Raw genomic sequence first — 144,179 nt, forward strand, 5'->3', positions numbered from 1 at the left:
ATAGCGCTGTACATTCACTCCCCCCACCTACAATTCCTGCCGGACATGAGACTTGAACTCACAACCTTTGGATTAAGAGTCCGACTCTCTAACCATAAGGCCACGATTTCCCCATTAATATATATTGTATTATGTGTAAACCAGGTTAAAGAGATGGGTTTTTAATCTAGATTTAAACTGACAGAGGCTCTCTGCTTCCCGAACAGTGTTAGGTAGATTGATCCAGAGTTTGGGCGCTAAATAGGAAAACGATCTCCCGCCCGCAGTTGATTTTGATATTCTAGGTATTATCAAATGGCCAGAGTTTTGAGAACACAGCGGACGTGAAGGACTATAGTGTGATAAGAGCTCACTCAAATACTGAGGTGCCAAACCATTCAGGGCCTTATAGGTAATTAGCAAGATCTTAAAATTTATACAATGTTTAATAGGGAGCCAGTGCAGTGTTGACAGAACTGGGACAATGTGGTCATACTTCCTGGTTCTAGTAAGAACTCTAGCTGCTGCATTTTGAACCAGCTGGAGTTTGTTTATTAAACGTGCAGAGCAACCACCCAATAAAGCATTACAATAATCTAGCCTCGAGGTCATGATTGCATGAATGAATGTTTCTGCATTTGACATTGAGAGCATAGGTCGTAAGTTAGATATATTTTTAAGATGGAAAAATGCAGTTTTGCAAATGCTTGAAACATGTTTTTCGAAGGAAAGATTGCTATCAAAAAGTATGCCTAGGTTCCTAGCTGACAACGAAGAATTTACAGAGCAGCCATCAAGTATTAGACAGTGATCTAGATTATTACATGCAAAAGTTTTTGGTCCAATAATTAACACCTCTGTTTTTTCAGAATTTAGCAGTACGAAATTGCTAGTCATCCAGTTTTTGATATCAACTATACATTCTGTTAGTTTTGCAAATTGGTAAGTTTCATCAGGTCGCAAAGAAATATAGAGCTGAGTATCATCAGCATAACAGTGAAAGCTAACACCATGTTTCCAAATAATATCTCCCAAGGGTAACATGTAAAGCGTGAAAAGTAAGGGGCCAAGTATTGAGCCTTGAGGTACTCCATACTGCACTTGTGATTGGTATGATACCTCTTCATTTACTGCCACGAATTGATGGTGGTCAGATAAGTACGATTTGAACCATGCCAGTGCACTTCTTCCAACATAATTTTCTAGTCTATTTAAAAGAATGTTGTGGTCGATAGTGTCAAACGCGACGCTAAGATCCAGTAGCACTAATAGAGAGATACAACCACGATCAGATGATAAAAGCAGGTTGTTTGTAACTCTAATGAGAGTAGTCTCAGTACTATGATATGGTCTAAAACCTGACTGAAAAAATATGTGAAAATATACTCACATATATAATTTTTTCTCTAAGAAGGAACATAGTTGTAATGATACTTCCTTTTCTAATATCTTTGACAGAAAAGGGAGATTCGAGATCGTTCTGTAATTAATTAATTATTTCGGGTCAAGTTGTGTTTTTTTAATGAGAGGCTTAATAACAGCCAGTTTGAAGGTTTTTGGGACATATCCTAATGACAATGATGAGTTAATAATATTCAGAAGAGGATCTATTACTTCTGGAAGCACCTCTTTTAGGAGCTTAGATGGAACCGGGTCTAAAATACAGGTTGTTGGTTTAGATGATTTAACAAGTTTATACAATTCTTCATTTCCAATAGAAGAGAATGAGTGGAATTGTTCCTCAGGGGATCTATAGCGTACTATCTGATGTGATGCTGTGGCTGACAGCTGCATGGTTACAATTTTATCTCTAATAGTTTCGATCTTGGAAGTAAAGTAGTTCATTTTCAGTAGTATTTTTTGTTAATTTAGCCACTGTACTGAATAAATACTTGGGGTTGTGTTTGTTTTCTTCTAAAAGAGACGTAAAGTAAGCAGATCTAGCAGTTTTTAAGGTTTTCCAGTAAGAGAGAGTATTTTCCCGCCAAGCAATACAAAATACCTCTAATTTAGTTTTTTTCCAGCTGCGCTCCATTTTCCCGGCTGCTCTCTTTAAGGCCCGAGTGTGGTCATTAAACCACGGTGTTGGACTCTTTTCCTTAATCTTCCTTAAGCGTAAAGGAGCAACCTTATCTAAAGTGCTAGAAAAGAGAGAGTCCATAGTTTCTGTTACATAATCAAGTTGTTCTGAGCTATTGGATATGCTGAGGAACTGAGATAAGTCAGGAAGATTATTTATAAAGCAGTCTTTTGTGGTAGAAGTGATGGTTCTACCATATTTGTAACAAGGAGTTGGCTTTACATCTTTAGCTATATGGAATATACAGGAGACTAGATAATGATCTGAGATATCATCGCTCTGCTGCAAAATTTCAATGCCACTGACATCAATTCCATGTGACAGTATTAAATCTAGAGTATGATTTCGACAATGAGTAGGTCCTGACACGTGTTGTTTAAGACCAACAGCGTTTAGAATGTCTATAAATGCTGATCCCAACTAATCTTTTTCATTATCAACATGGATATTAAAATCGCCAGCAATTAGGACTTTATCTGCAGCCAGCACTAACTCAGATAGAAAATCAGCAAATTCTTTAATAAAGTCTGTATGGTGCCCTGGTGGCCTGTGTACAGTAGCCAGTACAAACATCACAGGGGATTTATCATTAACACTTGTTTCTTTGGATAACGTTATATGAAGCACCATTACTTCGAACGAATTATACTTGAATCCCGACCTCTGAGAAATATTGAAAATATTGTTATAAATTGTAGCAACACCTCTCCCTTTACCTTTTGGACGCGGTTCACATTTGTAATGGTAATCTTGGGGGATAGACTCGTTTAAAGTAATGTAATCATCTGGTTTTAGCCAGGTTTCTGTCAAACAAAGCACATCTAGTTTATGGTCAGTGATCATATCATTTACAAAAAGTGATTTTGCAGAAAGGGATTTAATATTCAATAAGCCAAGCTTTATCATTTGTTTATCTGTATTACAGTATATCTGTTTTTTATTTGTTAAACATCAATTAAATTGTTACTCTTACTTTGGTTTGGATGTTTTCTGTATTTTCTAGTTCGGGGAACAGACACAGTCTCTACACAGCAAAATCTCCAGTGTTGAAATCCTGGTGTTAAGGACTTTTAGAGTAAAGAGTTAAAGTTGTGGTGTTGAATTGTAAAGGATTAACACTAGCTAGTGTAAACAGCACCCTCTGGCCGGTGTCAATACGGAGAATTACCCTTATTAACACCGCTGAGTGTTATTAGTGACATCCGGGACATTTTCTCGTGTGCGAGCCTAATCCGTCTGAAATATTTTTCACAGACGCCATTTTCTTTGCTCGCGATGCGGAGCATATTAGGACGGAAAACAGTTAAATAAAGTGTTTAATCCTACTCACAAAGTGTGTTTTGTAATATCATATCGTTTTATAATTATTTAAAAGTGTTGTGTGCGTCTAAGCGTTTATCAATGGCATTTCCTTTCACTCGCGATGCGGAACAGACGAGGACTTTTCTAAAAGGGAAAATCCGATAAGGGATGATCTCATTTAAAATATGTATTTTATAACATCATATTAATTTATAGCCATACTGATGTGCTGTGCTCTCCTAAATGTTTTTTTTCAGAGAGATATTTTCTTTCTCTCGCAGCGCGAGCAGACGGCGAAGTTGGTTTTAACCATGGTTTTAACAAGGAAAACACTGAAAGTAAGTGTTTTACCTCATGTACTACTGGTATATGTATTTTATAAGATAATATTACTTTATGACGATATTTATTTGCTGCTTGTACCTAAATGAGCCTAACCGTTTCTCACAGATTTATATTGCTATGCAGTGCAGACGCGGAGGTCGCCTTTAACAGAAACACCAGAAGTAAGCGTTTTAACATAATGTTACCTCATTTAAAATATGTATTTTATAACATCATATTGATTTATAGTGATATTCATCTGCTGTGCTCTATTAAACCTTTTCTCAGAAAGATATTTTCGTTCACTCGTGATGCCGGAGCAGATGAGGAAACGCCAAAGGTAACGTAAGTGTTTTACTTCATTTACGTATTTTATAAAATAATATTACTTTATGATATATCTATAGATGTGCGTGCCTAAACGATTATGGAGGGCCAAACCTGCAAAAACAATAAATAAATAAATACAATTTTACAATCCACATTTGAATTTGAAGGGAAGTGTTTTACCTCATTTATAATACAGTATGTATATTGTGTTGTGAACTTTTATCTTCTACGAAGCAGAGACCAGGAGACGTTGGGATATCTTTCATACAGAAGTTACTCTTTATTGAGAACTCGCTGCGCGTCGCTGTAGTCATCCAAGTCTAAACTAAAGCAGTGATACATTGTAGTTTTAAATACATTTTAGGGGGCAGTGCTTAGGAGTGAAAACAAAGCACCTGGGTGACGACCTTTAAGCATGCAAATGAGGTATTCAGGTATAGAATCCTGCCCCATTTAACCACTCCTAATCTAATCAGCCTAACTGCCCAAAGATTGGGGCAGGGGCATCAAGAGCAATTACAAACAAAAGGCAAGAGTCTCCGTCGTCTGGCTCATTAGACTTACAATAAGAGAACAGGAACTGGCAGGGACCTCTTGAATCGTTCATCTGATGTCATCATCTTCACCATAAATGCTAAATACAATGTATATAACTTCTTCAGTTTGTACACTATTACATTGGAATCTAAATTAAACATTTAAATAAATTTGTAATCCCACAATTCCCCCTTTGAGAGTTCTAATAACTCTCACAAAATACAAATTTAGACACTTAAAAGTTCATTCTTGTAACATGTGATCGTTACAGGCACATAGCACTTGTTCTGTGTTGATTGTCTGTAGGGACGAACTGCATGCTGACACAGAAACAAAACATACAATTATGATCCGTGAAGTTCTTACGGGTAATAATCTTTTCTGGTTGGAACTGTCATTTCCTCGTGAGAGGCGGAAGTCATTTGCTGAACGAAACACTTGATACTGTGGATGCATAGATAGTACACCAGTATGAGAAACAACAGCAGAATTGCTATGTCCTTGATCCACAGCCAGGGTTTACCTAACAAGTTTCCGAACCATGAAGAATTATCTTCAGTCATCTGGTGTAATTTTACTGAAAGATCAAGGATGTCTTGTTGGATATTATTCAAGTTCTTGGTTGGATCCATTAAACCGGTGCAGCATTCAGGGCCGATAATGGTACAGGCTCCCCCTTGTGTTGCAAGAATGTAATCCAAGGCCACTCTGTTCTGTAAGATCATCATCTTGTGTGAAGCGAGAGTGTCCGTGATATTGCCCAGGGCCAAAACCGTATCATTGGCTAATTTCTGTACAGAATCCGACAGGCTTCTGACTTGATCGAGCCTGCATGACGCCATACGCTGGGATTAATGCTCCAAGAGTTCTTGACCACCACGTTTGTACACAAGTGAGTCCTGGAATGCAGCCATCTTTGTTGGTAGAAGCTGAATTTTGTAGATGTGGAGAATTTGAGGTGGAGTGTGTATTTTCTCTGATAGCTGGTAGAACATAAACCAGGGTGCACCTGCCGTTGAATTGGCTGGGTAGGATGCTGTAGACAGAAGTTCCACATAACCATAAAGTGCCAGTCGGTGGAGGAATCATGCACAACTGATTTATGGCAAAAGTTTCGGTAGGGATGGGTTCCCGTAGAGACAGTCTTTTAAGTCATTCTCCTCTTTCGTAACTGATGTAGTAACGCATACATTGAATTCGGTTCTTCTTTAATCACAAAGCTGCAACGTTCACGAGGAATTTCACCCAGTGTAGTCGATGCTGGAGCATAATTTTCCATGCACCAATAGAACATCCTTGGCATGAGTAGATCTGTCATGATGGGAGTAGCTGAAGTTAGGTTGCAGGATGGTAGTCCAGGAATGCAACACGTAGAAGGTGGAGGAATTGTTACGTTGTGACATGTATCCTTGTTGTATAATCCACTGGTATGATGATCGAATAAGGTACACGTATCACATTTGGAGATAGGGTGTGCCACCCATGGGATTCCTGCTCCTACTGAAGGTGCGTGTGGCATGCAAACGTTCTTTCCAGCAAACAAGGCATTTCTTGACATATTCATCAGCTCTAAGAATATGTTGTTTCTGGGGTCTACACTTAGCGTGATGTCCATGATGGTTAATAATACGACAATCTTGTTCATGTTGATGATGACTGAAGTTCCGTATGTGATTCTCTGCGTTGTGTATTTTTTCTTTGTTCTGTCTTTCGTGACAGTTGGCTCGGCAGTGGGTCTCGTTGTCTTTTAGAGGTTGTGGCTTCATACGCAGGTGAGGAGTTCGGTGCGCATGGGTCTTGGAACAGCCATCAAGTGGTATCTGCACAGAGGAAGAAAGAAAACAAAAGACAGAGCAGTATTTGTTCTAAAGACTGCAAACATTAGGGTTGTATCCTCTGTTCAATCTGAGTCTGCTATTGTTGTTCCTTCTTTCCCTATTTCTTAATTCACGAGACACCTAAAGAACAGTGAGGTGAGGGTGGACTAGTGGATGGGGAAAGGCCTATGAGGGTGTGTTCACCACAGGGTTGGCCCCCGAAGCCTGTTGCATCCGGTTCTTCCCTGGGTTCCTCACTGGTCCATGTGTCCTATCCTATCCCTGTAGGTGGTGTGCAAACTTTAGTGTGTGACATCTCCATCCTCTAATGGAACATCAGTCATAACAAAACATCATAACCCAAAGAGGATAGGTGAGTGGCTGTGGTGTGCTGTAGTATAGCTTTGAAGGCTGTGAGTGTACTTAACTAGCATTCTCTCAGTGGAAGGAAGTGACAGTAACCTTCCTGTAGTTTTATTTACAAAGAATCTTTCAGCTTTGTTGTACATTACTGGGGAATTAAGCACTCACAGCCCTAACAGTTAACACCTGAGCAAACTGCTCCAACAGTTCGGTGAAGCGGGGAGGGGCTGCTTCAGAGTACCAAGTAGACTGAGTAGAAGCTGAGTAAAGCTGTTAATTTCTCCTAATGTCTTTTGCTTTTCCTACACTCTTTCATCCAGTGTCCAGGTTTACCACAGTAATAACAACTGCCCTCCTTCTTAGGACACTTACGTTTCTGTCGGTTCTCTGTGTTAACCTTAAAGGACGCTGCTGCAATCTTTACTCTGGCTTTAACATCAGAGTCTCTTTCCCAAGTAGCTAACCTGTCCAAGCTGTTTTGCAAGCTTCCAGTGGACCATGTTAGATCTAAGAACGGCAAAGCTGATCTGTATTCTGATAAAAGGCCATCAAACCATGTTCGAACTAGTGGTCCTTTGTCATCAAGCACACTTTCAGAATCATCCACTATTCCACTGTAAGTTACAGCTGACTGACAAAACCTTTCAGTGTATTCACTCACAGTTTCTTCTTTCTTTGCACACAGTTAGTGATTCTGGACCAGTCTATTTTGGGTCCCATGATATTCTTTAGAATTTTCAAAACACCTTCTCTCAAATCACCTTTACTGGCATGTTGTAGTTCAGAAGTAACAGCAGACTCAAAACTGTTGAATTCAGATTCAGTTAGAATTTGTGACATCAGCTGTGTGACTTCTGCTAACGACATGTCGTAGAGACGCATTTTGTTGATCAATGCTCTTCTAAATTCAGAAAAATCTGTGCGTGCTGAGGGTAAGCTCTGGGATAGCCTCTCTATATCTTTAGGTCCTAGCGCTTTGGCCACAGTTTGTATTTGGACAACAGAAGAGTTGGGAGCAACACTTTCAATTCCCTCAATTCCTGAGATCTAATGCCACATACCTTCACTGAATCTACAGGCACATCAATTACTGATTGGAGAGCTACATCTCTTTCAAAGAAAGCTTGTAAATCAGGATAATTGTTATCCGGTTGACTAACTTCTTCCACATCAGTTTTTTCTGAAGCTTTGTTGCGGTTCAATTTCTTAGTCAAAGAGGATACTCTAGCTTGAAGCTCATTGTTCTGTTTCTCTAGCTCTGAGTTACGCTGAGACTGTTGTGTAGCTAGTGCTAAACCAAATTCTCTGTGGCAGCAGATAATGCCTTTAACATTGTTCTTGCGAATACATGCTCCTAACACCTTTTTACACTCATCTACAGACCAAGTCTTGTCTGGATGGATCTCATATTTCTGCGTTAGTTCTTGTCTAACTTTCTCAGTGATTATTAGGTTCATTTGTTCCCCTAACAGTGTTTTGAATTCACCATCTGACCACAATGGAGTCGCAAGACCATCCTTTTCTGTTGTTTGAATCAGCCTAGCATTCCTTCTAACCATTTTGTGAGTTTCTTTGTTACCACACAATCAAAAACACTAAAACTTCTCTGATCAACAGAGGGTACACTTGTTAACACAGCTTAACTATTGTTAACTTTGTTACCACACAATCAAAAACACTAAAACTTCTCTGATCAACAGAGGGTACATTTGTTAACACAGCTTAACTATTGTTAACTTTCCAAATTACCAACACTTCACACTTAACTTCCCTGCCTACAAGAACAGAGGATAAACCAAAATTATTAGCATGAAATGCTAAACTTCTCTGTGAAAAGAGGATAAACCAAAATAACTAGCACGTAAATGCCAATCTTCCCTGCCTACACAGAACAGAGGATAAAACAATATTAGCACTTGATGCTAAACTTCCCTGCCTGGACAGAGGGTAACTTCATCTCTAAAAGTTCATTTTTAGAGGAAAACTTAGTTAACCAAACCCTACAGCTGTCTGTTAACTCTTCTCTGACGGCGCAGAGGATAAACAAATTTGTACTGGTCTTAAAGGTTCTTTTGGATTAGAGACAGCACTCACCACAACCTTGGTTGAGAGAAAAATTCAGTCTGGAAATCTTTGTTCAGCTTGAAGTTTTCGCTGGATTCCAAAAGATGCAGTCTGGAAGCAGATCTTTGTTTGAGCTTGAAGTTTTCAAACTGGATTCAGGTGAGGAAGCTGGAACTCTATCCGGGTCACGGCACCATCTGTTGTGAACTTTTATCTTCTACGAAGCAGAGACCAGGAGACGTTGGGATATCTTTCATACAGAAGTTACTCTTTATTGAGAACTCGCTGCGCGTCGCTGTAGTCATCCAAGTCTAAACTAAAGCAGTGATACATTGTAGTTTTAAATACATTTTAGGGGGCAGTGCTTAGGAGTGAAAACAAAGCACCTGGGTGACGACCTTTAAGCATGCAAATGAGGTATTCAGGTATAGAATCCTGCCCCATTTAACCACTCCTAATCTAATCAGCCTAACTGCCCAAAGATTGGGGCAGGGGCATCAAGAGCAATTACAAACAAAAGGCAAGAGTCTCCGTCGTCTGGCTCATTAGACTTACAATAAGAGAACAGGAACTGGCAGGGACCTCTTGAATCGTTCATCTGATGTCATCATCTTCACCATAAATGCTAAATACAATGTATATAACTTCTTCAGTTTGTACACTATTACATTGGAATCTAAATTAAACATTTAAATAAATTTGTAATCCCACAATTGCAACAACATATTGTCAAATCAAACCACTGTAAACGACTCACTTTTGCTGAATACAAAACACAATTTAATGCTTAAAGATAATAAGATAATAAAGTGTCTAAAGTAGTTAATTGCAACTCCAGTGCCATTCTCCAAGACTAAATTGCAATATAAGTCATTTGTTCTTGTGTGTCTCATGACAAATTTTTGTGATTTCATTAAGCAACATGAGTTTTCATGATGTTGATGTGTCTTTATATTGGATTTGAGTGCTGTTTTCATTGAATAAATTTGAAAATAACACTTTCAGTAAACTCAAACTCTCTATACTGAGTGAATTACATTGTTCATCATTCAAAGTGATTTTGTGCCCTCACAAGTCTTGGAGAATGGCACTGGAGTTGCAATTAACTACTTTAGACACTTTATTATCTTATTATCTTTAAGCATTAAATTGTGTTTTGTATTCAGCAAAAGTGAGTCATATGGGTTTGGAATTACAATTTTAAGTAAACTAGTTCTTTAATATTGTTACAGATGGTTCATGCTGGCTTAACAGAAAAATCAGGAGATGATGTGCTTGAAGAGTATGAAGCCACCAATACATGGGTAAGCCACAACTGCACATTTTAAGATTATTGATTGTCATGTTTATTTAAAAAAACAACAAAAAACAACAACAACAATAATAATAATAAAGAGTCTGATTTCTTTCTAAAAAAAAATACATCAACTGTAAGTTTTAGATATGCTTGGATTGTCATTTATTTATGTGCTGTCCCATTTGTGTGTATTAATTTTGATAGGAATCGTCCAACCTCAATGCAGAGAGATCAGTATGCACTTGGAATTGTGACTTTGTCTCTGTCGTTAGAAGACCCATTTTCTAGTAAGACTGACTTTCTTTTTACAATATACATTTACAGTGAATTAAATGCTTTTCCTTAAAGGGATAGTTCACCCAAAAATGAAAATTAAAGGGTTAGTTCATCCAAAAATTAAAATTAGCCCATGTTTTACTTACCCTCAAGGCATCCTAGATGACTTTCTTCTTTCAGATTAATCCAATCTGAGTTTTATTATCCTGGCACTTCCGAGCTTTATAATAGCAGTGGGTGGGTGTTGCTGTTCAACAGTCCAAAATAAGTGCAATAAAGTGCATCCATCCATAATAAACAGTGCCTGACACGGCTCTGGGGGGTGAATAAAGGCCTCCTGTAGCAAATCAATGCGTTTTTGTAAGAAAAATATCCTTATTTAAAACAAACACTTTCCTCTAGCTTGCACTAACTGTCGTGTGCACAAACCGTTCCGGGTGGATGACGTAGGACTTTAGTGAAGTTTTGACTCCAGTGAAATATGCTAGTCTCACGAGAACCAACATTTGTTTACAGGAGCAAAGGAAGAAAATTTCCCTTACTTTAGCAAAGACAAACCACTCTCTTCTTGGCTTACATCAAAATCCTCCGACATTTCTCTTCTCTTTACAAATCCTTGTTTTGTATTTCTAATTCGTGATTCGTTTGTTTAGCTCTCTCCTCTGCTCTTCCGCTTTCGTCACTTCACATGCACTACACCGACGTCCTGCGTCATCCACCCGGAAAGGCTTCCACGTACAACATTTAGCGCAAGCTAGAGAAAAGTGTTTATAACGTTTTAAATATGGATATTTTTTCATACAAAAATGCATGGATTCGCTACAGGAAGCCTTTATTCACCCCCCAGAGCCGTGTGAGGCATGTTTTATTATGGATGGACGCACTTTATTGCACTTCTTTTAGACTGTTGAACAGAAACACCCACCCACTGCCATTATAAAGTTTGGATTAGCCAGGAAATTTTTTAATATCACTCCGATTGTATATGACTTTCTTCTTTCAGACGAATCCAATGACAGAATTTTCAATTTTGGGTGAAGTTCTTGTGTTGCAATTCATACTTGTCTCTGACATTTCACCTGACAATAGATTTGATACATGGATGTGAAATGATCCTGTTTTGGTTTTGTATTTATATTTATTTATTTATTTTTCAATTTTACAGGGGCAGTTTTGTGATGCTGCAAATAGGAGTGGATATCTTGCTTGGCTGAAAACTGCAGGGAAACGCATCTCCTCGTGCTGAAAAAAAGAATGAGACTATTCTCTCCAAAGAGGTCCAAACACTGATTTGCTTCTACATTATGATGTTTAATTGTTGTAAGAAAATGTTCTTTACATTTATTTAAATCATTGAGTGTGAAGACATTTTGGTGCAGGGAAAAAGATTTACAATGTTTCTATAAAATAAATAAATGTAAACGTGTATTGTTTTGTGGGTTTATTTTTTAATATTTTCACCTGAACACTGGTGCAGTGTTGACCAGTTAATCCATAAGTGTTAACTTTCAACACCAACTTTGGTGTTCTCATCATCCATTCTGGTTTTGATACTTCACATGTTAAGAATTTGTTAGTTAACACTGTCAGAGTGTTAAAAATGTTAACTCTTTCAAAAGTGTTAATTTAACACTTTAGCAGTGATTCCCATATGTACTCTGGGTAAGTGTTAATTTTAACTCTGAGGGAGTTAAACTCACTCTTTTAAATTTGCTGTGTATAGTGTGATATCTAGGTGAAGGAGTCTCTATGTGCTGAGAATTAACTGACTTCTGTGACGTGAGGCGGCTAGCAGACGGTCGGTTTAGCCAGTCGGTTAGCTGGGCCCCAGTTAGTCAAGTACGAACTCTAAGACTATCTGCCATATTTCTAGAGAGAAGAGTGGCACCACCCCAGGAGGGATGAACACCATCTCTTTTCAACAGGTCAGGTCTGCCCCAAAAACTCGTCCAATTGTCTATGAAACCTATGTTATTCTGTGGGATATTGGATATACAACCACTTAGACATCCAGCCATTGAGTCACGACAGTCTGCTATGAATCTCATCACCCCGGTAAGCAGGGAGGGGACCAGAGCATATTACAGTGTCTGACATCGTACTTACAAGTTCACACACCTCCTTAACATTATTTTTAATGATCTCCGACTGGCGAATTTGAACATCATTAGCGCCGACGTGAATAACAATCTTAATTAAAGCTGCAAGCAGCGATGAATGGGCCCTCGCACCCGGGCTCACCGCCGACCGGTTGCTTCAGGGAGAGAGGGAACGGTGAGCAATATGCATTTAAAAAGGCAAACATAGAGGAATTTGTCAAAGTTATTTATATGTGCCAAACCTGCTGCCAGCTGGTGGCACTATGTCTATAACTGAATATTGGCATGTAGATGTCTTCAGGGCAGCACTTTTATCAAACATATGAAATTTGATGCAGATTGAAAGTAGTATGTTTGAGTTACTATAAAGCATGACATTTCCTATTGCCAAAAGGTGGTGCTATGATTATAACTGAATATTGGCCTTTAGGAGTCTTCAGGCCATGACTCTTACCAAACATGTGAAGTTTGGTGCAGATTGGACATTGCATGTTTAAGTTAGCGTGAAACAAGCCAGCTGGTGGCGCTATGTATACAACTGGAAATTGGCATGTAGATGTCTTCAGGCCAGCACATTTATCAAACATATGAAGTTTGGTGCAGATTGAACATTGCATGTTTAAGTTAGTTTAAAACAAGTAATTTCCTGTTGCCAACAGGTGGCACTATCACTATAACTGAATATTGGCCTTCAGATGTGTTAAGGCCAGGACTCTTATCAAATATGTCAAGTTTGGGGCAGATCAGACATTGTGTGTTTAAGTTAGTGTGAAACAAGTCATTTCCTGTCACCAGCAGGTGGCGCTATAATTTTAACTGAATATTGGCCTTTTGATGTGTTTAGGCCAGGACTATTATAAAAGGTGTGAAGTTTGGGGCAGATAAGACATTGTATGCATGAGTTACAACAACTTCCTGTGTCATGGTATTAATAACATGTTTTAGTACTTAGTAAGTGTTGCTAGCATGTTTGACCATTATTCTAGCATGTTTAGCACACAATGGCATAATTTACAGTGTTGCTAAAAGTGCATCACTGTGTAAAACATGTCACTTCCTGTTGTCAGTAGGTGGCGCTATCACATATAACCGATTGTGAGCATGTAGATGTCTTCAGGCCAGGACTGTAATCAAACATGTGAAGTTGGAGGCAGCTTGGACATTGTATGCCTGAGTTACAACAACTTCCTTTTTGATGGAGTTAGTAGCATACTTTAGCACTTAGCTAAGTGTTGCTAACATGTTTGAGCATGTTGCTAACATGTTTAGCACACAATGGCATATTTTAATGTGTTGCTAATAGTGCATCACAGTCTAAAACATGTCACTTCCTGTTGCCAGCAGGTGGCGCTATGACTATAACCAAATACGGGAATGTATATGTGTTCAGGACAGGCCTCTTATCAAACTTGTAAAATTTGGGGCAGATTGAACACTGCATGCCTGAGTTACAGCAACTTCCTGTTTCACTGCATTACTAGCATGCTTTAGCACTTAGCTAAGTGTTGCTAGCATGTTTTAGTATGCTTGTAGCATGCTGCCAGCCTATTTATCACTTGTTGACACTTTTTAATATGCACCTAGGAGTCCATTACAGTGTTAAACATGTCTCTTCCTGTTGCCAGCAGGTGGCGCTATGACTGTACCCGAATACGGGAATATAGATGTGTTCAGCACAGGCCTCTTATCAAACTTGTTAAATTTGGGGCAGATTGAACACAGCATGCCTGAGTTACAGCAACTTCCTGTTTCACTGCATTACTAGCATGCTTTAGCACTTAGCTAAGTGTTGCTAGCATGTTTTAGTATGCTTGTAGCATGCTGCCAGCATATTTATCACTCGTTGACACTTTTTAATATGCACCTAGGAGTCCATTACAGTGTTAAACATGTCACTTCCTGTTGCCAGCAGGTGGCGCTATGACTATATCTGAATATGAGCATGCAGATGTGTTCAGGACTGAACTCCTATGAAACGTGTGAAGTTTGGGGCAGATCGGACATTGCTTGCCTGAGTTACAGCAACTTCCTGTTTCATGGCGAAACATCAAACTTTGTCAGGCCCCCAGGGACACGCCCCTTGACGAAAACTCTAGATCTTCGCAATTTAACATCGCAAAGGCCTTATGATTACACTCAGCAAATTTGAAGACGATCCGATTAAAACTGTAGGAGGAGTTCGTCAAAGTACGAAGCCTGGAAATTGCAAAAACTGCACAAAAATCGAACAGGAAATTCAAAATAACATACTTCCTGTTGGGTTTTGGATTTTGTACCAAGAGGCTTTTTTGTAGGTAATGGTGTGTTACACGTGTGTACCGATTTTCGTGCATGCACATAAAACGAAGCTCGAGGCGCACTCTTTTGAAATATTATAGGTGGCGCTCCGTTGCACACCCCTGTTTCTTAGTGGGTGCGTCACTGTGCGGGGAGAACGTGTTCGATGTTTTGATCGGAACGGAAGTGCGGTGTTTTGACCCGCGACTAGGCCGCCTCACAGTCACCCAGTTGCCCTGCTGCACGGGCTCTACCGGAACCGAACGATGTACAGGACTCCCTGAGCTAGTCGCATCCAAAGCATTATCTACAGCCCTCACATTCTTAATGTCCTCAACTAAAGTTTGGATGCGTGTCTCTAATTCTGAAATCTTCTCTGTCAGCCTAACTATTTCCCTGCATTTATAACACATGAATCCCTCGTTGTTGACAGACAGATAAGCTGTACATGTGGCAAGCAGTGCAAACAACAATAGCAGGAGAAGAAGCCATTACTCACCGTGATTGATGAATGAATTAACTTTAGAAATGAAATGGAGCGAGAAAAAAGAAAACAATAATAGGCGCGAATAGAAACACGAATTGAACCGCGAGTGACAAGCTAACCAGCTAACGAATGCTAACGCGCTAGACGCGCGCTGCACTCATGTTTTTAAAAAGCGAACGATCAAATTAGTTAGATTAGTTTGATAGATAATACCAGAAATATGGTGGGAATTAAGTTATATATTATCACTTTAAACAACAGAGAGTGAAAGTAAGATAGAGATTCAACAGAAAAGCAAAGCTACATGGAGCTACAGTCGCAAACCTCTCAGCAGCAAGACAGATAGGAACAGACAGAAGCAATCAATCGTCGACAATCATCTTCAGATAAACCAAGCAATAAGGAGCCAGTGCAGAGACCATAAAATTGGGGAAATATGATCATATTTTCTTGACCAGGTAAGGACTCTAGCCGCTGCATTTTGGACTACCTGTACCTTGCTTATTGAAGATGCAGGACAACCAGTTTGTATTACAATAGTCCAGTCTAGAGGTCATGAATGCATGAATTAGCTTTTCTGCTTCGGAAACACATAACATGTTTCGTAGCTTGGCAATGTTTCTAAGATGGAAGAATGCTGCTTTTGTAACATTGGAAATATGATTTTCAAAAGATAAGTTGCTGTCTAATATAACACCCAGATTGTTGACTGTAGAGGAAGTAACAGTACATCCGTCTAGTTGCAAATTGCAATCCAAGAGATTCTGTGTACTGTTTTTTTTTTTTTGTCCAATAAGTAAAATCTCTGTCTGGTCTGAATTTAATAGGCTGGCTGGCTCGCTCGCTCTGCAGATGTTTAGGGGTAGTCGTGGCCTAATGGTTAGAGAGTCGGGCTTGTAACCTGAAGGTTGCTGGTTTGATTCCCGCGCCTGCAGGAATTGAAGGTGGGGATTGTGAATGAACAGCACTCTCTCCACCTTCGATACCATGACTAAGGTGCCCTTGAGCAAGGCACCGAACCCCTAATTGCTCCCCGGGCGCTGGAGTAAGGCTGCCCACTGCTGTGTGTGCACTTGGATTGGTTAAATGCAGAGCACCATTTTGAGTATGGGTCACCATATAATTTAGAAGTTTCATCTGGTCTTGTTGAGATATATAGTTAATAACAATGGAAACTAATCCCGTATTTTTTAATAATATTACCAAGGGGCAACATGTATATTGAAAATAACAGAGGACCTAGGACAGATCCTTGTGGTATTCCATACTTTACTGGTGATAATTGAGATGACTCCCCATTTAAATAAACAAAGTGGTAGCGATTTGACAGGCAGGATCTAAACCATCTTAAAACCTGCCCTTGAATACCCATATAGTTTTGTAATCGATCTATGAGTATGTCATGATCTATAGTGTCGAACGCAGCACTAAAATCAAGTAAAACTAGCAAATGAGATGCAGCCTTGGTCTGATGCAAGAAGCAAGTAATTTGTAATTTTAACAAGTGCAGTTTCTGTGCTGTGATGGGGCCTGAACCCTGACTGAAATTCTTCACAGAGATAATTGTTTTGCAAGAAGGAGCACAATTGAGCAGACACAACTTTTTCAAAAATTTTAGACATAAACAGAAGATTTGAAATGGGTCTGTAATTTGCCAGTTCACTAGGATCTAGTTGTGGTTACTTAATAAGAGGCTTAATAACAGCCAGCTTGAATGGTTTTGGGAAGTGACCTAAAGATAACGATGAGTTAATAATATTGAGAAGCAGTTCTTCTGCTACAGGTTACAACTCTTTCAGTAATTTAGTGGGTACACAATCTAATAGACATGTTGTTTTTCTCTAACCTTTTTCAATTTGATGGGGGCAACAGCTTCTAATGTATTAGAGAAGATAGTGCCCATGTTGCTAGTCATTTTGTCTAGTTCATGTGTATTTATGGGTACAAAGAGCAGTTGAGATGAATCAGGCAGGTTATTTGTGAATCTGTCTTTAGTGGCTGGAACAATAGTTTTGCCCAGACGATAATGCGGAGCCATATAGTTAATATCAGTAATACGCAGCATGCACGATATAAGGAAATGGTCAGTAACATCATCACTTTGAGGTACGATATCTATATCAGTAAGATCAATTCCATGTGATATAATTAAATCTAGAGTATGATTAAAACGATGAGTGGGCCCGGTGACGTTTTGCTTGATTCCAAAAGAATTTATTAGGTCAGTAAACGCAAGTCCTAATGCATCAGTTGTATTATCAACGTGAATGTTAAAATCTCCAACAATTATTGCTCTATCAGCATTAACTAATAGGTCTGAGAGGAAATCTGCAAATTCTTTTAGAAAATCTGAATATGGCCCTAGCGATCTATACACAGTAGCCAGAGCAAGAGATAGGAGAGATTTCTTTTGCATATCTAACAGTGTAACATTAAGCAGAAGTATTTCGAATTAGTTAAACCTGTATCCTGTTTTATGAGTTGAGAATATCACTATATATATTGTTGCAACACCGCCGCCATGACCAGTCTGACGGGGCTCATGCTTATAGCAGTAGCTTGGTGGAGTAGACTCATTTTGATCAATATAACAATTTGGTTTAAGCCAGGTTTCACTCAAACAGAGTACATCAAAACTATTATCTGTGATCATTTAATTTACAATAACTGCTTTGGGTGTGAGTGACCTAATGTTTAGGAGCCCAAGCTTTAAAAATTGTTTTTGTTCATTTATTTAGCATTTTTCTGGTTTAATCACGATCAGATTTTTTCTAGATCCTGCATTAAATTTATATTTTTACCTCACTATTCGGGGAACAGACACAGTCTTTATAGATTGGACAATGCAAGTACTTCTATCATTTAAGTGGGTAGAACAAAACTCATCATGGCAGTTATTTGAGAATTTGCTTAGTAGTCATATGGTGCGTGGCATCCTGGAGATGTTGTCCGACAGTAGTTCCGCTCCGACTCTGCTGGGGTGCAGGCCATCAGCACGGAAAAGCCTACGACGCTCCCAGAAAATATTCCAATTATTAACAAAGAACAGTTTCTGTCCTTTACACCATGACAATAACCATTCATTTAAAGCAAAAAGTCTACTGAACCTTTCATGTCCTCTGTCTATGTAGATTCATCACTAAACCATCCAGGTGTTTGAAACTTTCCAAAAATCTTTACTTTTTATTAAAATCACTGGACTATAAAAAAATAATAATAATAATTAACAAGATGTTTTGGTGTCTATCCAAACACCTTCATCAGTTGTAAAAACAGGAAGTAACAAATATATCCACAAAAGTCACATGATCAACAGACCTATAGAGGTCATATGACTGCTAGATAAAATGTGTGACACATGCCAGAGTAGACGGGGTTACAGCTCATGATGGTGCCACTTCTACTCTCCGAACGGAGCACTCCAATCTCTCCTTGCAGCGTCGTGGCACTGTTTCCAGCATAGCATCATAGGCATGGGACAGATGGTGTCTCAAACCCCCTCCCCTATTCAAAGAGGGATGCTCCACCTTTACACGAATCGCTTCCTTTACGCCTCTTTCAAACCACCTCTCTTCTCTATCTCCACCATCATGAGCTGTAACACCATCTACTCTGGCATGTGTGACACATTTAATCTAGTAGTCATATGACACCTATAGGTCTGTTGATCATGTGACTTTTGTGGATACATTTGCCAGAGATACTTCCTGGTTTTACAACTGATGAAGGTGTTTGGATAGACACAGAAACGTCTTAAGTTTTTTTTTTTTTTTTATAGTCCAGTGATTTTAATAAAAAGTAATTTTTTTTGGAAACTTTCATGTCCTTGTTGATACGTGGGAAGTAGTCCTGACACGATGATCGTCGTCGCGGGCGATGTGCTGCGTACCGTCTCGATCAGGCTCCTGAAGTCCCTCTTCAGTGTCTCCGTCTGCCGCAGCTTGGTGTCGTTAACCCCCACATGCAGCACGACAGCGCCGATGCTCTCGTCGCCCTTCAGGATCGAGGGTATCTGCGTAGAAACATCGAGAACACGAGCACCAAGGAAACAGTGAGTGTGCACTTTACCTTCAGTTAACGTAGCACGGACGTGCCAGACGATGGAGTCTCCGACGATCACAGCATCGCGTTCCGTCTCGCGGAGGGGAGCGAAGTGGTTCCGGGTGGGGATCTCGAAGGTCAGAGAGGCTGCTGGTGCACCCAGGCTCCGTCGTGTCCCGGCGCCGGAGTGAAGGACATCTGGGAAGATCGCGTCCTGGGTGCAAGGGGCCTGTGCAGAGAAACGCACGGAGTAGAGGTGGTGGGAGTGTTAGCAGCGTGGTGTATACTTACCCCGGACTTGTGAGCATCATCCCGGGATGTTTCCAGCACGGCTCTCCGCTCTCTCAGCTGGGCCTGCTTCTCCACAGCCTCCAGCTCGAGCTGCACTCAAAGGTAGACACAAATCCGCCATTAACACAAGTATTAGTGAAACAATGGTAATTTCTGTGAATAGAGTATTAGCAGTGTAAGCGAGATAAGCGGCAACCACGTTGGTGATGCTAACGGGCTATAAGCTAATAGCGGACTCGGGAAATCAAAATAAAACTAGTAATAACAATGCGCTCCGATTGTTTTTGTTGTAGAATGCGATAGGGGAAATATTTACAAGTTATAGAAACGAAAATTATGGTGTATAAAATTGTTGTTTTTTTGGGGGGGAGGGGCATTATTAATGAAACAAACTTAATAATGCATTTTTGTCATATAGAAAAAGCACCTGAAAAGCATTGATTTTGAGCTAGACTGCTGTAAAGTTACTGCTAATAAATTTGGTGATCATTTCCTCACATTTCCTTACTTTTTTCTGTTGTATACAAAAGAAGTTACCAAACCATTTTGGTTACCCTTGATTTCTACTGTATGGACAAAAGATTCTTGAATTTCTCAAATTATGTTCCACAGAAGAAAGAAATTCATACAGGTTTGGAATAACATGATATTGAGTAAATAATGACAATTTTCATTTTTAGGTAAATCTCCGTTTAAGAACTTTATTATTTGTAAATAATAAACACCTAATTTATATAAGACACTGATATTTATCTTTAATCAAGCCCTTATTGAATTAACATTTTACTTCAATTAAAATTCATTAGAACTAAACATCTAAAAATAAATAATTTCTTGCTTATAATCCAGAGTTTAGCTGACTAGTATTAGTAGGATGATGGTCACAAGATGTAAAACCATGGTCCTCATCACCATGGTTATATGGTTTTTAACCTTTTGAGCGGTACGGTCCCACATATGGGATTTTCATTTCCGTGCCGCTGGGAGTACGGTCCCACATATGGGATTTAGAACGTTCGGTGACGTCGCATAACTGCCAAATTCAAACTGTGTTTTCGCGCGTTGACTGACGCTGAGATGCAGCTGCACTTGTCATATACAGCCGGCATTTCAACGTTGATTCACCGTTGAAACAACGTCAGGTACCATGGTTGAATCAACGGTGAATTACCTTTCGATTTTGCAAAACGGATCAACGTTGATATTGTGACGTCGTTTCACCGCGGAACTAACAACGTTGATTCACCGTTGAAATCGCGACGTTGTTTCACTCTTACCTTTCGGGTTATGGTCACGTTGAATTACCTTTCGATTTTGCAAAACGGATCAACGTTGATATTGTGACCCTGTTTCACCGGCGTACCTTTCAACGGTCGATCGTCGTTAAATTTCCAAGCAAGCATTCAATTTGGAAATTGTTAATATTGCAATTTAGCTGAAACGTCAACACTGAGATGTAAACTATGATTTTCGGCGCATATTTCGTGTTTTCAATAACTAATAAAACTTGCTGTACATCAATCGGACGGCATTAAAACAAACAAAAAAACATTCTAACAATTAGATGTCCATAAATCTGCAGTGATGAGATGCTTCATTTTCTAAAGAAAAACTTTTGAACAATTATGCCAAATGGAAAAAATCATTTTCTTAGAATTTAAATATACAGTATATAGTAACACTTTCACAGAATTTCTTGAGAAAATTCTCACTCAACAACAAAGCACTTTATTAAGGGTTTAATGATATATCAATGCAGAGAGGAAAAGCTTTTCATTCTAATTTCATACACACTGCAAAGATTCACACAATATATATAAATAAATAATTATAAATATAGTTTGGAAGCTTGCTAAAGTCTGTTTGACCAAAAATACATAAACCATCCCATACAGAAGTCACATAGATCGAAATATATTTTTAATAACTATATATATTTTTATATATCTTAAATTCAAATAGAAGAAAATATATTTTATACAATATATGTAAATATATTTTGAAATATATATTAAAAATATATTTAAATATTTGATTTTGGCCGCTTTTAATATTTTTCACATATATTCAATAAATATTTTTATCGGAAATATTTACATATATTTATTTCCTTTATATGTAAATACATTTAGATATCAGACTATGTAAATATATTAATTTGCAATATTTGTCCATATATTAATTTATAATATTTGTTAACATTTTAGATTTCTGTACATGTAAATATATTAGATTTCTATAAATGCAAATATATTTTAAAGCATTAAAATATTCAACTAAATAAACTTAAACATGCTTCATAGAATATATTCCCGTTTACTCAAACTATATGTAACTACATTAAATCTCCACACATGTAAATGTTTTCATTATCGAGATTATAATTTGCCCCTTCATAATAAATAGAATACAAACAACATTTGGACACTGAAAAACTGGAAAACTCTCCAGACAATGTAACTTAAAAACAGCGACAATATAAACTGACTTTATATTAATAAGAGTACATTTATCAACACCAGTTCAGTATGAACCAACACAATTATGAATGCTTATGATGTGTCTGGCACATAAATGAAAGATTATCCTTCTGTAAGCATCCAGGGTCAAAATATTATGCACAAATATGCAAGTCTTAGTAGGCATTCAACACACTGTATTTAAATATTTAAGATCCATCATTAACAATGTACAATTTCTCAACTAATCACATTCTCCTCTATTCAACCAATCAAATTGGTGTTTGGTAAAGAGTTTTTGGCTCAAAGTCTGCATTTAAAGTCACACCAGAGGTGTTCAGCTTGGATTAGGACTTGGATTTCTGCAGACCAGTCAAGTTCTTCCACACAGACTCAATCAATCATTTCTTTTTGAACCTTGCCTTATACACAGAGGCATTGTCATGTTAGAATAGAAAAGGGTCCTGTCCAAACTGTTGCTTTAAAATTAGAAGCACACAATTCCCTAGAATATCATTATGTGCTTAAACATTAAGATTTGTACTCATGGAAATTGCTAAAGTAGTCAAACCTGTTCATTAGAAGGGGGTGACCCAATACATTTGGCAATATAGTGTATATATATATATATATATGAAGAGTTCAGATGCAAAAGCCTCTAAGTGCCATCTAAAATGAGCATTTTGATCAGGCTGCTATGTTTAGGTTCAGTTATTTTACTCTAATGGCAATATATAGGTCATTTTCTATGCAATTAAAATGAAATAACTGAACATAAATATAGGAGCTAGAGAAAAATGCTCATTTTAGAAGAAAATTTCAGATGGCATTTAGAGGCTTTTGCATCTGAACTCTTCATATATATATATATATATATATATATATATATGATAGAGTTTTCATTATATCTAAAAATCAGGTAATATCTACATGCACCTAACTCTAAAGAGAACACATAATATGCTAGTAGACAGCAGTCCTTGTGAGTGAGAAGTTTGGTGTGGAGGGTGGATCCGGAGCTGAATTCTGTCCAGGTTGTCACAACATCTCTTGATTTTCTGTCTTCACAAAAAGCCTGAAACACAAATCAAATATTAACAATAATTGTTATGAATGTAATGTGAAGCTTTTATATTCACAACGATTGATCTTGGTGGTGAAGTGTGCAGAAAATTCTGCCGGACTGAAATGTAGTCTTTGGTGAACAGTTTTCAAGAGTGCAAATAAGATTTTAAGTTTTAACATTAGAACCGCTACGGGGTAAATTTGACCTGTGGCTGTTTTTCAAATGTACATAACAGATTTTCAACAAAACATTCAAGTCTTCCAGTCATTGGCTTTTACTAAAATTATGTAATTTACAATCCAATGTTGTTAAAAATTATTTAGATAAACCAGATAAAAAAAAACAGAGCTTTTAGACCTATAAGCGCCTACACATAATCTGTGATTAAAATCCCAAACTTTCATAAATAAGAGCTCGAATCTATAGCTAGCTTACCTCTTATAGTTAGCCTCTGGTTAGCTCACGGTTGTGATGCTAACGGACTTTTTCCGATGACACTGAACCATTTCTGTAAAGTAAATATTCAACAGAAGCGTGTCAATTACATGTAAGAAAGTGTCAGGAACAGTTGTATGTATTATTTGTGTAATTTTAGGGACTAAACTTAACTGAAAGCAGTAAAAACAACAGTGAGAGACGTAGTTTTGTTGCTACTTGTCAGCTGAGTTGCCGGCCGGTTTCCATGGAAACTCCTTCCACTCCAGTTTAAAAGCGCCTCGAATGTTCAACGCGCGCGCCCATCAAACACATGAAAGTTACGCAGCGTTTACATAAATAGTACCAGTATCTATAATATAATAATAGCTTTAATGGTAAACGTTTTTTATACAATAGTTATAATTCGGGACCGACCTAGCAGTTTTATTGCGCAGCAGCTCTCTCACTCACAGCGACCTCACTCAGAGAGACGGTCAGGATAACGGTCATATTTTCAAACTTAAAATGGCGCGCACAGTTTCATTGGCCATTTTCATGAATTACAGCCAGATTAACCAATCATGATCAAAGCAAATAAGTTAAATAACCAATCGGAATTGTTTCAGCGTGGTAAGGAAGCGCAATGTTTAGTTTTATTGTTGTTGATAATAGTTATACCAGAAGGTTTCATGATAATAATGTAAAATGATAATAAAATAATAATAACGATCTTAATAATAACTTAAAAGGCAGAAATTATTTATTCTGTTCATACATCAAGTGATTCACATACAGATCTTGTAAAAAAAAAAAAAAAAAAATCAAAGTTGATTTATAAGTGTTCTCATTACCCCTTTTCAACCATTTAGCATTAAACATTATTTCAACGTAGTTTCAACATTGAAACAACAACTGTCATTATTTCAACCATATTTCAACGTTGAAGGTTGGTCATACCGGTTGGTTTTCAACCGTTAAGCATTAAACATTGTTTCAACGTTGAAATACGAACTGACCTTATTTCAACCATATTTCAACGTTGAAGGTCGGTCATGTGCCGGTAGTAAAACAATACATTTAGAGTTCGTAAAATACACTCAGATGTTTATGGAAGCAGCAATAACAATCCATTCAAATATAATTTTCAGACGTGTTTTATTAATATCAAATACACATAGTGTAAGTAACTATTCTCCTCCCATCTCACCCGCCACTTACTTGCATGTATTTCGCGAGAAATTGATGAATTTACGTGATGTAAATCCGACTGACAGGACTCTCTGAACTGCCGCGCGAACAAACATGGCGGCGCCCATATCACATTACAGATCACGATCAAGATCATTTAGAACTGTTTTTAAACGATAAAACACACTCATTTGCACATATTTGTGAATCGGAATATCAGATAGTTGATTATATGGTAAACAAGTTTATGAATATTTTGAATAAAAAAGGAAAAACGAAATAAAAGCGATCCATCTGTCATACAGTGTTATTGTGGCCGCGGTGTGTCACGTGACAATCATGACGCGTCGCCATGGAAACATTAAGGGGAAACGTTCTAAAATAACGGTCGCCTAAAAAAAACTCACTCTGGGGGGACCGCTGGAATATTTTAAACTCACCACTGAAAAGGTTAAAATAAGTAATAAGTAATAATAAACTATAAAATCTGTAGTTAAAAAACACTTATAAGAAATACATTTCTGCCAACACATAGGTTATCTGTACAGTGTTAATAACTTCAAGTTACTATGGTGCTGATGGTGACAAGCTTATTGGCGTTTTCCAATATTCCTTAATGTCGTGGCTATTTTCAGCCAGCATCACTACAGAACTTTTAATGTTCTCATATCACGCGACTGTATAACAATTCTGTGTCACATCTGAATGGATCAAGCGACTTGCGCTGTTTATCTCTTATAAATCGCGGCGCACGTTAGTCAGCGCTGTGCGGGAGACTGCTTTGACGCGCGACTGGCGGATGCACCAGGGAGCGCTGCTTCGTGCTTTTGGAGTATTTGCTTTATGCGGTTTTGCATGCGCTGTAATTTAAAAACAGCGCCTAATATCGGGGAGCTCCCTCTCGTTTCGGCAATTGGCCCACTATTTGAATGGAATGTCCCGGTGCTCCCGATGGCCAGGCAATTGCGGGCCCCCCCAGACCTCTGGGCCCTATGCATTCTGTCACCCTTTTCCCCCCACTATAGCGACGCCCCTGGTGGTGCTTGACAGACCCCATCCCATTTTACTTAAATTATATGTAAAAGAGTGTCCAGAAAACGCTTCAAAAATGATGTTTGTGGTCCAGAGAAAGAAAGAAAGAAAAAGAAAGAATAGAAGTTTGAAATTGCGTGAAGGTGAGTAAATGCTGAATGAACGAATGGATGGATGGATAAATGAATGGATGAATAAACAAACAAACAAACATTAATTTCTTCAACCAGCTATAACATTGTATAAATTCATCTAAAACACAGGCCTGGATAAACGTCAGGCTTTTACATAAACCAGACATGAATTTAAAGCACACTCATACATGCAAAAAAAACAACAACAACAACAACAACAAAATTGTACATAAAAATTATATAAAGCTCAGATATGCTGATATGGAAATACATCAATGTTATTTTACTCATATACAGAAACCTTTATCAGCTCCTAACGTAATTATATCACACATATTTAAGGTCATGTCAAAACAAAATACTTCCTAAAAAATATGTAAACTACTCTATACTATATCATGTTTTAAGCCAATAAATAAACACAGCTATGTCCACAGCAGATTTTTGTCTGAATATGATGGATTTGCAAAGCCCATTTCTTTGATAAATACACTGCATTTGCATTTTTGATCCTCCAGATGCCTAGGAGATGACAGTAGACAGTGTAAAAATGCCTGATTAGGAGCCATAAAGGCATAGAATTATGATGTACTGCACCTACAAAGTATATCTAAGACATGGAAAAGAAAATGTCAATCATTTCAATAGCCAGTGTAGCTTGTCGATTGTGGTTATGGGGATTTTTTATTATTATTATTATTATTTTTTTAATGCTAGCTGTTGTTTGTGGACAGTATTAGAAGGAGGACTGAAGATGAATCATGTGTTGGCATGGTCACTTGGTTGAGTGTGCGTGCATGCATGCGTGTGTGTGTGTGTTGTGTCATGGGTTCAAATTATGCGTAAATTATTTTTAAATTAATTATTATTAAATTTATTAATTGATAATTATTAATGATTTCCAAAATTATAGCTGTATTTCACTAAATACATATAATAAGCAGAGCTACATTGTTTGCATTTTTATTTTCTCATTTTACTTGAACAATGAAAAGAGACCTTAAAGTTGCACCTTAAAGTTGTGTGTACTAAAGAACACAAAGAAAAAAAAAAAAAAAACACTATGACTTCCAAACACACACACAGATTGTTTAACATGTTCATATAACACTACATTGCAGGTAAAACATTAGAAACGCACGTTTGGAGCATCACACATTTAATAGCTTTAAATACCTTTTTCAAAGCAAAAAAAAATAATTACTATACTAATGATTTAACACAAACTAAGTAGCTGCTGTTTCAGATTAATAACCACATGGTATGAAGTTACTGTAATTATGCAGAAACTTAACTTAAAAACTTAAATATATTTTTAGTTTGAATTGTATGTATATGAGATCAATTTGTTTACTAAATAAAACAAACAACGACAAAGGATAAATCTTGCTTTCCTCTTTAACGACTGCACACATTGTCAATATTATCATATTGGTACACTTTCTATTATTTTTTTCAAAATAATAATCAATAGCATACGAATAAACCCTGAAATAGCAAAAATGTGTGTAAATATCAATTTTAAAATAAGAGATTTACAATTTTAAATAAATAACATCTGTTAGCTTTGTGGAGAAGTGACCCCTCTCAAAGCCACACAAACACACAGAGAGACAGACAGTCAGACAGACTGTGGGGTTGATACTCAGGAATGCATGGTTGGCACTTTTGCTTGGCGTTGAAAGTGTGTCAGCCAAGAGTTCCACCCGGTTACTCGACTACATCCTCCCAGACTCTCGAGGACGCTGTGGCAGATTGCAGACTCAATTATTCCCCTGTCAGGTGATTATCAGGGGGTCTTAAATGTAATCTTCTGTTCACACACGTAGGACATTTCAATTACACCCGCCGCCACCACCAAACAAGCTGCTTATTCAAATGGCCAGTCACCTCATCGCAACAGAACAATGTCAACTGTAAAAGAACACCAGCTGAAGGCAATTACACATGTGTTCAGAGCCAATTATGATCACTCTCATGGCGGCATTTATGCCATGAACAAGGGAGTGTTTGAAAAAAAAATAAATGATGACAATATGCTTGCTGTACGATTCCCGATGCCCCTTTAACCGCCCTCTCCCCACTCCTGTTGTCTGTTCGTCAAAGCTGAGGATCATTAAACCTGATAGGAGCCCATTATCAGCCTGGCAAAGGGTTGTTCTGGGCCCGTGGAGAGAGTCAAATCTCCTTGTGCTTTTACTAAAGCTGCCAACTGAAGCGTCATTGTGTTGCAGCACCACTGAAAAGTGCTTTGCAGCCACAGCATACATTAATATCTATATGGTGTGCAAATGCTAGAGGAGACCAGGGATAGCTTCAAAATCCTTGCATTTATATCTGTGATTTGGTGTTGTTGTTTTTTTTTTCTCTCTCTCTCTCATCTAAAACAAGCTTATACACCATACAGAATTAAGATTTTTGAAAATCTGAAAATAGTGTAAAGTTTTGTGTCAGGGTTAGGTTTAGGTGTGTGATCACTCATGATCATTTACCTACTCAAGGCATGTAGACACTTTCAGGGATTTATATAGGCATTATTTTGTTTTGGAAATTAGTACGGAGGGCCAGATTGGTGATGTCGAATAATAATATGTTTCTTGGCCATAACTAATTTAATAATAACAAGAACAACAACAACAACTGTTCAGTTGTTGTTGGTAACACTTTATTTTAAGGTGTTCTTAGCCATATTCGTTTAGGATTAGTATTATCTGGGGACCTTGTGTGATTTAGAAATTTCATGTGCCGCATTCACACGGGATAAGTGAAGCCTGTGGTTTCACTCAAATTTGCTGACTTATGTCCTGGATTTAATGTGTACTGGAACAAGTTTGATTTAAACCATTTCCATGTTTCATGTTTAATTTGATTAGAGAGTTAATTATTTGAGTACAATTCTTTAATGACAGTATTTCTCTTATTCACTTTATTAATGGTTTAGAGCTCCATCTAGTGGCAAGTTTAATGTTATTTTAATTGTGATTTCTGGTGTTCACGTAGATCAGGAAGTAGTGAGTGCTCAATGAGACAACAGTAACAATGGCTTTCTTTAATCGCCAAATATTTCTGTAATCTTTATACTTGCAACAGCATCACTCGTTATGGACGTGACATTTGCAGTAAAAACTTGAAATATAAATTATCAGAGAATGTAAATGTTAACAATATACTGAAACATCTGTTTATATTTTTCTAAACCCCTAACCATAGAGTTTAGATATCAGAAAAAAAAACAGTCTATGCACGTGTTTTATATTTTAAATCAGGCAAATATGCATGCGTTACGGACGTGACAAAAAAGGACTTGAGTTTTTGGGAGTCGACATACTTTGTAGAAATTCTGCGAATTCAAATGCACAAGCCAAAATAAATAATACCAGCCGAAAGGATAAGGGTTGTCTCTACATGGAACATAAATTATTTATTTCATTTTGTTTTTCATTTTTGCATTTATGAGGAAAAACCATTGTTACGGACGTGACAGATCTGAAATTGTCACTTGTCTGACTCTGTCAAATCAGATAAAATGCTTTAAAAACTTTAACCGAGATCTATTTCTGGGTCTCTGTTGGGTATTTAAACCAACAAACATTTCCCTCTGAGACATCTGTATGGTAAGGTTGCGCAATTAATAACGTTCAAACTGAAATCATTGCGTTGTAGATTAGCTTGTGTTTGCTCGAGTGTGGTGTTAAAATGTAACCAGTGCAGATATGTTCAAAACTGAATTCAATCATGATTATTTGCTAATGTGGTGTTTACTTTAGACCCCGAATAATATAAAATTTGCTAATATATATCATCAGCTGTAATAAATGTTTACCAAGTCCCGGAGGTCGCCGCGGTGTCCACTCAGAACAAGCTTCGGTGAACTGAAATAGCCTATTGTCTGCTTCTTAGTGTGTACTGCGTAGGCCTGTGTCTGTGTGAAGAATGGTATGCAAAATACAATCGTGTCACAATGATCGCAATAGTATGTTTGATGGCAATGTTTATTCCCAGTTTGCGTTGCTAAATGCGCAATCGTGATTCTAAATAGCTGCATTATGTTTGTCAAAATAGTTGCAGTGTAAGCCAATGCTTTAGAATATATTATTTATAGTCTCTAAAGATTACTTAATTAATAGTTATGTTTTACCAAGTTTAATGGCTGGCATTTGGATGTTAAGAAGACTAAGACGCAGCAAAACGATCTGTGTGAAACAGATGTGCAAAAAAAGGTGAGCATAAAGTACTTACAGTATTTTCATTTATTGTTTAATGTGAACATCTTTAAGATATACTTGAAAGATAAATAATTAACAACATGGACTTTTTTACATAGGTCAACATTAGTAACTGACTAGCGTTGAGGATTTTGTAGCAACAATAGCTCTGTAAAACAGATGTCCAAAAAAGGTGAGCAAGGTGAGTATATTGATCACTGTTATGAGCATGAATCATTGTGAATAAGAAACTTACAAAATATTAATTTAGTTCATTCACTGTAGACATACAATAAAATTTAATTAATTAATTGTATAGTCAGTCTGTACTTTTTACATGTTATTAAATATTGTAAAGATGAAATTATCAAATGTAAAAGCTAATGTAAAACATCAATCAAGGCAAAACAAACATGCAAAATATCAAATAAATTAGTACAAATGTGACTAATTGGATGACTTCAAATTTTTTTTTCTCTTTCTATTCTGCAAAGACTGCCTCTGCAAAGTGATACCTCCCTCTGTTGTCTACTTTTGGGATGAAAGTCTCAATCACTTGGTCAGGTGTCACCCAAGCTTTACCTTCCATCACAGGTAAGATGTACACTAATCCAGCACTGTCATTCCTTCTTAAGAACCTTATTTCCAGTGCCTCCTGCTCTCGGTTATAAACAAGTCCAACAAACTGCCTGAATGACTTGTTTGCCTTGAATTGGACCAAGACACAGTCTCCAGTTTTGATGTTCTTTGCAGCCGTTGACTGATGCTCAAAGGACTGGTGTTCGGGACATTCATCAGATGTGATTTCCGAGAGCAGAAATGTATGGACACCTGACTGTTCTGCCTCGGAGTAGATTTTGTGACATACTTCTCCCCAGGAGACTGGCTCCATGTGATGTACTGACTGAGTGCCCGGAACAGCTGAGGTAATGGCCCATCTCTCATTTAGCCTATGATGCTGTATAAAATCTGTGATTTCGTTGGCTGTAATGAGTTTGATGTTGATGTTTGGGCAACTCTTCCTTGCAGAAGCTACAAATGAAGCAGCATCTGTCACAAGGACTGCCTGTCTGCAGAGGACATCAGTGTTAACTGCACGCTTCACAGTTGCTCCAACACCATCCACTGCACCTTTGCCGTGGCTCGTGGCAAAGAAATGCCACTGTATACTTAAAGCTGGAAACAGCTCCCTGAATGTAGTTGACATGGAACACCAGATGAACTTGTTCTTAAACTGAGAAGCAGCTCCATCACTAAATATGTGAATCTCTTTCATTGCAGGATGTTTCATTTTAATGTCCTCCACAATCTTGGAGAGGAAGGTTGCCACAGACCTCTTGTCATGCTCCAGGCTGTCACTCACTATGGCATATGACTCAGGATCTCCATCAAACCACAGGACTGAGGGAAACACTGTGACCTGCCTCTGATGCCAGTGCGCTGACTGGATCTGGTCTTGGTAGGCAGCGGTGTAATTTTCAGCAAAGTCTACTTGCAGCACCACAGTTTCCTGGTCTGTTTTTGCCTGTAGTTTTTTGGCCTGGAAAAATCCACTTTGCTGTTTTTTTACAAAACAGTAATGCACAAATTTTGTTGCCGCTGTCTTCAGAAAATTAAGTACATCACCTAGTGTGCCACTCTTTTGGACCTTATTTGGAAGCCCCTCTGTTGTTTCCCATGCGTACCAGGTCACCTTAATTTGTTTGTCTTCTTCTGGGATGTTACAGAGGGTACGCATTTCGAAGAGCTTGCCATTCCTGCATTCAGCACACTGTCCTAACATGCAGAGGGGACTATCTGTATTACAGGCCACAGCTTCTACACAATCCTGTGTGCTCTGGAATACCTGCCTTGGGATGACATGTTGCAGACAGTCCAGGGCTAACTTAACATCATGATATCATCTCTCTCATAGAATTCCCTGACATGATCATATGTAGTAGTGGTAGCGGTCACATGCTTCATTTTGTTTTTCTCTGGAAGAAGGCACAGTGATGTTGCAATCTTTTTTATAACTGTACATTTTTTTCGAGGGCTGCTAGGTAAAGCTCGGAGCGCTCGTTTTAGTGCTTTGCCTAGAGACTGTCTTGTTTTAAACGGTGAATTCTGTGGTGACTCCTGGAGTAAAGCAGGAACTTGTGACCTCTTCAGCAAATGCCTTTTCCTTTGTCTTTCTCTAGCAAGCTCCCTGACTCTCTCTGACTCTTGTTTTGATTGCGTTTCTTTCTTAGTCTTTCTGCTTTTTTTATTTTCTTCTCCTTTTCCTTGAAATTTTCATTATTCCTCTTCCTCTCTCTGAATTCCCTTTGTCTTTCAGTATTAGTTTTTGCCATTGCGCTATAGGATGAGAGTTATATAGTATAATTACACTTTGTTGTTGTTTCTTTGTTTGTTATTGTATATCGTTTTATTGGTTGTTGTATTATATTAATTACTTTTATTAACATTGATATTGTGTAATAAAAAACATTTTTAAAACTGAACTGATTCTTTCATTATACACAGGCAACAGTATGTTCAAGATATTTTATTTATTATTGTAATTTATACACTTTTATCAAAATTAAAATGTACATGTAAATATCAAATTACTTACCATTTACTTCAAATAGTTCGATCTGCATTCACCTCAGAAATAACTCCTCTTGGTCAACAGAGGGCGCGCGCGGGAAAGAAAATGAGGGAAAAGGGAAAACGCGTCATCACGAGAGGCGTGTCCTTTACGGTACAGTAGGAACGTAGGCGATCAGCTGAGTAAACATTTGCGCACGTCTATTCGTCTCTCTCTATTAAATACTGTAATAATTATAATATTTATAATTTAATTATGGCGATATGTAAATCTTAATTATGTTGTCTCTATTAAAAATGTATTTTAAGTTTTTTTTTTATTATTATTATTTTTTTATAAATGTTACTAGAATGAATTGGTTTCTGAAATGTTCTGATATAGCCTACAGTAACAGATATAAATTTAATATGAGCCAGTGATTTTAATAGCAACAGCATGGTGAACAAATACAAGCTGGTCAATTGCATGATTTAATATGAAGCGTCAGTAACGGTCACGTCCGTAACGCATAATTAAGGTTGTTAAGAGCGAGTAAGTGAGATGAATTGTCCATCATAATTAGCATGGACATATTTTGGCTTTGTATATGAAGTTTGACATTATTTGTATTAATATTTATTATACAGTATAAACTTTATATTTAAATCGTTACGGACGTGACACAGCACTGAAGCGTCATGACTTCCTAAATATATCACTTATAAATGTACAAGGCAGTGCTGTCATAACAAAGTGAGTGTATTTATTTCTCATGCATGCCCCCATCTTTCTGCAAAATGCTTACTGTTAACAAAGTATAAAAAAGGGAGTATTTGATCCCTCTTTTGAAAGCATGAATTATAGTTGACTGAAAATTTTACTTTTCTTTTTGTGCAAACCTTCTATGTGGTGAATAAACAAAGCAATTTCCTTAAAATTTCCATGGCAGCACATTAATACAATAAAATACAGACCTTAAAGGACAACTTTGAAAGGGTTTTGTTATTTTGGTAAAAAATATATTTTTTCATGGCAAGGTTGACATTTGCATGGAATTGGTGAAATGTAAACTTAACAGGTCGAAGTGACTTAATCATTTTCACTGAGCTATCGCATTAGCCATGTTCTACTTTAGCGTCCTATCGCTGTATTTATTTCCTTTATTTAACCAGGTAGTCACATTGAGATATTGCTATCTCTTCTTCCAGTGAGACCTGTTCAAGACAGCAGCACATAAAGTTTCATACAAAAATTACACAAATTACACAATCACAATTCATAAATAAAGTCTGATCATGAAAGACAATTACAAGTATACTTTAAAACATTATACAAAAGACATTTAAAAGTACTCAATGTTGGAAGTGTATAAAGATTAATTACATTTTGCAATTCATTCCAGGCCCAAGGAGCATAAGCAGAGAAAGCACATTTACCAAATTTTGACAATACCCTTGGAACTGTTAACCGAATACAAGAAGCTGATCTAGTACAACGACTGTTGATATGTAACGTTAACAAATTAGAAATATAAGATGGTAATTTACCTAAGAGAGCCTTTATGATGAAAAAATACATATGTAACTTTCTCCTTTGATGTAAAGATAACCAATCCAAAGATTCATACAGAATACAGTGATGCATCCGTGACTCTGCACCTGTGATAAAACGTAATGCTGCATGATAAACAGAGTCTAATTTTCTAAGTAAAGAAGTAGCTGCATGCATATATAGATGATCACCATAATCAATTATGGATAAAAATGTACTCTCTACCAATTTCTTACGGGCCTTATAAGGGAAACAGTTTTTGAGACGATAAAAGAAGCCTAATTTTGGTCTAAGCTTTTTCAGCAACTTTTCAGTATATCAAAAGCTAATCTTTCATCCATCCAAATACCTAGATATTTATAGGAGCTGGCTCTTTCTATAAATGAACCATTCAAGGTTGTAATTATAAGGTATGTTATCTTAGTACGACCACGACTAAAAATCATATATTTTGTCTTATTTAAGTTTAAAATCAATTTTAACTTTAACAACGAGCACTGCAAAACTTGAAAAGCATCCTGCAATTGCTGTAAAGCTTGTTCTAAAGAAGATGCTGCCGTATAAATAATTGTATCATCTGCATACAAATGTATTTTAGCTAAATCTATTCCATGACCTAAATCATTAATATAAACAGAAAATAGCAAAGGGGCTAAAACAGATCCTTGAGGAACTCCAGTATTTACATGAAGAAAAGGTTAGTTGTAATTTTCAACAGAGACACATTGAGTGCGTTCTGAGAAATATTTTTGAAACCATTTTAAAGCAGCTTCACTGAGACCTATATACCCAAGTCTCTGTAACATTAATTTGTGATCTACTGAATTGAAAGCTTTAGACAGGTCAATAAATAAAGCGGCACATGACTTTTTACTATCTAGAGCAGTTATAATATCATTTGAGACTAATGTAGCTGCAATAATGGTGCTATGTCGCTTTCTGAACCGTGACTGATAATCCTGAAGAATATTATTAGCTGACAAAAAGTGCTGACAAGAATTTGCGATTCAAAGACTTTTGCGAAGACCGGCAATTTAGAAATAGGACGATAGTTATTTGGATCAGCAGGATCTCCCCCCTTTAATAATGGAATGACCATTGCTGATTACCACATTTTTGGTATTTCACTGGAGGTGAGGCTTAAATTAAATATAGAGGCTACAGGTTCTGCTACAAGATCAGCTGCCAATTGTAAGAAATAGGGCTCAATTTGATCAAATCCTGGTGACTTCTTTGTATCCAAATTCTCTAGTGCTTTATGAACTTGTGCAATAGTAATGGGCATAAAATTGAATGAATATGAAGTGCAGTTTTGAACAAACTCAACAGTTTTCGTAGAAGTGTGTACACCCGAATTAGTAGATTCGGAGGTTGAGCCAGCTGATATAAAATAATTATTAAAAATATCTGCAATAACTTCTCTGCCCTTTACTTCAGTGTGATTAATGTTTAAATGATTTGGGAAATAAGATAACAGTTTAGGTACTGAAAGAGACTTAAATAATTTCAAAAATGTACAGGATTATTTCGATTTTCATTTATCATAGACGTGTAATAATCACACTTTGCATTTTTAATTAATTTTGCGCACTTATTTCGTAATGCTCTATAAAGAAATCCAATCAGAAAAATTATTTGATTTTTTTGCCTTGGTCCATGCAGCATTCCTCTGTTTGATAAAAGTAGAAACGGTATCATTAAACCATGGATTAGCTTTACCACTTATCCTAAATCGTTTAGCCCTCATAAGCATATGTTTTCCTGTTTACACTAGTGTCCAAAATTGAAAGAGTAATTGTAAAAAAATTATAAATTTTTAATCATACAAATAATATATCATTTTTTTTTTTTGTTTACTTCTCATCTATACATTAATGCTGTGTTTTGGGAGATATGAAGTACTTTTGTACCTGTTTACCACAAAAATCCCCAACTACACCATTAGCTTGCATGTGAAATATTAAATTATTATGAATAAATCTTTTAAATGATGATCTAAATTGAATTTAAATCATTTCTGGATATTGATCTAGGTGTTAGGTGTACAATTCTGCCATCTGGTGGTTAGAGAAAAACTTGTAGAAATCAATCAAAGTTTTTGAAAGAATAGTGTAAGGACCATATATATCCAGCAGAGGCCCATAGAGAGCCATTCATTTCTCTGGAAGTGGTCAACTGCTCCTCTCACAACTTTGTAAAGTATATACTGAAACATAAAATACATTAAAAACAGTATTTTTGCCAAAGTTTAGAATTTGTTTTTGTTGTTTGATGTATTTTCAAGAGCCCGTTTTTGCAATAATGCCACATAAATTTGCAGAAATGCCACACAAGTTGTCACTAAAACGTGATTGCAGGTACATATTTATTTCAATCTAAAAAGTAAAATAAAAACTTTTTTTTTTTTTTTACATAAATGTAAATAAAAAAAACAAACAAAAAACCCCCCCTAAACTAAACTAAAAAACAACAACAAGCAGATATGAATGGTGGGTATGTGTGTAAGAGAGAGTGTGCGTCTTCGTCTGTGTGTGTGTCTGTGTGTCTGTATGTGAGTGAGTATGCTCGTTCCACATTGCATTTGTGCTCTAGTATCAGGCTTTAATTTTTTTGTGTGGACATTTTCAGATTTATGCAGAATTTATTGATTTTATTTGCCAATTTCTATAAAAATGCTCTTTGTTGCAGTCACACGTGTGTGTTTTTGTGTGTGTGTGTGTGTGTGCGCGTGTGCATGTGAGTGAGCATGTCTTTTCTACATTGCATTTGTGATCTAGTACCAGGCCTTCATTTCTGTGTGAAAATTTTCAGACTTATGCTGGATTTATTATTATTTTTTGACAAATTAAAAAAAAAAAAAATATATAGTTTTTTTTTTTTTCGCAGTTCCCATTCATTTTCAATTGGGGTCATATTGACCCCAAAGACCTTATTAGTAAAAAAAAAAAATACATACCTTCAGAACAACCGAATCAAGCCCTTTTTTTATGTGAATACAGATAGAAAATGTTGAAGAGTAACAAAATCTTATGGCGCTTTTCCACTGCATGGTACGGCACGGTACGGTTCAGTACGGCTCACTTTTGGGGGGTTTTCCACTGGGAACAGTACCTGGTACTTTTTTTAGTACCACCTCGGCCGAGGTTCCAAGCGAACGGTACCATTACCAAAACGTGACGTGTAAACTCTGCTGATCACTGATTGGCCGGAGAAAATAGTCACTGCCTGCGTCATTGAACTTGCGGCACGAGACACAACAGACCTGCTAGATTTAAATCAGCAGCCAGCGAAGGATTGAACACAACTGTTTTGAATGAGCGCACCTTTCTTTTAACAACCAAAAAATGGCTGTTTCGTTGTCTGTTGGGGAAGTACAGACTGTCCTCTCGTTGATAGCCGACGAGCGGATCCAGCGAGAGCTTGATGGAGCAACGCGGAATTAAAATGTTTTTCAGGAGTCACGGCAGTAGAGGCGGCGCAACTATAACGACACGTGAATAATCCCGCCCACTTTAAAGCGGTACTAAACTGCAGTGGAAACGCAAACCGAGCCGAACTTAGCCGTGCCGTGCCGTTCTGAACCGTGCCGAGCCGAGCCGAGTCATACCACACAGTGGAAAAGCGCCATTATTCCACTGAGATGAAGTCTTGAGGCACCGCTGTTGCACTCTCGCTACGACTTGGTAAAACAAGCGCTATGTTAAAGTCTGGTCCCCCTCTTTATAAGACAGGCTCCTCCCCATTCTAGGACCATTCCATTGACAGGGAAATGTCAGAGGATAAAACTCAAGTACTTCATATACTTTCCATAATTATGCTCCATCATTCAACAACAACTTATACTCTCCACATATAAATCATAAACAAGAATAATCTTCATTCATTAATCCATTTCATATTTAATTTCGACATATTGACATACACAACCCCCCCCTATTAATGACAAACAATGGTTTCGCCGACCTAAGCATGCTCTGCGCCGGTGCGGCACAGTCAGTGACGTCATAACTGCCCGCCGCCAGTTCGCTCTGTTTGGCAGGCGCCAAATTAGCCTATGATATCCTATCTCTAACTTGCTGTGCTTGTCACTATCTAACTTATATTAATGTATATGTATGCCTATATGAATGTATCAGTATATTTATCCTAATTATCTGTCAATGTCTATAGCCTATATCTATCAATATCTTAATAACTTTTCATCTAGCCTAAATATAATTAACAAGATTACACTATAAATATCACTATATCGCAAAATCTTTCTCCTCTCACAAAAACCCACGAAGTGAAGATGCGTTAACTTCACTTTTATACTTTGTGGGAGTTAGGTTGAGAAAGATGTGCGATTGTGTGATTTGTTCCCGACCCTGTCAAACAATGTTCAACATGTCCATGTGCCGTCGGATCGTGTGTGCACCCACTTCTCCGACAGCCGAAATGGCGGAAAGGGATGAAAGTGAAGAGTGAATAAGGTATCTGTGTGTGTATGCGTGTGTGTGTGTGTGCCAGTACTGCTTCCCCAGCGGTGACAATTATGTTGCCTTTGTCACAATCATACATCATTAAATAGACAGTAGTTCCTAATATAGTGTAATATCTCATTTGTATTCCCTACCACTAGATGGCAGACATGTAGTATTTCGATTCTAGACCAAAATTGTTAGAGGAAATAGCAGAGCAAGTGAGTTATTGTGTCATTGATGCGGAAGCAGTTCAGTTCATAGCGTCTGAGTAAATTGTGAGATTTGTGAGAGAAAAATCGCCAAATGGCTAATAAAAAGTTGTACAGTGAGGATGTGTTGCAAATGTTATTCGCCTATTCTGACTCTGTAAGGGAAAATTTTCCTTTTGGAAATGACGATCGGCCGTCTAATGATCGCGCATCTCCCGGTATATCTTTGCATGCGCAATGGCGCCGCCGTGCAAGGCGAGAGTGTTTACGAAGCACCATCAAGTGATCATTTCGAGCCTTTTCCCAACGGGGACGGGGGTGGCAGGGGTGGGGGTGGTCTTAGTGTCCATAGGAGAGGCATCGCGTTGCTGATGGTCGGCCAGATTGCGTCTTTTTTTTCCTGATCGTGTGCGCTCAAAGGGCCGCCGGCAGACAGTGCAGCTGCAGTCAGTGAGGGGTAGGTCTGTGCGCTGTGCGATGCAATGAGAGGTACCATACTCTCAAGAACTATAAACTGTCACCTAGATACCTGATTGGGCAGATAGCTGGTCAACTGATCAAAAAATAGGCACATATATTTTACTATGGCACAGTAATATAGTAATAATTTACTACTTTCTCCTGTTTTACTGTTGATTTTCTCTTTTCCTGATCATTTGGAATGAGGATAAAAAGACAAAAGAAACAAACAAACAAACAAACAAGTTTGAAGTAAGTTCAAACATCCATTCAATATCTATTATTTCCTGAATATTACTGATAAACTGATCAAAAAGTAGGCTACTGTTCACATGCGTTTTACTACTATATAGTATAGTAATATAGTAATAATTTAGTAATTTCTCCTGTTTTATTGTTGGTTTCCTCTTTTCTGATCACAAAAACAAAACAAAAAAACATGCAAATAAGTTCAAATATCAATTCAATATCTACTATTTCCTGAATATTATGAAATTCAAGAGGGCCGCCCCCTGATGACATCATAATATGCAAATTAGATGAGCATATTTACACCCCACATAAACTTTAGGCCATGCCCAACATTTTTCTAATTTACAGTAGATCTCCATCTTTAAGCCCTTTCAAGCCACAAGCTTTTGAAATCTTGATGTCAAAATCCAGCATTTTTCCCAAAAAACCCTGGCGCCTAAAGGGTTAACTAAAGAAAAGTCGATTGGGGTCATACTGACCCCAAGGTGCTTAATAGGGTTAACTGGAGTATGTTTATCACATATGGATAAGAATGTTGATATGAAATAGTCCCAGGCCAAATTAACATCTGGTATACATGAAACAACACCCAAATCACTGAAATAAATATCACGTAAAAAAGCTTGTTCATTAAAATGCTTGAAGTGTCTCTTATAAAAAAAAAAAAAAACGTGTTAAAAATCTAGGAGTTTTACGGTTTCTCACGCAGACAACTGCACAGTGATCACTAATATCTTTACAAAAAACTCCAGATGCAGAATACCTGTGAGGAACGTTAGCTAAAATGAAGTCCAATAAAGTTGATTTGTCCAAATCCTTTTGATTGATCAGAGTTGTTGAATTGATCAGCTGTAGCAAGCGGAGAGAGTCACAAACTTCCTTAAAAGAATCGGAGACTGACGATAACCAGTCCCAATTCAAATCGGCGAGTAAAATCAATTCATATTTAATCAAATCATGAAGAAAGTCTCCAAGTAAAGTGCATGCTTCACTTGAAGAAGATGAAGGCGGGCGATAACATCCAGCAACAATAATGTCAGAGCCAGAAACCAAATGTAGCCTAAGCACCAGCAATTCCAAGCAATTTACTTTACTGAATGACTGTATGCAGGAACAATTTAGATTAGACTTCACATATATTGGAACTCCCCCTCCTTTTGTTGCACAATCAGATCTAAAGACTTTATAGGCATTAATATTAATCATATAATTTGTGACAGATGCTTTTAACCATGTCTCAGTGAAGACTAATCAGGCTACGCACATTTAAATGAAGAAACCGTAATCCATTTGAAGATTTAAGTTCATCGGGGGTTTGAAGTTCGGTTAACGCTGGGCCCGGGTTAGGGTGAACAAAAAAGCAAAATGAAAACCAACCATGATCTCCTCTTTGAGCTCTCAGCAGAATCCCCGCCATAAGTAGGCATCGCACAGGCTGATAATCTCCCGTTCCCATGAGTCCATAAGCAGCACAGTCCACGCAAAATTTCTGTAGAAGAGAACATTAATCCGCGAGACATATTTCTCCAGAATAGCCGAAGCGTTGGCAATATCATCCACACCACCAAAAGACACGCCAGTCCCAGGGATCCAAAGGGTCGTGTAGCAACACAAATAAATAAAATAAATAAGTATAGGCATTATTTTATATTCTCTTTGAAAGCGTTTTCTGACCGAATACAACAAGAAAAATTATGTAAAAACACTTAATATATGCGATGAAAATACTTGGATAAAAGCACTTCAGATCAAACAATTAAAGACAGACCAGTGCACATGTCTACAAACAAGCCGCCATCTTGCATTTACATAAGTAAAGGCCATGTGCATTTCCAAGCATCAGCATATTATATCAATGTGAAGTTGTTTTGCTTCTGTTGTTAATTTCTGAACATTATTCTTTAATGTGTTCATTTGTAGTTTCACTCCATACCCAAGACCATTAAACCTGTGGCAAACGAACTTCTTGTCTTCAGAGTTGTGTGAGGGAAGGGAGTTTATCTGACTGTCAAAACAAAACTAAAGCTATGTTGAGGACAGTACAGTGAAAAAGTGGCTGCAAGAAAAGTTTACAGCAGCAGTTGTGAGGCAGTATTGTGTGCACTATGGAGTCCACACCCTCACTCAAAATGAGATCTTATTTGTCTTGTTCACGATCAGGCAACTCTTCTACAAGCGCTGCAGCCGCTATGGCCAGAGCAAAAGCTGAAGCAGCCAAGGCACGTTTGATGTTTGCAGATGAAGAGGAAAGAATAAAAGTGGAGAAAGCCAAATTGGAGGCAAAAATGGACAAAATGGTGTTAGAGAGAGAAACTGCTGCAGCCGTAGCCGAAGCAGAGGCTCTAGAAGCAGCAGTTGACACCAGCATCCATAGTAAATGCGAGCCTCAACTGGAAACAGCTCCTGCTGATGTTATGCAGAGGACAAGTGAGTATGTTGAACAGATTAATCTACATGCGGTCACAGAATCAGGATCAAAAGCAGAGCCACTCCCTTCAGAAGAGTCCATAAAGCCTCACACAGAGTTACCAGTCACAAATTCTGTTCCAGCTACACGTCTAAAGTCAGAGAGCTGTTTAGACGATGCTGAATTCAATCACATGCTATCAAAGACAGATTCTGCTCAACCATCACAATTTACACCAGGTTTGAGTCATCCTTCTGGTAACACGCCGGATGATAGCCAGCGCAGACGGCAGACACATTTCGCCCAAAGCAGCATGCCGCCTTTCCCAATGGCAAGTCAAACACCTCAAAATTCTCAACAAGACATTTCAGACTTTGTCAGATATTTTGCTCGCCGTGAACTTGTTAACACTGGTTTAGTACAGTTCAATGACCAACCGGAAAGCTTCAGAGCCTGGCAGCGGTCCTTTCAAAATGCTGTGAGTGGGTTGAATTTGACAGCCAGTGAAGAAATGGACTTGTTAGTCAAATGATTGGGAAAAGAATCAGCTGAACACGTCAAACGCATGAGGTCAGTACACATTAATCAGCCATCGAAGAGCCTTGACATGATATGGACTAGACTAGACTGGAAGAGTGTTATGGTGCTCCAGAGGTTATCGAAAGAGCATTTTAGAAGTGTTGAAAGTTTTCCAAGAATTTCAAGCAGAGATTACTCAAAGCTTCATGAGTTGAGCGATCTTCTTATGGAAATAGAGTGATGGATAGCTTCCAGGCTTATCATATCTGGACACAGCAAGGGGCATCAATCCCATAGTTCAGAAGCTGCCATTTAATCTGCAAGAAAAGTGGCTGTCACATGAAGCGGGTTACAAAGAGCGGTATGGTGTTGCGTTTCCCCCTTTTGAGGTCTTGGTTGGCTTCATTAGTCAGCAAGCTAGAATAAGGAATGACCCAGGCTTCAACTTCTCTACTCAAACAGATTCACTTTACAAAACAGACAAGGCTAGCTGGAAGCCAAGCAAATCAAGAGATGTCTCAGTTAAGAAGATAAATGTGTATTCCCCCTGTGCATTTAGACACTGATAAAGATGAAAGAAAAACTGAGGATACAGAAAGACTTTGTCCCATTCACAAAATACCTCACTTGTTTAGGAAATGTCGTTCCTTCCATGAGAAGCCTTTGGATGAACGTTTTGCATTTTTAAAAGAAAAGAGAATCTGTTTCAAGTGTTGCTTAGCCACAACACACACAGCAAAGAACTGCAGATTTGTGACTAAATGTTCTGAGTGTGGAAGTGAGAAACACATTTCTGCACTACACCCTGGCCCAGCTCCGAAAGCTCAAGAAGCGGTCTCCTTACCACAGCATGGTGGGGAGGAGGTTTCCACACCACCAACAGAAGTGAAAGCTAACTGCACTGAGGTTTGTAGAGGTGAACTTAGTAACAAGTCCTGTTCAAAAATCAGCTTGGCAAAAAGTCTATCCCAAAGGCCAAACTGAGAAGGCAATAAAAGTCTATGTGATCCTTGATGAGCAGAGCAACAGGTCATTAGCTCGCTCTGAATTCTTTGATACCTTCAAAGAAAATGCCCCAGCTTCTCCATATGCGCTGAGAACTTGTTCTGGACAGAAATTATCGGTCGAAGAGCATCTGAGTACCAAATCGAGTCAGTAGATGGAAAGGTAATCCTCTCCCTACCCAGTTTGTTAGGGTGTAACAACATTCCTGACAATAGGGCAGAGATTCCCACACCCAGTGCTGCTTTCCATCACTCTCATCTGAAGCCTATAGCTCCATTCATACCAGAGTTGGAGTCAGATGTTCTCATCATGATTCTTCTCGGCCGTGGCATTGAGTTGTGTGAGGGAAGGGAGTTTATCTGACTGTCAAAACAAAACTAAAGCTATGTTGAGGACAGTACATAATGTCAAGGCTTTGCATAACATTATATATCATAAACAGAGGAGTGTTCCTTGCTGCTATGCATGTCATCCATCTCCATCTAATCATTCTTTTTGTTTTTGCTCTTCTGAAGGTTTTCAGCTTTCTCTTTCTGCAAATTATATAGTTGTATGGTGTATAGTGATATGACCCAGCACCCAAAATACTATCAAAACACTACAACACAGCCTCCATTCTGTCAGGAGTCCGGGTCCTGCGTTTCTCCCTCTCACCACCAGAGGTCACTGTCTCCCGGATTAAATTCCCCTAACTCCACTCACCTCGTTATTGAATCATTTGCCCCAGCTGTTTTCCTGATTGCTTTCCCTATTTAGGCTTCCTGTGTTTTCTGTTCGGGGCTCGTTTGTCTCACTTTTGTGCCAGGTAATGCCTGTGATATCTGTCTGCCTTGTTCCCTGTGTATGTCTTGTTTTAGAACTAAAACAACATGGCATACATGGAGAATAGCTAGATTGTTAAAAGAGTCTTTGTTCCTACCCTTAAAACAGTCCAACAAGCATCCGTTAGTAATAGTTCAAAGTGTCCACCCGTGTATATACAATCCAGTAGATGTGATACTCCAAAGTGCAAGTGCAAAATAGTCCAGCTTGGTAAGCAAGTCCCCAAGTCTTCCTTCACAACACCGGCAATACAAATATCGACCTGCTTCCTGTGTGAGGTGTCAGGCCCCATCTTAGGCCACACTGCTCCTTTATATGGAGAGGCACTTCCTGCTACCTGTCATGTGATCGCTCACATGACAGGAGAGTCTCAGTTCTTAAAGACAAAAACACATTTTTAAAAGGAGTAAAATGGACAAGGAAACATGTAAAACTTGTTACAACAATATACTCTTATATACGGAGTGTTAAAACATGTCCCTTATGTATGGGATGATTTTAGTCTCAATATGATTAATAAATGCACACTCAATTATCCATGTACTAGATAAATGTTGTGAATGTATTTTACTAACCACAAACAAATGTAATTTAATTTGAATCTGTGGAATTCGGGATTGAATGATTGTGCAGCGATTTGTACAAATAGAAACATGTTTGCGAATACACATGTTCTGTTCTGCATTAATAAATCAAAAATTGCTCATGCAAAAATGAATCCGTGCATTTGTGGATCAGAAGACACGCGTGCATTTATTGACATTTTGTTCGAATCGATCGCGTTTGGTTCATTTGGATTTTGAGACTTCCTTTTCGCAGTTTATAGCATTCCACCCACCCACACACACACACAACTAACGAACAAGCCAGGGCTATCATTAACGTCAACACGATTCATAAATGTGTGTCACTATACAATGAAACAAATGCTTTTCAACCGGTGTCTGTAGAATTAAGAATTACATAAATGTGCAGCAATTTGTAAGTTTTTGTATTTGTTTGTGAGTATTAATGTTCTACTTTGTATTAAAGTGTGACAATTTCCGCGTGAAAAAATGAATCCATGCATTTCTGGATCAGGCGACATGCGTGCATTTATTGATTCCTTGTTCGAGTCGATCCTGTTCGGTTCATTTGGATTTTGAGACTTGCTTTCCGCAGTTTTCAGCACTGACGATCCACACGCAACTGAAAGGCAAGGCCGGCAGTTACCACTAGATGGCAGTCGCAGAATTACCGTGCTGGCCTGATTGAGAAAGAGTGACCTTGTTCGCATTCTCCCGAATAACCTTCTGTTTTAAAACATGGATAATACCATTTTAAACCAACAAGCTGGTTGGGTAAGTAAAAAAAATGTAACTACATAACATAACTGCATGACAAATCTTCGAGCTTAACTATGAACATGACTTGAATGGTGCGTTTGTTAGTCAAGTATTACGCAAATTCCGTCATTAACGTTACCAGCATCGTATCCTAATCGTAATGAAGTTAATGTTTTCTCCTACATATATCACTTTTTACATGTATGTAAAACATGGTTTATTTTATAGTGGGTACGAATCATTAATAATTTTTCCATGTCTCTACTCTCTTTATTACATTTCACTTTAGGAATTACTACATGACCACATTCTGGAGAGATTACTTGCACGGGTTACACATGCTCTTCAGCAACCCCAAATTGACATTGACTATTTGGATTTTGTATGTAGGCAGGAGGTAGTATTTCTCGATGCTGTGGCACAGCATGTTCATGTGTCTCAGGATGTGACAGAAAGATTGACTGAACTCCATAATGCAATCCAGAATCACAGACGTGCTCAAATTCCACAATCAGTTGTTCAGGTGGAAAGACAAAGTGCAAGTGGGCGTCCAAGGATTGTAGTGCCTACAGAACACATGGCCTATCTTCTGGAGATTGGACTCCCGGTTACAGCTATTTCAAATTTGCTTGGTGTTTCCCGGGCTACACTCTTTAGGAGGATGGCCGAAATCAATCTATCAGTTAGGGGACTGTACAGTACCTGCACTGATGCAGAACTTGATGGACTTGTTTCCCAAGTCAAAGAAAGAATGCCACATGCAGGCTACAGATTAGTTAAAGGAACACTTAAGGCGCAAGGTCATCGTCTGCAGTGGAACAGAATAAAAGCATCAATGCACCGGGTGGATAGTCTTGGGATTCTCTCAAGAATGACTCAGTTGGGATGTGTAATCAGAAGAACATACTCAGTGCCATGCCCAAAGTACTTAGTACATATAGACACAAACCATAAACTGATCAGGTAACTTAAGAATTTCTTTAACAATAAATGTAATATGCTTTACAATACACTTGAATGTCTGTTTTAATATTTCTAACATTATTTAAGAGTTTACAGTTCAAAAGCATTGCATTTTTCTACAGGTACAATATAGTGATCTTTGCTGGGATTGATGGTTTTTCACGCAAGGTGAGCACACATTTGTATCTAAAAGTACAGTAAATACTGGATATGGGTGCTTAAAATGCTTCTGTCTTTTATATAGATAATGTACCTGGGAGCTGCAGACAACAACCGATCTGACACAACCCTATCTTTCTTCAGTCAGGCTGTTGAGGAATTTGGATACCCACTGAAGTAAAACTTTTTTTTTTCTTTTTTTTAATTGCATACTGTAAAAAAAAAAAAAAAAAAACTTCCTATATACAAATTAAAAACAATGTACATTTAATACATTTGAGATATTAATTACATGTTATAAATATTATTTGATGAGATATTAACAAAAAAATGTTGGCTCTTCATTAGCCTATGTATGTTATATTTTTGTTTAGAGTGCGAGCTGATCAGGGAGGAGAGAATGTTGGCGTGGCTCGTCTGATGTTTTCTGTCCGTGGGCCAGACAGTAACTGCTTTATAGCAGGCAAAAGTGTGCACAATCAGAGGCATGATAGATTAATCTAAGATTGTTTCAATGTCTTTAACTACCACTTGAAAGACTTGTGATGTAATTCTTTTTTGTAATTTTTATTTTTTGAAATTAAGAGTAGAGAGACTCTGGCGTGATCTCTGGATGGGAGTCACCAGCGTGTTCTACCAAATCTTGCACACACTAGAGGAACAGGACATGCTGGATTTGAGCAGCACTCTTCACCTGTTTTGCTGCCATTATGTATTTTTGCCCCGACTGCAAGCAAACCTCAATGTGTTCCGTGAGGGATGGGACAACCACCCATTGAGAACAGAGCAAAACCTCTCACCAAACCAACTGTGGGTGGTTGGTCAGATGGAAAATCCCATTGACAACCCAGAGGTACTGAAGCAATTAACCAAAGAAAATATATATTTTTAAAAATTACAGGAATAGTTCACCCAAAAATTTAGATTTAGCCATTAACTCACCCTCAAGTTGTTCCAAACCTGTATACGTTTTTTTTCTATTGTTGAACAAAAAATAATATGTTTTAAAGAATGTTTGTAACCACAGTTGGTGGCACCCATTGACTTCTATAGTATTTCCTTCCTATTATGGAAGTTAATGGGTGCCATCAACTGTGTGGTTACAAACATTCTTTAAAATATCTTATTTTTGGTTCAAAAGAAAAGAAAGAAACTAATACAGGTTTGGAACATGAGGGTGAGTAAATGGCAATTCAAATTTTTGGGTGAACTATCAAAATATTACAGACCAAGTTGATTTTCAAGATGATTGTAAAACTGTAATTGAATCAACCATTATTAGTCTTTAGTAATGAAACAGTGAATCTTTCCCCGTTTTATTTCAGGAGATGAACATTCCTTACATTGACTGGGAGGACAGTGGGTATATTTTGGATCCACACACTGTGGTGAATGTTCCACGGTTTGACAACCCTCTAACTCCTGAACAAGTGGAGCAGCTGAGAGAACATATTAATCCTCATATTAATATTATATGGCATGGACATTTTTTTGAGTACAGTTCAATATGTTGAAAACATACTAGCTGAAAATTAGATACTGTTGCATTTAATTTTTTTATGTTTTTTAGTTGATTTTTCTAACCATTATACTTTTTTTATCAGAAGATGTCATTTAATAAATTCAAATAAACAACATTGAGTTTTTGGATAAGATTTGCATTGACCATATCACATTGAACATTAAGTCTATATCATTAAAATATATCATTACAAAATGGAACGGCTCAAATTACACATTATTATATTATTATAACATTGGCATATTTACGGTAATAGACAAGCAACAGTAACAAAAAAATGTTTCAATCTAAAACGGTTTAAGAAATTAATTAACATCTACACAAGGCCAAAACCACTCTCCACAGACTGCAGACATACCATCATGTCAGCTGTGAGAGCTGAGAGGGAGGTATAGTGATCTGGCAGGCGAATGCGCTCTTGACAAGTGTATGCCTTTGGCAATTGGTTTGGTCCACTGGACTGAACAACTTCCAGCTTGAGGGTGCGTGGCACTACTTCCCATCCAACCCAGAATTTGAGAAGTTTCCTCAGGTTGCTGGGTGATGCTAAGACAAAAAAGAGAAAGAAATATGTTTACTGTTCACATATAACAGAAAAAAAATCTTTAGGTGGTACCATCTAGTAATACAAAAATATTACCATGTTCAACAAAGGTTCTCAAAAGGCCTGTAACAAGATTAAGTTTCTCAGGCTGTATGTCGTCAGCATCACTGTCTTCGCTGTCTTCTGTATGCTGTGTTTGGGGCCACTGGATGGCTTGCAGGATCATCTGTAATTTCCCAAAATCAAAAAAAGTCATGCTACCAAACCAAATATTTTTTCAAGTGAATTTATAATTCTTGCACATTTTGACAATTTACCTCAGGTGTGATTTCAACTTCACTTTCTCTTGGGAACAGCAGGGGTAACACATCTGGTCTACAGCTGATTAGTGGCCAGACACCAGTGTCCTTCAATCCCTTTTTTAATTGTTTTAGTTGAGCACCGGCTCGGCCAAGGACCTGTAAATTAAAATAATATTTAGTATTGTAAAAATAACAATATATAATCTAAATAACAATTATAAGTAGTATGAATGTGTATAATAAACTAGAATATTCTTTGATGAAGTTTGTTAACTTTGTAGTGTTGTTTAGGAAAAAAATAGAAACATAGGAGGACACATATAATATATTACAGCATGAGTGAGAAGCTGTTGGAAGAGCAGCATCTTGTTGCTCCTCTTGTTTGGTACAGCAAAGTAAAAGTCCAAACAAAGGTTGGAAACTTGTGAGGTCTCATCCTCAGTCCATTCATCTTTCAGCAGCTATAAAATACAAGCATTATTAAGTGCACAGAATTAGCAGATATTTTTTACATGTCTGCATTTCATCAGAACCCATAAAACACTGTTGAAAGACCTGGCTAATTTTATCTACTCACTAGACGAATCGTCTCCCTTTGTTCAATGTCTGGGCAGTCCTCTAAACAGAGATTTGTGGTGGCTGTGTCCTTTGTGCCCCCTGTCAAAGAATGTACTATTGCCAGGCTTAGGCCTGACAAAGCAGGACCTTGATTGATTAATGAGTGGCCAATCATTCTTCCAGCCATCACAAAAGTTCACTCTCAACAAGTACAGCTGATGCAGTAGGCAAAGGTGGTCTATTTCCCCCTCAAACAGAGTGGTCTCTGCTGCATTTCCTGATAAGAATACATTGCAATTAGAAAATTACAGTACATAACAACAAGCTTTTTAATTTTATTTTTTTTCAAAACTTGAATTTTGAAATATTTTACAGCAAAACTTTACAATAAGGTTTAATTTATTAACATTAGTTATTGTATTAACTAAAATGAAATACCCATGAGCTATAAATGTGTTACAATATTTATTAATCTTTTTTAATGTTAGTTAGTACAACTTTTGATTTTAATTATGTATTTGTAAATGTTGCAATTAACTTAACTAATCTTAACTAAAGAAACCTTATTGTAAGGTGTTACCAGTTTTAAAGCTGGACAGTAAATTGACAAACAGATAGATTGCTAGATAATGTTGTGTCTGATTAATATAGCAATGCTAGATACATCTCGCTTCATAAGGTAAATTAGATTTTCTGTTTCTGAAGGCCATCAACAACAAAACACTGCCAAAAAACATTACTCTCTATGAGGACACTAAAATGGCTGTTAAATAAATATACTTCTTCACTTAACTAGATGCATAGTCCTGTACATTTGCTAATTTATGTGAAAACTGCATTAGCAATATTTCATACCATAGTTCAGTTTAAATCCATGCTTTAATTTAGCAATGGTTGTTGACAGGATATGTCTAGTCACTCCAATGCCAATTGCAGCATCTCCTACAAAACACAAAGTATTCAAAGAATTAAACAAACAAACAAAAATGTTCCATTCAAAAAAATGAATAGATTAAGTTATACTTGTTTATGCAGACTACAGTACTGATAGGTTCAGCACCATGTATCAATATTATTGTTATCGATTTTTATAAAGTTATATATTATATATATCCATCTCTAATATATGCGTTAGAGATGGAAATTGTTTATTAGAATCACATGTTTTAGAAACATCTTCTGTTTTTAACTTGATACCTTGAATGTGACAGTTAAATGGAGCAGCCCACTGGTTCTTTTCACGTTGTTGTTTGTAAAATGAAATGAGGGACCTGTCCCGTTCCTCATCAGTATCCCTGGAATCCAGTGACAGAAAAAGGGTTGGCTGCCTTTTACCTCCTTCACGCAAATGCTCAAAGAAGAGCTGTACAGCCTCCTGAGGGTTTTCCACTGTTTTCCATTCTAAAAAAAAAAGACAGAAAATTAGAACTATTAATTTTTTTAATCAAATTAAATAGACAACGACTTGGCAATCATAAAGTTGGAGCCCATGAGATATTGCATATCATATGTAGCCAAGCCATGCATTAATCCTATGTCTGAGTATGTGCCCCAACAAAGAACAAGAGTCATACAATTTTTACAGTTTGTACGTAAAAAGAATGTTAAAGTTTTATGTAAGACCAAGTTTCATTTGATTCGATTTGTATGAGCGCAGTAGCATTGAGATGACCTCAAGCTGTAAAAGTCTCAGAACTTTTAATTTTATTTATTTTGATTCAGTTTAAAAAAAAATTCACTTATTTTCCAATAAAATGTAATTATTAATTACTTCACAAATGTATAACCATAACTGTTGACATTCACAATTGTATAATTCACCTTCTGTTGCTGGTCCTGAAATACGAGATGAATGAGCTCCAGATGATGGCCCTGGCTGCTCCATGTCATCTTCAAAACCCCTTGTACTGAATGATCTTAGACCAATATAAAATATAAGACATTTACCTTACAAATAACACTGATGCAGTTATAAACAATTTAATGTTTATGTTGTTGTGCTATGCACAATCCCTAGTCCATCTCACAAGCATTTAGTACTATGGGTCATAGCAGCCTTCATAACAACTGAATTCATGCCTTCTTTTATTGTTTGTAATGTCAAGTATAGCCACATAGTATACATATTGACCTGGTTTCACAGACAGAGCTTAGATTAAGCCAGGATTATGCCTTAAATGTCCTCAATTAGGACATTGCGACGGTCAAACGACGCACTTACTGACGCACTTACTGTCCAATGATTCTAGGTGGTCTTGGAAATGATTGGCTGGAGTTTTTCGAGTCCTGCCCGTTCCACAGATGATTAAATTGCTTAATTTTCATTTCAGTGCTTCTAACTCAGTGGCTGTAAGTGGGTTAGGAATAGGATTTCAAGTTATTTTGAAAAAATTGACAAAAAAGAAAATTACATACCCCACCTTTAAGTCTGGGACCATCTTAAGCATTGTGTGTGAAACCACAAGGCTTGACTGCATAAATCCTTATAATAAGATTTTAGTACCAAGCATATATATCAAAGTTAATAAAAAAAACAATTAAAAAAAACGTATACCTCTCAGCACATAAACTGCCATGATAAGGTAATACAGACAATGGCAACTCCTTTTGGCATATAGGGCACACCTGTAATGACAAGAAAATGTATACAAAAAGTAAAAGTTAGCAGGAAAGTAAGTCTTGTTTTAAATGCAATAAAATTTGAGAAATAAGCATTACCGCAAGGCTGTCTTCAGAAACATCTCTGGCACCTGCATCAGTATTTGTGACCTGATCCTCTAAATCTGTATCCTCCACAATGACTAGATCAATATTCTCCTGTAATTTAAAAATTATATTAACCTGCCTCAGTTACTTTAGTTAAAGTTATTGCCATTGGTGTGAACATGTTTTACGACATGTACACATACAGTCATTGTGGACCAAAGACATTTATTTAAATAAAAATGTAATTGTGTGTGTAACGTAGGTAAAAACTGTATTTTGCTGCTGTGCAAATATGGCTATACAAAACTCACAATTGGTGCAAATGTGTACACAACTCACATTGGAATTTAGTTTGCACTCCTCGGCATGCAAAGCCAACATTTGCAGTGGCATGGTGGTGTTGCAGGTGACACAGGGAACCTTTGGCATCTTTGCAAATTCGGCTGAATTGTAGGGAAGAGGCTGAGTGTCCATCTCCTCCTGAAGAGGCACTAAAAAAAGGACATTTTTGCCACTGTTCGAGACAGACCGAATTTGCCGACCAGAGTAACCCTCTGTGTCCATGGAGATAAGAGTCATTCTTCTCTGGCCACTTCCTCCTGCAACAGAAATTGTATGTATGTAATGAATTGATCCTAATTGACAGATAATCTTTAGTTAACTGAGCTCTTCAAACTAGCTCGAAATCCCCATATTTACCGGTTGCTTTATAAAACATCCACCGTCCTTGTAGTGGTTGAAGTTTGGGGAACTCTTCCTCCATAATTGTTACTATCTATAAATGGATAATTCATGAAAAGTCAAACATAAGATTTCAAATGTACACCAGGTAATAGAATTTTTAACAACATTGCATATAGCTTTTTGAATACAAAAAGCATTCAAATATACCAAATCATCAGACATATAAGCACTTACATCCATGTGTTTGCAGTCCTCTGCTATTGTCACCACTTTTTCCCTAACCCTGCCTGAGCCAGTTCCAATTCTACTGTAGGCTTCGTGTTAGGGTTGTCGGTGAAGGTAGAACACAGACTGTGAGATCTGTGCACTTGATAGGCACTGTTCTGCTAATCCGACCTTTGCCTCTCTTTGCGTCAGATTTAGCACTAAACATATTTGGAAACTGTCTGAGAAAATGCAAGTAAATAATAGCATTCAAAAGTATGAAGTGGCATTCACAAGTGGCATTGAGTTCAGAAAATGAGTAGTTATTGCATTATAATTAAAGTATAATATAAAACTTTTTGTCAAAAATTTACTAAATATTTTAAATTAAATAATTTGTTATAATTAATTCTACCTCTTTAAAGCCTGGTTGACTCTGGCAGATGCATCAGTGCTGGTAGAGGGAGTAGAGGAGTAATAGAGGGAGTAATGAAGGGAGTAAAGGTGTTGCTAGAGGCACGTTGAGGAGGCCTGACAGGTGCAGAACCTGTGTTTTGAGTGTGACCTGTAGACAACTCCCTGGAGATGGCTGTGACTAGGGCCTGAGCCATACTCTCTACAGTGTTCTATAAAATAAAATAAAATGGTATATGTAATTAACAATTGAACACAGAAATATACCACAATGCACTTCAGTATTTAACCTGAGCCAAGTTTAAAGACGTGTTAAGGTCTAAAATTGTTATGTTAGTTATTGCCAAATCACTTTTCTTTTCCTGCTCTTACTACACATAACAGTTAGGCCTATTTTCTTTCATCGAATGTGTCGAAAATTCGTCATCAATTTAAATTAGGCTGCATTCTCTACTACAGTAGGCCTATGTACAGTAGTACTGCGACCATCAATGGAACAACAACAACAACACTGAATGTTAATAAAATATTACTTACAGCAGTTGCAGTCGTTGGCACAGGTTGTCCCGCCATGACGTTAAGTCAGTGTGTATCCTATAATCGAATCGATTCCAAAACTAAATTCGACTCCGATCGTGGGGGGAGGGTGCGTAAGCCAAGTGACTAGACTTATATTTTCCGTGTAAATAAAGTAATCGAAAAAGACAAATGATACTTCAGTACACAATTAGCTTGATTCAAATTAATATTATTATTATTATTTTTTAACTAGATGAATTTGAAGACTACCAGCACGGTAATTCTGCGACTGCCATCTAGTGGTAACTGCCGGCCTTGCCTTTCAGTTGCGTGTGGATCGTCAGTGCTGAAAACTGCGGAAAGCAAGTCTCAAAATCCAAATGAACCGAACAGGATCGACTCGAACAAGGAATCAATAAATGCACGCATGTCGCCTGATCCAGAAATGCATGGATTCATTTTTTCACGCGGAAATTGTCACACTTTAATACAAAGTAGAACATTAATACTCACAAACAAATACAAAAACTTACAAATTGCTGCACATTTATGTAATTCTTAATTCTACAGACACCGGTTGAAAAGCATTTGTTTCATTGTATAGTGACACACATTTATGAATCGTGTTGACGTTAATGATAGCCCTGGCTTGTTCGTTAGTTGTGTGTGTGTGTGGGTGGGTGGAATGCTATAAACTGCGAAAAGGAAGTCTCAAAATCCAAATGAACCAAACGCGATCGATTCGAACAAAATGTCAATAAATGCACGCGTGTCTTCTGATCCACAAATGCGCGGATTCATTTTTGCATGAGCAATTTTTGATTTATTAATGCAGAACAGAACATGTGTATTCGCAAACATGTTTCTATTTGTACAAATCGCTGCACAATCATTCAATCCCGAATTCCACAGATTCAAATTAAATGACATTTGTTTGTGGTTAGTAAAATACATTCACAACATTTATCTAGTACATGGATAATTGAGTGTGCATTTATTAATCATATTGAGACTAAAATCATCCCATACTTATGTGGCACGGTCACACATTTGTGTTTTGGTTTATTTTGTAATTTGTAAATAAAGGAAACACCATTTGCCAGCATTTGAGTCTTCGTCTCTCCTGTCCCGTGACACATTCTTTGCGAAAGATGGATAAAAAGGTGCACAGGAAAATAATTATATACAACCCTGCCAAATCACAGATATTCTGATTCACACAGGACTAATATTATTACAGGACCTCTGTGTTTGGCGAAATATTGTAGGTCATAGGTGCCAATCGAGCTCCCACAGAAAAACACGAAATAGTCTCCATTCATTTTAACTAATAAATATATTGCAGCTTGTGTCCAGGGCAAATGTGACCCTGGACCACAAAACCAGTCATAAGGGTCAATTTTTGGAAATTGTTAGGATAGAACAATAGTTGGCCGAGATACAACTATTTGAAGATCTTGAATCTGAGGGTGCAAAAAAATCGATAAATGTGACACATACAATGTATTTTTGGTTTTTGCTACAAATATACCCATGCTACTTGTGACTGGTTTTGTGGTCCAGGGTCACAAATGTCAAGAGTGCATTATTGTAATGCGAGAGGGAGCCAGCACAAATCTCTCAGCTTGCAGCGGGCTTGCTCTCACATATAGTGATCATGGCTCTGCGTTCCCTCAGATATTACGTGTGCACCCTCAAACTTTGTCCTGTGTACGAATAAGTGTTTATTGTAAATAGTTATTTATTAAATTGGTTACACTTTAATTTGACAGTCTACTCTAGACATTCTACTAACTATAGTAGAATAAAGTACCTTTGCAACTACATGTTGATTAATTCTCATTAATTTGCAACTACATGTCTACTAACTGAGTAGACTGTTTGGTTAGGTTTAGGGTTAGTAGAATAAGTTGACACATAGTGCCCTCTACTAATATTGGCATCCTTGGTAAATATGAGAAAAGGTGGCTGTGAAAATAAATATCCATTATTTATAGTTTTGATCTTTCATTCAAAAAATTCACAAAATTTTAACCTATCATTGAAGTAAAGCAATTGAAAGTGGGGGGAAAATCTCATTGTGAAAAAATGCTTTCTCTAGTTCATGTTGGCCACAATTATTGGCACCCAGTTATAAACGTCCTTTTCCCAAGATAACAGCTCTGAGTTTTCTCCTATAATGCCTGATTAGTTTGGAAAACACCTGATAAGAGATCAGAGACCATTCCTTCATACAGAATCTCTCCAGATCCTTCAGAATCACAGCTCCAAGTTGGTGCATCAGTTCAGAGCTTCCTGATTTGCCAATAGAGAAAGACAGCTATGAACAAGCGTATCTCACCTACCCTACCAAAATGATTTCCATCACACGCCACCCAGCTGTGATGGGGGGGGAACTATGTGTAGAGTAGACTTTGACAGTGAAGGTGAGATAGTGGTGCATACTGTGAGGGCCCAGGAGCCATCTGTACCTCCGAATTATAAGCAAGATGTGGAACCGTGCACTGAACCATACCCTGGTTTTGAGGCAGAGGTGCAACAACAGTTAGCATAGGCAGATGCTCTGAACACAGAGATCCAGCATCAGGAATTACGGCAGGTGTTTAATGAGCATAGGGAAATCTTTTCTAGGGATTCCTATGATTGTGGTGTCACAGATGTCCACACTGTCCATATCCCCACAGATCCAAATGCCCCGCCTAGAATTCCACTTACTGCTTTTGACTCTATTCATGAAATTATTGATTTCCTGTTAGAGAAAAAGATAATACGTGAGTGCAACTCCACCTACAATTCTCCAATTTGGCCTGTCCTAAAGCCAAGTGAGAAGTGGCGTTTAACTGTAGATTACCGCCAGCTCAACAAACAGGTTCCCCTATTACGTTGGCCCATGATACATCTGGACCAAGAGCTAGCGAAGGTTACTATGGCCAAATATTTCTCCACAGTGGACGTGGCAAATGGTTTTTGGACAATGAAGGTAGACCCTGCAGATCAGTACAAGTTAGCATTTTCATTTGGAACAGTTCACTTGGAACAGTCCATGAAAGAACTGAAAGAGAGATTGTGCACTGCTCCATGCCTTGCCTACACTGACAAAGACAAGGAGTTTTTCCTCAAGGCTGGTTTTTCTGAACACTGCCTCAGCGCAGCACTCTCCCAAAAACATGACCAAGACAAGCGGGTTGTTGCCTATGCTAGCAGAGCACTCAGCAGTGTAGAGGCTAAGTTTTCAGACTGTGAGAAAGCCCTGCTCACTACAGTGTGGGCAATTGAACATTTTAGATACATTGGTGGCCAGAAAGTCATTGTTGAGACATGTCATCAACCAGTCCAGTTCCTAAACAGCCGAAGGCTTAGGGAGGGGAGAGTCTCAAACAGTCGCATTGCTACATGGATGATGGCACTACAAGGTTATGATGTAGAGGTGAAGTATACCCAGAACAATAGGATGGCACTAGGCCAAGGACTAGCTGCATGCCAGCATTGTAGTGATGGAGAACACACACCAGAAGCCAACATAGTAGCCACCACACCCACACTGACATCAAGCCATCATTACTATGATGAAAATGTCTGCACAGGCCTTCCTAAGGCCTATATCGATGGGTGCTCTTATCACCATGAACAACAGATTCAGGCGGGGGTGGGGATAGTCTGGGAGAACGACACCCCCTGTGGTGCTCAGCAGTTCTGTTTAGGCTCTAGGTCTAGTCAGTATGCAGAGATCGCTACTGCACTCATAACATTACAACAAGCAGTGAAGTATGGGATCAGAGATTTAGTAATCTGTTCTGATTCAAACTATGCCAGACACAGTTTTGTCTCTCACTTTCCTCACTGGAAACAGAATGGTATGAAAAATGCCAGGGGAAAGGAAGTTAAGCATAGGGAGTTGTTTCTTGCTTTTGATAAACTTGTCAGTCAGGATGGCATGACCGTGTACTGGAAGAAGGTAAAAGGGCATTCACAAACCCCTGGGCCAGACAAAATAGGTAATGATGAGGCTGATAGACTAGCCAAATCAGGTGCCATAGCAGGTACCTCCTGGCAGTTCCAGGAGGAGTGGCTTCCGACAACAGAGCCTCCTCTTGTAAATGTTAATGCTGTCACACGCAGGCAAGCAAGGAACACAGTGACAGCCCCCGCTGACACTCCTCAGACTGTAGTGATAGGCAGAGAGCTAGCAGATACTGATCTTATTGCTATGCAACAGCAAGACCCTGTGATCAGTATTATCCACCTATTCATCTCTGACCCAGTCAAGCATCCCATAACTGAACAAAATTTGGCAGAGTCAAGTGACCTGAAAACTCTGTACCTTATCAGACACCATCTGAGGTTAGAGAAGGGTTTGCTAGTATATGCCCCTGAAGAGAACACACCACCTGCATGCTCCTGCATGCCCATGACAAACCCTGTGGAGGCCACAGGGGGGTGAAGGCAACACATGAGACCCTCCATCAGGTAGCATACTGGCCACAGATGAAACAAGACATCGCAGCTTATATCCAGGGTTGCCTAGTTTGTTGTCAGTTTCAACCATCAAACCCCCTCATAGAGCTCCCCTTCAGCAGGCAGGTATAACATTTCCCTGGTCTAACCTTCAGATGGATTGGATTGGTCCTGTAGTTAAATCATCTAGAGGTAACAAGTACCTCCTTAACCCTTTTAAACCGGCTGTGTCGGCGCCGACACATCAGACCAAGCTGTATTCATGTTACCATAACTCTTCTAACGTTTGCAATATCAAAATAATTCAAATTGCTCCTGACAGCAGACAACATGCGCTTTTCGGCAATATATGGCTTATTACGGTAATTTCTTGCGCTCCGTCAACAAATGACGGCAGATTTCCGGGAGAGCGGGAAGGGAGAATTTGAATAGAGAGATAGGGAGCGCGGAGTTTTGGATTGCATAAACAAATGAACAAATAATAAACAAAATGAACAAAAACATGGTCAAGGAGGAGTAAACAGCATAAGAGTCGATTAGGATGATTTTTGATGAGACTTTGGGAGCAGGCTGAGTGAGACTTTTTCACATGTGGTGTGTGCGTCGCTATAATGAGTCCGCACATGTAAATGAAAATGGGTGCATGCATGTGTAAATGTGTGCGTTATGAACAAAAAAGCCTCCTGAATGAAAACTGTGCAACCCAGTGTCCCAAAAATACTTGTATATATGTATTATAGTTGAATTTTGAAGTAAGAAGTGTTGGATTATTTTGATCATGATTTTTCTCTTTTTTTCTAAAAAAAAAAAAAAAAATTCAGTTTTTTTTATTTTTGTCTATTTAAATTATGTTTACAAACTCAAAACACAAGATTAATGGTCAAAAACTGTATTTTTTTTGAAAGCCATTTGTTTTCTGAAAAAAATGACACCTTGCACTTGAAAATAGCACATTCTGTTAGAATTTTACAGTCAAATAAACAAAATGTGTGAAAATGACCTATTTTATCCTTAGGTTTTAAAGGGTTAATGTGCATTCACAAAGTGGGTGGAATGTCTCCCAGCCTGAAATGACACTACAGAGACCACTGCTGTCTTGCTGATTAATCAGGTGTTCAGCAGGTGGAGGCTACCCCTCTCTGTAGATTCAGATCGAGGTACTCACTTCACAGCCACGGTAATGGCTGAAATTTGGAAAATGTTGGGTGTCCAGGCGAAGCTACACATTTCCTACCATCCTTCCTCATCAGGGCAGGTAGAGAGATCCAATCGCACTATTGTAGGGATGTTGAGGAAGTACATTTCAGCTAATGGAAAGGATTGGGATGTAAAACTGCCCCTGGTCTTAATGGCAATTAGGTCCACACCTCATAACTCCACAGGTGTAACACCGCTTGAAATGATGACAGGGGGACAGATGACACTCCCTCTGAATCTCCTCTACCAACCTGAAGATGTCAGTGTAGCCAGCGCATACACTGCCCACCAGTATGTGGTAGACCTGAGGGCTCACCTCAGGCAAACATTCGCATGGGCGCAAGAACACTTGGAGAAAAGTGCTGAGGGCAGGAAAGCATACTATGATCAGAAGGCTAGCTCTACAGAATTTCAAGTAGGAGACAAGGTGATGTACTTCAACTTCACCAAACCAGTGGGTGTTCCCAAAAAGTTTCTCCCAAACTGGTCCGGCCCTCAAGAAATTGTAGGAAAACTATCCCTGGTAGCCTACCGCATTAAGATCTCAAAAGGGAGAAGGTCCCCTGAGTACAAGTGGGTCCACTTTAATCAGATCAAGTCTTACAAACCCTGCATGGGAATACAAGAGGTAGATACCACTCAGGAGTAACTCCTGCTAAAGCACATAGTTTCAGGCAATGTAGAGAAGTCTATACTGTGTCAAGCACTGGAGCCAGTGCACCTGTTACTGGTCGTTGTACTTAAGCATAGTGGTATTTGTATGTTGTTCGTGAAAGTTGCGTTTATAAGTAGTGAAGTGACACTACATATATGCGTATGTGTAATTTCAGAATGAACCTGCTCTGCATAACCATTGTGATCTGCATACTCAATGCAGCCCAGCCCCTGGATATAGTGAGATCAGGCCCTCCAACTGGCATTATACTCCAGGATGCCCCTGGAATTTGAGTTACCGAATGTTATGTGCATACTCAGAGAGTGTTTATGCGGCTGGACCCTGCTGACATGTATAAGAAACATGTCACATCAGGGGGGATGGTACCCTGGCATGCTGTCCAGTGGAGTGAGAATACCATAGGGCATGCTCAGTTCGACACAATCCACGTGCTTAAACAGCTACAAAAACTCACCATAACACAGGAGGAATTAAAGGGTGTTAGGTGCTCCAAACTCTCCCTCAGTACAATGCTGACAACTGCATCAGCACTGGGTTCACTTCTCTCAGTTGGTACTTCTACAGTTAACAGCATTAGCATATCCACTTTGAGGAAGCATGTAGAAGGTTTGAAAGGGGAAATGAGATACAAGAGAAGTTGGATGTTCAGCAAAAGCAGCTTCAGCAGATGGATAGGACATTAGAGGGCACGATCCAACATGCAACTCTGTTGAATTATACCATCCGCAGTATAAGCAGGATAGTGGATGTCGTGCAGTATGACTATGCCCATGTCCATAGGGTCCAAATACTTATGCAAGATTTGCTAAGAGAGGTTAATTCTGCTATTGACAATTTGGCAGCAAACAGAATCCCTTCATACTTGGTACCGGTTGAGCTAGTGACGAATATCTTGAATCTGGCCTTGCATGGAACCACGCAACCACTGCAGGTACATTTAGCTTACAGCCTGGGAAGTGCCATACCAATCCACATTAACCCAGAGGCTAAAGAAATTGGTTTCCTGTTAAACATCCCAATAATTCACACTAAGAACATATATAGGATGAAGTCAGTGTTAAACGTAGGGTTCTGGTCTCAAGATATACACATAAAAATTGAGACTCCTGCACTCATAGCTTACCAAGATGAAAATCCAGACCTGTATCTGGTACCTAGCCTACATCTGTGTACAGTTATCAAAGACATTCACTGGCTGTGCCCCAGTAAACCTTTTGTAAGAGACCCCATTGAAAGCCTGTGTGGCATTAAAAGGTTGACCAAGGATGACAAATGCAATGCTGTTGCGACACACAGGGAGGATGTAACTACCACCCAAATTGAGAGAGCAGGAAATAAATGGCTGGTTAACACACCTGTGAGTGAAGCCATAATGACATATGACCGTCATGATACCGCTACTCCAATACCCCTGCCTAATGAAACTATGCTAATTCAAATCCCAATAGGAGCAATTCTCCACATTGAACACATGGCTCTATACCATCTTGACACAGACATGCATGACGTGGAGACTGAAATAGTTGATGCCTTTAAAGGACACACTCCAGTAGTGGATGAGTCGTTTAAAAAGCAAATTCAATTTGAGGGACCTAAATTAGCAAAGATAAGTCTCCAATTAGGTAGCCTACAAGCTACACTTGTAGAATTAAAACATAAGAAGGTACCATTCACTTGTGGATGGGATATCAGTGACAGCCTTTTGCTTATTCTAACACCAAGTGGGTGGGGTACAATGGGCCCCCGGGGGTGGATACTGTGCAAGCGAATCAACAAACTGCAGGCTAGCATGTCAGAACAGAGAAGGATGAGACCGAGTGGAGCTCTTGAGCTGAAATCCGCCATGTGCAGACCACTTCCTGAGCTTTCCCCTACTATGACAGGTACCGCTGACTAGATAGAAGTAGGACACGATTTAGTCTTTCTACCCGCTCACTGAATAGCCTTCTAGAGTAATCCTTGATACTAACCACATCTTTCTTTTACATGTAGAATTATTTGTAACCTGTTAGTAGTATTGATACAAGCTATCACTATTATACCCACTAAATTTAGTTGTGTATACAAACTATTGAATTATAGTTTACTCCAAAATGCCAATGGTTGAAGGATGAGGCGAGGTGTGCTTTTGTTCCTGCAGTTCCTCTTTCAGTACACGGACCCGATCAACGACTTTGGGTCCTCGATCAGTCCAGGCAGGGGGGAATGTAGTGAACAACAGTCAAACTGGCATTCCAAGGACCAGTTTATGACAGGGCCCCTCTCTAACTGCCGGTGTGGAGGGAGATGTGCCCCACTGTGATTGGATCTTGGTGGAGGAACATAAAAAGATGTTCAGAACCATCAGATAAGATGCCAAGACAACTGCCAGACACCTCTAACAGGGCAGGAAGGGAGACCTTCTGCATCCACGACCACCTAAGAGAGGACTTCTCATTGGACTACGGGTTGACCCTCACCATCACACCCAATCCTAAGGTTTAACTCTCTGGGGTCGACGGTATCGCCGGCGATACCAGATAGGTTTTTTAAGATCAGTGCAAAATACACTAAAAATACTCTGCTGATTTTGGTTACACAAATAAGTGTTATACATCAATCGGAACTGTTAAGTGTCTACTTTTATTTGTGTACACTCACAATAACAACACAACTTTATGCTTTTGGAAAAATAAGAAAACAAACAGGGTGCGCTCTTTGTCTTCTCCGTCTCTGCGAACTGTTTTTAGAAACGCGTCACTAAAATGAACTGTAACCCAGCAAATACTCAACACAGAGACATGAGAAGTATGTCTATAGAAAGCTTGAAGTGTCTACTTTGAAATGAAGCAAATCTTATTGAAAACAAACATTCTGTGATGAAGTAATCCGTATGAAACCAACACGATGTTCAGTCTGTCTAGTCTGACTCATTATCTCTAATGTGATCGTGTGGCTCGTGCCGTTCATATGTAAATAGCCGCATGGGACGTGCGCACGTGCAAACGCCCAACACAAACAAAGAAGTGATCCTGATCGCGGCTACTGTTACTGTTCGCGCTGAGTAAAGGAAGGATTTCCCTCGAAAGAAGAACACGATTTCATCCAGTAGAGGACATCAATCTGATGAGTAAGTAATGTTTCTTTTTTGCATTTGTTCACGTTTTATTGTGACATAAACTTGAACAGATTTACTAACAGTTAGTTGGGTTTTTCCCAAACGACAACATGATGAATGCTACGCGTCTAAGAATGTTTAGACCATGTTTATTATTAATACTCTGTTCACAAATAGATTTTAATAGCGTGCTAAACAATAATAATTAGTTTCTCAGATATAAAATATAATTTTGTATAGTACAAAGTACATAGTTTTATTGTACAAAGCATGCTTGAGTCTGTGGCTACAGAATCATATCATAAGCTACTATAAAATCATACATACTACACTATATGACTACAAAATCATAGTTGGGTTTTTCCCAAACTATAATTCCTGACTACAATGTTTGAAATCGTGTAAAACATTTTGAATATGATAGGCAATTCATTGTTTTTAAATTTCTTACGGTGCGATGATGTTTTCATGCCCTATATAAAACAATAAAAGTAATATGAGTGTACACTGTAACATGATGAATGCTACGAGTCTAAGTATGTTTAGTACATGTTTATTATTAATAGCCTACTCTGTTCAGAAATAGATTTTAATAGCGTGCTAAACAATAATAATTAGTTTCTCAGATATAAGATTTCCTTCTCTTTTTTTATGACAAAGCATGTGTCAGTCTATGGCTACAAAACCTATATATATATACAGATGTTCCTGATATTAACATGCTCACAAATGTTTTTTTTTTGGTTGAATCAGATACCAGCACTAGATGAATCCTGATGTCTCTTCAAACTGTTTTCCTCTGAGAGCGCTGTACTAACATCAGATGTTCAACTACACTGATATTCTATGTTAAAACAAGCTTCTTTTCTACTGATTATGTTTTTTTTCTTCTTGAATCCATGGAAAGAAGTAGAAACACTTAAATAACACATGTAAATATCAGGTATGATTTACTTCTTTCACTTGTTGAACAGAATCTGTTGCAGGAAGGACGCAAAGTCTGTTCACATCTCTGTGGTTAGATCAGTGTGCACAATAATGTGTCTTTGACCTTCATTATGTATGTTTTGATTATACTGTGTTGTAAATAAATTACAAATAATTTAAAATCCCCTTTTTTCAATCTCCTCACATTCTCTCTTACCTGCCTCAAAGTCACAGTCACACTGATGGGGCATCAGGGGCCATTAGGGGAGGGCCCTTTGTCTCTCAGGAGAGACTCACTTAATATTCATGGCCATTGCCACTCCCTCGCATATAGACCCTCGATCACAAAACATGTCTTGAAAATTTTAAATCAATATATTGTTTTCTGTGAATGAGTAAGCAGAATGATTTTCACATAATTTTGAAGTAAATATTCTAGCCTACAAGACTGATTATTCAAAAGTCTTATTCAGAACTATTTAGTGTGAGTTTTAAGGCCTTATTTCAGCTACATTTTTTCCCCCAAAACTTACTAACCACGCATAATTTTTTTTTTCTAAAAAATGCAAACATGTACATCTATCTTGGTCACATATTATTTTAGCACAGTTTGTGCTGAATACAAAAAAATTACATGTTGGTCAATAGTATACTTTAAGTAGCTGAAATGAGCACAAATATTAGGGCATGTCAAAACATCTCAAGGGCCCCAAAATGATCTCAGACCCCAGAGGGTTAAGAAATGACTGCCATAAAAATTCCTCTAGATCTCTGGATGCAAAAGCAGTGGCCGAAACAAAGAAAGGCCACACAGATCTATCCAAATCCATTCATACCCATGTTTGGAGACCTTAAATGGATGCAAACTGCAAGGGATTCACTTCATCCTCAGATGAAGTACAGTTTATGTTGATGGCCATTTACTGTTAACACAACAGTTCACGGAAGCAGGCCTATTAACATATTATGGTATGAATAGGTGATAGTTCAATAGTTTCCTATCATGTTTGGACTCTTTTTGCTCCTTATGATGCTGATAATAGTTTGAAAGAGGTTTGGTAAAGAAATATTGCATGGGTGAAATGTTAATGACACTGTTTAACTTTGTACTCCACTGTATGCAAATGAGTTCCACACTAGGGCGGGCAACATCATGGCCACCTTGGACACAAGTGGCCAATCACATTCCTGGAACGGAGAGGCGCCAGATTCCAATCTCCTCCTCATCAAAAAGAGATAAAGGTACCTTCCCAAAAGACACTCCTTGTTCTGAGTCTGAGTCCTGTTACCGGGAAGGCAGCAACAAGAACACTCCCTGTTTCTGAGTCTTTCATCTAGAGAGACACTAACAGAAACACCAAAGTTCTGAGTCGCTGATACATCCAGAGAGACAGTAGCAGATTCAACGTTCTGAGTCTCTGGCCTGACGAGGAAAGAGATTTCAAGACAGCTAAGGTTTAACTCAGCTCTTGAGCAAACCTTCCTTATCGCATTTGGCTGCCCTTCAGTTGCAAAGGACCCAGCAGTGACGGACCCCGTCTGACTCTTGCCGCTCCGAAAGCAGCACAGCCCAGTCCGCAAAGGACCTCCGCAGTGGCAGACACTGCCTAAAACCCACCGCTCCTCAATGACGCAGCCAGGCTGCAAAGGACCCCGTGAAGACCCATCTGACCCAGCTGCCCGGTCCATGCTCTAAGGACCCTTTGTGGCACAACAGCAGTTCAACATCAGCGCATTGACAGCTACCGGAACGCAACTCTGTGCCCTCCCCACTGTGCGCAGCCTGCATCACCAGTGGAAGACGTCTCTACCGCCGGACTGATCACCCGCCTGTGGAACGTAATTATAAACTTACCAAACCTCTTTCCTAAAGACCTTGGCTTAGTTTATACCTGCAGCCTATGTTTCTCAAACCTGTTTAGATAACATTTACTTGGGGTCAGCATTATGAATAATAGCTATATTATTTGTTCAGAGATAAATAAGCAGTTAATTCCACCAGAGCCATTAAGTGGTTCCCCATAAGCAACATTTCCATAGAAATCTCTTCCATTGCTATATTCAGCTCAACAGCATTGCATTCAGCCATTCTGTGTTCATTCCATTTATTTGTTTCTTTGATTTACTCAGTATCTTCCTTCATATTTAGTTGTCTATTATTCTCTATTAGCAGTGCATATTCACTTATTGGTATCATCACTAGTTGTTGTCTTTACTCTTGCATATCTATTGTTAATAAATGTCATTTATCTTATTATAATTGTGTCGTCTTTGTGTTGATGATCCAAGGCTCTACTAGCTAGCTAAACCACCAATCTTTCAGATAAATCAGTTGACCAGCTCCCTCTAATGTGTGCAATTCAAATTATTGAATAGCTTGTGGGAAACACGCCCGCATTGCCAAATTACCAGTCTTCGACTAGTGCACTAAACTAAGTGAGGTGGGAATTGGTCATCTGATATACTCATAACCGCACCTTGAGTGACGTGTGACCCAAAATCACAACGTCTTAGGTGACGTGAGTCCCACACACTACAAAAATATAATCTGACGACATGTTTTATTTGTATCATATACAGCTTGTGTAGATAACTTTTAAGTTTACTCTGCTCTTCTCCCAGTTTACCGGAGACTTACTTTAATGTGTTTCGGGAGGAGAGGATATATTTACATGTTGTTAATCCCACAGCTCAGATTCAGCGCGAACAAACACCCTCACCCGCTACAGATCAACTAACACGGTCATTATAAAAGTGTTTAAACTACCAAATACATTTACTTGCACATATTTCAGAATCGGAATATCAGATATTTCATAATATAGTGATTATGTTTGTGAATATTAATAATAAAAAAAGAAAAAAGGAAATAAAAGCGATCCATGTGTCATACAGCTTTTCCCAGCAAACACGTTAATGTGGGGCCCACATGGGTTTCACATGGGCTACAGGGGTACAGAGTGGGCATGGGCTCAAAATGGGCATCTTATCTGGGGCCCACTTGGGTGGCCCAGCTAGGACCCATACGGGTGAACAGGTGGGCATCTTATCTGGGGCCCACTTGGGTGAACCCAGGTAGGCTCCCCATGTGGTTCCCAGTTGGGTAATTAATGGGAAATGTGTGCATGGGTTCAAAATGGGCTACACATGGGACCCTATTTGTTTTATCAAATATACAAGTGCAAACATAATTATTCCCATGGGGTGATTACATGTGTATATATATATGCACATATGTGTCTTTAAAATGATTTTTGTTGTTGTTTTGACACTTGGACTACTTTTATCAAAATCAAAAAAATCCCCCTCCTTTTTTTTATTACAGTCTATGATTCCAACACTCATTCTACCCAATTTTCCACTGACATTTAGCCAAAAAAATGCAGCCACTTTAATTGTGCTGACAACTCGAGATCTCCCAAGTTCCATCGAGATCCCATTCCCCACGACATCAAACTACCGCGAGATGCAGCCCTGCCTCGATCTGCATGCAGTGTGGATCCCGCGAGATTTCATTCAGCAATTCCCATCCCCCACGCAGCACGTGCTGCATCGCGCCGACGCCATTATACTCACTGACTGCTTTGCTGTAATTTTCGAGAGAAGACGTTTGCTGTCAGTGTAACCAAGGTAAGAATTACAATTTTAAAACTGAAAATGTAGAGCATGTAATTACATTGTTTACAAACCATGATGTTAACCAAAACATAGTTTGGCTTTTGTCACGTTAGAATTTAGACCTCATACTCAGATCGCGCCATATTTTTCCTCTTATTTCTGGCGCCAATGTCTAACGTTAAACGATAATGCTGTATTGGTGTTCCCTACGCCCTCTAAAACTAAAAAAACAGCGGGCTGTGTGCTCACGATACAGGAAGATTACGAGGACGATGTGAAATGGCTTATAGCAGAGAAGCTAACGTTAGTGTAAATAAGGTACATTAGCCTGGGACAGATCTCCATTTGAACCGTAAACAAGGCTGTTGTACTTTTAACAATACATAAAATACAATAATAGTACAACAATATTTAATATTTATCATGCAAACAGGAGTTTCTGCCTTATATAAATCTGCAACAGTTTGCATTCGGGTGTTATTACAAATTATACAAATTGTTATAACTATACAAATGTTTTTGCCTAAATTATTATTATTTTTTTTTTTTTTTTAAGTAATAAGCATTTTTCTTACAGAAAGTAATCGGACGGTCTTGGATGTTGGTGCAGTGGAGCAGAAACTGGCAGACCCTAACACTAACATAACCATTTAGCAGCTTCACAGGGCTGAACGTTAACATTTTTGCACCTAAGTTACAGTACTGTGCAGAAGTCTTAGGCCACCATTTTGTTTCTTTCATTTTTTTTAATACTGCCTATAAATTAGCTGTATTTTCTTGTTGTATTCTAATAAACTCTGAGATAATCATTATACCATTTCCAAAACAACAAATGTAATGGTGGCCTAACACATTTTCACAGTACTGTAGCTGTTTTGCTATAGAGAATGTTTTTGTAGCACAGGCAACACAATTGTAGTACAAGTATAAAACATCTGTTACAGAGGTAACTGCATAGGAATTATGGAAGTGTTCCATAGGAATTGTGAGTAATAGACTTGTATGGACTTGATACACACAGTAGATTTGGGGGGAAATGTAATTGCAATTATTCAGGGTTAATTTTTTGTGTTGTCTCCCAATAATAATAATCTTGTTTTCCATTAGGTTGCTGTGGTGGCAGTACTGTGGATGAAGCCAGGAGAAGAATGAGGGCCTTCCTTTTGGACCACCCCTTATCAAGAGAGTTCAATTTTGTTGGCCGGCATGGAAAGTGAGAGTTTCGGGGGCTCAAACTGCTTGAGGTTGTATAAGGTATGTTTACTTGCTGTTGGATTATTAACTTTCATGTGCAAACAGAGGTTATTTGGTAGAGTTGAGTTTGTTCTTCATAAATCAGTGGAATCAAATCAGTTTGATTGAATGCAAATAATTGTCCATATTTGGACAAGCAATACCCCAAATTATGAGAATATGAACCAGGTGTACTGCTTATTTTAGTGATAAGTAACTGTTCATTTGTGGTGAAGCGATCACAAAAAGAGTTTATAATAAATAACATTCAAACTTTATTAAAGACAAGTACACTAATACAAGTGAAGTGATAATAAAATAAGAACAAATGAAGACATCAGATGCAAAAACCGTCAGAAATTTTCAGGCTCTTATGTTTATGTTCAGTTATTTCACTGTAATGGCAATGAATTGAATGATGACCTATATTTGCCTGATAAAAATTATAATTTTTTAAAGAGAATTTCAGATGCACATATTTTGACATTTGTGATTAAATGAGACAAATACAATTTTTGTGTGAACTATGCCTTTAAATGTTGCCCTGTGCCCTTGTTTACACAGAAATCATTTATGATAGAATATTATATCCGATACCATTATTGTACATCCTGAAAAAATGTAAAAATGGAGATGACTGCTTATTTATTGCAAGGGCTTAAATATGGAATTTAATCTAACTTTAATGCTTTTGATGTGCTTTACAGGAAGCTTGAAATAAATTCTCTTAACCAAATTACCAGAAAAGAGACAGAAAAGTCAGCGTCAAAGTGGCTCATTGGTGACGGGAGGAAACCGTTCTGCGAAGTCACGTAGTAGAGAGCAAGATAGGTAAGTCTTAAGATATTCGTGATTATTAAATGGAAATACAATCTTTAAAAAGACAAGAATCGTCTGTTTTAACTGTGAAAAAGTGGCACAGTGGTTGATTAATTGTTGTCTTTTCAAAGGGAGAGCGAGGACAGAGGTGTGAGGAGCTGCACGGTTGGATTGTTTGTTTGTGAAATAATGTATTTTAGAGTTTTCAGATATGTGTATACAAACGATACAAGTTGTTCCAAATAATGTTTGGCAGAAGCTTCACTTTAACTTTTTTTTTTTAAGATGCTTATGTTTTATAAAGTTGTAAATACACAAGTTATAATGGTCATGTTCAAATTATTCCAACGAAACCTTGTTTAAAGCATGCAGAATACAAGTTGTGAAGATTTTTTTTATACAAGAAATAAAGTTTTTCAGCAGCTTAAAATTTTTATATACTTGTTTTATAAAGTTGTAAATGTACAAGTTATAATAGCAATGTTTAAATTATTCCAAATAAACTTTGCTTAAAAGCATGAACTACTGGTTTCTGTTTATTAAATACCTTTAGCATTTTAGCATTTTTAAATGTATTGTTTGTATTTAGGGGTGTACTGTAAAATAAGGTAACCCAAACAGACAAATGTTAGCCCATGTTTATACTTGTTGTGGCCCATAAGAGACCTACATAAGACCTAGCTGGGTCCCATCACTAACCCATGTAGGCAGACTCATGTAGGCACCAAATGGGAGCTACCTGGTTAACCCGTATGGGCCCTATATGGAGCCCATCAAGGGCCCATCTTCAGCCCATCTGGGCTAACCCATGTTGGGCCACCATGGAAACTGAGGACAAAATTAGCTGGGTCCCAGTTGGGTAGCCCAGATGGGCCCCAGATATCGGCCCAGTTGCAACCCTTATGGGCCCCACATGGATGTGTTGGCTGGGTTATTGTGGCTGCGGTGTGTCACATGACAAGCACGACGCGTCGCCATGGAAACAATAAAGCCATACATTCTAAAAAAACTCACGCTGGGGGCTCAGCTAGAATATTTTAAACTCACGTGTGAAAGGGTTAAATCAGTATGGCTGAGATAGCATGCTGTTTATTGTTTTAATTAAGACCCCATCATTTAAATTGTTGACTATTTGATATTTAAGGCTTGTTGTCAAATTTAAGACATTTTAAGACTTTAAAATGCATGAATATTTCGCCAATCATTATATTCAAGTCTTTATAATCCAGACTTATCTAATATGGATGGATCTCTAATTGCTGTAATAGCAAGCTCTCCTGATATTTTAAGAACATAAAATTAAAAAAATAATAATAAAATAAGCATACTTCCTTACCTTTTGAAACTTAGAAGGGTTCGATTTGAGCAGATGATTTTACCATCACTGCCATCGTCAGAGCGCATTTCCCCAGTATACATTCAACATCTGACTCATATTCACGATCTCAATATATTCTCAAAACTACCCGGACAGCACGACGTCGGCCCAATATCGAAACGTCGGCCTCACTACCTGAAACATCTAATAAACATCGGCCAGGCGTAGGCCGATATAATTCGGTCAGTGCTCTGTTTTCCAGCTGATCAATCGTCGGCTCTGAGTCGGTTCACCACCCCAGGCCGATGCCGCGCTTTTCTGTTTGCGCGCGAGCCCAGTTATTCGTCTCTTAGCAACCCACAGAGAGAAGACACTCATCCCGGCGACATCTGTGCTTTCAGGTAAGATTTCACTTCAGCTAAATTACAAAAAAAAAAAAAAATACTACTTTGTTAATTCTGTGACACTTAAAAGGTACTAGTTAGGCACATTTGGTGTGCTACAGCACAGGTGAAGAGACTGTGGCTAATTTCCAACTAACGTAACTGTCACGCTAGCGATTTTTAAAATTAATGTTTACGCCTTAATGCGTTTCCAGCCGTTTCTCTGAGGGGAAATGTTAAAGCGGATTATTAAAGAGAAGTCCTAACTGCTTTTTCGCCGCGTTTTTCACTCTTTTACAGGCTGACAGAAAGAATCCGTCTCTATACGGTGAGCTATTGTTGCTGTTGCTTTTTGAACTACAAATTGAGTTTTAAGTTCATTATTGAATATTAATTGAACGAGACTGTAATTTATTAATGTAATATTTTAATCCTATATGTTTATTTGTGTAAATGCTGTGTACGCGTTGAGCTCTGCGCTAGCGGGGAGCAGAGTTGCCATGGAAACGGGGCGTTGACACAACTACTGGCGAACATCTCCGTCTCTCGCTGCGGTTTTCACTGATTTCAGGTAAGTACTGTATAGTCCCTAAACTTAATCACACAAATATCACATACAAACGTTCCTGACACGTTTCTTACTTGTTATTGACATGTTTAAATTAAATATTTATTTTATAGAAATGGTTTAGTGTCTTCGAAAAAGTCTGTTAGCATCTTAGCAGTTTTCAGGTAGGCTAACTCTAGATTGAGCTCGTGTTTATGAAACTCTGGGCTTTTAATCAAATATTCGAATAAAATAAAAATTGGACTGTGTCCTATGGTGTGACAGCAAAAATGTAGAGGGAAAAAAAACTACAAATAACTTGAGAAAAATGTATCTTCATTCTTAGTTACAAATAGCATGAGAGAGGTTTATCTTCAATGTTAGTTTATTTTAATTGTATTTTATTATAATTTTTTTTTTTTGCTGTCACACCATAGGACACATTGATATGTCAACTACCCATATGAGAGATTTTGATAGCTCTGTAAAGGTTTTGCTGGCGATTTGTCAATGGGTTGTTGGAAAAGGCTTTACTGAATCGATGACATCACTTACAAGGAGAGTGTAATCGACTGAAAACAAGTTTTTATATTTCATGGTAAACAAATATTAATAAAAATTGTTCTGTGATTTCAGGAGGACAGAAATAAACTCTACATAACAGAAGGGAATTTCCAAGATTTCAACATTTCTGAAGGGAGCTACTGACTTAGAAATACAGGTGAACTGAAGAAGCTGAAATATAGATCATGAAATATATTAATGTGCAATTTTCAGAATATATTTAGCCAATTTTAAGAAGGCCTTGACATCAAAACGTAAGTGACACTCAACCTAAAACTAAAAACATAGATTCTGTTATATTAAGATTATGTTGTTATTAGTAGTAGTAGTAGTAGTAGAATTTGTTGTGTGTATGTGTGTATATATATTTGTTAATAATTGTTATATATTATTCTTTCTTTTATTTGCATTTTACTGCTGCTCTAGCTCGTTTCCTTCTAATAAACCTGGAGTTGCAAACTAAATATTGTTGGCTCTGTGACAGATTGCTTGTTTCTTTCCTAGATTCTTCAGTGGTGATGGCCTGCTGCACCCAGCAGAGTTGGAGTGAACCTACTGTCAGACAGTGGTGTACCGTGGGGTTTCAGGCAGGGCCTTCAGCAAGCAACTGTAAACTACATGTACAAATTTTACACATCTCTGTTACAGCTAACGTAGCCATATGCGTAATGCACATATTATGCCGAACACAGGCTCTCAACAACAATGACTGCTGATCAACAATTTCAACAGTAGGCTAGATTAGGGTGGGTTAAATGCAGAGTAAATTTCCCTACATCATGGTCAGTAAAAGTAATCCGCCAATACACAAGTCACTATGCACATTCACGTCACTCTAAAATGACAACGTGCCCAAAGCAGCAAAACTGTACAAATGCTGGACATCCACACACCACACCACAGTATTATCAACGCACCATGTACACCTCCATAACAATGTGCATGATACAATACTCATCAAATAATAAAGCACTCACCTGTCAATTGTAAATAAAGTCCCTGGGTCTATCATTCCATGCCTCTTTACTTGGATTAAAAAGTAAACACGTCAACAAAATAACTTGTGCTCGGTGCTAGCTGTTAGCCACTCATAGCACTCATAGTTGCAATCTTTGAAATGGCGCATAAAAACTTTGCTGGCCTTTGTTAGCGAATTCAGTTTGGGTGTAGGTCTTTCTTTCTCAGTTATTCTCGTTTGTCTGCAAAAGAGCGCCTTGAAAAGGTGTTTTTAGTAGCTAGGCAACAAGATCTGGTGTAGGCGCCGATGACTGCAGCTGTCATTTTCTTTTCATTGAATTTCACTTTCGTATATTGGAAATCCCTGACTAAAAGGGCGGTATAATGCTGGGGGTAGCACTGGGCACGTCACTAGACCCAGAGGGCGGGCTGTCATTGAACTTCAAAATTTGATTGGCTGATGATTCTGTCACTAATGCTTGTAACAAATCAGATGTGACATCTTTCAACAAAAGGGTAGCACTATCTGACTTTTTTATGTAGGATATTCCAGTTCATCCTCAACTAAACTAATCATAGGCAATTTGTGGACATTACACAAATGAAAATGATACCTAAATAATCAATAAACATTATTCACACAATTTTATTTTTATAGAGCCAGCAGAGAAGGCCCTGCTTCCCCTGACAGCCCACCACTGCTGTCAGACGACATCTCCAAGATGCTATAAACCGCAGGGCTTGTAAGTAAAATCTCGCACATACACAACTGGTTTCATAAGTTTGAGTATGCTAAACTCAGGATGCCCATCCCAAGAGATTACACCAGCTCCAGACCGAATACAAACTCACTTGTGAAGACTTCAGATTATGCCAACGCTCACAAAGACTACAGATGACGGCAACTGTACATGGACACACAAAACATTGGACACACAAAACAAATATTATCCTTATATTGCCTATAAGGGTAAGTTTGACGATTTTCAACCCGCTATTGTATTATTCAGGGATGTGATTTTTCCGTATAAATACGGATTTCCGTATTTTCCGACCTCTGAGGAAGACCCATGTGATTCGCATAGATCCGAGTTTGTCTTTTTTTTTTGTGTTCTTTTTTTTTGGGGGGGGGCATTATGATTGAAATCGCGCAAATGGCCTTGAGCTATTACCTAAATAAACTGCGAAAAGATTGTTTTCTAAAACATCATTGATGGAATGGTCCTGAGAGTGCTGCACGAGCTCACCGTGCCACCTGCAGGACAGTTAAAAGCGTTCAAATGATTCAAAGTTCCAAACGTGAGTAGATTCAGCGCTGAAATGTGTTACTCGACCCGGTGACTTTCTATGAATGGCGGTGAGAATTTGAAATTGCTAGTGCTGTCATAAAATTCGCAACAGTTGTGATGTAATTATATAATAGGCTGTAGTCTGACGTGCTACATGTCTACTGTTACAGTACTGTTTTAAGTTTTGATTCACTGTTAGTGCTAGCTGGGCCGTGTGCGCTTAGTTTGAGCCACTTTAATTTGCATTTGGGAAGACAACATCCGTCATTAGAAACATTTATAAATCTGTTGTTGTTTACAAAGAGAAGTTTCAGTGTCACATGATCCTTCAGAAATCATTCTAATATGCTGATTTGCTGCTCAAGAAACATTTCTGATTATTGTCAATGTTAAAAACTGTTTCCACAAAAATATTAAGCAGCAAAACTATGATACCACTGAAACATTTGTATAAGATTAAAAAGGAGAAAAAAATCTATAATTTTATTCATCATCCATGAAAATGATAAAAAAAGTGAGTGAAGACATTTAAAATGATTTCCATTTAATAAATGCATTGACAAATTTAATTAATATATTTGATAAATACAAATAAATGCTGTTCATTAAAGGGGTAGTTCACCCAAAAATGAAAAAATGTTTATCTGCTTACCCCCAGGGCATCCAAGATGTAGGTGACTTTGTTTCTTCAGTAGAACACAATCTTAAAAAGAACATGCACAGACAAATCCAAATTAAACCCTGCGGCAATATTGTGAATAATATTTCACAATATTGCTGTTTTTTGTTTTGTTTTGTTTTTTACTTTATTTTTATCAAATAAATTCATCTTTGATGAGCAGAAGATATTTATTTCAAAATCATTAATAATTGTAATGTTTCCAAACTTTTGGCAGGTACTTTAATAATAATAACAATTCTATATACTTTACTATAATATATTATAGTACTTTATTATAATATATTATATTATATTGTTATCATGATTATTAAATGCTGCTTTTTATTTTTTACAGGACAACAGTATGTATTATTACAATATAAGATATATCTTTTAATATATTTGGAGAGATAATTTATTCCTGTGATGATAAAGCTGAATTTTGTGTCACATGATCCTTCAGAAATCATTCTAATTTTCTGATTCTAATCAGCTTTGAAAACAGCTGTGCTGCTTCATTTTTCCAGGATTCTTTGGTGAATAAAGTTTTAAAACAGTACAGCATTTGACATTGATAATAATCAGAAATGTTTCTTGAGCAGCAAATCAGCGTACCAGAATGATTTCTGAAGGATCATGTGACACTGGAGACTGGAGTAATGAATGTTCTGCTTTGATCACAGAAATAAATTACATTGCATAATATGCAGAAAACTGTTGTTAAATAGTTTTTACTTCATTTTGATCAAATAAATGCAGCCTTTATGAGCAGAAGAGACTTCTCTCAAAGACGTAAAAAAATCTTACTGACCCCAAACATTTAACAGTAGTGTAAATTACAAATATGTTGTTCCACCCACTTAAATTGTGGCATGTGTAGTCCATTAAAATACATGTTTTAGCCAAGTATTCACACAACACATCTGATAACCTTGCACTCCAGTTATATGTCTGAATAATATGAACAGCAGCTATGCTAAACTTTCTTCTTTTGATTTCCTGTTTCTATCTTAGGATGCCCATCCCGAGGTTACTAGAGATGAAGCCAGCTCCAGTTTGGATCCAAACTCACTTGTGAAGATGCCAACGCTCACAAAGACTACAGATGACGGCAACTGTACATGGACACACAAAACACTGGACACACAAAACAAATATTATCTGTAATATCTGTAAATGAACAATATTTACTCTTTCTCTGAGTTATATGGACCCTATTTGTCCCCTTTCATTTGTAAGCAGCACTCCGCAGGATGACGCAAAATGAAATGAGTTTTGACAAAATGACAAACACTTTTGCAGCATCTAAATGAAAAAATGCTGTTTTGCATCAGTTTTGCTGACAAATACACTGGGTATCTTGGAGAAAGAATAAACATTGTTCTTTTACATATGTTACCAACATTGTAACAATACAAAATGGACTGAAAATTGTTGAACTTACCCTTTAATAATGTTGAAGGATAATGTTTAACTGAACACAAAAATAGAGACTTTAGTAAGATTTTATCAGAAAATATTTTAGAATTTTTATCATGCTATTTAAAAATTTTAACTGCTTATTTATTGTTTGCCTGGTTTTTAATTGGTGTTTATGCAACTGTTGTATTATTGTAACTCAGTTTTTGCCATGAAGATAGCCTTCGATGCTGACAGCACAGAACACATGACTTGTTTTATGAACTACTGTCATATGGACATTATTTTGTTGCCAGAAGATGGTCTTCCCCAGTGAGTCTCAGTCACCTCTGGCTGATTAAAGGATGTTTTTAAATTGTAACCTTGAAATATGCATATTCTGTAAACCTACTTTGAAATGATAAGTATTGTGAAAAGTGTTATACTTATGCAATATTTAACCATGGTTTTACTATAGTAAAACTGTAGCAAGCATGATTATAGTAACCATGTGTTTTTTTTTTTTTGAAACCATGGTTTCGATGTCATATTCTATAGTAATATTGTAGTAATACTTCAGTAAAACTGGTAACTATGACTATAGTAACCATAGTTTTTGAAATCATGGTAAATGTTGTAACTTTGGTTGTACTGCAAATGCTGTAGTAACGGTTATTTTGTAGTTACTATGGTTTTACTGCAACAGTCATAGTTAAACCATGGTTACTGTAGTAAAACTATGGCAGATTTTATTTTTACTATGGTTTTACTACTTTAAATGCTATAGTAATGGTTATTTTTGTACTTACTATGGTTTTACTGCAACAGTCATAGTTAAACCATGGTAATTGTTGTAAAACTATGGTTGATTTTGAGTTTACTATGGTTTTACTGCAAATGCTGTGGTAAAATCATGGTTAATTTTCAAAAGACTACAAATAATCGTGAATTATCCGCTTTTGATCAAAACATCTGGTAAATGTAAATGTATTTGTATGTGTAACGTGTTAAATGAAAATAGTAATAAAGTTGCAGCTGTTCTTGAGAGTGGTGTGTATTGTTTCATTATAAACCAGCGGCGGCAGCTGCAGGTGGTCCGTAACGATGAGCAAAACGCCGGTGAACTGCGTCCACGCAGTTTAGCAAATGCTCCCTGAGCGACATCGTGCCGACGAAATTTTGTACGTCGGGTCGACGTCGGCCCGACGTATGTGTGCTGATAGGGTATCGTTTTCAGCATCTTCAAAAACAACATTTTGATCGCTATTCATCACATCCACCATCAAACGACAGTGACACTTATATTTCATTATGTTCAGTAATTGCTCTGCATTAAAGCCATTCAAGCCAGTTCAATTTTTTCAGATGATTATTTGTTTTATGCATGCGCTAATTATGAGTGAAAAATCACGTCTTCATTATGTTTTAAACAGTGCCACTTTGTGGAATAAAGGTGAATTGCACTTATTTATTATGCAGACACATAATTATTGTTGTTTAATGTTTAATCTTTCCTGCTGTTACAGAGCAGTCTGGCGGCATGACAAAGAACGTTGATCCTGATTGGTCCGCTTGCATGCATTCGATGTGCTGATTGGCGGATTCACAGATAGACCCTTAGAACCAAGTTAGAGTTCAACTTTGTAGATAGAACCTTTTTGTTTTCTAAATAAAAAGTCCTAAAATGTACAAAACTTAAAAAAAAAAAAAAAAACATCACATAATTTAAATAAATTGTCACAGAATAAGAATATGTGAATAACTCAATTTTGACAAAAATGTCAGATAGAACCTTATAATTCCAAGGGGATGACTTGTGCACATCGTTAAAAAGCTTCTCATTCTTTTGAACAAGTTGCAATTGCTTTGGTACATCCTTGCAATTGATTACAGTTTTTATTGATTGCTAAAACACTATAACCAGGCTTTTGAACTAAAATTTCAAAACTATAACGCCATTTTTCAAAAAGCACACCCATTTTGCTGAACTATAAACACTATTCCCCTGCTTTAACACATGAGTCAAATTTGGTAAAATGTTACTGCAGAACTCTACACACAAATCCCTAAATTTCTCAGTGCTTACACCATGTGGTCATTTAGAAAGCACTAGCATTCAATATTGTTCACTCAAATCTGCACAGTTTGAACTCAGTTAGCACACAATTACCCAAGTGGAAACACTAAGAGTCAAAATTTATCACACACCAATCAGAAACTTCGATGGATAAAGGGCCAAAGTGAGCTTACAGTTTTTTCTCAGTGGCTTTGGTGCATTTCTCGAATCAGAAATGAAATTCTCAAAAGTATTTGTTCAACCTCCACATCATCTAGTCACTTGTGCACATCATAAAAGGTTTCTCATTCTTTTGATCAAGTTATGATTGCTTAGGTTCATGCAACTGATTATGCACATTTGTCTGTGGTTTCCTACATTATCAGTTGCTATTGTCATGTTGCTCAAGATGTATTATATAGTTCTCTGTGCTATAGTCTTACCCTCAAAACCTCAAGTCATTAAAATGTTCATCGTATAAGTCATTACGGTAAATGCAAAATGGTTGATCTAGCTGTCATAAACTGTCAAGCATATTTTCTACACATTTCTATAGACTTTTTATAAATTGTTCAATGAATTGTTCAAGTGAATCTTGACTTTCACTAATGAAGAGAATATAAATCAACCAATGACAAACCAGTTCTCTGAAATAGCTCAAAGGTACATCTCATGAACCTTCAATTGGAAAGCATATATAGACAGAGGACAAAACAACAGTTACAAAATTCTGACAGTGGACTTTCAAATTTTTATTTTCACCCTTGTGCACATATTTATTTCACAATGATGTTGTAATGTTATTTTTTTTTTTTTTGGGGGTCAGACCACTAGTAAAAGTGTAACTGTGAATCATATCCAGTCTTTTTCAATCAATATCCCACATACAGTAAAGTGTACATTTGTACTTTTGAAATGGCATACATAAGAAGTGCGGCCTTCTGCATTTCAATACAGTAACTGTCATCCAAACTGTTGCCATACTTTACATCAGGTAATACTAACAGAGTGCAATGTTATATTGACAACATGACTAAGCATTTTGCCTATCTTGTTTGTGAACAATGACACAAGGACATAAGGCATGCAAGATGATTTTACCCCTGCTGCCTGGCCAAGGCCAGTATAGCCTGTGATGTTGAAGAGGTTCTTTGGCCTGTTCCAGACCAAAGACAGGATACTGGGGCAGAATAATTATTTTTGTTGTTGTTTTCTGTATTGTACTGTACTCTACAGTACATTCAAATTGAGGAATAAAACATTTGGGGAGTACCAGACTTATTACTGGTTTTTGTAGTATTGTTTTGAATTTATCTCATTAGTGTGTAAAACTGTGTTTTTGACTGTTTGTGTGTCATGTCATGTCATGTCGTGTCATGAGAGCAAAGTTCGGTTTTTCAGCAAGATTGAGTTGTTTTGAGTGGAGAGCTTCATTTTTACCTGAATATAGGAAGTTTGGGGAATTGAGTTAGAAGTTATGGATTCATGTTTACTGTTTTGAGAATACGAGGCATAGTTTCAAGAAATATGTTTAAGCAATCGAGAAAAACTGTAAAAGGAAGAATAAGGGTGTTGCAGAAAAGGATGCTGAAAGCATTAGAAAGCAGGGCTCTGAAGTGGTTCAAAGAAGGTTTTGACAGGAACAGAACCAGAAACAGAAACAAAATCTAATTTTATAGTTAAGAACAGAATCGAAAATTTGAAATGGGCATTAACCGGTTAATACAATTATTTTATCGATTGTTTTAATATTTGAAATTTGCTGTCAACCAATCATGAATTTAAGTAGTACGGCCTATGCGAATGTGATGCTGATGCATCCAATGAGTGAAATGCCCGCACTCAGCTGTGAGCTTGTCATAGGTAAGTCGCAATGGTAGTGTATTAGAGGAAGAGTTTATCTGAGGATAGTGTAAGATGAATTTAACAGATCACACGCACCTGCAGCACTTCTGTGAACGGAGAAATCAGAATAAAACTATAGGCTTACATAAAAGGAATAGCCTATATTGGCCTATGCACAAAATATATTTCACTTAAATCTTTGACAGATTAACAAAACGGAAAAAAAATAAGTGCTGAGTTTCGGTTCATTGTGACATGATCCAAAGTTCACAGAAAGGAAAACGAGACAGCAGAAAGTGGTTTTCTTTATTTTGCAAAACCTTATATAACCAACCAGCGTTGGTGGGCTATTGCCATATCACACGCGCCGGCGCCCCACACGCAGACAGACACAACATATTTTGCGACATTGCAGCCTGTTCATTATCAATATAAAATACAGTTAAAGAAACATATAAAAAGTTACACTGCTCCGTTGTACAATCAGTGACCATGTGCTGATATTGTCGATGCGAGTGAAGTACAAAGCCTAGGCTATTACATAATAATATTTTAGCATCCAGATATGTTGCGGATATTGAAACATTTGGATTTGTGCCGAATAAGAGAGGTAGGCATCAGTTTCACCTTAAATTAATTTGTTTTCGAATTGACATTTTTTAGCCTATAGCCTTAACTTTAGAGGATTTGTTGTGGAGAGAAGGAAACTAATAACCGTATATATACATCTATGGAGTTTATAATGTTTGTAAACATTTTGCTTTACCGGCATTTTAGCACATTATTTCTGAATGTAGCCTAATAATAAAATGTGACGTGAGCCTACGTGACTTATTCTTTTTTTTCCTCTCAAAACGCAATTTTATTGGAGTGGCATTTTTTTAACAATGCAGCAAACATTTTTAAATATCTTAATAATAATAATAATAATAATTTAATGTCTTTAAAGTGTTAACAGATTTTTTATTTTGTTTAGTAGCCTACATTAGGCGAAAATCTAGAAAAGATTATGCTGTACGGCTGTGACTAAGCACAGCGGGTTAAGATACCAGATCTCTTCCTGTTTTTATTTTCATTTTTTGAGGAAAGAAAACGCTGTACTTTATTATTATTATTATTATTATTATTATTATTATTATTATAGGCAAATAAAAAGTTTACAAATAAAGTTATTAACCAGTATTTTTTCTAGCCAAACCGGTTTCGGAACTATAATAATACAGAGGAACGCAGGAACAGAAACGTTAAAATATTGATTCTGCTCGGAGTGAACCGATTGATTTTTTTTATTTTCAAGCCCTGTTAGAAAGTTGCTTTCTGTTTCCTTTATTATCCATTGAACTATTTATGTATGGATGAATGCATTTATTTATTTTATTTACTTCTTTACTCATTTACTTATCTACCTAGCTACTTCCTTATTTTAATTATTTAGATTGTGTCTATTTCAGTTTTCATATTGGGTCCCAGCAAGTTTCAAGTTTCAAGTTTACTGAGGTTGACATTAAGTTGCTTTCTGTTACCTTTATTATCCTAGACTATAATTATTATGAAACTTCCTATTACAGTACAGGTGCATGTAGCTCAAAAAGCAAGCAAACAAGAGTGATTGAAACGATTGCAAACTTTTTGAAAGACCAGCAATTGTTCTGCACACTTACCTAAACACTCTGTGGGGGTGCCCATAGTAACTGGGGTCCTATTTCAGCCGCAGCGTGAAGCCACTGAGTTCCTCAGCTGTAAAATGAAAGCAGTGAAGCACAGTGAGAAAATGTATTAGCCTCGCTGTGATAAGGAGAGCCCTTAGCGAGCAGCGCACGCCTTCAGTGGGTAAAATAACCACTGGACAAATTGTTTTTGCTACATTAAGTACCTGTTACTTTATTTCACAGATGAAAAAAATAAATAAATAAAAAAATAAAATAAAATAAATAAATAATGCAGGCTCTGGGGTTTGGAACCAGCATACCATAGATGATTGCAAGAATGTAGATTTCTATAAATATCCATGAAGTCTTTATGTGGAAAGTGATTTTCTTGAGAACTTTTGAGCTCAAAGAAAATCAGGCAATTGACTAATACAATATACAATGATAAATGACAAAGTGCCCAGTAGGCAGTCAATAGGCTACTGAGGGAAATCACGCTGAATATCTGTTAATAAAAATAATATAAAAAGGAGGGAATATTTTCACTAAGCGGGTGGAGCTGAGATTTTTTCAATTAATGACTGTGCCACCACAGCAGAGCTGCACAAATTAAATGAGTGTGTTAGATCTGCAGTGATTTATACATTTGGACTGATCTAACAGGCTGGCGGAACAGCTATGACACCATGACAAGCCAACAATAGATATGAAAAATGAGCTAATGCCACAGTGCTAAATCAGAGATTTTCAAAGGCCAACATAGCATAACTGAGAAAAATCCACAAGTACTTAAAAGTATAAGACAACGCAATATAAAATGCCCTCAATATTTGACTTATCACAGGGGGACATATTGTTGAAAGATTGAAGTGAACAATGTAGTACTCTCCACCTAAACCAGACCTCTGAAAAAATGTCTTTGGATGACCATGAGGTTTTTATGTATTTATGGAGACAAGCTTGTAGTATGTATTTACTTTACACAGAATTGCTTATCAAGGATTAGTACAGAGACATGAAGATCCCCCTATATTTCTCTTACTTAAGCTCTGATAAAAAACAGTTTTCTTTTTTTTCTTTTTTTTTTTTTGCACTCAGCAGATTTAGAGGAACCAATTACTGCTCTGCTGATGGGAGTGCAGCCCTCAGGTCCCACCAACAAATGACAAAGTGTGTTAAAACAGTTTTTATGTATTAGAGGGGTTTCAATTTCAGTTTTTCATCAAATCCCATCTATCCTTTTAGCCTGTGGTTTCAGCAGAAAAAAATGGTCTACTGATTTGTGGAAAAGAGACCAAAATTACAGAATATAAAAGGCCCATCTTCACAGAACATTAGGTCATGATTAGATCTATCTACAGTGGAGGTTAAGTTGGTTGTTGTTGTTGATTGAGCCGTATTTTAACCAGACACATCTTTGCTCAGTCTTCCTGTACAGCCACAAAACACAGAGGATGGAGAAACCAGAAATACTTATTCAATCAATGCATAAGGAAATCTCTGTAAAATGTAGAGACATTTCTTTTGACAAAATAAGCTATGTTTTAATATAGTTAATATAGTTATGTAGTTTTTAATATATTTAATCTTGAAAAGTGCTGATCTAAACTGCATATATAATATAAACTGCGTATAAAATATAAACTTTTTCTCATAGTCCCCCAATAATAATTACAATGTCCTCTTGATACATAATGTCTTTTTTTTTTCTTTAACAGATTTTCAGTCCTAAAAACACATAAGCTATGAAAAAGAGAAAAGGAAAGGTGGGGGAGAGGGAGAGGGCAGAGGAGAACGGAAGGAGACAGGCAAAGGAACACAAGACCAAACCTGACAGTGAGCTATAAGCACTTGAGCTGCAGAGAGAAGCAGTCAGGCAGCCAGTGGCTGCTGATTGAATGATCCCATTTCTGGGCTTTTTGTCAGACAACCAGCAGCAGTGTATGAAGATTGATACAGAAGTGCTTGACTCGCTTTGCTGGATCATCAAATGGATTGATATCACTCTCCCTCTCTGGATGAAGACAAAGTAACAGTTATGATACTCAATACTAGAGCTTGTCAGAAGCAGAAAACTGTCTGGTGTCGCTGGTTATGGGAGCATTTCAGAAACTGTCATGTGAATTTATTAGGCAGATGCAGGGCTATCTGATGCAGAAAGCCAGAATTCACAGATAAATCTTAAGGGCAGATTTAATTGCAGGCCCAGGCTGGAGAATATCACAGTTTACAGCTTTATCATGATCAACACGTACACACAGTCTGACACAAAACAATGTATTTATACACACACACACATACATACATACATACACATATACAGTGGGTACAGAAAGTATTCAGACCCCCTTAAATTTTTCACTCTTTGTTATATTGCAGCCATTTGCTAAAATCATTTGTTCATTTTTTTTTCCTCATTAATGTACACACAGCACCCCATATTGACAGAAAAACACAGAATTGTTGACATTTTTGCAGACTTATTAAAAAAGAAAAACTGAAATATCACATGGTCCTAAGTATTCAGACCCTTTGCACAGTATTTAGTAGAAGCACCCTTTTGATCTAATATAGCCATGAGTCTTTTTGGGAAAGATGCAACAAGTTTTTCACACCTGGATTTGGGGATCCTTTGCCATTCCTTCTTGCAGATCCTCTTCAATTCTGTCAGGTTGGATGGTAAACGTTGGTGGACAGCCATTTTTAGGTCTCTCCAGAGATGCTCAATTGGGTTTAAGTCAGGGCTCTGGCTGGGCCATTCAAGAACAGTCACTGAGTTGTTGTGAAGCCACTCCTTCGTTATTTTAGCTGTGTGCTTAGGGTCATTGTCTTGTTGGAAGGTAAACCTTCAGCCCAGTCTGAGGTCCTGAGCACTTTGGAGAAGGTTTTCGTCCAGGATATCCCTGTACTTGGCCACATTCATCTTTCCCTCGATTGCAACCAGTCATCCTGTCCCTGTAGCTGAAAAACACCCCCACAGCATGATGCTGCCACCACCATGCTTCACTGTTGGGACTGTATTGGACAGGTGATGAGCAGTGCCTGGTTTTCTCTACACATACCGCTTAGAATTAAGGCCAAAAAGTTCTATCTTGGTCTCATCAGACCAGAGAATCTTATTCAGGTGTTTTTTAGCAAACTCCATTCGGGCTTTTATGTGTCTTGCACTGAGGAGAGGCTTCCGTCGGGCCACTCTGCCATAAAGACTTTCTACAACTTTCTCCCATCTCCCGACTGCATCTCTGGAGCTCAGCCACAGTGATCTTTGGGTTCTTCTTTACCTCTCTCACCAAGGCTCTTCTCCCCCGATAGCTCAGTTTGGCAGGACGGCCAGCTCTAGGAAGGGTTCTGGTCTTCCCAAATGTCTTCCATTTAAGGATTATGGAGGCCACTGTGCTCTTAGGAACCTTAAGTGCAGCAGAATTTTTTTTGTAACCTTGGCCAGATCTGTGCCTTGCCACAATTCTGTCTCTGAGCTCTTCAGGCAGTTCCTTTGACCTCATGATTCTCATTTGCTCTGACATGCACTGTGAGCTGTAAGGTCTTATATAGGTGTGTGGCTTTCCTAATCAAGTCCAATCAGTATAATCAAACACAGCTGGACTCAAATCAAGGTGTAGAACCATCTCAAGGATGATCAGAAGAAATGGATAGCACCTGAGTTAAATATATGAGTGTCACAGCAAAGGGTCTGAATACTTAGGACCATATGATATTTCAGTTTTTCTTTTTTAATAAATCTGCAAAAATGTCAACAATTCTGTGTATTTCTGTCAATATGGGATGCTGTGTGTACATTAATGAGGAAAAAATTAACTTAAATGATTTTAGCAAATGGCTGAAATATAACAAAGAGTGAAAAATTTAAGGGGGTCTGAATACTTTACGTACCCATTATATATATATATATATATATATATATATATATATACACAGGGCTGGAAATGGGGGGGCACGGGGGGACGGAGTCCGGGGAGTGAATTTCGAGGGGGGACGGCGTTTCATTTCAAACTGGTTAGGTTTATTTGGAAATTAAAGTGATTTCTATATTTTATCCATTCAAAATACAACGAAAGTGATCCCAGTTCTGCATATAAACGGAGCGCTGTGTTTATGGTTCTCTGCGCAATGCCGTCTTTTGCCATTTAATACCTGCAGACTGCAGCCAATAGAAATGCTTCTCTACCGCCGCGCGTCACAGCACAGACCATGAAGGCAGACTGCAGTTGGTGTCATTCATTATAACGAACAAAGTGTAGAGACGATGTAAATAATATTTATACTGTATATTATTTATTTATGTAAATAATATACAGACTACAAGCCCCCGCCACAGGCCTGTGATGATGACACATCCCTCCCAGATACACTCAACCTTTTTTATTCACGGTTTGAAATGCAGAATGACACACCTGCACAAAAACTGCCCACACCTCCCAACGACCAGGCGCTCTGTCTGTCTCCAGCCGACGTAAGGAAGACCCTATCTAGGATCAATCCACGCAAGGCTGCGGGTCCCGACAACATACCTGGCCGTGTACTGAAAGACTGTGCTGTACAGCTGACAGATGTCCTAACAGATATCTTCAACACCTTGCTGAGCCAGGCAGTCGTCCCCACATGTCTCAAATCCACAACAATCATACCGGGACCAAAGAAATCACCTGTGACCTGTCTAAATGATTACCGTCCCATAGCACTGACTCCAATCATAATGAAGTGCTTTGAGAGGTTAGTCATGCAGAACATCAAAACCAGCCTCCCCAACACACTCGACCCGCTCCAGTTTGCATACCGTCCAAACCTCTCTACGGACGATGCAATTTCCTCCACCCTCCAGCTGGCTCTTACCCACCTAGAAAACAAAGACTCTTACGTTAGAATGCTGTTCATTGACTTCAGCTCAGCATTATTCAGCTCAGCACACAATAATCCCACAACAGCTCATAAATAAACTAAACCTGCTGGGCCTTAACAACTCCCTCTGTAATTGGATTCTGGACTTCCTAACCGGAAGACCTCAGTCAGTCCGTGTCGGCCACAACACCTCGAGCACTACCACACTGAGCACAGGTGCCCCACAAGGCAGAAAAAGAGCAAGTCTCCCTCCACCCATCCTCACCACTTTCTACAGGGGCACCATTGAGAGTGTGCTGACCAGCTGCATCACTGTCTGGTACGGGAACTGTACCGCAGCAGACCGCAAGACCCTCCAGCGGACAGTGAACACAGCTGCAAGGATCATCGGTGCCCCTCTCCCCTCCATCCTGGACATTTTCCTTACACGATGCTCCAGCAAAGCCAACAGTATCGTGAAGGACTCCTCACACCCCTCCCACAGTCTCTTCCAGCTCCTACCATCAGGAAGACGGTAGCGCAGCATCAGAGCCCGCTCTGCCAGACTGCTCAACAGCTTTTTCCCCCAGGCTGTGAGAGCCCTGAACTCAAATCACCCCGCCCCTCTCTGAACCCCCATACAAACCCCCTACCTCCTGAAACATGGCCCATCTGAAACTTATGGAACTTTTTTGTGCAATCGAAGTGTGCTACACGCAGGTGAGTGGGCCTGTACAAACCACCTGTAGTAGCACACTCTCCTCACTCTCCTCCTCTATGTGCACTAGTCACTTTTCACACACACTGCTGTGGGTACACAAATCCCACAAAAAGACTCAGCAATATACATATGTTTACATGCTCATGCACTACAAATCATCCTGCACTGTTCCCCAGCCAGCTGCTGACTCACAATGTTCTCTTCGCACATGTACAGTATTTATCTGAAGCACTTGTATAGTTTGTATTTTTTAGTTTATGTATAGGTAAAAAATTATTTTATATATAGCATATTTATAGTCAAATCTATCAGTAGGATAGTTGTGTATAGGTTTATACTGTTTTTACTTCATTGCTGTATGCCTGTATTTATTTAGCACCGTGGTCCTGTGAGGCACGACATTTCGTTCCACTGTATGCCCCGCATGTAGCGGAATGACAATAAAGCTCAACTTGACTTGACTTGACTTGACTTGAATATATTAAGTGTGCCGTGTAGAGAGCTTTTTACATTAAAATGGAAGTTTGTGAGATAGCGATGTACGGAGGGTAACAGTTTTTTTAATGATTATAAAGAGTTTGCAAATATGAAATTGAATTTATACAACAGTTTATACACTTTTGATTTTATACAAAATTTTATATTAAGTGACTTACATTTTAGGAACACTGTCTATTTTCAATCAACTAAAAACCAAATCAAAAATCTTGGGGTGTTTCTGGAGACAGACCTTAGTTTTAGTAGTCATGTCAAAGCAGTAACTAAATCAGCATACTATCATCTCAAAAACATTGCAAGAATTAGATGTTTTGTTTCCAGTCAAGACTTGGAGAAACTGGTTCATGCCTTTATCACCAGCAGGGTGGATTATTGTAATGGTCTCCTCACCGGCCTTCCAAAGAAGACCATTAGACAGCTGCAGCTCATCCAGAACGCTGCTGCCAGGATTCTGACTAGAACCAGAAAATTTGAGCATATCACACCAGTCCTCAGGTCCTTACACTGGCTTCCAGTTACATTTAGGATTAATTTTAAAGTACTTTTACTCGTTTATAAATCTCTAAATGGCCTAGGACCTAAATACATTGGAGATATGCTCACTGAATATAAACCTAACAGACCACTCAGATCATTAGGATCGAGCCAGTTAGAAATACCAAGGGTTCACACAAAACAAGGGGAGTCTGCTTTTAGCTATTATGCCGCCCGCAGTTGGAACCAGCTTCCAGAAGAGATCAGATGTGCTAAAACATTAGCCACTTTTAAATCCAGACTCAAAACTCATCTGTTTAGCTGTGCATTTGTTGAATGAGCACTGTGCTACGTCCGAACTGATCGCACTATGTATAATCACTTTCTATTCTTAAATGTTTTAAATTATTTTAAAATCAATTTTTAAATCACTTTGTTTTTATTGTTGTGATTATTATTATTTTTAATTTCTTCTTCTTATTATTTTTAATGACTATTTCACTTCCTTTTATGTAAAGCACTTTGAATTACCACTGTGTATGAAATGTGCTATATAAATAAACTTGCCTTGCCTTGCCTATTTTGCTCTATTTCGTCAACAAAAATATAGTTAAAAAACAAAGTCACAGCTGAGCCTCTGCGCAAGTCTTTGACACAGCGCTGTTTCGTTTATGAATTAATCTTTGCTTTTGAACAAATCTAGTGAGTCAATGATTCAATGACCCATTCATAAAGAGAGTAATTTGCTTCCTTAACTAAATTAATCAGCCGTTTGAATGAATCGATTGAATGAATGATTCAGTGACAAAGACAGTGACTTGATGCCACCTACTGGCAGTTTCATTTTTACAGTTTTTTACGATTGTTTTCACACTAAAATAAAAATTTCCACGCAATTTGCTAAATTCTACTCCAATGAGCAAAACACCTCCACAGATTTGCACAACATTACACACAATGTCTGCTTCACCCTTTTTGCAAAACATTTCACACAGTGATTTGTAAAACTCTACACACATTTTCACACCTTAGACACAGATACGGATTGTGAGGTTACTTCCTTGTCATTACAAAGCACTGGATTGCCAATGACCACACTAATGAACGAATTGGATAATCACAACCACCAGGTGTGGAAGCACACATGTGCTAATTTGAAAACGCAGCACTCAGTTGTGCTATAAAAGGCAGCAGGTGAGTTCACCTGTCTTCAACAAAAATGGAAGGAGTTAGAAGAAGAAGAGTGAGAATGAGAGGGGGAGCTCAAAGAGGAGATGAAGGCGGTAGATGAAGAGGAGAAGAAGTGGGTAGAGGAAGAGGAGAAGAAGTGGGTAGAGGAAGAGGAGAAGGAGATAGAGGAAGAGGCCTTGGTAGAAGAAGAGAAGGAGGTAGAGGAAGAGGAGAAGGAGATAGAGGAAGAGAAGGAAATAGAGGAAGAGGTAGAGAAGGACTTGAAGGGTTGATAGAACCTGAACAAAGAAGACGAGGACCAAATTTGACTCGAGAAATCCGTGCAACACTTATTGACCATGTTATCAACCATGGACTGACACTGATGGAAGCTGGACAAAGAGTTCAACCAAATCTCAGCAGAAATACTGTTGCGTCAGTAATTCGGACATTTCATCGAGAAAACAGGTAAGCTAACCACACAGTATATTGAAACTGAAGCTTGCTGTACTTGTCATCAATAATGTTTACTGTGACATTTGACAGTAGGCTGCATATGTATTTTATATATATATATATAATTTTTTTTTTTTACATAGGATTGAGGGTAGAGGACACCAAGGTGGAAGGGGCCCTATGTTCACTCGTGCACAAGAGGCTGCCATTGTGAACATGGTTTTGGCCAATAATTGTATCAGGCTGTGAGAAATCCAAGCCAATATCATCAATGATGACAATATTTTCAGTAACATTCAACGAGTCTCTCTGTCAACATTAGGTCGAATCCTAAAGAAAAATCAAATATACATGAAGCAACTGTATCGGGTACCATTTGACAGAAATTCAGAGAGAGTGAAACATCTGCGCAATGAGTATGTGGAGGTATGTATTGTTCATCTTACTATGGTGTGGTATTGTGCACTGCTCATAATGTTCTGTCACAAAAAAAATACTGTCCAATAGATATTGAATAGCATCTTATTGTCTTTAATGTGTTTCAGAGAGTCTTGCAAATGGATGCAGCAGAAATTCAACATGAATTTATATATGTGGATGAGGCTGGATTTAACCTTGCGAAAACAAGAAGAAGAGAGAGAAATGTAATTGGACACAGGGCAATCACCAATGTGCCAGGGCAGCGAGGGGGTAACATCACCATTTGCGCTGCTATCACACAAAATGGGGTCCTCCACCACTATGCAAATCTGGGACCCTATAATGCAAATCTAATTCTTGCATTTCTTGACCGATTGCATGAGATTGTCACAGCATTACACCAAGTGGACCATATGCGGTACATTGTCGTTTGGGACAATGTCTCATTCCATCTGAATCCTATAGAAGAGTTTTTTTCAGCGTGGCGGTGGAAGGTATACGACCTGCGGCCCTATGACCGTTTGCCCCTCATTCAGGCCATGGAGCAGGCCTGTGATCTTATTGAAGCAGCTTCTGTGCAGGGGTGGATTCGTCACACAAGGCGATTCTTCCAACGGTGCCTTGCCAATGAAGACATAGCCTGTGATGTGGATGAAATCTTATGGCCTGATCCAGCCAGACGGAGAGATGAATAGTTACAGTATTCTTGTTGCTTTTACAGTAGTTTTCTGTAATTTCTGTTTACTTTACTTTTCTTCAGAGTCAAAGTGTATGTACTGTAATTCATGCAGTAATTTTTATTTGTCTACAGATTTTATGTTTCATTGATTTCATTGTTGTTTGATTACTGTAACTGATTATGGTAAGAAATATTGTAAGTATTCAGTCAGCAGCATCAGTGTTGTGCAGTGCTTTGTAAGTTTTATAGGCCTATTTGTGTACATTCTCCCTATATCTCAAACTAATCATGAAGAATGTTGTGGGTTTGTCACAATATTTTTCCCATCTAAATGATCCCTTACATAACAATGTCTGGCCAAAAATCTAGCACATGCTATTTCCTAAAATTCTTTTTTTACAAATGTGTTTTTTATTTATCACAGCAGTGTGAAACTGGCTGCAATAGTGTCTGATCATTGAGGACTGTGTTGGTTAAATAAAAACTAATAGCATTTTCACAAATATGTGTATATGTTTTGACTGAAGTGTGTCATTTTGCAAACAATCTTGGAATTATGCAAACTGAGTGTGGTGTTTGGATAATTGTGCTTATATTTGGAAAAAAAGAACCCGGTTTTTAAAATTGCGTGTAAACAATTGAAAAAAACTGTAAAGTATAAATTGAGTCATTTAATTTATTGAAATGTATATATTTAAAACATTAATCTCATAACATTGTTATTATGAGATGCATTAATGCCACCTCTGAGTCTTGTCAAAAATTTCTTAAATTCTGCAAATATTCCTTAATGCCACATTTGTGCTCTTCTGTGCCATGCAAAGATGAATTGTTGATGCTGATTTCATTTGACTGGAAACTTATTCTTCCTGATTGTTATTGTTATATCTTATTATTTAAATTTATTGTGTAGTTAAAATTTTTTGATAAAAGTTTATACATCTAAATTTTTTGGCACAAAAGATGACATACATTTAATAAAAGGTAGAAAAATGGCATTACAAAGGTTTAAAAAAAAAAAAAAAAAAACACTTCAAGGAGTCAAATAACAATAGGAAGGTTAATTTCTGGGTCATTCCTGGCATTCGGTAATATTTCAGTCCCCCAGAGTTTCTAAATTTACCAAAGTTTACCAAAATTGTTAGAAGCTTTTCACAAAACTTTGGGATGCCCATTATAATTAATAAAAATAATTATTGCATTTTTATATTTTTAGCATAAAATAATGTCTTATACAGTATATATCTTGAACCAAGCATTTTGTAATGTCCCTGAGCAACAAAATGTGCATAGTGTCTGTGATTTTTGGCAACAATGTAAGCATTTACTTGTGTTCCTTTCTTATAAAAAATATTTTTCTAAAAAAATGCTAAATATTTGATGAAAAAAACAGACTGTAAAGTTCAGTCTCTCAGTCTGAACTCAACCCTGTCACACTAACCATTCTTCGCCCATAATAATTTAGTCTCCACTCATATGTGACTTCATCCAGGTCTCTTTAATAGTGGTGCAGAAAATGGTTAGTGGTATCATACTTTTTATCCATATTTTTGAGGCATGTTATGGTCAGGAAGGGTACTGTCAAGCTTAAAAACTCAACCCCGTCATATAAAATTAAGATGAAAAATTATTACTTTTACAACATTTTATTTTCATACGCAAGTATATACAATGTGTTTATTTTATTGCTGCCATATATGGTCTACTCTCCTATGCTACATGAGCAGCAGTGGCCACAACCCTGTCACACTCAACCCCATCACAAATATATGTATTTCTCATTGTTACAGGGTTGAGTTATTTGCTTCATTTATTAATAATTTTAATGAAAAAAATATAAAATAGTTATGGTTTCAGTAAATATATATACTCCAAAATCATGACAACTCATATTTTTGTTTTAAATAGAATGTTTGACATAATATGTCCACTTAAACATGGACAAGCATCATACATCAGAAATTGTGCCCACATTTGCAGCAGAAAGACAATGTTGGCCATGCAGATATGTAGACCCAGAAACAAGGGGACAATATGAGAGAGAAACAAAACTAAAAATTTAATTTAAGGCAATGTATCCCTTCAAATGTGTTACAGTCTTCAACCCCATCAGAAAAATATAGGGAAGACAATTAAGAACAAAAGTATTTCTTGCTGATTACCATCTGACATGTTAAGGGCTAAAACAATAAAATTGTGGTTTTAGTTAAAATTTTAAATTAAAAATATTTTTTACAAAAATAAAGAGACTGTAGACAAACAATTTGTGTATTTTTAGCTTCAGTCCTATAAAAATGTGAAAATGATGATAAATGTTACATTTGATATCATTACATTTTTATCAGGGACACAAGAGCAGTAGGTAGATTTTTGTTTTATAACGATTTCTGTGTAAAATCCTTTTTAAACCAATCCCATTTTGTCAGTTACGGGGTTGAGAAAAAAAAAAAAAAGCTAGTGCTCCTGAAAAGAAATGTAAGCATAGAGTCCTCAAGAATGAAATATTAAAAATTAACTGCAAACGTTTTTGCAACGTAATATGTGCAAATTCACACACAACGTATCTTTAATTTGGCCAGAATTGCAGGCTTTTGCAGGTCTAAATATACAAGAAAGTTTAGAGAAAATATTAAATACGTTGTTAATAAATGTTATTCTAGATTATAAAGTGTCTTATAATTAAATACATCCGAAAGGTCATCTAAAATTACTATTATTAAAAAAAAAAAAAAAAGAGTTTCTGCCAAAATTAGTATTGTATCTGGTTGGTATTGAAATGTCCATTTTTACACAAAATGCGATATCTGCCGTGTTATTCTGTCATGTTTTCTCCCTTTTTTCCAAACCGCGACAAACGCCAGTCTCCCTTCTCTGCAGAATGCGATAAATCTGCTCAACCAATCACAGCACACCATTCCATGCACTGTAAACAGTACTGGTAATGGTGGCGCTTTGAATGAATACACCCGGCATCCTAGTTTTCCTCATCTACTTTGTACTTTGTGATCAACAAACAAACACAAATTAGGGCTGCACGATAAATCGCATGTGATTGTCATGCGCATCTCATCAGTAAAGCCGGTTCTGTGATCTCCATCACGTGCTTTCAATTCTGGCATTTAATACACAGAGCCGTATATCACAGACAAGCTACGCAATATTGTGTTCATAATCGCAGATGAATCGCATTCGATTGTGAAAGTGATATTGCATAGCTTGTCAGTGTATGTATTTTTATTAATGCCATTAATGTTTTTGTACAGCGTATAGCACTAGTCAACTAAATGAATATAACATGGCAAAGATCAATGCACGTTTGGAAGTTGAATGTAAGGGAAATGTCCTGAAGAAGGCTTTGTGCCAAAACACGTAGATCTACTTTTAACTATTTGTAATGATTTAAGCCCAGCACATTAAAGGCTTTTTATCTTACCCTGTGAGTGCCTTGGAAGTATTTTGTCTACATAATTTGATCTTTACTATACCCAATGAGCACCAGGGGCTTTATAAAGACACCCGTGTAGCACTCTCTGCTTCTGTTTCCTGAAGGGAAATGTCATTTTGGAATTTCTGTGGTCTAATGTGATATTGTTGTTCATGTTCTTGTTCATGATGAAATTTTCTTTTATTGTTGCAATTAATTTAAAGCATTAGCAAGATGACCTGTTGAATTAATTTTGAGGGTGATGACTGATTGAATGTAGGCTATTTTTAGTCCAGTGCCTGTATATAAGATTAGTATTGACCGAGGCTGTCATATGTGGATCAACTTACTTTGTTGTGTATTTTCAACAGTTTCAATATGAAAAATAACTTTTATATTGATTTATTGCATTTAAAAAACAAAAACAAAACAAACAAACAAGCAAAAAAAAAATTGCATTTTGGTGAAAAAAATAATCAGTTTTTATAATAAATCTTTGAAAATCAATATCTGGATTTGCATTTTTAATGTTATTATAACCTAAAGATACTATGTGAAAGTTTGAAACAGAAAATAGTGGTTTTCATCTTGCCACTTTTTTGGTAAAGAAAATACATTTTACTCAAATTAATCAAAATGGATTTATAGCGTTTTGGAACCAAACTCTTCAAATATATTGAAATGTTAGCGAAACACAGTTTGTTGATTTTGTTTGTTTGTTTTATTAATATATTACACACATTTAACACAGCTTGAGGTTGGCCAAAGTGCTTTACATGGCATAGTAAACAACAGAAACAAAAAAGACATTCTAAAATAATAAATAAAAATAATAAAGTCATTGAGAATAAAACACAAAAATTCTTCATTAAGTAGTTACAAAGAGGTGAGATTTAAGCATAGCTTTAAAAATAGGCAATGAAGAAATCGTTTGGATGTCAACCGGAATATTGTTCCAAAGTGTTGGGCCAACAACTGTGAATGATCAATCACCACGGTGTTTTAGTTTGGACCTAGGAATTAATAAAATTCCTAAAAACCTGGATCTGTGTGGGTGCAACAACTCAGTGAGCGAAGTTGGTGCAAGATTATGAAGTGCTTTAAAAACCAACATTAAAATTTTGAGGACCTTGATCATCTATTGGCTAAACTGCTACACAGACTGCCTCCTGTGGGCAATTTTTTCTATCGCCCCAGAGCTGACCTTGAGACATGCAGACCAAGTGTGCTGCATATGTCCTAAAAATTAAGACAAAACATTTCAGTCACCCTCTTAATGCTGGCTACAGTATAGGTCATAAACCCCTCCATGTAAATTAATAGGACACGAGCCAAACTGAAATATCATTATAATATATAATGTAAAATAGTTTTGATCAGGGGTGGACTAGCCATCTGGAGCACTGGGAGTTTTCCTGGTGGGCCACTGGACAATGGGGGCTCGCCCGTTGCTACGTAAATTTATAAATAACATTTTTTTAAAAGCCTTTTTTAACACTTGAAGAATGTGAAGTAAGATGTAAGGAACTGAACATGATGATTTATCCTATAAAGCAGTATGAATTCAGCAATACTTGCCATCTGTTTAAAATAAAAATGTTAAATAGGGTGGCCATCTGTCCGGTTTTAGGTGGAACAGAATGGTTTTTAAATACTATGTCCATCTACTGACACAGCCTTGAGCTGGATGCTCAATTGTCCTCCTTGTAAGATTACTTTTTTATACTTCATCCAGCAGTATATAATTAATAAATAAATAGATTAAAACATAGGCTATGTTTAAGCTAATATTACAGGGTTTTTCAACTGCTTACACATGAAATCTTTACTTGTCACACAATTTCTGAAACCTGACACTCAAACACCAGAACCACACACCAAATCTGCAAAACCATACACTAATTCTCGGCCTTTGACTCAGTTTTCAATTATATAAAACACTTTTTGCAAAACACAACACACAATCCTCTATGTAACACAAAAAATCTAACAGGAATTAATATTATGGCAAAGGTGTTTGCAAATGTTTGCTTTTGAGATGTGTTTGTGATATTTTGAATGCAGTGCTTCATTTTGCAAGAGATGAGACATTTTGCATGTGCAATTCTTGGATTTGTTTGTAAAGTTTTGAAAAAAGAGGCAAAGTTTTGAAAATGTGTGTAAGCAGTTGAAAAAAAAAAAAAAAAAAGATTCAGGGACCTATTCATAAATATCCTTAAGATTACTTAAGTTTGTTCAGTAGGTTAAGTTTGTGCTTTATAGGATAAATAGCTGTTATTGGCTAGCTAGCTAAGCAGGGGCGGATCTAGAAAATAATTTTTAGGGTGGCAAAGGGGTGGCACGGGGTCTATGAGGGGTGGCAACACCAAAGCAAGCCCCCATCCATAGTTTTTGGGGATTGATTGTCTGTCATGCACAGTTGTTCACAAATATTGCATTACCATTAAGTAATCATCTATACTGTTTAAAATGAAAATTTTTCAATATCCATCATGGCACAAAGTCAATACACAATATAAAAAACTTAAACAGGTTCTAAATGTTTCTGAGCTTGTATCACTAAAGAAGACATGCGGTTCTATTAATATTACATAGGCTACTTAGATGGTATAAATCATGTTTTAGTGCAAGTTTAAGAGTAACACTTTTGAATTTTCTAACATTAGAAAGAAATACAATAATATCAAAGCATTGCAACTGGATCAGTTTTGAAAACAATGTTTGATTTTCTGTTATTACCAAAGGTGGGAATGTCTGTAATCACCCAGAACATACTATAAATTGTCTAGCAACACCCCAACAACTGCAAGAGCCTAGTAACCACCCAGAACATCCTAGCAACACCTTAGCAAACACCTAGAACATCTAACTGACCAAACTATTTATGTTTCTTAAACAAAAATTTAAGACAAGCCAGCATAAATGTGTCTATCAAACTTTTCAATCTAGTTATTACAGGTATTCTTAAATGCTTACACACAATTCAAATACACAGATGACTTTCCTGCCCTCAGCAGATCCTCGTGAGTGGCCGCTAAACTGTTCACGGACGAGCCGATTTTTTTTTAGGTACGTCACCGAACGCAGCTGCTTTTGGTTGGGAAATACTCTCTGTTAAAGTGAATATTTGTCTTTCTGCTGCTTTTTGTGGTGGGGACCAGCCAGGGCGGGTTCTCATTTTCTTTATCGAGCAGTTATAGCTCTTTTTCTTTCTCTAATTATCGAGAGGCACGTTGTGGTGATCTCGTTAATTTCTCGGTGTTCGCATCTCTGTTATGGTGACTGCGAGCCCATCCAGCAGCACAGCGAAAGGGAAAGATCCCTCTCGTCCATGTGCATGCGGGTCTATGATCTCGTCTAAAGACTCTCACCCTTTGTGCATAGCGTGTTTGGGAGTTAGACATGCACAGGCTGCGCTCGCTAATCCCGAGTGCTGCCCGCACTGCTCTCAGTTCCCGTTAAGAGTTTTGGAGCGCAGAGTAAGAGTCGCGGCCGCGAATAAAGGGGACCCGAGTCTTTCCGCGCCTCCCGCGGAAATGAACGACGGTGCTCCGCGGGCCCAGTGCAGCTGGGGAGAGTTGATGGACGAGTTTTCTCCGGAACTTCCTCCCCTCTTTGAATCAAACCTTTTGGCAGGGGACAAAGAGGAGGAGGATGAAGATGATGAGGCGATTGCTCGTCTCTTAGAGGAGGATTTAGAGGACGATGAAGAGGATGCTATCCTCCCTCCTAATCTTTCTTCCAGGCCTGGCAGTGCGATGGGTGAGTCCCCCTCCCCCATGCCAGGGGAACTGGACCTTATTGAAATGTGTAGAAGAGCAGCTGCTAAACTCTCTATCGACTGGCCATCTCAGAAAGAGGGCCAGGGTGCAGAGAGGGATTTATATGATGGGAAGAGGCTGCCATCACGCACTTCCCCAGTCAAGCAGCTGGTACCAGCCGTCCCAGCATGTGTCACAGAGATGCGGCGCTTCTGGGACAAACCCTTCTCACATAGGGTTCCTGTTAAAGGTTTTTCTAGGCTGGACGTTCATAATATGGAGGAGTTGGGGATGTCCAACCCACCTCCAGTCGAAGTGTCGGTGGCAAGTCACCTACACCCCAATCGACGGGCAGCCCTATCCTCCTCCTCTCCTTCTCTGCCAGGACGGACAGAGAGGCTGTCTGCTTCTCTTTTTCAAAAAATTTACCGCTCCTCTGCCCTGGCTGTCAGAGCCCTAAATGCCACCTCACTGCTCACAGCATACCAAGCTGAGCTCATGGAGGAGATGGGAGGCAGATTGATGCTGGGTCACCCGATTCAGCTTTGTGGGAAGAGATCTGTGTCATTGCAGATCTCAACCTGCGCTCATCAAGGGGAGTAGTCCAGAGTTGCGGCCGCAGCATGGGCCTGGCCGTGGTGGGTGAAAGAGCCCTGTGGTTGGGTCTGACGGGCTTATCAGAGAGGGAGAAGGCAGAGTTTCTTGATGCCCCAGTGGAGCCAAAAGCCCTTTTCGGGACTGCAGTGATGAAGATGCGTCAGCAGTGCGACTTGCGCAAGAAGGATGGGGAAGCTTTTGAAACTTGCCTTCCCAGGAAGCCGACTGCTCGGCCAAACCAACCCATGCGTCCAGGGTTTGCCTCTGCTTCCAGGGGGGGTCAGTCAGGGTACAGACACCCTAGCCCCCCACCTCAACAGCCAATGCAAGTGGAGGGGCACCCAAAACAGCCCCAGTCTAGAGGCAAGGCCTCGTTAGCGGCAGCAGCGGCTAAGCATCGCCCAACTAACCCTCAGGGAGGGAAAAAAGCGGCGGGCGACCTAACCTGTAGTCTGGTTTTGGGTCAAGAGAGGGGTTACAGCACTCACAGAGTCTCTGTAGCACCCCTCTGCACAGCGCAGGAGTCTTGTTCCCCCCCTCCAGCAAAGAAGCATCAGGGGGTGTTTCAAGAAAAGTGTTCAAAGGGAAGTTCTCTTGTTGGAGTGTTGGCACCAGTTCATCCAGTGCCCCACATGTTGGTTCTACCCTTTCCACCCGCGGGGTTATGCAAGAGAGAGGACGGAAGTTTACACAAATGTTCCCATTTGAAAGAAATAAAAATGTTTCCTGTGCATCCAGGCAGTGGGCCAAGGGCACAGATTTGTGTGAAAATGAAAACAAAAATACACACAAATACATCCAAATCAGAGCTGCAACCCCTAGCTCCGCCGCTGGATGGCGCCGCGCCATCAGTGAGCGGAAGCTACAGCGGTCCGCTCTCTGCTCACGCAGAGAGGTGGCGCGCATGTGCAGTACACCCTTGGGTATTATCCACGATAAAACGGGGGTTATCGCCTGCAGTTTGCTGTAAAACCTCCACTTTTCAACAGAGTGTTAATGTCAACAGCAGAAGGGGAGTCAGCTTGGATTTTAGAGGAAGAAATAACCTCTCTATTGAGCAAAAGAGTAATTCGGGTGGTACCACCGGAGGACAGCCAGTACGGTTTTTACTCCCGGTACTTTGTCATCCCCAAAAGAGGCGGGGGTCTCCGTCCCATCTTGGATTTGCGGAACCTCAACAAACACCTCAGAAAGTACACGCTCAAAATGCTCACAGTAAAAACATTATACAATGTTATTCGTCCCAGAGACTGGTTTACATCAGTAGATCTGAAGGACGCTTACTTTCACATAAGCATTTTTCCGGCGCACAGAAAATTCCTCAGGTTTGCCTATCAGGGCACAGCCTACGAATTTTTGACGGTTCCGTTTGGTTTGGCAGTGGCCCCACGAATTTTTACAAAATGCGTCGAGGCAGCTCTAGCACCGCTGAGAATAGCGGGTCTCAGAGTGTCAACTTATTTGGACGATCTCCTCCTCGCTGCTCCGTCACGGCGGCAGGCGGAGATAGATACGAATCTGCTTGTGTCTCATTTAAAAGGCTTAGGCTTCAAAATAAACGAGACAAAAAGCTGCTTAGTGCCCACGCAGGAAATCATTTACCTGGGTCTCCGGCTGAACTCAGACCGGTATCAGGTGTTTCTATCAGAGGAGCGCATCAGGTCAATTCGCGGTTGTCTCTCTCTTTTCTAGAGGGGGAAAAAAGTCCCATTCAGACTATGTCTACGTCTTCTAGGTCTGATGGCCTCGACAGTGTCTGTCATCCCGTTGGGACTGTTGCGAATGAGAGAGTTTCAGTGCTGGGTAGCGGCACAGCGCTTATGTCCGAAGCGCCACCTCAACCGCAAAGTGATAGTGTCATCACATTGCTTGCGCGCTCTCCGCTGCTGGAGAGATCGAGCTTTCCTCGAATCAGGGACTCCACTGGGAGCTATTTCTCTGAGAAAGGTGGTAACGACGGATGCATCGCTCACAGGTTGGGGTGCAGTGTGCGAGGGCAGAATAGCGAAAGGGAAATGGCCCGTCTCGCTACAGAACGCACATATAAACTTCCTGGAACTGTTAACAGTGTTTCTAGCATTGAAACATTTTGTGCAGTTCCTACGGAATCACCACGTTTTGGTCAGATCGGTCAACACAACGGCGGTGGCATATATAAATCGTCAAGGGGGAACACGTTCTCCCCAACTTCACAGTCTAGCACGAAAACTCATTGTGTGGGGCTTGAAGCATTTTCATTCAGTACGAGCGACTCATGTCCCGGGAATAATGAATGTGGGGGCAGATCTCCTGTCCAGGGGGAACCCTCTGTACGGAGAATGGACTCTCCACCCTCAGGTAGTGAACCAGTTGTGGGAGAGGTTCGGTCGAGCTGCCGTAGATCTCTTTGCCTCGCACGAAAATACACATTGCCCTCTATTCTTTTCTCTGGCGAGAGACGGTGCACCGATGGGTGTGGATGCTTTGGCTCACCCGTGGCCAAACGTACTGCTTTACGCGTTTCCCCCTCTGAGTCTGATCGTACCAACTCTAAAAAGGGTAAGAGAGTGCGGTCACTCAGTAATACTGATCGCTCCGAACTGGCCAGGGAAGTTGTGGCTGACGGAGATAATCCAGCTCCTGCACGATCGGCCCTGGCCTCTGCCGTTGTGCAGAGACCTCCTCTCACAAGCGCACAGAGAGATTTTTCATCCGGCACCGGACAAAGTGGCTCTATGGGCCTGGCCCGTGAGAGGCTGAATTTAAGTGTTACGGGTTTGCCTCCGAGGGTGATTGAAACAATTCAAAATGTGAGAGCGGCTTCGACGCGCTCTGCATATGATAGGAAATGGAATGTATTTGAGTTATGGTGCGCGCAAAGGCAACTTGTACCTTTTCAATGTTCAGTGGCAGATGTGTTGTGTTTTTTGCAAGAACTTTTAGATAAGGGCAGAGCCTTCTCTACTGTTAAGGTTTATCTTGCGGCAATTTCTGCATGCCATGTGGGGATTGACAGAAATACTATAGGTCAACACCCGCTTGTGTGCAGGTTTATGAGGGGTGCACGGCGTCTGAACAGGGTTTCAAAGCCGCTGATTCCGCCGTGGGATCTATCCGTGGTCCTAAACGCACTCTCTCAGCCTCCTTTTGAGCCGGTAGATAATATCGATTTAAAGCTCCTTTCGCTAAAGGTTGCTTTGTTATTGGCTCTTTCGACCGCGAAACGAGTTAGTGAACTTCATGCTTTGTCGGTTCATAACTCCTGTATGTTGTTTGCTGCGGATTTCTCGCGAGTATCTCTCAAGACTAATCCAGCATTTGTGCCTAAGGTGAGCGAGTCAGCTTTCGCCTGTAGACAGGTAGATTTACTTGCTTTTCATCCCCCGCCTTTTTCCTCGTCGGAAGAAGAGCGGCTTCATTGTTTGTGCCCTGTCCGTGCGTTGTGTCATTACGTGGACAGGACGAAGGGATTAAGGAGTAATAATCGGTTATTTGTTTCATGGGCTGATTCTCATAAGGGTAAGCCTATTTCTCGTCAGCGCCTGTCCCACTGGCTGGTGGAAGCTATTATATTGAGTTATAATAGCATGGGTCTAAGTCCTCCAGAGGGGCTGAGGGCTCATAGTGCCCGTGGGTTAGCCACCTCGTGGGCGTTGTTTAATACAGGTAACGAGTGGAGGACAGAGGAGCCTCTTAAAGAAGAAGTTACAGGTCTGTGAGAGCCAGAAATCTTTCTTGTTTGTAGGTGACCAAATACTTATTTTACCGAGGAATTTACCAATAAATTCTTTAAAAATCCTACAATGTGATTTACAGGCCTCTCTCATCTTTTTAAGTGGGAGAACTTGCACAATTGGTGGCTGACTAAATACTTTTTGCCCACTGTATATATATATATATATATATATATATATATATATATATATATATATATATATTAGTGCTGTAAAACGATTAATCACGATTATCACATGCAAAATAAAAGTTTTATTTACATAATATATGTGTGTGTTCTGTGCATATTTATTATGTGTATATGTATATATATATATAAACACACACACATACAGTATATATTTTGAAAATATTTAATTGTATTTACATGTCTATATTTATATTGCATGTGTGTGTACTTATATATACATTATAAATATACACAGTACACACATATATTATGTAAACAAAAACTTTTATTTTGGATGTGATTAATCGCGATTAATCATTTGACAACACTAATATATATATATATATATATATATATATATATATATATATATATATATATATATATATATATGTGTATATATATATGTATACATATGTATATGTATATATATATACACATTTAATCATTTAGCAGACACTTTTATCCAAAGTATATATATATATATATATATATATATATATATACACATTTAATCATTTAGCAGACACTTTTATCCAAAGTATATATATATATATTGTAACAGAGTGAAATATCTGTCACAGTTTTGCTGTTGCAATTAAGAATTCTAGGTGTGCTAATACTACGAGGCACTAGAGGGCGCTCGTTAGACTCACCTGGATTGTATATCAGGTGAGCAATTGCCTGAAGAAGTAGTTCAGTTTGGGTAGAGGGAACACATGTTTCTTTGTGGCTACGTTGAACTGTGGGTCTACAAAGTCCTAGTTGAGAAACCTTTGGTTTTATGCTCAACATAAGGATTTTTTTTTCTTTCTCCTCTTTCATTTCCAGATGTATTTTGGATACATGTCTGATTGGGACTGTGTTCAATTGAGTACTGTATGGAGTGAAAAAGCTTTTGATTTGGATTCCTTTGGGGAGGCTCATTCAGCTAACGTTACCAGTCGGAGTTGTCAACTATAAAGCAGAGCAACATATTTCAACGCACTCAATGTTTTTCTTCAGAACGAATAACTCACATTTTTTTTCCACATGATGGATCATCGTTTCTCAGATAATAACTTTATGACGATTGCTTTGGTGTAAGATCAAGGACTAGGTTGAGACTTATTTTTTCTTTATTTATCCTATATAATTAAGAACATATTCTCATTGGGTGAATAAACATGACAAAATAAATACTGTTTGCTGAAGTTCATATATATCGCTTTATTTGATCTTAGTGAAAAACCCTCATTTGTGGCTAATCTGAAAACAAGAAAGAAAGAGAAGTTAAAATATATATATATATATATATTACATATACAGGTGCATCTCAATAAATTAGAATGTCATGAAAAAGTTAATTTTTTCTTGTAAGTTATTTCAAAAAGTAAAACTTTCATATATTTTAGATTCACTGCATGTAAAGTAAAACATTTCAAAAGTTTTTTTTATTTATTTATTTTTTTTTTATTTTGATTATTAGAGCTTACAGCTCATGAAAGTAAAAAATCAGTATCTCAAAATATTAGAATATTTACATTTGAGTTTCAATTAATGACCATCCCTACAGTATAAATTCCGGGTATCTCTTGTTCTTTGAAACCACAATAATGGAGAAGACTGATGACTTGGCAATGATCCAGAAGACGAACATTGACGCTCTCCACAAAGAGGGTAAGTCACAGAGGGTCATTACTGAAAGGTGTGGCTGTTTACAGAGTGCTGTATCAAAGCATATTAAATGCAAAGTTGACTGGAAGGAAGAATTTGGGTAGGAAAAGGTGCACAAGCAACAGGGATGACTGCAAGCTTGAGAATACTGTCAAGCAAAGCTGATTCAAACACTTGTGAAAGCTTCACAAGGAGTGGACTGAAGTTTGTCGACCCCAGGGGGTTAAGGGCGTTTCAATTCAGGACATTTGTGCGGCGGCGAGTTGGGCTTCGCCACACACTTTTGTCAGATTTTATAGGATGGATGTTACAGAGCCTTCGTTGGCTCATTCCGTCCTAAGTGTGTAAAAAAAAAAGGAAAAAAAAAAACACTCATACAGAGGTTGTTTTTATTTCACATGTCTCCATCCTATTCTGTGAATAATACATGGAGTTCTTGTGTTAAGTCATGACACATTACTGAGTTGGTTGGCATGCCTGCTTCGGACAGCATATCTGCAATACGGGAGTTGTCTATATCCCATAGTGAGATACCGAACGAATGTTTGAAAGAGAACTTTAGGTTACTCACGTAACCCCGGTTCTCTGATAACATGAGTGAGGTATCTCCTCCCTCCTTGCAGTAGCACGGGGAAGAGATATGCTGAGAATGAGGTAGGGACCGTTATGCAGTGGTATATATTGGGGAGGCGGGACTCCCTCATCACTGTCGTGATTGGTCTGTCAACCGACAGACGTGGTGTAATTGGTGCTTCCAGGATTGGTCACGCTCGAGGCGATTCCCATAGTGAGATACCTCACTCATGTTATCAGAGAACCGGGGTTACGTGAGTAACCTAAAGTTTTCGTGATCTGCATCTTCTTATTGATTTCATGTTATTGTTTCGTCTGATATGGCAGAAAGGCCTCTATATCCATGATGAAAGTGGAGCGAGCGGTCGGAGAATCGATCACCAAACAATTATGGGATGAATCTCACTTGTCTCAGACACATCCGGACGGGATTAGATTTCTCAGAGGACTTCTGAATAAACCGAGAATCAGTATCTGATTCACGAACAAATGCAAAAACAATTCGTATGGGCCGCGCTTTGTGTTTTCGACTCAAAAAGAACCGGTTCATAAGAGTAATTTGTTAATGAAGCCGACTACACTGGGCGCGCCGCTTACGCGTGCAACCATTGTGCACAGTTTAGTGAAAGACTTGTTTGTTTGTTTTTTGCCATTATTTTACGTTAGGCTGTAATCGCTGTGGCTGAAAAGTAGCACACGAAGCACTGCTTACATTTATATTTTATTCTGTGATAATTCTGGGGTGGCAGGTGGGGTGGCACAGCTTTTTCTTAGGGTGGCAGTTGCCACCCCGTGCCACCCCGGTAGATCCGCCCCTGTAGCTAAGACAACAAGCCTAATGTTAGCTATGTAGACAAAAAAGTAGGTTATTGGTATCTAGCAATTACTTATTTATGTATGTATTTATTTGTTTGTTTGTTTGATATAAAATAATATGGTAAAAATGAATTCTGTAAGTCTGTGGGACTTTGGGTGGGGGCTCCACTTTACAATCCCTACTGCACAGACTCGGCCTCCAAATTACATCATATGCATAAAATGGCAGCAGCCATTTTTTGGGATGTTTTATTTTCACTTTTCTGGAATGGAAGGATGTGGAGATGCATTGTCCATATTTATGCATGTATGTATTATATGGTTGTGTATTTATTTTATATTCTGTAGGATTTGGAATTTAAAAAATTGAGTTTCTTTAAAGGACTTTGGAAGGGATCACTCGCCCTGGTGGGCTGGTCAGAACCCAGGAACTCAGTCAACAACAGTTATTTTCTTTGATGACTTTACTGTGCCATGGAGCATGTAATAGGTGTGGTCTGTACAGAGATAACAAATACAATAAAGTAAATAATACAGTCTTCAAATCCAATAATTTGCCACTTCAATAACAAACGACATTACTGTCAATATTACTGGAATTAAATGAAATACTACAACTAATTGGCATATTAGCATCTGAATAGGCTATTTAACCACAGTCTTCTTTAACACACTTATACTTGTGATTCCCAAAAGACATGAACTAAAACAATAATCTATCTCAATGTAGAACATGAGAAAGGTAGAAATAAAGTGATTATAGAATCTCACGGCAGATATGCATAACATGGATTTAAACAGGCACTAGTTATGCGCGCTCAATCAAAGGAAAATAATTACCATAACTGCAATTGCCAGCAAGATTACAACTTAATCTCAATATTAAGCATAATTTAACAAAAACAACTTACTTTAGAGGATGCACGCACACATAATCCTCACAATTATATTCCTTCCTAGAGAAAAATGATATCTGTGAGGAATTCCAGTCAGGATTTAGATCGTATCATAGTACTGAAACTGCTCTCATTAGAGTTACAAATGACCTGCTTCTATCATCTGATCGTGGTTGTATCTCTTTATTAGTTCTACTGGATCTTAGCGCTGCGTTCGACACTATCGACCACAACATTGAACAGACTACAAAACTTTGTTGGCATTAGTGGAAGTAGTGCTAAATTCTGAAAAAAAAGGGGTGTTAATTATCGGACATAAAAACCCCACATGTAGTAACCTAGAACATTATCTAACACTTGATGGCTGCTCTGTCAATTCTTCTTCATCAGTCAGGAACCTAGGTGTGCTGTTTGAAAGCAATCTTTCATTTGAAAGCCATGTTTCTAGCATCTGTAAAACTGCATTTTTTCATCTCAAAAGCATATCTAAATTGCGACCTATGCTCTCAACGTAAAATGCAGAAATGACCTCAAGGTTAGACTATTGCAATGCTTTATTGGGTGGTTGTTCTGCACGCTTGATCAACAAACTACAGTTGGTCCAAAATGCAGCAGCTAGAGTCCTTACTAGAACCAGGAAATATGACCATATTAGCCCGGTTCTGTCAACACTGCACTGGCTCCCTATCAAACATTGCATACATTTTAAAATCTTGTTAATTACTTATAAAGCCCTGAATGGTTTAGCTCCTCAGTACTTGAGCGAGCTCTTATCACAATATAGTCCTCCACGTCCACTGTGTTCTCAAAACTCTGGCCGTTTGATAATACCTAGAATATCAAAATCGACTGCGGGCGGCAGATCCTTTTCCTATTTAGCACCCAAACTCTGGAACAATCTACCTAACACTGTTTGGAAGGCAGACACACTCTGTCAGTTTAAATCTAGATTAAAGACCCATCTCTTTAGCCTGGCTTACACATAACACACTAATACGCTTCTATTATTCAAATCCGTTAAAGGATTGTTAGGCTGCATTAATTAGATCAACCGGAACCGGGAACACTCCCCATAACACACGATGTACTCGTTACATCGTAAGTAGAATGGCATCTACGCTAATATTTGTCTGTTTCTTTCCTATTCTGTTTCTCAGTCCGTATCCGATGAGATGGTGGATCAGCACCAAGAGATGATGTCTACAGTCCTGATCGTCAGCGGAGACCAGGACACCCAGATGACTCCCAGAGACATATCCCCAGCGAAAACCTCAATTAAAATACAATAAAACTAAAAAATATATCAAAATAACTAAAAATATAATAAAATACCTAACTACATAATACTACTATTGTTAGAAATTGCAACAAAATTAAAAATAGAAATATAAACTTTTGAACTGTGGGTTTTGTCTGGCCAGAGGAGAACTGGCCTGGTTTCTCCCAAGGTTTTTTTTTTCTCCATTCTGTCACAGAGGGAGTTTTGGTTCCTTGCCGCTGTCACCTCTGGCTTGCTCAGTTGGGGACACTTAATTTCTAGCGATTATCGCCGATTTGATTGCACAGATACTATTTATACTAAACTGAGCTAGACAATAACATCTCTGAATTCAATAATGAAATGCCTTTAACTGAAAATTGAGTGTTTAATCTTATCATTATACATTACTGACACTCTATCCTCCAATTTGATACTGTTAAGTGCTTTGACACAATCTGTATTGTTAAAAGCGCTATATAAATAAAGGTGACTTGACTTTACATATCACACCTGGATTTGGATCGGCTCGCATCTTATAATTTAAAGTGAACCTATTATGCAATATTCATTTTTACATGTTGTTTGAACATAACTGTGTCTTGGCAGTGTGTGTACACAACCACCGTATAATGATACAAATCCAACCGCTCTTTAATCCCTGTAAATCATAAGCAGTGTCTCAGAACAAGCCGTTTGCAGAATCCACAAAATGTGACGTCACATTTTACAAGCCCTGCCCACGACTGTGGACAAACACTGCCGCATTTTCATAGACCCAGCTCTGAGTGAGCTGCACACAATCTGCCATGTTTATCTTCATGCTAGAGCATTTAAAAACAGCATTCAAGTGAGAAACGTCTTCTTATTAGAGCTACAGAAATTATTCATTCAAGAACAGTGAGTGATTTTCTGTTTTTTTTGTTGTTTTTGTGGGGGGTCATATTAACAGCGTAGACAGCAGTATAAGTACTGTATATTACACTGCTATTACTTAATACACAGATCTAATATAAACATGTGATTCTTTCCCAGCTGTTTTCCTTGATAGACAAAACTGATGGTGTTTTTCTAACTTATGTGTGTTTTTAACATGAACTTGTTAACATGAGCTACTACACAGTTATGTAGTAGACAGTTTAAGCACAATAAAATATGAAAGATAACTTAGTTTAGCAGTTAAATGCAGTGTGACAGCCACTTTCTGTATGTGTGCTTCGTATGTATGAGCTCAGAAAACCGTATATCAGAAGTTTAAATGAATATGACTTTAAAACACATGATTTCAGCTCGATAGACATAATAACCAAAACCAAACAGATGTTTTTTTTTTTATTTGTTTTTTGACAGAGTATCTAAAGTATGAGCTGTAAAGTCACAGCCCTATTCTGGAAAAGGGTGCAGAGGACAACAGCTCATTTACATTTAAAGAGCTATGCAAGAAAACAGCGTATTTCGCTTCCACTCAGAATAGGCATTTTCATAATGATATAATAAGTGATATGTGGGGTATTTTCAGCAGAAACGTCACAGACACATTTTTGGGGACACCTGAGACTTACATTACATCTTTAATAAAGGGGCATAATGAATGAATGAATGAATGAGGCATTTATATAGCGCTTTATTGTGTATTGCTGTACACCCATAGCTCTTTACAATCATATGCGGGGGTCTCTCCTCAACCACCACCAGTGTGCAACATCCACTTGGATGATGCAACGGCAGCCACAGGACAATGGCGCCAGTGCACTCACCACACACCAGCTACAGGTGGAGAGGAGAGAGAGATAAAGCCAATCAAGTGGATGGGGATTATTAGGAGGCCATGATTGATAAGGGCCAGTGGAGGGAATCTGGCCAGGACACCGGGGTTACACCCCTACTCTTTACGATGAGTGTCATGGGATTTTTACTGACCACAGAGAGTCAGGACCTCGGTTTAACGTCTCATCCGAAAGACAGAGCTTTTTTTCTTTTCTTTTTTTACAGTATAGTGTCCCCGTCACTATACTGGGGCATTAGGACCCACACAGACCACAGGGTGAGCACCCCCTGCTGGCCTCACTAACACCTGTTCCAGCAGCAACCTAGTTTTCCCAGGAGGTCTCCTATCCCGGTACTGACCAGGCTCAGCCCTGCTTAGCTTCAGTGGGCAACCGGTCTTGGGGTGCAGGGTGATATGACTGTGGTGCCCTTAATAGGTGCCCTTTAATCTGTTTGTGAACAAGAATGATTTGTTGTTTGTTTGATGCTAATGAATTAAAAAGAAAGACTGACTGAATAAAAAATGGTGCTTTCAAAAGTATTATGGTTTACTATAGGTTTATTTTTTTATGTTTAGCCAATTTGCTTTCACTCAAATCTGAGAGGTCTTTCCAACCATGAGGTATTCCCCAGTATCTCCACAGGAACCATTTCAATGATTATATTACTCCGCTTATAGTGTCTCTCACAATGAGTTTGTGGTGGACGACCAAATATAATTTTACAGATACTTATGTTGTTGTGTCACAGAATGTAGTTTTGAGATTTTTTTTTTAGGGAAGGAAGTAGTTGTTTAAAATTCAAATATGCAGTTTGTTTATAAAGATATATTCTCTGATATACAGTATATGTGGCTATTCGAAAATGTGCTTTGACATTTTCAGAGATGTGAGCTCTAGGGCGTCAGCGGATGTTCAGTGCTCATAAACCTGAAGAGAACAGCCTTATCTTGGCCAGCACTTCTGGAATTAGCCACTGGCTCTGCTGTCTCTACAGTGGTTAAACATAATAAATAATTCATTTTGAACATATCTTACAGACAGTCTTTGTTCTCATTCATCTGTTTTTTATTTAACATTTTTTTCACCAGAGCAAATAGTTACCTAAGTTTATATCTTTATGTAACTAGCTTTTGTACTTTTGACTGAATTGCTAAGGAACTTTTATAATGGCAGTTTTTTCGATAAATGTTTTCTATAAATAATAGTACTATTTAAAAGGTTAATTGATATCAGGTATAAAAGGGATGTCTTAGAGAAGCAGAGTCTCTCAGAAGTAGGCTCTCCAATCTGTGAAAGAGTGGTAAAAAAGATTGTGGAATACTTTAAAAACAACATTCCTCAACGTCAAATTGCAAAGGCTTTGCAAATCTCGTCATCTACAGTGCATAACATCATCAAAAGATTCAGAGAAACTGGTGAAATCTCTGTGCGTAAGGGACAAGGCCGAAGACCTTTGTTGGATGCCCGTGGTCTTCGGGCCCTCAGACGACACTGCATCACTCATCGGCATGATGCTGTCATTGACATTACTCAGTCAGGCCCAGGAATACCTCCACAAACCACTGTCGGTAAACACAATCCGCCGTGCCACCTGCAGATGCCACCTAAAGCTCTATCATGCAAAAAGGAAGCCATATGTGAAAATGATCCAGAAGCGCCGTCATGTTCTCTGGGCCAAGACTCATTTAAAATGGATTCTTTCAAAGTGGAAAGGTGTTCAAATTTGACATTCTTGTTGGAAATCACAGACGCCGTGTCCTCCCGGCTAAAGAGGAGGGAGAACTTCCAGCGTGTTATCAGCGTTCAGTTCAAAAGCCAGCATCACCTATAGAGAACATTTGGCGCATCATTAACTCTCTGGGGTCGACGGTCTCGCCGGCGAGACAAGTTCATTTTTTTTCTTATCAGTGCAAAAGACACTAAAAATACTCTGTTGATTTTAGTCACACAAATAAGTGTTATACATCAATCGAAACTGTTAAGTGTCTACTTTTATTTGTGTACACTCACAATAACAACACAACTTTGTGCTTTTGGAAAAATAAGAAAACAAACAGGGTACACTCTCTGTCTTCTCCGTCTCTGCAAACTGTTTTTAGAAACGCATCACTAAAATGAACTGTAACTCAGCAAATACTCAGCACACAGACATGGGAGTTATATGTATAGAAAGCTTTAAGTGTCTACTTTGTCTTATCCACAGTCTTATCGAAAACAAACATTCTGTGATGAAGTAATCTGTATGAAACAAACACGATGTTCAGTCTTTCCCGTCTGACTCATTATCTCTAATGAAATTCCGCCCCTGCGCGGCTCGCGCCATTCATATGTAAATAGCTGCGTGGTACGTGCGCACGTGCAAACACCCAACGCAAACAAAGAGCGGAGATCCTCATCGCGGCTACTGTTACTGTTCGTGCTGAGTAAAGGCAGGATTTCCCTCGAAAGAAGAACATGATTTCATCCAGTAGAGGAGATCAATCTGATGAGTAAGTAATGTTTCTTTTTTGCATTAGTTAATGTTTTATTGTGACAAACTTGAACAGATTTACTAACAGTTAGTTGGGTTTTTCCCAAATGACAACATGATGAATGCTACGCATCTAAGAATGTTTAGACCATGTTTATTATTAATACTCTGTTCACAAATATATTTTAATAGCATGCTAAACAATAATAATTAGTTTCTCAGATATCAAATATTTTTATAGTACTAAGTACATCATTTTTTTGTACAAAGCATGCGTGAGTCTGTGGCTACAGAATCATATCATAGGCTACTATAAAATCATACATACTAGACTATATGACTACAAAACCATAGTTGGGTTTTTCCCAAACTATAATTCCTGACTACAATGTTTGAAATCATATAAAACATTTTGAATATGATAGGCAATTCATTGTATTTAAATTTCTTACGGCGCGATGATGTTTTCATGCTCTATATAAAATAAAAAAAGTAATATGAGTGTACACTGTAACATGATGAGTCTAAGTATGTTTAGTACATGTTTATTATTAATAGCCTACTCTGTTCAGAAATAGATTTTAATAACGTGCTAAACAATAATAATTAGTTTCTCAGATATAAGATTTATTTCTCTTTTTTTAATGATAGTACAAAGCTTGTGTGAGTCTATGGCTACAAAACCTATATATATATATATATATATATACTGGGTACGGAAAGTATTCAGACCCCCTTACATTTTTCACTCTTTGTTATATTGCAACCATTTGCTAAAATCATTTAAGTTCATTTTTTTCCTCAATGTACACACAGCACCCCATATTGACAGAAAAACACAGAATTGTTGACATTTTTGCAGATTTATTAAAAAGAAAAACTGAAATATCACATGGTCCTAAGTATTCAGACCCTTTGCTCAGTATTTAATAGAAGCACCCTTTTGATCTAATACAGCCATGACTCTTTTTGGGAAAGATGCAACAAGTTTTTCACACCTGGATTTGGGATCCTTTGCCATTCCTCCTTGCAGATCCTCTCCAGTTCTGTCAGGTTGGATGGTAAACGTTGGTGGACAGCCATTTTTAGGTCTCTCCAGAGATGCTCAATTGGGTTTAAGTCAGGGCTCTGGCTGGGCCATTCAAGAACAGTCACGGAGTTGTTGTGAAGCCACTCCTTCGTCATTTTAGCTGTGTGCTTAGAGTCATTGTCTTGTTGGAAGGTAAACCTTCGGCCCAGTCTGAGGTCTTGAGCACTCTGGAAAAGGTTTTCGTCCAGGATATCCCTGTACTTGGCCGCATTCATCTTTCCCTCGATTGCAACCAGTCGTCCTGTCCCTGCAGCTGAAAAACACCCCCACAGCATGATGCTGCCACCACCATGCTTCACTGTTGGAACTGTATTGGACAGGTGATGAGCAGTGCCTGGTTTTCTCCACACATACCGCTTAGAATTAAGGCCAAAAAGTTCTATCTTGGTCTCATCAGACCAGAGAATCTTATTTCTCACTATCTTGGAGTCTTTCAGGTGTTTTTTTAGCAAACTCCATGCGGGCTTTCATGTGTCTTGCACTGAGGAGAGGCTTCCGTCGGGCCACTCTGCCATAAAGCTCTGACTGGTGGAGGGCTGCAGTGATGGTTGACTTTCTACAACTTTCTCACATCTCCCGACTGCATCTCTGGAGCTCAGCCACAGTGATCTTTGGGTTCTTCTTTACCTCTCTCACCAAGGCTCTTCTCCCCCGATAGCTCAGTTTGGCAGGACGGCCAGCTCTAGGAAGGGTTCTGGTCGTCCAAAACATCTTCCATTTAAGGATTATGGTGGCCACTGTGCTCTTAGGACCCTTAAGTGCAGCAGAAAATGTTTTGTAACCTTGGCCAGATCTGTGCCTTGCCACAATTCTGTCTCTTAGCTCTTCAGGCAGTTCCTTTGACCTCATGATTCTCATTTGCTCTGACATGCACTGTGAGCTGTAAGGTCTTATATAGCCAGGTGTGTGGCTTTCCTAATCAAGTCCAATCAGTATAATCAAACACAGCTGGACTCAAATGAAGGTGTAGAAACATCTCAAGGATGATCAGAAGAAATGGACAGCACCTGAGTTAAATATATGAGTGTCACAGCAAAGGGTCTGAATACTTAGGACTATGTGATATTTCAGTTTTTCTTTTTTAATAAATCTGCAAAAATGTCAACAATTCTGTGTTTTTCTGTTAATATGGGGTGCTGTGTGTACATTCATGAGGAAAAAAATGAACTTAAATGATTTTAGCAAATGGCTGCAATAGAACAAAGAGTAAAAAATTTAAGGGGGTCTGCATACTTTCCGTACCCACTGTATATATATACACAGATGTTCCTGATATTAACATGCTCATAAATGTTTTTTTTTATTTATTTATTTTTTATATTGAATCAGATACCTGCACCAGAGATGTAACCTGATGTCTCTTCAAACTGTTTTCCTCTTGAGAGCGCTGTACCAACATCAGATGTTCAACTACACTGATATCCTATGTTAAAACAAGCTCATTTTCTACTGATTATGTTTTTTTTTCTTCTTGAATCCATGGAAAGAAGTAGAAACACTTAAATAACACAGGTAAATATCAGGTATGATTTACTTGTTTCACTTATTGAACAGAATCTGTTGCTGGAATGACTCAAAGTCTGTTCACATCTCTGTGGTTAGATCATTGTGCACAATAATGTGTCTTTGACCTTCATTATGTATGTTTTGATTGTACTGTGTTGTAAATAAAATACAAATAATTTAAAAAACTCTTTTTTTTCAATCTCCTCACATCTGCCCTACAAAGCAAAAAGGCAGTAACTACGCCGAGTGCAGAACTGAGAAAAATGACTTTAAAGTTATCTTGTCATCCAGCCTAAGTAGTTGTAGGTAGATTATTGGACATGTGGCTGTTTTGTTACTTTATATTAGCTTATTCTTTGTACATATCAATCCTCATATTTAATTTGATATTTTACCCCTATTTTGCAGTTACTGTATTCTTGCTTTGTATTACTTACCAGAAACGTGGCACCATACCAAGGAAAAAGGCAGTAACTACAGATTCTCCAAAAACTATTTTGCCACAACTTGGGCGCTGGGTGTGTTAGATACACTGTATTTGAAATAATTGGAACCATTTGTTTTCCTGAACATGGATATACCAAACCCAAACTAATTTGACCATTTTAGGTCAATATTTTCCACCCGGAAGCTGTTCTGGTGCTGAAACGGCTGCTTATCAAAACTAAGCTGTATCAAGGCCCAAATGGGGACAATTTATTTTGAATAGGACCATATTATTATGTGTGAGTATTAGATTAATGTGTGTCTGGGGGTGTTTCTGTATCTGTAATGTAGTATCTGCTATACCTACAAATCACATTAATGTTAAAGCACTGCAAAACAACTTTTCTTTGGAGCAATATAGGCAAGTTAAACTCCAATTCAACAGAGCAAAACAAAATCATTTTGCCTAAGTGTTTCTAAGGCTTTTCAAACTCTTATGATGATAACTAAGATAAACAAATTGATGATTTTATATGGTGCAGTATCTGTTTCAGTAGGTTTATAAGTAGGTACACAAATCCCACAAAAAGAACATCGTAATATATGTATGTTTACATGCTCATGCACTACAAATCATCCTGCACTGTTCCCCAGCCAGCTGCTTGAACTCAATGTTTCTCCTTGCACATGTACAGTACTTATCTGAAGCATTCGTATAGTTTGTATAGTTTGTATTTTTTAGTTTGTATAGGTACTTTTTTATAGATAGTATATTTATATTTATAGTCAAAATCTATCAGTAGGATAGTTGTGTATAGGTTTATATTGTCTTACTCCATTGTTGTATGCCTGTATTTATGTAGCACCGTGGTCCTGTGAGGCACGACATTTCGTTCCACTGTATGCCCCCGCATGTAGCGGAATGACAATAAAGCTCAACTTGACTTGATAAACACAAAGTACTGAATGAAATGAATACATGGGACAGATATTTCAAATTAGTAAACATACATTTAAAAATAGATTGTATGTATATATATAAATAAATAAATAAATAAATAAAATAATGATAATGATGATAATGATAATGATAATGATAATAATAATAATAATAATACAAATAATTGATGAACACCACATTTCATATGGTTATTACTCCTCATCCTCCACAACATTGCTCACAGGCAGGGAATACCAGAACACCCTCCTGTTTGGTGGCATGAGAGGACAAAGATTACAGATGATGTCTCTCTTCTTGACCTCCTCAACCCCTCTATTCTGTGGTCGCAAAAGAGTGGGCACCTTCAGCGAGAATTTCTTCATGAGGAAGTCCAATTCCATAAATTCATTCTCCGTATGGGATAATTTGTAAAATATGCTCTTGGAGCCACGCCGCACCTGTATCTCCACCATCTCCCCAAGCTTTGGTGCTTGCGCTTTCTTGACCTTGACGGTGGAGTGGCCATCCCTCCAATCTAGCACATTGGCATTCTCCAATTTGACAACCTCCACCTTCCTGGAGTTGGAGCTTGCCACAACACTCAGAAAGTCCTCGAAGTCGTAGACCACACCACCTGGACGGCTCCTCATTTGCTGCTCGACACCATGATGGAAACTGTCTGCGCTCATGAACGTGTGTCCCCTCTCAAAAAACTTTAGAGTGATGTCCTCCTGTGAAATGGTGTCACTGTTCACAAGAGTGACGAGTGAGGATAGAAGGCACCAGTTCTTATTCTGTGCACTGCAGTTGTCCACCCAGAATATGGTGTGGCGTACATCCCGCTCCTTCTCCAATGCAGTTGTGTATGCTGATGTAATTTCCGCTGCACTTCGCCCAGCCATTCCCTCGTGCCACAATACAGAGATGGTGTTTTTTTTGTTTGTTTTTTTCCCCACTGAGGCAAATGTTTCGTGGTATGCCACGATGCGATGAGTAAATACCGCTGACTTGACTCCTGGCATGCGTGGCAGCATTATCACCTTCTGGAGGTCCACACTCCGAACTGATGTCATGTCCGGCCAGTCCCTCTCTGCATCTGCCTGGTAGCTTTGGCGGCTCTCTAGGGCAGACTGCTTATGTTTGTTCCACCTTAGGCACTCTGGGCAATCTGAGCTTTCAGTCTCCCCTGTGTGGCAGTTCGCATGTTCAGCATGTTCCAAACAGTCCTCACATTGCTCCTCCCCAAGTTTGGCAAAGCTGGTTTTTTTTGTCTTTTATAATCTTCCTGTATGCTTCATAGGAGCAGGCGTTTCCTTTATCCAGGTAGTCTGAAAGCATCATCTTTATTGTGATGTCACTTGGCAGGTACCGTCGATTTGGGGCATGCTCCCGTCTGTAATGGCTCACACAAGGATGGAAGGACTCAATGTGGTCATCAAGGGTCTTCACGTCCATCTTGTTGACTGCAGCCTGCTTTCCTCTCTGGTCCTTGGATGGAACCAGTGGCCTGGAGTTCGACTTCCCCATCATGGAAATGACAAGACTGTCATTTTTAGGGTGGTAGCCCAATGATGACAGGAAAAACATTTTGCAGACCTGTCTTGGCTCTCCTTTCTGGTTTTGCAGCCGGTAGATGAATGAGCGGCCACGGCGACTTTCTGGGCCGGTTGTTATTCTTTTGGTTGGCATTGGGGTAACTGAGTAAAACATCCATGATTGTCTTTCTGTGTAGGTCATCTCCCAGTATTGACTCCATATCTCCCTCCGTCTTTCCTCTGAAATATGGTCTGTACACCTTCTTCGACATTTGGCACCACATGGCTCTCTCATTAGTGGTCGACGTGATTCCACATCAGGCTGTGGCTCTGGCTGGGGCTCTGGCTCTTGAACTTGTTCCCCTGGGTCTCCAAGTTCCACTTCAGTCTGTGTCATCATAGGGGTTGGGACATAACCTAGGTCTGTAATGTCATCATATAAGCTGTCCACGCTGGTGGTATCCAGTAAAATGTCCAGGATGGTCCACTCCATTTCTTCAGCGGGGGGCAGGACTTGCTGCCTCTTTGATGGAATACCTACATGTGTATCTTAAATGAAAAAGAGAGAAAATTAGTGGCATGAATGTAAATCTACATATTTCTGTGTCTGTCTGTCTGTCTGTCTGTCTGTGTACTGCAACAAATTATTATTATTATTATTATTATTATATGGACCTAGGACAACATCTTCACTCTGATCAATATATGTATATTGATGTCTGTATATCATAATATTTCATTGTACAGGGAATAACTTCAATTAGGTCCATGACAAAATAATGCATGAATTAGGCATTAATAAATGCCTAAATAATGACTAACACAATAATAAATTAATAATTTTCACCCTTAATGAAAAGGAAGAAAGAAAAGCCAACACACAAAAACGCAGCCTGGCTTCATAAGTTACATTAGGCCTACAATAATAGGATAAAACTAAAACCATCACTAGGCCTAGGCTACTACAGCAATATAGGCCTAAGCTTAAATCTGCATTGCCTTGCATTTTTAACCTAACAATATTGTAAATAGGCCTAACAGAAAAGGTTCAAGTCAAGACATAAATTTACTGTACAAAAGTAATTTACTGTACTCAATGGAAATATACAATTAATATTTAAATTTATGCAAAGTTATAGGTAATAGCCTATTCTGTTTTTGTTAAGTAGCCTACGTTGGCGAGGCTACTCTACATTCATTTTGTGATCAAAACCTAATTTAGTGCTTTATAGGCCTAGGTCGGTGCAAACATGAAATATTTTATCTATTAGGCTACAACTTCAATGAAATGCTGTGCTCCTGATTGCGTGCTTGGTGACCTCCGCATCCGTGGCTGACTGTGTCACAGTGTTTTTCCTCACAGCACCTGTAATCAAACAGACAGATATGTTTATGTTTATGGTATGTAGCATCCAAAGCCAAGTATGCTTACACAATACAATATATGAGATAGGCATTAAGGAGATTAAATTTAAAAAAGAAACATGACTTACAAAGTTATAAACAGGGTTGTGGTGGTTAAAATAAGAGGTGGGTAAACTATGAATTCGTGATCAGGGTAAGGTGTGCTGCACCTTTCGCTATCGGATGTTTAAAAAAGACATCCAAAATGTTCAAACAATATCAGTGGTATTAAATGATTCCTTGATCAGAGCACATATTGTATGTGGATAAATCAGTGTGGTTTTGTAATGTTTTAAGTTTTGTTAGGTCCTACATACATTCTATTTGGAGGTAAACTCTTAACATTACATTACATAAACTCTTAACAGGTGGATAAACTATTTCTGATATTTGAGCGGTAGGTAAACTCCATTTACTTGCGTTTAGTCTCCACTACAGCCCTGGATAACATTACATTAAGTCATTTAGCAGATGCTTTTATCCAAAGCGACTTAACATTCAAGCTACATGTTGCAGCAGAGACCTTAGTGTTAGTTTAACCATTCCAAAACCAACACTAAATTAAAATACAACTCACATTGTAATTTACAACCCACACAACACTGCATTCCATCAGTGTGTATTATTATTATTATTATTATTATTATTTATTTATTTATTAAGACAAATGTACACGAGCGAAGCTATCGCAACCACCAGGCAGCCAATACGTTTGCGTGCGTTACTTTGATAACATGATGGGCCTGTTACCCACACCTGGGGTGCGTTTCTCTTGACATGACAATCCACTGTGATTCCAATCCCCAAACTTCGACCATAGTTGCATTTAAAGGTGCATTCAAGATGTTTTGTCACATAACAAAGGATGCCTTGAATGTCATGAAAATGATAATAACTCATTTTTGACCAAAAATGCAGTTACTGCCTTTTTGCTTTGTAGGGCAGACATTCTCTCTTACCTGCCTCAAAGTCACAGTCACACTGATGGGCCATTAGGGGAGGGCCCTTTGTCTCTCAGGTGGGACTCACTTAATATTCATGGCCATTGCCACTCCCTCGCATATAGACCCTCGATGACAAAACATGTCTTGAAAAATTTTAATCAATATATTGTTTTCTGTGAATGAGTAAGCAGAATGATTTTCACATAATTCTGAAGTAAATATTCTAGCCTACAAGACTGATTACTTAAAAGTCTTATTCAGAACTATTTAGTGTGGGTTTTAAGGTCTTATTTCAGATACATTTTTTTCCCAAAAACTTACTAACCACGCATAATATTTTTTTTCTAAAAAATGCAAACATGTACATCCATCTTGTTCACATATTATTGTAGCACAGTTTGTGCTGAATACAAAAAAAAAAAAATACATGTTGGTCAATAGTATGTTTTAAGTAGCTGAGATACTGAGATGTCAAAACATCTCAAGGGCCCCAAAATGACCTCAGACCCCAGAGGGTTAATCAAAAATACGTCAAAGACCGACCACAAACTCTTCAGCAGCTGGAAACCTATATCAGCCAAGAATGGGACTAAATTCCAACACCAAAACTCCAGAAACTCATAACTTCGATTCCCAGACGTCTTCAAACTGTTTTGAAAAGAAGAGGAGATGCTACACCATGGTTAACATGCCCCTGTCCCAACTATTTTGAGACCTGTAGCAGGCATCAAATTTGAAATGAACTAATTTTGTGCATAAAATTGTAAAATTTTTCAGTTTAAACATTTGTTATGTTATCTATGTTCTATTGAGAATAAAATATTGGCTCATGTGATTTGAAATGCTTTTACTTTTCATTTTATTCTAATTTAAAAATGTACCAACATTTCCGGAATTCGGGTTGTGTATATATATATATACTTTCATGTCTTGATTCTTTCTTGACATAGGCCCTTTCTATGGTTTGCGCTTGTGGGTCGTGCTTGGCAGTACAAGGTCCAAGGTCCAAGGTCCAATGTCCGTCAGGCCATCCAGCACATCCTGCCCTGACGTGATCCTCCATGTGCCACCATTCTGTTGCAGGCTGAGCCTCAGTCTGCTTGTCGCTGTGGACACCCTCCTGCATCCTCTAGAGCCGCTCCGCCCCTCACTAACAAGCGTGCCCAGTCAGTGCTGAACTGCCCGAGTTCCTTCAGAGGCAGGACTGTGTTACCACTGAAACATTTTCAGAGGCTCTTGGGGTATATGGTATCCACAGCCGCAGTCACTTTGCTCAGATTGCTTCATATGAGAACACTTCAGCACTGGTTACACTCCCAAGTCCCAAGATGGGCATGGCGCCGCGGTACACATCGCATGACCATCACACCGATATGTCGCTGCTCCCTTTCTATGGCCTGGGGTGCCCCTAGAACAAGTGTCCCGGGCACTACATGCAATGGGCAGGCAGCCTCTGGGTCCTGAACAGGGCCTTGACTGCTTTGGCACATCAACTGCCAGAAGTTGATGTCAAAGCATCTAGCCTTGCGCCAGTTCTGGCCGCTGCTGCAGGGCAAGCACATGTTGGTCCGCACAGACAACACCGCAGCTGTTTCGTACATCAACTGGCAGGGAGGTCTAGCGTGGCATCTCCTCCTCTTAATTCAGACGTGGCTCCCCACACAGCAAAAGGACTCCGTGGTGGATCGGCCGCGGAAGTATCGCGGCTTCCGGAACGTACCCGCGGAACTTACCCGTATCGGCGTCCACTTGCGTGCAGTGACGGATCTGCAACAAAGGGGAATATATTTTGCACTAAGAATGTTAACCATATCTTTAAAATAATATTATGATTTGTTATTTTGATGTTAAGAGATTATTTCTTACTCGGTCAGTGCAATTGGCTTGAGTTTCAACTGATACACCAGGCGAACAGGACCAGTGTACAGTAAGAACTGTCGGAATTCAGTCGGCTTCCAACGGTCCAACTCCCTAAGTGACCGTGGTCTCCGGACAAACTCAGTTGGCACGTAGGGCCTCATTGACTGGAGTTTGCCTGACATCCTGTCTATTATTAATGCCTGCAGTCTTACTATTAACGGACCCCGGAGCCAGGTCAGGAGCAGTTTCCTTATGACGCCCAAACACACTAGATGCATATAATCCAAGGGAAACTGCGATGCCATACCAACCTTGAAGTTTTTAAATGGATGTGGCCCCTCGTGGTGGTGTAGTTCATCATCCATCAGGTTGAATGAGATGTCAGTTCTCTGGGGGCGCTCTGGTCCAGGGAACGTCATGCACCGGTTCTGGTATTGCCCTGGGTGTAGGAACTTATCGCACCCATGGTAAGCATTGTGGGCCTTTGTTTTTTACACAAAGGCCCGTGCAGGGGCATCACAGACTACCATGTGAAGCTCAATTTTAAGGTTCTTATCTCCAAAGCAAAACCCAGCCTCTAGCTCCTGTAGTTCATTGACAAAATCAGATAGGAACTCTGTGGCCGAACTAGGTTTTTTTGGTCCACAGTACGGCCCAATGACCACAGGTTCCTTCATGGGGATGGTAACCAGTAAGCCAAGGATGGGCCACAGCTGTACAGTGGAACTTTTAAATAAAGATAGACCATCTATATTAATCTGCAGCCCCAATGTCATGCCCTCTGCCAGTGTTTTGGCATATTTGCTTATAGTGGCCTTCAAGAAGGAAAGGATGCCAAAGTGATGGCAGTTCCCCCCAGCTGTCTCCTGAATAGCATAAGGCGTTTTCGTCTTGAGAAGTGTCCTACCATCCTTTGGCAGATTGGGATGGGTTACATGGAGTATACTCAATAGTGCAGTCAGGGCAACGATGGAAATGCCAAAACTCACTGCCCAGTTGGCAATGTTATCGGAAAGTGATGTTAGGTCATCATCATTTTCAGAATCCGAACCTGATGTCCCATCCCTATCACACCAATCACAATACACATCATCAAAATCTGCCTCCAATTCCATGTCCTCTTCAGTAACAACTTGCACCTCTGGTATTGCATGTGCAGCTGAAGAGGGTGGGACAGTGTTATCAGAAAGAACTATGTCATCTGCCCCTTTTCCTGTCATGTCCATATCAGTCATGTCTGTCCCAATTTGATGAAGCCTTTTTTGAACATCTACACGTGTCCTTCGTCTTAAGGTTGATAAGGAGACAGGCCCAGTCTTTCTATTCATCTTTGTTCTAAGAGACATTTCTGGAAGACAGGTTGAAATCAGATGTGTAAAATTGATAATTGTTTCTAATGTTGTATTTAAATAAATACATTGTTGAATGGTGGTGTTGTCCGTTTCATTGCTACAAACTAGACAAGAACAGAGAAATAGAGCATGAATTAAAAACTCTTTACAATTACAAATGTTCTGAAATAAAGGGCCTTTCTGAAAGGACGCATAGACTTTTCTTGACATAAAAGCTTACAGAAGCTACATTTTTGAGAGAATCATCTTCAAATTTGAATCAAAACATGATCAGACATTCAGTTTTATATTTAGGTTATTTTCAGGCCCTTAACATTAAAGTCTCATAAATTTTTCCCTAAGTGAATTTCAATAAAAAAAACGTGAGTCACTTACATGTACAGGTATATTTTACTTTGTTTTACTCTGTTCCTATACTACTTTGAATTATTATGACTCTTGGGTAACAAAATTTCAAGTGTCTAGTTTAAAATAAGACCAGATTTATGAATATAGACCATAGGCTTTAAGAGCTGCAGACATTTTTATTTGTGTATGTCATTTTTAGAAAATTCTCAAAAATAGGGGCACAGGTTAAGAGGTTAAAACCGTTTTCCCGGTTAGCGGCAGTGGGGATTTCTTTAAGACTGCAAGGAAAGCTCAGCTTCCCCTATAATGTCAAAAAATTAATGGTCAAATATGTACTATTGTGTTAACATTTTATTGACTAAAAATACGTTAGAACTCGTTCATCTTGAAGACGAATTCGTTCAGAATCAGCTACATATAGCAGGTCGGGTGACTCGATTTCCTTCTCATAGATTCCCGTAGTGTCAGTGCATTTCCCTGTTGAAGCCTAGCGTCCATTGAATTCAATGGGGCTGCTTTGAACAGTTTTTTCAGTGCTTCGAAACTAGACGGTCATTGGATAAATGCTGCAATTATGTCCCGCCCACGGACGCTCAGCGTCTCTGGGGGTTAATGGAGGAGTGGGCTGGCCTGGACTCCGAGCTTCTGCGTGATGATTGGAGGGTCTGTCGAAAGACTGCATCTACTTTTGATCGACAGCAATTTTGTACTATAAAAAGTCGCTGACGCTGAAGCTATTCGAGCTCAGTCCCATAGCGGCTTTGCACTTGGTTCTTATCAATCATTATATATTTTTTTTATTCATTTATAATGTTATGTTTTAATATACATGCTGCTAACTCGGAAATTTCAAGATATGCGAGCAAAAAATGCTCCTGACACCTAGGCAATACGACACGAGCAAGAGTGCTGTTTTTGTTTCGTTTGTGTTCGAATCCAAATCCGCTTTGCCTTGGGCGAATCACTGATTCACTAAGCCATTCATAAAAACAGTCATTTGATTCGCTCCTGAAGGGTTCAGCCATAGATATATATATAAACACTAGATCTCTTAAGGCGGAGTCACTTCCGGCATCATAGGGCGGCCATCTTGCCACAGGGAAGCTTTCTGGCAAGTTCTGAGGTATCTGAGGTAAGATGAGTGATCAGCACGAACATAAATCTTCTTATCTCGCTGAAATCTTGACGGATTTACAAACGGTTTGGTTTCTTACAAACGTTATTAATGTGGCTATAATTCTGAATGCTGTAAAATGTTGAAATTGCAGATTGTTATAATTATTCATATGTATGCAGTGTCATAACTACATCTCTGACGTTGATAACAAATCAAACCGTTTGAAAATCGGTAGATAATTGAGCAAGTTATGGTTATTTAAAAAGTACATGCTTCATACAACACAATGTTACGAGTGAGCGAGCACCCTGTGGCAAGATGGCCACCGTGTGCGGACGTCGACCTCCATTGGCCAACAGCGCGTATGAGGTATCTAGTGTTTATATATATATATCTATGGGTTCAGCCGTTTTGAAAGAATCATTTGAATGACTCAGTGATTCAATCACAAACTTCTGCCACCTGCTGGCCGTTTTTACGTTTCCCACCTAAAAGTAGGCATTATTTTCCAACATATTTCTATATTCAGAATTTAGTATTTAAAACATTAATCTCATAACATTATTTATGCAATTATAAATACAGTCTAAATGAATAAATGCCACATCTAAATGTCACTTCATGCAGCTTCTGTGCAGTGCTAAGATGAGTTTTGTTTAGATCATTTCATCCCAGACAGCAGTTGACTCTGTGCCGGATCCGTTTTCAAACCGGCAAATCCGTATTACAGTCACATCCATTTCAGTGCTGTAACACGGATCCAGCCCGGGCCCGGTTTCAGTGGGCGGGAACTACTGTCGCAGAGCAGATTCGGGCCGCGTCCGAAACGAGCGCGTGTTTATCTGCAGTTCAGAACAAAAGACGTCAAAGATATTTGCTTTGATCAAAGCAATAAATTGTATTTTGAAATAAATTAAAATAGAAAACCATTATTTTAAATTGTAATACTTTTTTCTGTATTTTTGATCAAATAAATGCTGGCTTGATTAGCATTTCGCGGAAAGAGTAAAACAAATGTGTTGTAATATAGCCTACTGTTTCAATATCTTAGAGAAACCAATTTAAGTGGAAGGATATAGTTTTTTTTTTTTTTAAACAATGCTTATACACAACATTCTGGTCCACACTCGTACCAGATGGTGGCGGTAATGCACCAAAAAGTTGTTTGCCAACCGCCAATAAACCTTAGTAGAAGAAGACGTCAAGACGATCGAGGCACGGACTGTACACTGTTATCCTCAAAAACTTCACTAGGGTATGTCACACCGTGTTATCACACTGTTCTACTAACAAATTAATCTCTTATGTTGTGTACTCGATAACTTAAAGTTTTGGTGTTTTTATTGCTCCTTAGATCGGTGTTGGACCGGCGAACACTTTTTAGGCCTATTATCAGATGACTTGCTAACATGAAGAAAACGGTCCAGAGGTATGCAATTTTACGTAATTAATGAATTTGAACTTAATTACTTAATTTAAACTTTAGTAATTTTGACTGCTTCTATTAAAATTTAATGTTTAAGATTGCTGCCTGTCATGGTGGGCTAGCAATGTTAAATGCTAACCCTCAAGGCTGCATGCATTTATTTGATCAAAAATTGTGAAATATCATTTGAATATATTTTTAAAATTTAATTTAATCCTGTGAATTTTCAGCATCATTCTGCAGTCTTCAGTGCATGATCTTTCAGAAATCATTCTAACATGCTGATTTAGTGCTGGATTTTTATTGGTGCTCAGTTATCAGTAATGGTTCTTCTTCTTATTATTATTATTATTATTAGATGTAAAAAAAAATAATAATAATTTGCTGCTTAACATTTTCTGGAAACATTTTTATGATTCTTTGATGAATAGACAGTTCAAAAGAACATCATTTATTTGAAATATATTTTTTGCTTCATTATAAATGTTTTTACTTTTATCAATTTAATGCCTATTTGCTAAATAAAAACAGTCATTTCTATTAACACACACCAAACATTTGAATGGTTGTATATCATGGTTTCTGAATATATTAAGGAGCATAACTGTTTTTCAACTGACAATAATCAGAAATGTTTCTTGAGCAGCAAATAATAATATTAGAATGATTTCACATTTGGGCCAAATCACCATAAAGGAATCCACATCTGGTCTGGAGCTGGCCCAGTTCTGGTCCAGATCCGGAAAAACCGGATTCATGCCGGTATTGCCCCGTTGTGCCAAAAGACACCGGCCCGAGTCCGTTACACGGATCTGGTCCAGACCGTCCGATGGGTCTGGACCAGATCTGGCCCAAATTATTTTTGCTATCTGGGATGGATAACAATAGCCACTCATTCATTCACATTAATTAAGTATTCAGAGAATAATATTGTCTGTTTTCACTTACATCTATTTATTTATTAAATATTGATTTATTTTGTAGAACTGAATTATAAATTAAGCTGGTATAGTATCATAAGACATTTTTATGGTATCGTGACAACCCTATTATACACCACATTCCTTGTTTCAGTTTAACCTAATTCCCACATTTCCTCCGTCGAGTTTAATATCTTTTTTTTTTAGATTGTTTGTTCATTCATTCATTCATACTGTAGGCTAGGCTAGCATCACTGGAAAAGACGCCTAGTTGGTACAACAGGGTCACAGAGCATTTTCTTGAAAAGGAACATAGGGCATGATTTATGTAAATAAATGGACAATTTTTATGATGTAGGCCGAAAATGAGCTTCCCCTCTTTGAAAGACCAGCAGCCACCACTGGTTAGCGGGGGTGCATATAGTGCTCAAAACCAACATGAAAAACATAGCTAGGTAATATTCACTTAGCGTTTTGTTTTCTTGTTAAACTGTCTGTAAAATGAGCAGTGATCGTTAAATCACCCTACGGACCGTCTATTTGCTGGATGGTTTCAAGGTAACGTTAATAGTCGGTAGCTAACATTAGCAGATAAGCTCGTACCTTTTTGACGTTCAAACAGGCGCCAATACCCATTAGTTGTCTGAACCGACTCAAACGGTGATTAAAATGCCGAAGCTTAATTTTCATTATAAAGAGGATGGCAGATAGACACTACACATGAGACCAAAATGCAAACTTAACAATGCACAGCTAGCTAGAAGCTAGCGCTAAACCATTATCCACGAGTGAACATGCTAAAGTTGTCCTAATATCAAACAACGTCATTACAGTCATTAATATACATGATGATATTGATACATCAATAAACTTACTCAGGAGGGTTCAGCGCAACCGTGTCCCAGCAAAGAAAGTCTCCAGTGATATGACTCTCGTCTCGTCTCGGCTCTTGGTGTACTGTGGTTCAACCGTTACAGTAAAGGTGCGTCCGCGGATCCGACATGGGTCCGCTCAGGATCCGCTGATTGACAGTAGAATTTACGGCGCCACCCGGAGGCGGAGCTGATCCTCTGGCCGGTGCCAAAATGAATGTGACAGTCATCTTTTTAAAGATGGCTTCCCGCTCGTGTGTTACTGGATGTGGTCGTTTCCTGGCTTCATCTGATGGTCACGATCACTGTGTCTCGTGCTTGGGCTTTCAGCACGCTGAAGCAGCGCTCATGGATGAGTCATGTTCTCATTGTGGGAACATGACCATCGCGATGCTTGCGCTCCAGATACCTCCTCGTCAAACGGGGGGGTATCCCCCTTGCCATGCCCTGTTCGGTTACACTTTATATTAGGTGGCCTTAACTACTATGTACTTACATCAAAAAATAAGTACAATGTACTTATTGTATCGCAAAACACTTTTGCTGCTATTGAGGTGGGATATGGGTGAGGTTAGGGACAGGTTTGGTGGTATGGGTAGGTTTAAGGGTGGGCTAAGGTGTAAGGGATGGGTTAACAGTGTAATTATAAATGTAATTGCAGAAATTAATTACAGATGTAAGTACATATAGGGATTTTTAAAAATATAAGTACAATGTAAAAACATGTATGTACACAATAAGTGCATTGTATCAAATGATTAATTTAAATGCAAGTACATAGTAGTTAAGGCCACCTAATATAAAGTGGGACCCCCCGTTCTAGCTCCTCCGGTTCTCGGAGGACTACTTCGGCTCATGGTCAGGGTGACTTGAGGATCACAGTGATCCGCTGGCTGCAGGCCCTCCGTTTACTCGTTGCCGAGGGCTGCGTCCCTGAGACGGGCGACCCGGAGTCTCTGGATCCTGCTCTTCAGGAGATGGTGACCGCACCACTCCTTCCCCCGGAGAAGGGACGGGTGGAGAATATTTTGTTCCCTTTTTGTTTTGTTCCGCCACTGAATCCCCAGCCAGTGGTACCCACAACCTCAAAAGAAGAGCAGTTTCCTTTTTCTCTGGGTCCCAAGAGGGCCAGGATGGCAGTGCACGAGACACAGTCTCTACACCCCCGTCCCCCTCTCTTTTCACCAGCGGGCAGCAGGGTCGCGATGCCTTCTCCCGCGCCCCCTGCCCAACCATGGAGCCAGGTAAATGTCGTACCGCACACTCAGACCCCACTCTGGGACGCACTGCCTTCCGAGTTGGATCCCTGTGCTCCACTTCACTGCCCCACCGCGGGTATATCGATGGCTCCCCTGGTCCCGCTGGTACGGTCTCTGGGGGCCTGGCTAGCGTTCCCCAGGCCGTCTCACTGGCTCCTGAGAACCATCAGACTCGGCTACGCAATTCAGTTCGCCTGGCGTCCTCCCAAGTTCAGGGGCGTTCGGTTCACCTCTGTGTTGAACAAAGATGCTCCTGTCTTGCGTGCAGAAGTCACGGTCCTGCTGGCGAAGGATTCGATAGAGCCGGTCCCTCCAGCCGAGATGAAGTCTCGTAGGGTTCTACAGCCCCTACTTCATCATACCCAAGAAAGGCGGTGGGTTACGACCAATCTTGGACCTGCGTGTTCTGAACCGGGCCCTTCACAACTCCCGTTCAGGATGTTGACGCAGAAACGCATTTTTCAATGCATCCGTCCACTCGATTGGTTCGCAGCAATCAACCTGAAGGATGCATACTTTCATGTCTCGATCCTCCTTCGACACAGACCGTTTCTTCATTTTGCGTTCGAAGGGCGAGCATATCAGTACAAGGTCCTCCCCTTCGGGCTATCCCTGTCGCCTCGTGTCTTCACCATGGTCGTGGAGGCAGCCCTTGTTCCATTAAGGGAAGCAGGCATTCGCGTTCTCAACTACCTCGACGACTCATACTGGCCCAGTCTCGAGCGCTGTTGTGCGTACACAGGGACAAGGTGCTCAGTCACCTCAGCCGGTTGGGGCTTTGGGTCAACTGGGAAAAGAGCAAACTCTCCCCTGTGCAGAGGATCTCTTTTCTCAGCATGGAGTTGGACTCGGTCAACCTCACAGCACGTCTCTCAGTAGAGCGTGCTCAGTCGATGCAGAATTGCCTGGAGTCTTTCCAGCGCAAGAGGGCGGTTCCACTGAAACAGTTTCAGAGACTCTTGGGGCATATGGCATCCACAGCCGCTGTCACGCCGCTCGGGTTGCTTCATATGAGACCACTTCAGCGTTGGCTTCATGACCGGGTCCCGAGATGGGCATGGCAATGCGGCACGATCTCTGTCACCCCGTCCTGCCGCCAGACCTTCAGCCCATGGTCGGACATTGCCTTTCTTCAGGCAGGAGTGCCCCTAGTGCAAGTATCCAGGGATGTTGTTGTATAAACAGATGCCTCTGCCACGGGCTGGGGTGCCATGTGCAATGGGCACGCAGCTGCGGGGCTCTGGACAGGGCTCCGACTGCAGTGGCATATCAACTGCCTCAAGTTGCTAGCAGTATGACTTGCTCTGTGCTGCTTCAAATCGCTGCTATACAACAAGCATGTACTGGTCCGTCTGAACAACACTGCAACCATTGCGTACATCAATCACCACGGCGGTCTACACTCCCGTCGCATGTCGCAACTCGCCTGCCATCTCCTCCTTTGGAGTCAGAAGCATCTGAGGTTGCTTCGCGCCGTTCATGTCCCAAGCGAGCTCAGTCGTGCAGCCGACGAGCTCTCACATCGGCTCTCTTCCGGGAGAATGGCGAGTCCACCCGAGACAGTCCAGCTGATTTGGAGACGCTTCAGGTAGACCTGTTTGCCTCCCCAGACACGTCCCATTGCCAGCTGTTTTACTCCCTGTCCGAGGGGACCCTCGGCACGGATGCGCTGGCATACAGCTGGCCTCGGGGCCTATGCAAATATGCTTTTCCCCCAGTGAGCCTTCTCGCACAGAGACTGTGCAAGGTCAGGGAGGACGAGGAGCAGGTCCTCTTGGTGGCGCCTTACTGGCCCAATCGGACTTGGTTCCCGAACTGATGCTCCTCACGACAGCCCCTCCTTGGCAAATTCCTCTGAGGAGGGATCTCCTTTCTCAGAGAGGGGGCACCCTCTGGCACCCGCGTCCAGACTTGTGGAATCTCCACGTGTGGTCCCTGGACGGGATGCGGAGGTTCTAGGTGGGTTCTAGGTGGGCAAAGGCTCGAAATGATCACTTGATGGTGCTTCGTGAACACTCTTGCCATTTACTGCGGCGCCATTGCGCATGTAAAGATGTACCGGGAGATGCGCGATCAATAGACAGCCGATCGTCATTTTCAAAATGTAAATATTCCCCTTCAGAGTCAAAATCGGCGAATAACATTTACAACACATCCTCACAGTACAACTTTTTATAGCCATTTGCCGATTTTCTCTCACAAATTTCACAATTTACTCAGACGCTATGCACTGAACTGCTTCGCATCAATGACACGATAGCTCACTTGCTCTGCTATGTCTTCGAACAATTTTGGTCTAGAATCAAGTACTACATGTCTGCCATCTAGTGGTATTTAATGAAGTATTGTCGCAATTTTGCGACTTTGGCGCTAGAGGGTTAAAGGTCCCATGGCATGAAAATTTCACTGTATGAGGTTTTTAACATTAATATGAGTTCCCCTAGCCTGCCTATGGTCCCCAGTGGCTAGAAATGGCGATAGGTGTAAACCGAGCCCTGGGTATCCTGCCGCCTTTGAGAAAATGAAAGCTCAGAGCGAAGCATGGCAGTTGCTCAGTGTTTGGATGTACATATGAACCTCAACGTATTTTTTAGTTCCTTCATCCAAGCCTATGGATAGCATTAGCTACATGATAATAACTTTAACAGCATACATAAACAAACCAACTAAAGTACCATATCCAGACACAATATTTTAAACTAACCATTCGGAGACGTCCTGCTGTAGCCGCTGAGTTGCAACTTCTTCATCTGGTGCTTCTCCATCCGGATCAGATTCTGGGTCAAACTGAAAAGCTTGAACGACTGTGTGTCTACAAGCCATTGCAATACATCCACTGTCAACATTAGCGCATGGTAGCGCATGGTAGCACAAGCTGGTTTAGGCCACACACCACCCTCCACCTTGCCCGCCTCTCTCCTCCTCATTTGCATTTAAAGCTACAGGCACAGAAATGGCATGTCATAAGGAAAACTCATTGCGGGACTGGCTCGTAGTGGCTGAAATTCTGCACCAAGGCTGAATTTCGGGAAAGAGACTTCAGATATAGTATTAGGGACCACTTAGGCCTATATAAAATCATCCAAAAAGCAGCATGTCATGGTAGCTTTAAGAACATGCGCTTCAACATCGGGATGTCGTCTTCGCTCATCTTAACTATCTGGGATTGAGACTCAATGCCAAGGAAAGCATTTTCTCTCTTGCCCAGGGTACAATGTATTTAGGGGTTAACAGGATTCGATCACAATGTGGGTGTTTTCAATGCATCCGTCCACTCGATTGGTTCGCAGCAATCAACCTGAAGGATGCATACTTTCATGTCTCGATCCTCCTTCGACACAGACCGTTTCTTCATTTTGCGTTCGAAGGGCGAGCATATCAGTACAAGGTCCTCCCTTCGGGCTATCCCTGTCGCCTCGTGTCTTCACCATGGTCGTGGAGGCAGCCCTTGTTCCATTAAGGAAGCAGGCATTCGCGTTCTCAACTACCTCGACGACTCATACTGGCCCAGTCTCGAGCGCTGTTGTGCGTACACAGGGACAAGGTGCTCAGTCACCTCAGCCGGTTGGGGCTTTGGGTCAACTGGGAAAAGAGCAAACTCTCCCCTGTGCAGAGGATCTCTTTTCTCAGCATGGAGTTGGACTCGGTCAACCTCACAGCACGTCTCTCAGTAGAGCGTGCTCAGTCGATGCAGAATTGCCTGGAGTCTTTCCAGCGCAAGAGGGCGGTTCCACTGAAACAGTTTCAGAGACTCTTGGGGCATATGGCATCCACAGCCGCTGTCACGCCGCTCGGGTTGCTTCATATGAGACCACTTCAGCGTTGGCTTCATGACCGGGTCCCGAGATGGGCATGGCAATGCGGCACGATCTCTGTCACCCCGTCCTGCCGTCAGACCTTCAGCCCATGGTCGGACATTGCCTTTCTTCAGGCAGGAGTGCCCCTAGTGCAAGTATCCAGGGATGTTGTTGTATAAACAGATGCCTCTGCCACGGGCTGGGGTGCCATGTGCAATGGGCACGCAGCTGCGGGGCTCTGGACAGGGCTCCGACTGCAGTGGCATATCAACTGCCTCAAGTTGCTAGCAGTATGACTTGCTCTGTGCTGCTTCAAATCGCTGCTATACAACAAGCATGTACTGGTCCGTACGAACAACACTGCAACCATTGCGTACATCAATCACCACGGCGGTCTACACTCCCGTCGCATGTCGCAACTCGCCTGCCATCTCCTCCTTTGGAGTCAGAAGCATCTGAGGTTGCTTCGCGCCGTTCATGTCCCAAGCGAGCTCAGTCGTGCAGCCGACGAGCTCTCACATCGGCTCTCTTCCGGGAGAATGGCGAGTCCACCCCGAGACAGTCCAGCTGATTTGGAGACGCTTCAGGTAGACCTGTTTGCCTCCCCAGACACGTCCCATTGCCAGCTGTTTTACTCCCTGTCCGAGGGGACCCTCGGCACGGATGCGCTGGCATACAGCTGGCCTCGGGGCCTATGCAAATATGCTTTTCCCCCAGTGAGCCTTCTCGCACAGAGACTGTGCAAGGTCAGGGAGGACGAGGAGCAGGTCCTCTTGGTGGCGCCTTACTGGCCCAATCGGACTTGGTTCCCCGAACTGATGCTCCTCACGACAGCCCCTCCTTGGCAAATTCCTCTGAGGAGGGATCTCCTTTCTCAGAGAGGGGGCACCCTCTGGCACCCGCGTCCAGACTTGTGGAATCTCCACGTGTGGTCCCTGGACGGGATGCGGAGGTTCTAGGTGGGCTACCTCCAGCGGTAGTAAACACCATCACTTCAGCTAGAGGGGAAGACCCCCGGAGATGCCCAATCAGGGTCGCGCTATCCTTCCTGCAAGATGGGTTGGAGCAAAGGCTGTCTCCCTCCACCCTCAAAGTGTATGTTGCTGCTATTGCAGCACATCACAATGCAGTAGACGGTAAGTCTGTCGGGAAGCACGACTTGGTCATCAGGTTCCTCAGAGGGGCGAGGAGGTTAAATCCTCCGCACCCTCATCTGGTACCCTCTTGGGATCTCCCCTCCGTCCTCACGGCCTTGAAGGAGGAGCCCTTCGAGCCTCTGCAGTCAGTAGAGCCTATCTACTTAAAATCACATTGTAGGATTTTTAAAGAATTAATTGGTAAATTCCTCTGTAAAATAAGTATTTGGTCACCTACAAACAAGCAAAATTTCTGTCTCTCACAGACCTGTAACTTCTTCTTTAAGAGGCTCCTCTGTCCTCCACTCGTTACCTGTATTAATGGCATCTGTTTGAACTTGTTATCAGTATAAAAGACACCTGTCCACAACCTCAAACAGTCCAACTCCAAACTCCACCATGGCCAAGACCATAGAGCTGTCAAAGGACACCAGAAACAAAATTGTAGACCTGCACCAGGCTGGGAAGACTGAATCTGCAATAGGTAAGCAGCTTGGTGTGAAGAAATCAACTGTGGGAGCAATTATTAGAAAATGGAAGACATACAAGACCACTGATAATCTCCCTCGATCTGGGGCACCACGCAAGATCTCACCCCGTGGGGTCAAAATGATCACAAGAACTGTGAGCAAAAATCCCAGAACCACACGGGGGGACACGGGGGGACCTAGTGAATGAAAACATTACTGCTCTAGAGGAGATCTGCATGGAGGAATGGGCCAAAATACCAGCAACAGTGTGTGAATACCTTGTGAAGACTTACTGAAAACGTTTGACCTCTGTCATTGCCAACAAAGGGTATATAACAAAGTATTGAGATGAAATTTTGTTATTGACCAAATACTTATTTTCCACCATAATTTGCAAATAAATTCTTTAAAAATCATACAGTGTGATTTTCTGGATTTTTTTTCTTCTCATTTTATCTCTCATAGTTGAGGTATACCTATGATGAAAATTACAGACCTCTCTCATCTTTTTAAGTGGGAGAACTTGCACAATTGGTGGCTGACTAAATACTTTTTTGCCCCACTGTATATAAATGCCTCATTCATTCATTCATGTGCCTATTTTTTGATCAGTTGACCAGCTATCTGCCCAATCAGGTATCTAGGTGACAGTTTTTAGTTCTTGAGAGTATGGTACCTCTCATTGCATGGCACAGCGCACAGACCTACCCCTCACTGACTGCACCTGTACTGTCTGCCGGTGGCCCTTTGAGCGCGTGCTATCAGAAAAAAAAGACGCAATCTGGCTGATCATCAGCAACGCGATGCCTCTCCTATGGACACTAAGACCACGTCCACCCCTGCCACCCCCATCCCCGTTGGGCAAAGGCTCGAAATGATCACTTGATGGTGCTTCGTGAACACTCTTGCCATTTACTGCGGCGCCATTGCGCATGTAAAGATGTACCGGGAGATGCGCGATCAATAGACAGCCGATCGTCATTTTCAAAATGTAAATATTCCCCTTCAGAGTCAAAATCGGCGAATAACATTTACAACACATCCTCACAGTACAACTTTTTATAGCCATTTGCCGATTTTCTCTCACAAATTTCACAATTTACTCAGACGCTATGCACTGAACTGCTTCCGCATCAATGACACGATAGCTCACTTGCTCTGCTATGTCTTCGAACAATTTTGGTCTAGAATCGAAGTACTACATGTCTGCCATCTAGTGGTATTTAATGAAGTATTGTCGCAATTTTGCGACTTTGGCGCTTAGAGGGTTAAAGGTCCCATGGCATGAAAATTTCACTGTATGAGGTTTTTTAACATTAATATGAGTTCCCCTAGCCTGCCTATGGTCCCCCAGTGGCTAGAAATGGCGATAGGTGTAAACCGAGCCCTGGGTATCCTGCTTCGCCTTTGAGAAAATGAAAGCTCAGAGCGAAGCATGGCAGTTGCTCAGTGTTTGGATGTACATATGAACCTCAACGTATTTTTTTAGTTCCTTCATCCAAGCCTATGGATAGCATTAGCTACATGATAATAACTTTAACAGCATACATAAACAAACCAACTAAAGTACCATATCCAGACACAATATTTTAAACTAACCATTCGGAGACGTCCTGCTGTAGCCGCTGAGTTGCAACTTCTTCATCTGGTGCTTCTCCATCCGGATCAGATTCTGGGTCAAACTGAAAAGCTTGAACGACTGTGTGTCTACAAGCCATTGCAATACATCCACTGTCAACATTAGCGCATGGTAGCGCATGGTAGCACAAGCTGGTTTAGGCCACACACCCACCCTCCACCTTGCCCCGCCTCTCTCCTCCTCATTTGCATTTAAAGCTACAGGCACAGAAATGGCATGTCATAAGGAAAACTCATTGCGGGACTGGCTCGTAGTGGCTGAAATTCTGCACCAAGGCTGAATTTCGGGAAAGAGACTTCAGATATAGTATTAGGGACCACTTAGGCCTATATAAAATCATCCAAAAAGCAGCATGTCATGGTAGCTTTAAGAACATGCGCTTCAACATCGGGATGTCGTCTTCGCTCATCTTAACTATCTGGGATTGAGACTCAATGCCAAGGAAAGCATTTTCTCTCTTGCCCAGGGTACAATGTATTTAGGGGTTAACAGGATTCGATCACAATGTGGGCACAGCTGTCTCCTACACGTGTCGAATCCATTCTGAACACCCTTAAGGATTTCAGGCTAGGCCAGAAAGTTACTGTACATTACTTTCAGAAAGATGGTGACTGCATCCACATGAAACCTTTGGACATCTTGCACATGAGACCATTACAGTTGTGGCTCAGAGCCAGGGGATTTAATCTAAGGGCCAATCCCCAGAGGCATATAAGGGTTACGTGCTAGGGCTTCGTACCCTTTCTATGTGGTTCAGACCCCGGTTTTTGACTTTGGGTACCACTCTAGGTACGTGTTGTCGTCGCAAGATGCTAACGACAGACGCTTCCCTTACGGGCTGGTGTGCCATCTTGGATGACCGTCCAGCCCAAGAGATCTGGAGAGGTCATCTTCTCGATTGGCACATCAATCGCCTCGGAATGATGGCTGTATTTCGGGCTCTGAAATGCATCCTCCAGCAGGGGCTACCATGTCCTAGTGCAGGGGGACAAGACTGTGGTAGTCACTTACATAAGTCGCCAGAGCAGACTGCATCCATGCCGCCGGAACAGGCTAGCACAGCAGGTTCTGCTTTGTATGTCGGACAAGTTCTTGTCCATCAAGGCGATTTACATTCTGGGGCATCTGAATGTGGGTGCAGATTCACTGTCCAGACAAGCTGGGAAACAGCACAAGGTCCCCTCTACTTCTCCCAGACTCGTCCAACTTCCCTAGATTTGGACACAAAGGCCCATATGTGGCCCAGGCTGCGTCTTTACGCATTTCCTCCAATCACTCTGCTCCTAGGAGTCCTGGCCAAGGTATGTCAACAAGGGTCTCGACTTTTATTGATAGTGCCCCGTTGACCGACCAGAGTGTGAAATATCCCTCCTTGACGGCTCACTGTGGGCGATTTCGGTCAGGAGAGTTCTTCTATCTCAGGCACAGGGGACATTATTTCATCCCCGGCTTGAGTTCTGGAACCTTCATCTCTGGTCCCTGAGGGGGACCACAAGAGATGCTGGGTTTCCAGCAGATGTACTACAGACTCTTCTGATTGCTAGGACTCCTTCCACTAGACGATGTTATGCCCTCAGATGGTGCTTTTTCGAAAGTTGGTGTATGGCACACCATGCAGTCTATGTGGCCGCCATTTTGCCTTTCCGTGTTCTGATTGATGGTGCTTCTGTGAGAAATCACCTTTCAGTCATCCGCTTCATTCATGGAGCTCACCGGTTGAGGCCGCCCACCAGAGATTAAAGACAGTCCCTTTGTCGGACTTGGCCTTAGTGCCCAAAGAGTCTGGTTGGGTCCCCATTTTGAAGCATTAGAGCATTATTTTGGGGCCCCGGAGAAGTTTTGACATGCCCTGATATTTGTGCTTTTTTCAGTTGCTTATAAAAATAAAAACACTGTATTCAGCACAAACTGGGCTACAATAATATGCGAGCAGCTTGTACGTACGTGATTGTGTTTTTGAGAAAACAACGTTTATGCGTGGTTAGAAAAAAATGAAAATTTTAAAGTAACTGAAATAAGGCCATAAAACACATACAGAACATTTGCTCACAAGACTTTTGAGAACTGGATCTTGTAGCCTAGAATATTTGCTTCAAAATGATCTGAAAATAATCCAACTCACTCTGTAGTGATAGCCGTTGGCTTGTGTCAAGTTTGATTAATTGCTTTGACCTTTGTGACCTCATAATAATATTAATGATAACCATATGTGACCTTTGATCTCATATTGAGTTTCAGATGCGGAAATCGGAGAAGCGTGAAATTCCGGCGTCATCCGGGCTGAGCAATGATGTTTGTACGTGTCCATCGGTGGAAAACCCATAAATGAGCTGTAAAGTACTGTTTTTGAAGATTTTATGGTCCGTTTTGAATCTTTCTCATGGGAACATCTGTGTAGCGAGCATGCACCCCTCCCATCTGCGGCGCGCCTATCAGGTTGCGTTCCAAGGCGCTCTCTCTCTCTCTCTCTCTCTCTCTCTCTCTCTCTATGGGAGATGTATGAAAAAGATTTTGGATTTAAGGACAAAATCAGAATAAATAAACAGTTTTTTTAACAGAACAGTTTTAAGACACACATATATTCTGTTGGTTGTATAAAAATAATTGAAATAAAATAGGCTACCGATGAGAAGGGGTAAAAAATGTTTACCTTAACGAATAAAATGATTAAAAAATATAAATTGTCTTATATTCTTCGGGGGAAGCAGAGAATACACGTCTTCACAGTATTCCAGTTGGTCTCAAATGATCTGATTACAAAAAAAAAAAAAAAACGGTTGTGTTTAAACTTAAATTCTCTCTCTCTCTCTCTCTGCAAGCGCGAGCATGCTCATGTGTGTATGTGTGTGTGTGTGCGTTTGTTTGTTTGTGTGTGAAGCAGGCCCCCGCCGCTCCCGTCATTTCGGTCCATTGTGGGAGAGAAAGCTTTGCAAACATTCTAATTATTTGTATACTTTAATGTTTCCCTAATACGTCTGAAGTCCTTATATTTGAACTTATTTCGCATCAAACGATTGTTTAATAATTTCTTATTTGATTCATCCTCTTCAAAATTGTATCCCACCACACACGGTGTGATGAAACAAAAAGTCTTTCTGAATGTCTTTTAAAAAAATAAATGAAAAAATATAGCTAGTAACATTTCGGTAGTTTTACAGCGGAGCGATGGCTCCGTGAACTAAGGCTAGATGCTCGTTTTGATAATGTATCTAATCTCGGACGGATTCAAATCTTTTTAAATTATTTATCTACAATTACAACTAATCAGCCTTTATTCTACAAATTTATGTTCATTTCACAATGTTTTGTTTATTTCATACCCTTTCAGAAATTCAGTTTCGCCTAACTGGATCGGCATTGTTGGTCTATACAGATGCAACCGTAATTTTACGTTTTGTTTTAAGAAGTTTGTTTAAATAACAGTTCTAAGTGTATGCACATGTGTTTCGGGTCTATCCGTGATGAAATAAATATTTCTAATTAGACACGGCCATCCTGATTTTCACAGAATTTCGGTAAACAGAATACTATGTAAACAGAATGCTATGTTTTTCACATGTGCTAGTAATTAATTATGGTGATAATTTCAGACGCCCCATCGATTTAGTAGTTGTGTTTAGACCCTGGGAGAACACTTTTCATCCAATGAATCAAAACAAATAACAGCACGACATATGCGTGACTGTTTTTTTTCTCGAAACAAACCCGTTTGTCACTGTATATCACTCTAGCAGATGTTTTGTAATGAGTTATATTGTGGTGTTCGAGTGCTCCCTGCTGGTTATTGATGAAACTGCAACCTCACGATAAATGTTTGTTTAAACTGTTGAAAAACCTAATTTTCATCAATAAAATATTAAAACAAATAAAAAAATTAATTGTTGGTTAATTTCTTTACCTTTAATACATTATTTTAACTTAAAATCTAATATACCGTTATTTAAACGATACCATTAGAAGGCGAAGGCGGACGCCAAGGTGTTGTAAACGCCCACCCCTGCGGGTGATTTAAGAGCGAGCGTGTTGCGGGATCGCCCCACTTCCTTTTCGCGATTTGGAGAAGATAGTGTTTTTTTCTGACTATCATCATGGAACACATGGTGAGTGAAATTAATTCCCTTTAAAAGCTTAGAATTAAATATATGATTAGAACTTGTTTATTCTCAACCTTATCTCAGTTGATATAAACTATCTTTAACAGTTTTCCTATTATAGGGGAATCAAATGGGGAACAAAGTGTTTTAGCCAGATCTTTTTTTTCTGATTTTTGATATAAGCTGAATGTTTTTAAATATTTGACACCATAAAACATTTTATTTTGTAGTGGCTGTATTTTGTAGTGGCTGTTGGATTCGATGTTATCTTGTTTTTGCACGGTAGTCCTGCATGGAGGCGTGTGAGCTACCACACTGCGCGCCGAACACGTGGTCAAACTATGAGTGGTTATGTAGAATTTTTTTATAAATCCAATTAAGATTATTTGTTTTATTTGCAGCGGCTGAACTGATCGGTGAACATCAACAACGCCAAAACGGTAAACAATTAGTTTAATCTTTTTAACTTTTATTTGGACGGATTGTCCGTTATCTTGTTTTGTACTGCGGGAGTAGGTAGGTAGGTTCTTTATTAATCCCTGCAGGGAAATTAATTTGAATAAGCAGCTAGACATACACCATACAACACACACACACAATAAATAACCAAGTAAAAATACACTATACAAATATACACAGTATGCGTTTATGTACACTGGGATAAAAAATTTAACTATCTATGCCACTACATGGTCAAAGGTCAAAGTACCTTAGCCCTAAGGGATATGTTATACAGTCTGATCGCAGTGGGTACAAAATAACTTCTATACCGTTCACTATTACACTTAGGCAAAATCAGTCTCCCACTGAAGTTACTACGCGATGCCAGGAGGAAGTCATTTTGAGGGTGTGTGGTATTCTCCATGATGATCCTCCTGAAGTCAATTACCAGTTCTTTTGTTTTAATAACATTTAGCTGTAGATGATTAGTTCCACGCCACTCCACAAAGCTGTTAATGAGTGCCCTGTACTCTAAATCCTGCCCATTCCTGACACACCCAACCACCACTGAGTCATCAGAGAACTTTTGAAGGTGACAATGCTTTGTGTTGTACTGGAAGTCAGATGTATAAAGGGTGAAAAGAAAAGGAGACAGAACCGTTCCTTGGGGAGCACCTGTGTTGCTAACCACCTCCCGTGACACACAGTTCCCCAGCCTCACAAACTGTGGTCTGCCTATGAGGTAATCAGTGACCCAAGAGATCATTGCAGCATCCACTTGCATTCCCTCCATTTTTTTCGCAAGTAATGTTGGTTGGATAGTGTTAAAAGCACTGGAAAAGTCAAAAACATGATTCTCACTGTACTACCTGCCTTATCTAAGTGTGGATAGATCCTCTGTAGCATGTATATAATGGCGTCCTCCACCCCAACCTGGGGGCTATAAGCAAACTGCAAAGGGTCCAGTGATGAACAGACCAGTGACCTCAGATGTGCTAAGACTATCATCTCCATAGTCTTCATTATGTGTGATGTGAGTGCAACCGGCCTATAGTCATTAAACTTAGCGGGACAACCCTTCTTTGTCACCGGAATCAAACACGATTTTTTCCAAAGCAGAGGTACTCTCTCCAAACTGAGACTCAGTTTAAAAAGGCGCTGAAATATTCCACACAGTTAATCCGCACAGACTTTCAGAGTTTTTGGACAAATACCATCTGGACCTGCAGCTTTGCCATAATGTAGTCTCCGCGGCTCCCTCCGAACCTGCTCCTCTGTTATAATTAGTCCAGTGCCGGGGAAGCTAGTGTCCATGGATGTATATGTGGAAACCTGATATGGGGGGTTTTGATGAGGATATGTACCCAGAGCTGTTGCTGCCAACTCCAGAGAATTCCTGTGGGAGTATGGATGATAGTGTGTTACAGCAGATTCCACATTGAACCTGTTAAAAAACTGATTTAGTTTATCTGCCATCCCTGGATCATTTCCTATTACTCTGCTTGGTTGTTGAAGGCCAGTGATCTCCCTCATACCTCTCCAGACCTCTTTCGCCTTATTCCTCTTCAATTTATCCTCAAGTTTCTGCCTATAGGCGTCTTTGCCCTCCCTCAGCTTCCTCTTTAATTCCCTTTGTACACGCTTCACCTCTTCCTTATCCCCTCCTTTGAAAGCTCTCTTCTTTTTATTTAACAGAGCCTTCAAGTCTCTAGTAATCCAGGCCTTATTATTAGGGAAACATCGTACCTCAGTAATAGGAATGGTTGTATCAACACAAAAGTTTATGTATTCAGTAACACAGTCCACCATACTGTCAATATCGTCCCCATGTTTACACAGTACATCCCAGTCAGTAATTTCCAGTGCACTTCGCAGATCATCAACTCCCTTCTGGGTCCATTTCCTTACCATCCTAGTTGTAGTAAGTTGACACTGAACAACAGGCTTGTAGAGTGGAGTAAGTAAAACAAGATTGTGATCTGATCGTCCAAGAGGGGGTAGGGCAGTAGACTTGTAAGCTTCCTTGACATTGGCATACAGTAGATCCAGTGTTTTATTCTCTCTTGTTGGACATTCCACGAACTAAGTATGACCACGAGCGCGAGATACCACGTGATGAGCCGATCACGTGGTCAGACTACGAGTGGTTATGTTTAAGTTGTAGCAGCATAGATGTTGAGCAACTTATAAATTCAATAAATTTTTATTTTTATTCTTTTAGATTTTATTGATCTCAGTCAGGAAATCGACGAATGTGAAGATCAGGCCAGACCGTGTGGCTCTAACAACGAGAACAGTCGCAGCGCTCTGAGGAAAAAGAAAAGATTTGTTGCTTTAGTTAATCCTTCACAAAG

At 39.2% G+C, this 144,179-nt stretch overlaps 1 protein-coding gene, 1 long non-coding RNA gene and 1 pseudogene across 3 annotated transcripts; 2 read left to right on the plus strand and 1 right to left on the minus strand.

Moving 5' to 3' along the window:
• Positions 1-48,448: 48,448 nt before the first annotated feature.
• On the minus strand, positions 48,449-53,790 carry LOC131522468 (uncharacterized). Its single transcript, XM_058747973.1, has 15 exons — positions 53,686-53,790; positions 53,301-53,512; positions 53,082-53,157; positions 52,722-52,981; positions 52,395-52,493; positions 52,231-52,301; positions 51,498-51,592; positions 50,874-51,077; positions 50,532-50,618; positions 49,899-49,953; positions 49,696-49,852; positions 49,451-49,579; positions 49,134-49,274; positions 48,913-49,042; positions 48,449-48,818 (listed from the first exon to the last, which is right to left on the minus strand). The coding sequence occupies exons 2-15, from the start codon at positions 53,304-53,306 to the stop codon at positions 48,589-48,591; spliced, it is 1,740 nt and encodes a 579-aa protein (XP_058603956.1). The 5' UTR covers positions 53,307-53,512; positions 53,686-53,790; the 3' UTR covers positions 48,449-48,588.
• Positions 53,791-71,613: 17,823 nt separating this feature from the next.
• Positions 71,614-78,387, plus strand: LOC131521715 (uncharacterized). 2 transcript variants are annotated; one of them, XR_009266347.1, is made up of 6 exons: positions 71,614-71,944; positions 72,227-72,497; positions 73,110-73,194; positions 73,542-73,657; positions 74,653-74,737; positions 76,959-78,387. It is a non-coding gene; the product is annotated as an uncharacterized LOC131521715 (long non-coding RNA). The 2 variants fall into 2 exon arrangements; XR_009266346.1 differs by having other exon boundaries at positions 71,615-71,944; positions 73,542-73,646.
• A 21,567-nt stretch (positions 78,388-99,954) lies between these two features.
• Positions 99,955-102,667, plus strand: LOC131522469 (uncharacterized; annotated as a pseudogene).
• Positions 102,668-144,179: the final 41,512 nt, after the last annotated feature.

The sequence above is a fragment of the Onychostoma macrolepis genome, chromosome 16 (genome assembly GCF_012432095.1).
Source record: "Onychostoma macrolepis isolate SWU-2019 chromosome 16, ASM1243209v1, whole genome shotgun sequence".
NCBI lineage: Eukaryota > Metazoa > Chordata > Actinopteri > Cypriniformes > Cyprinidae > Onychostoma > Onychostoma macrolepis.

Excerpts from the sequence above, each read along its gene's own strand:
- LOC131522468 (XM_058747973.1), bottom strand. Across the intron at positions 52,982-53,081 it reads GATGTTTTATAAAGCAACCG|GAGGAAGTGGCCAGAGAAGA; the intron begins GTAAATATGGGG and ends TTTCTGTTGCAG. Across the intron at positions 50,619-50,873 it reads ATTTAACTGTCACATTCAAG|GAGATGCTGCAATTGGCATT; the intron begins GTATCAAGTTAA and ends TGTGTTTTGTAG.